This window comes from Salmo salar, chromosome 05 (genome assembly GCF_965601325.2).
Source record: "Salmo salar chromosome 05, fSalSal1, whole genome shotgun sequence".
Lineage (NCBI taxonomy): Eukaryota > Metazoa > Chordata > Actinopteri > Salmoniformes > Salmonidae > Salmo > Salmo salar.
Genome location: NC_138295.1, coordinates 33353857 through 33498035, shown reverse-complemented (window position 1 = coordinate 33498035; position 144179 = coordinate 33353857). Strand labels below are relative to the sequence as shown.

General features: G+C 43.6%; 4 protein-coding genes across 5 annotated transcripts; 2 read left to right on the top strand and 2 right to left on the bottom strand.

The window, feature by feature from the left end:
• Positions 1–36667: 36667 nt before the first annotated feature.
• smim19 (small integral membrane protein 19) lies at positions 36668–41676 on the bottom strand. The gene is made up of 3 exons (XM_014199587.3): positions 41429–41676; positions 40390–40514; positions 36668–37409 (listed from the first exon to the last, which is right to left on the bottom strand). The coding sequence occupies exons 1-3, from the start codon at positions 41557–41559 to the stop codon at positions 37345–37347; spliced, it is 321 nt and encodes a 106-aa protein (XP_014055062.1). The 5' UTR covers positions 41560–41676; the 3' UTR covers positions 36668–37344.
• si:ch211-175m2.5 (uncharacterized) lies at positions 41459–43719 on the top strand. The gene is made up of 5 exons (XM_014199586.3): positions 41459–41913; positions 42047–42232; positions 42356–42455; positions 42697–42827; positions 43057–43719. The coding sequence occupies exons 1-5, from the start codon at positions 41869–41871 to the stop codon at positions 43333–43335; spliced, it is 741 nt and encodes a 246-aa protein (XP_014055061.2). The 5' UTR covers positions 41459–41868; the 3' UTR covers positions 43336–43719.
• A 20074-nt stretch (positions 43720–63793) lies between these two features.
• Positions 63794–134865, bottom strand: LOC106604681 (neuronal acetylcholine receptor subunit alpha-7). 2 transcript variants are annotated; one of them, XM_014199581.3, is made up of 9 exons: positions 134270–134865; positions 105401–105540; positions 92113–92157; positions 86727–86836; positions 76033–76280; positions 74510–74704; positions 73245–73331; positions 66333–66442; positions 63794–65793 (listed from the first exon to the last, which is right to left on the bottom strand). In XM_014199581.3, exons 1-9 carry the CDS (start codon positions 134337–134339, stop codon positions 65182–65184), a joined length of 1617 nt encoding a protein of 538 aa, XP_014055056.1. In that variant the 5' UTR covers positions 134340–134865; the 3' UTR covers positions 63794–65181. The 2 variants fall into 2 exon arrangements, with proteins under 2 accessions (XP_014055056.1, XP_014055059.1); XM_014199584.3 differs by lacking the exons at positions 105401–105540; positions 134270–134865 and adding an exon at positions 100602–100689.
• Positions 100758–102409, top strand: LOC106604682 (kelch repeat and BTB domain-containing protein 13). The gene has a single exon (XM_014199585.3). It carries the CDS (start codon positions 100908–100910, stop codon positions 102336–102338), a length of 1431 nt encoding a protein of 476 aa, XP_014055060.3. The 5' UTR covers positions 100758–100907; the 3' UTR covers positions 102339–102409.
• Positions 134866–144179: the final 9314 nt, after the last annotated feature.

Genomic DNA, 144179 nt, shown 5'->3' with positions numbered 1-144179 from the left:
TAGACCAAAATAACCACACAGCCATTTTCCAAGCACGGACATGTGTCAATAAAACCCAAAACACAGCTAAATGAAGCATTAACCTTTGACGATCTTCATCAGATGACACTCCTATGACATCATGTTACACAATACATATATGTTTTGTTCGATCAAGTTCATATTTATATCCAAAAACAGCATTTTACATTGGCGCGGGATGTTCCGAAAATGTATTCCCACCAAAAACTTCCGGTGAATTTACAAAAATACTCATCATAAACATTGACAAAATACATAACAATTATTTTAAGAATTATAGATACAGTACTCCTTTATGCAACCGCTGTGTCAGATTTTAAAATAGCTTTACGGAGAAAGCACATTTTTCAATATTCTGAGTACACAGCTCACCATCACAGTGAGCTATACAGACACCCGCCAAGTTCGGGGCAACCTAAACTCAGAATTAGTATTATAAATATGCTCTTACCTTTGCTGATCTTCATCAGAATGCACTCCCAGGACTGCTACTTCCACAAGAAATGTTGTTTTTGTTCAAAATATTCCATATTTATGTCCAAAGGCTAATGCGCGAGCGCAATTCGAGACACAAAAAGTCAAAATATTCCATTACTGTACTTAGAAGCATGTCAAACGCTGTTTAAAATCAATCTTTATGGTATTTTTAAAGTAAAATTGCGATAATATTCCAACCGGACAATAGCGTATTCATTCAAGGAGAAAAAGAAGGAACAGCGTGCTCGCAGGAACGCGCATATCCAATCTCTTTGTCCCCAGGCAGTCCACTCAGTAACTGAGCTCCTATACTCTGCCCAGTGACAGGAGAAGGCTCAAACAACTTTCTGAAGGTTTTTGACAGCCAATGGAAGCCTTAGGAAGTGCAACGTGACCCCACAAATACTGTAGTTTCGAAAGGGACTAGAAAGAAGAACAACAATTCTCAGATCCTCCACTTCCTGGTTGAATTTTTCTCAGGTTTTTGCCTGCCATATGAGTTCTGTTATACACACAGACACCATTCAAACAGATTTAGAAACTTCAGAGTGTTTTCTATCCAAATCTACTAATAATATACATATTCTCATTTCTGGGAAAGAGTAGTAACCAGTTTAATTTGGGTAAGTTTTTTCATCCGGCCGTGAAAATACTGCCCCCTATCCTCAACAGGTTTTAAGCACCAGCTGTCAGAGCAGCTCACAGATCACGGCACCTGTACATAGCCCATCTGTCAACAGCCCATCTGTCTACCTACCTCATCCCCATACTGTATTTATTTATTTATCTTGCTCCTTTGCACCCCAGTATCTCTACTTGCACATTCATCTTCTGCACATCTACCATTCCAGTGTTTAATTGATATATTGTAATTACTTCGCCACCATGGCCTATTTATTGCCTTAACTTAACTCATTTGCACTCACTGTATATAGACTTTTTGTTTTCTTTTGTTCTACTGTATTATTGACTGTATGTTTTGCTTATTCCATGTGTAACTCTGTGTTGTTGTATGTGTCGAGTTGCTATGCTTTATCTTGGCCAGGTCGCAGTTGCAAATGAGAACTTGTTCTCAACTAGCCTACCTAGTTAAATAAAGGTGAAATAAATAAATCCTCTCTCTCAGTATGCCTCTCTCCCTCTCTGCTATGACCATAAAAATGGATTCTACTGGATTGACACAATTCTGAGAATGTTGGGGTGATTTTCACAGCCTGTCTAAGACACCAGTGGTGTTAGAACAGCTGTTGTTTTATGCTAGTAGGGCAGATACTATACATATAACAGGCCACTGAAAACAGAGACATTAATAGAGAGAGAGAGAGAGAGAGAGAGAGAGAGAGAGAGAGAGAGAGAGAGAGAGAGAGAGAGAGAGAGAGAGAGAGAGAGAGAGACTTGTACTGAGCTTCCTGACGGATAAGTACCCATGGTGCCTCAGTCCTTACACAAGTCCATTACCCATCATCCTTATCTCCCAGGAATCATCTGCACCCCCCACCCCTGCTCACAGGTTCAACCGGATTTTCTCAGATGAAGAGGTCAGTAAGGCCATATTTTGATGGTGGTGAAGCCAAGGTGGCACTACATTCCCCACTGCACTGAAGGACATGCCTACTGCCACCCACGGCTAGAAGCATTTACCACTACTAAAGGACACGACAGCATTCTGATAAACAAGAGAGAGAGGGAGAGAGAGAGAGGCGTGTTAAGGAGGGCAGTATCCCATTAATTCAGGCTGTAGCCCTGGAAACATAAGGAAGACCGTTGGTCTGTGGAACACAGATTGTTGATGCTCCCACACACTGGTGTGGCCCCTGGTTCACGGTCGCTGAGCATGGTGACCGTGGAGTTGAATGTTCAGCCTGGAGAACACGTTCCCTCTTTAGTGGCCTCGTTTCCCTCCCCAGCCGCCAAGCTGGGATCAGCGTCAATTAGACAAGCAATCAGAGTAGCAAAGTGTGCCGACTGCCATTACCACACAAAACACCTCAGGACACACAATCACAACGCAACCATTGACCAGGCTTCCTAAGATCCGACCTAACAGAAAGAAGAGAAGCAATGAGGCTTTTCCCCTCAAGGCCTTTTTCAGATCTCATTTAACATGCAGTGTCCTAGTCAGTGAGCTCCTTCACCTCAATAACGTAAAGGCAGAAACTACAATTGAATGTGTCATTCATTCATGCACTTTTGGTTTTACTGTGTGAGGCAAATTCGGTTATTAATGCTCTGTTCTGTAGTAGGGGTAATATGAACCACAATGCTACGTATGTTTCATGGGCATCACCCATCCTGTTCTCCGTCACGCATACACAGTGGTTTCCCTGAGGGAACCATATGAAGTCAGATAGCGTAAAGGGCACATCCTGTCAACGATGCATCGGCCGAGAGACGGCACCTTGTATAGCGTGTGCTGTTGTGCTGTCAGTGCCTGTTGAAAGAACAAACAGACTACCGTGATCAGACAATGTTTACATTGGATTCTGTCTACCGCGATGTGAAGACATTTCACTCACAACTGATTCAATAGTCTACTGTCCACATAAGGCTGAAAAGTCTTGATCAGATCGGTTAAACTGGACTTGGCTGGTGTTAGATTCAGGCTACTTCTGTGCTGTGCTGTGCTGTGCAGAGGGTCTTGCCTAGAACTTCATTTGTCGCTGTGTGCTGATTTGGCACAGATTGAGATAGCTTTGAATACGTCACTATTAGACAGGAGAGTGGAGTGGAGGGCTGACACATTTGGCAGGGAAATTTAATTTAGCAGCTCCAATGGTTAATGGATTCAATGGATGACACACACATACGAACGCATGCCAACAAACACACACATACACACCCACACATTTCAGTGGTCCCTCCCTTTCCCTCTTTCCACGTCCCAGCGCTTTATTCTTTCTTCTCTCGCCCTTCCCTCTGTTTCTGTCTTCCTCTCATGTTTTCATCTGATTGTGTCTTCTCTCCTCCCCTTGTTCGTCCAATCCTCCTTGAGAGAAAGATAGTTAGAGAAATAGAGAGCATCGAGACAAGAAGGAAGGAAAATGTTCCTCACTCTTGTCTTCTCGCTCTCTCTGTCTCAGTCCTTTCCTTTCCTTTCTAGCTCAAGTGGGCCGTCGAGGGCCTGGTGTGTCTTTAAACCTGCTCTTCCCCCCGTGGAGTGTGATTAAAACCCCTGGGGTTCCTGCTTCAGCCCCCCCAGCCTCCCAACCACCACCACCTACCTTCCCTAAGCTCTCATCATTAAAGGCTGAACATCCGGGGGAGGGGGGGGGCGGAGGACATGTAAATAACATATATAAGCGCTGACATTTCCTCCCCTCTCTCCTGAGGGATGAACAGCCACAAAAGGGAGGAGTGCTGTCGTTCTTCATCTCCTCCTTTCATCTTTCCTTCTCATCTCTCTACATTTAACAAGAAGGGCTTTGACTAGATTTAAGGTGGGGGGGGGGGGGGGGGGGGTCTCTGTTTTGTGCTTTTGGCACCGTTGTGTTGTCACTGTGTGGATAGAGGCTCATTAAGGTAGTTGGGGATAGAGTTGACTTTGTAGAGTTTGCCCCAGATAAAACATGAAGTATATGTTGTAGTCTAAGCATAAACACTCTCAGTCGGGATGATTGAAAGTAGAAATAAAAGCAGGATATGTGTGATATGCTAATGTACATTATTCAGAACACATACACATGCAGACACACACACACAAACCAGATCACAAGCACACGTCATCAGAATGAAGAAGACCCTAACACCAAGATGTTGAAGGCTAATTAGACTGCAGTGTATCTGTGTCGTAATCGGGAAGTCAGGCATGTTTCTCTCTTCTTCTTCTCTTTCATTTCTGGTTAACGAAGAACACTTCCAATGATGGGAGTATCATCTAAAACTTTTATCTAACGCCCACACAGTTACCATGAAGCCTTCTTTCACCTTTGTGTGTGTGTGTGTGTGTGTGTGTGTGTGTGTGTGTGTGTGTGTGTGTGTGTGTGTGTGTGTGTGTGTGTGTGTGTGTGTGTGTGTGTGTAAGAGCATGCGCTTATGTGTATGTGCTTGTGTGTGTTTTGCACACCATTTTATAAATATTTCTGTGACTTGGTCAACAAGTGTCTCTATGGTGACTCTATCAGTGATGTCATCAGCGGTGTATCACAGCAGCTTGTCACAACGTCTGGCCTCGGAGCTCCCAGCATTCATCATGTCAAACAAAAGCAGTTTTCGTTCAAGCACCGGTCACGGCCCAATATAACAGAGGTCATCACTCTTGGTGGGTGTAGCAGTAACTACTTTATGGTAAAGCACCTGGGGTCAAAACACTATTTGAATAATGTTTTATTGAGAGAGAGAGAGAGAGAGAGAGAGAGAGAGAGAGAGAGAGAGAGAGAGAGAGAGAGAGAGAGAGAGAGAGAGGTGCACCTGGAAGGTTGATGTTTGGAGATCTGTCATAAAAAAAAAACATTTTGTACTTCATGGAAATTAGTGATTTTAACTGGAGTATTTGTGGGATTTATGGCCTGTCAAAACATACTGTACATGCACATCCTGACACCTTAGTAGAGCCTTCAAACCACCAGGGATAGATTCTGCGTTCTGCATTATAACTGCATTAACAAGAAAGATAGCAATTTTGTTCAAATTCAATTATTCTTGTGTCGCACCTCCTCACAAAGATTGCGGCGTAGCTAACAGTTGGTATTATTATTGAGTTTATTGTCAGCAACTCTTCAGCAAAACACTAGACCAAACTTTCAGCGGACACACGAAGTTCCAAAATCTGGATATAAAGACAATCTTTTCACAAGTTTAACCATCGAGCTCAACCCCCCCCCCCCCCCCCCCTCTCCTTTGCCAACTATCAAATTAATCACTTTTAAATAGATCACAGGAGAAAAGATAAGAGTGCAAATGTTATTCCAGGTAAGTTATGACTTTCTGTCATGGTTTTAATTATTAAAAGAAAAAATATTAAAACTCTAGACAGATGGCTACTTTTTAATGTAAAAATATGCAGATCCATTTATTTTATATTACCATATATTAAGGTAACAGAGACGATGTCAGAGAGAGCGTTTCTCGGAGGCTAGCCTAGCTCGGGATCTGCCTCTGACGCTGGCTGGGTTTGTCGGCATGCTTTGTGTCTCTACCTAGAGACAGACGGAAATAATTACCTGTAGCCAAAGAATAATTAGGTGGCTACCTCCACTTCGACAGAGGGAGGGAGGGAAGGAAAGAGAGGGAGGGAGGGAAGGAAGGAAAGAGAGGGAGAGAGTGAAGGACTGAATCCACACCTATGAGTCAGACCATCTCCTACACCTAATTGACAAGACTAATTCACATCTATTGCTGTCAGATCAACTCCAGGCCAGGATTTAAATGACTCTCTCAGCTGGTTAATTCACAGCTTTTTTCTCTCTCTCTCTTTCTTTCTCCTTTTCTTTTAGCGTAGGGAAGGGTCAACATGGTCACTGTAATCAGATCATCTTCACTTACTGAAATGTAATTGTTAGCCTGGAACCCGATGGCAGAATTAAGTCATATCCCCTCTTAAAGCGTCCTGTAATTAGGTACCTATGAATTATGGATGGCACCGAGATGAAAATACAATTTTTTATTCAACTTAATTATTTCAGAGATAGTGGTGTGTGTGTGTGTGTGTGTGTGTGTGTGTGTGTGTGTGTGTGTGTGTGTGTGTGTGTGTGTGTGTGTGCGTGTGTGTGTGTGTGTGTGTGTGTGTGTGTGTGTTCCCTCAGGGCAGTCTATGACAAACATAAGCACTCAAAAACATGCACCTGTGGTATCTCCCTAATTAACAAACACAACGTTGCTCAAAGAGTCAGAGACTTTCCAATTATTGATTAGTCATATCATATGTTAATCGAGTACTATCTACAGTATCTATCTATCTGTATCTATTTATTGCAATAATTCTGTGTTCTTATCTTCTTTCTTAATCTAAGAACAGAAAAGAAGCAGCACGTGGACACACACACAAAGCCCAGGTGGGAGTAAGAGACTAATGAGGGAGAAGCATTCCTTACTCTGGCTTCATTAAGCTGTTCAACTCAAACACACCAAAGACTGACAGAGAAAAAGTAAGCTGCAGCTCAAGGAGCCCAATTAAGAGATGACCCTCACACACACACACACACACACACACACACACACACACACACACACACACACACACACACACACACAGAATGGCAGTCATAAGCTCACAGAATTTTTGCAACCGGTGACATGTTGAAAGTAGGACAGTGCAGGGTTCTTTTTGAAGAGGCAGTGCTCGACGGAGCTGAACACCAAACAGGCTCTTTCAGAGAGACGTGTTACCCTGCTCCTTCACATTCAGCCACACGGCCCACAGATCAGAAGAACAGAGAGGTAGAGACAGAGGGAGAAAAAAAGATGAACATTTATGCACTCACTACTGTAAGTCGGTCTGGATAAGAGCGTCTATAAATGACTAAAATGGAAATGGAAAGAAGGACAGGATCGAAAGGGAGAGAAGTGTGTTGGGAAAGAGGGTGTGTGTGTGAGATAATGTACGTGTGTGTGTGTGTGTGTGTGTGTGTGTGTGTGTGTGTGTGTGTGTGTGTGTGTGTGTGTGTGTGTGTGTGTGTGTGTGTGTGTGTGTGTGTGTGTGTGTGTGTGTGTGTGTGTGTGTGTGTGTGTGTGTGTGTGCGCGTGTGTCTGTCTGATGGAAAATAGATAATGAAACTTGCATTAATTAGGTACTACATCAGGGAGTGGGACAGAAATTAACAGAATAAAAAGAGGAGAGAAATAAAGGGAGCTTTAAACGAGGGCACCTCATGCCTGTGAGAGGAGCGTCTCGACAAGGGCACACTAAAATTACCCCACACAAAAACGGACTCTGACGTCAAGCAGAACGTTTCAAACAGCCTTGTCAAAGCATTCTCTCCAAAACATGGGCAACCTTCAGACCCCATCTGAAACCAATAGACAGCTACGCTTTTTAATTACTATGAAGTAATGAAAAGTTTGCTATATATCACAACTCCATTGATATGTAGACTACCAGTCAAAAGTTTGGACACACCTACTCATTCCAGGGTTTTTCTTTATTTTTACTATTTTCTACATTGTAGAATAATAGTGAAGATAACCAACTTCATGAGGTAGTCACCTGGAATGCATTTCAATTAACAGGTGTGCCTTGTTAAAAGTTAATTTGTGGAATTTCATTCCTTCTTAATGCGTTTGAGCCAATCAGTTGTGTTGTGACAAGGTAGGGGTGGTGTACAGAAGATAGGCCTATTTGGTAAAAGACCAAGTCCATATGATGGCAAGAACAGTTCAAATAAGCAAAGAGCAAAGAGACAGTCCATCATTAATTTAAGACGTGAAGGTCAGTCAATATGGAAAATGTCAAGAACTTTTAAAGTTTCTTCATGTGCAGTTGCAAAAACCATCAAGCGCTATGATGAAACTGGCTCTCACGAGGACCGCCACAGGTTAGAAATACCCAGAGTTACCTCTGCTGCAGAGGATAAGTTCATTAGAGTTAATTGCACCTCAGATTGCAGCCCAAATAAATGCTTCACCGAGTTCAAGTAACAGACACATCTCAACATCAACTGTTCAGAGGAGGAATCAGGTGTGTGTGAATCAGGCCTTCATGGTCGAATTTCTGCAAAGAAACCACTACTGAAGGACACCAAAAAGAATAAGAGACTTGCTTGGGCCAAGAAACACGAGCAATGAACATTAGACCGGTGGAAATCTGTCCTTTGGTCTGATGAGTCCAAATTTGAGATTTTTGGTTCCAACCGCTGTGTCTTTGTGAAACACAGAGTAGGTGAACGGATGACCTCCACATGTGTGGTTCACACCGTGAAGCATGGAGGAGGAGGTGTGATGGTGTGGGGATGCTTTGCTGGTGACACTGTCTGTGATTTATTTAAAATTCAAGGCACACTTAACCAGCATGGCTACCACAGCATTCTGCAGGGATACACCATCCCATCTGGTTTGCGCTTAGTGGGTCTATCATTTGTTTTTCAACAAGACAATGACCCAAAACACACCGCCAGGCTGTGTAAGGGCTATTTGACCAAGAAAGAGAGTGATGAAGAGCTGCATCAGATGACCTGACCTCCAATCACCCGACCTCAACCCAATTGAGATAGTTTGGGATGAGTTGGACCGCAGAGTGAAGAAAAAACAGCCATCAAGTGCTCAGCATATGTCGGAACTCCTTCAAGACTGTTGGAAAAGCAATCCTCATGAAACTGGTTGAGAGAATGGCAAGAGTGTGCAAAGCTGTCATCAAGGCAAAGGGTGGCTACTTTGAAGAATCTCAAATATACAATATATATTTTGGTTACTACATAATTCCATATGTGTTATTTCATAGTGTTGATGTCTTCACTATTATTCTACAATGTACAAAATCGTTAAAAAGAAAAATAAAATAAAAACCTGGAATGAGTAGGTGTGTCCAAACTTTTGACTGATACTGTACTTCCACTTCCAAATACACACACATACTCACATGCAAGCACACACAAACACACACATGAAAGCACACACACACATACCATCCTTTACAGTCAGCTCACACACCACATTAACACAGAATCTGTAGGTTCAAGGTTGCACATTCAGATGTATGGTATCTATCAGAACCCATTCAAATAAGATCCCTTGTTCTACTGGAGAGATAAGAGAGAGAACAGACTACAGCGGCATCTCTCTCTCTCTCTCTTGCTCTCTCTCTCTCTCTCTCTCTCGTTCTTTCTTTCTCTCTCTCTCTCCTCTCTCACTCATTCCCTCTCTTTCATCCCCCTGTTTTTTTCCCCTCACTCAGTCTCTATCTCTCTCTCGTTTTACTATCAGCAATTTCATGCATGAGACCAGATAGTGTCATTAATTGCTATCCGTCCATGAGCTTTGCCAGAGCGTACAGTTTAAAGTTGAAATGTAATCATTTTTCCAACAGAGCCGTGGATGACAGCACGCAGGCCGCTTGCATATTCCTGCCTCTTAATTTCCTGGGGAACAAAAGGACAGACAACGGCAAGGGTCAAAGGTGAGGCTGCGTGACAGGAAGAAAAATTAACCACCTGATTCTCCTACGTGACACGTAGACACTGCAGAAACACAGCAGTATGTAACATTTAATGTTACACAAATCTATTTTTACTGCATTTAGTTTAACAATTAAAGAAGTTGTCACTCTCATTGTGCTTGAAGCACATCAGTTAGTTAGCCTTTGATCTCAAGAAGATGAATTTGTTGATTCTATTGCATAATTTCCGTCTCACAATTCGAGGGCGAAGGGGGGCATGTCGAGAAGGAGGAAGATAATGTTGAGGGTGGAGTGAGTTGAGAGTTAAGATGTAAAATCTTGCGGTTGCAGAGGATCATGTTGAGAAGCTGAGAGAGTTAAGAACTTGGACAACAATGTTGCCTACCCAGAAAGTGGATTTGAACTCAAGAAATGAAGTGTCGAGCACGCATCTCCCTGCTCACGATATACTTGCCTGAGCTCTCTCAAAATGCACCTGTGCTTGCGCGATATGATCTCTGTGTACTAGAAAATTTACAATGACATGTTATTCAAATATAATTGGCAGCCTTATTGACCCATCATAGCACTGTTTTTTTGTTACAGTGCCATTGATTGGCTAGTTAAATGGAAGGCGGGACCCATACAATGTGACGTTGACATCCTCAGGCAGATAGCCAGTACCCACAGGCCTTGTTATTTAGGTTCATTCTGGAGTTTATTCATTAAGGTGCAACATGTTCGATAAAAAATGCAAGTAACTGCCAAAATAATGGAAACACTTGAGTAGATGAGGGATACAAAGCATATTGAATGTGATGTTTTCAAATTCTGGGCAGGCCATTATTTTGGCTAGGAAGACAATGCATCCATCCACAGGGCATGAGTGCCTGAAAGGTTTGATGAGCATGAAAGCGATGTAAACCATATCCCATGGCCGTCTCAGTCACCAGATCTCAACCCAACTGAACACTTATGGGACTTTCTGGAGCGGCACCTGAGACAGCGTTATCCACCATCATCAATAAAACACCAAATGATGGAATTTATTGTGGAAGAATAGTATCACATCCCTCCAATAGAGTTCCAGACACTTGTAGAAGCAATGCCAAGGTGCATTGAAGCTGTTCTGGCTCGTGTTGGCCCAACGCCCTATTAAGACACCTTATGTTGGTGTTTCCTTTATTTTGGCAGTTCTCTGTAGATCCACAAATGTTAGTCTCTATTTCATGTAGAATTGTCACCTCATTGTAATTTAGGGAGCTCGTTCTATAATACAGAAGTGGGTGATTTCTGTCCCAGGTAGAGTTGCAAAAATGTGGTAACGTTACCCATATTCCCTGGTCTTCCAGTGAACCCGGTTGGAAGATTCCTGGAATCAGGAGGGAATAAGCAGGAAATCTGGATCCTCCAGCCAGGATTTCTGGAAAACCTGGGGATTCTGGTAAAGTTACTGGGTTTTTGCAACCCTAGTTCCCGGGGACTGAACTGTGTGCACGTTTTTATTCCTGCCCAGCACAAACATCTCATTCAACTAATCGTGGTTTTCAATTTAGACCACAGTTAGTTGAGTGAAGTGTTAGTACAGTCCTGGAACAAAAACCTGGACACTCCTGTGTAAAAAAAACCAAAAAAACTGTGGCTGTCTTGACTACACTTGTCTAAATACAGATACCATATTATTTCACTAATCCATGCAGGGTTGTCATCTGATTTCCAAGAAGCCTAGTGGAGATAGATGCAACCATACTCCAAGGCAAGACAATTCCCTACATCCAGGAACACGGATCACTCCATGTCAGTAAGTCATGTCAGTAAGTCATGATGAAACAATTGAGACGTGAACAGGGTCAAGCTGCAGTGCAGTGCTCCTGGATGGAGAGCATGGTGTGGTGTTTCACCTCATGACCAAAAACACACATTGCTCTAAATGTCTTGATGTACACCAATTATACACTTTCATCTACAAATATTCATACCGCCCAGACGGTTTACCTAAAACCCTTCAATGGATTCTTCCAGGTGAATTGTGAAATGTATGTATATAACACAGGACAGTGCGATAACCTTCACCCTCCCCACTGCCGTACCGCACATAGTCAAATCCCTAACAGACACAGAGGTACCGTCCTCTGGAATTCTTATCTCCACCAGACTGGGGGTCAGCCTGATGAACCAAACTACTCATTCATCTCTGTAAGGGTGTTTAACTGGCGGCAGAGAAATCAGACGCAGGAGAGAAATAACTGTGTTTCCAACGCCGCAGTTTAATAAAAAAAAACACCGGAAAACATAATAATAAAAATCAATGTGTAAACATAACCCGACGCACACCAGTACAGACATACACAAACACTTACAATAAACAATCACCGACAAGGACATGAGGGGAAACAGAGGGTTAAATACACAACATGTAATTGATGGGTTTGGAACCAGGTGTGATGGAAGACAAGACAAAACCAATGGAAAATGAAAAATGGATCAGCGATGGCTAGAAGGTCGGTGACGATCTCCTCCATATAGCCCATCTCTCTCACACACACATGCACACACATTGAAACAAATGTATTTTTTTGTGATTACTGATCAAAACGTTTATACATTTATAATGGTTTTGTTATCTGTTTTAACAAACCTTTTGTTATTTATGTACTCATGTATTGTATATAGTTATTTTGTGGTGTGGTTTTCATATAAGCCCTTGGGCTTCCAACCTCACCTGCACACCGTTTTTATTCATTATTATTCGTTTTTGTCTGTATTGTTGTCCATCACTTGTTTTCTTTGGTGCAAATAAATGAAACTAATTCAAGTAAATGGCCTTGCTCAAGGGCCCAACAGTAGGGGAATGTCTTTAGGATGTGAACGCAGCAGCCCTCCAGTTGCCAGATCAATTCTCTCATTTTTTCTAGCACCTGGCCCGGGATTCGAAGCAGCCACCTTTCAGTTATAGGTCCAACTCCTTATGTGCTAGGTTCCCTACCAATACTATTTGAAGAACTAATACTCCATTCATATGAAACGGTGAAGCCCTATGCACCATAAACCTGTCTACTGGAGTAACTTCCTGTCAGTGGCTGATTGTATTGAAACCCCTGCAGTTTGATGTTTTATGCTCACAGAGGCTGTGAAATCAATGGCACCCTTGGGCAGACCCACACACTCATACTGGTACACACACACTCACTCCTGTGTAGTTAGGTGTGTGTAGATCATGGGATTAATTACATATCTGAACACCTGGATTTAGCTAGAGGATGATCAGTTAAGTTTCTCTCTCTGTGTGTGTGTGTGTGTGTGTGTGTGTGTGTGTGTGTGTGTGTGTGTGTGTGTGTGTGTGTGTGTGTGTGTGTGTGTGTGTGTGTGTGTGTGTGTGTGTGTGTGGTGTGTGTGTGTGTGTGTGTGTGTGTGTGTGTGTGTAAGTGTTATGTTGGTTTGCATTTATCCAAGAGGGGGCGCGCGGTGTGTGTGTGTGTGTGTTGGCTCCTCTCAATCCAGCCCTACATGAGTCAGGTCTTAGGCGATCCTATCAGTGTCTACCCACGCCCCAGACACACCGCTATCAAATGATCCAGTGTGTGTGTTAGCTAATGGCCTGGGTTAGAGATGGCTGGTGGGGGAGGGAGGGGTTGAGGTTGTGCTGCTGAGATAATCACTTCTAGGGGGTGAAACAGTTTGTACACCTTGCCTTTTGGCACCCTCCCAGTACTCACCCTCCTCAACTCAGCCATCCATTTTATTTTACCTGAGAGTTCTTAGGTGTTCTGTCATAAAACGTTACGATCCGTGTGTGTGCGTGCTGGTGTGTGCATTTGCGTGTGTGAAGGGTCATTTCAGGTCAATCTCCTAGGGCGAGAGTATACGTTTGGCGTTGAACCAGAGGAAAATACTCAACCTATGTGCAATAACTGAGATGTTAGGCCCTGTATTCCTCTCCGTGTTCTTCACAGGAGACAAGGAAAGGTTGTTTTGTTTTTTTTAATTCGTGAAGGGAATGGAAAAGATCACTTTCCACATCTTTATGTGATCAATATCTGACTGTTAGATAGAAACTGTCCTGAAGATGTTTAGGATCCTTGACACATTGTGAGTCATGTGCACACGTAAACACACACAAAAATACACACACACACACACACACACACACACACACACACAGTTCTATAAACAGACATACACATGCGTACTCGCACACACGCACTCACATAGTTTACAGGGGAGCTTGCCCCCCCCCCCCCCCCCCCCCCCCCACCCCCATGTCCCTGAACAGCACCCGCTGTCTGTTTGCACCCCCCACCCCCATGTCCCTAAACAGCACCCGCTGTCTGTTTGCACCCCCCCCACCCCCATGTCCCTGAACAGCACCCGCTGTCTGTCTGCAGTCCCCCGTCTGTGTTCATCTGCTGTCTGTGTTCACTTCCTGTGGGTCCCAGTGTGTCGCCAGGGGCGTTCCGGGAGCCATAGCGACAGCGTCTGAATCATTAGTGCGACTGATTCATCTCTGTGTCGTCTGTTAGGGCTGTTTCTGTTGACATTTTGATTTGTTTATGTGTCTGATTTCGACTTCTTATGTTGAATAAAAGAGCTTGGTTCAGATGGAAGTGACTTCCTGTACTCACCAGTCATGTGCATGCAGAGTTGCTGTGTTGTCCATCGATGTTTCACTAACTGTGTCTCTGACTATGGGGACCAGGATGGGGTCCTGAACACAAAGCTTTAAAACTACTAGACTACACCATCTTGGGAGAACATATTCTCTGCCTGTATTACACTCCATTACGTTCAACACTATCTGACGGAGAATACCATTATTAGCACGCACAGCCAATTCAGAATTCCTGTCGAATCAAATGTATTAATAAAGCCCTTTTTAGATCAGCAGATGTCATGAAGTGCTCATACAGAAACATCCTGGAGCTTTGAAGGGTGGTAATAAGCCTGATTAGGGATGTCACATAATATGGCTGCCTTAGCTTAATAATGACTAGGATGACTTTTAGTTCCTCCCTGTCCACACAGGACCTCAGCCTCAGACTTAACCTCTATCCCCGTCTCTAGCCCCAGCCCGATCCCCCAGCCCCAGCCTCAACCCTGATCCCTCAGCCCCAGCCCCGAACCCTCAGCCCCAGCCTCAGCCCCGATGCCCCAGCCCCAGCCTCAACCCTGATCCCTTAGCCCCAGCCCTGATCCCTCAGCCCCAGCCCCGATCCCTCAGCCCCAGCCCTACACCCCCATCCTCATCTCCACTCACAGCCTCAGCCTCCCAGCTCCATCAGAGATAATTCAACGCTTGACAAAATGTACTCCCATTCACCTCCAGCACTATTACACCAAGCTACACATAGCACAGCAGAATGGGTTCAGCTAATTGGTATTACTAGCTAGCATTCTTTAAAATGCTTCAGCTGGTGTCCGACGAAATTAGCAAGGCCAATTTGGAAGAGATTCTCTCTCCCTCCCTCTCTTCCCTCTCTCCTGTACTTAAAGCAGGAATGCAGACCAACTCCCGTGGGCTTTCACTTCAGGTGGAAGCATTTCGCTCCGCTCGCATTAACATCTGCTAACCATGTGCATGTGACCAATACAATTTGATTTGGTAAAGAAAAACACGATCCAGAAAATATCACATAGTTATTTTTGATCTTAAATAGCCAACCGGATTGTTCTTTAAATAGGATATTGAACATATTTTTGAACATATTTTTTTTTTCATAAGATCATTCTGCTTTGCCAGTGATTTATTTGGTTATGATTTTATAATTGCCTTCTAAAAACAGCTAGTGTATTGTGGAAAGGATCATATTTTCTCTGTCAAACAAATATCTCAAAAAGCTACATGCTCAAACTAAACAATATATGATGGCTCTATACCAAATATTGTATATATCTTACTTTTTAATAAAAGAAAAGTAACCGATTTTATTGGAACAAAAAAACAAAGTGTAGGTATAGCCATAAATAACTGATAGAATGCTTATATATATATATATATCATATTATAAGGCTCTGAGCGTTAAAGGATACATGAGAATGGTGAGTGTTTACCAGAATGAAGCTTCCAGGCTGGCTGGATTAGTGCTTACGTGCTTGTAAGAGTGTTTGTATGTGTAGATGTGTGACGTGTCTCTGGGTGTTTGGATACATCTCTGTCTTGACTTCTTGATCTCTGTCTCTGGGCTTATGGGTATACGTCAAAAGCAGGGCCTGAGGAACCTACCCCCCCGACTGATACTCCTGTCTGTACGTCAGTAAACTCTGTCTCTCTCTTTATCTCTCTGTCTATTGGCATGGGAAACCTATGTTTACATTGCCAAAGCAATTAACAAAGGTGAAATAAACAAATCAGAAGTTAACAGGAAACATTATACTCACAAAAGTTTGAAAAGGATAAAGACATTTCAAATGTTATAATATATCTCTCTCTCTCTCCTCAGGCACGTTGATCTATGGCTAATCTTGGCTTTAATTTATTGTTCATTATTTTCATTCACCCAGTGGTGAATAGCTGGAGACGGAGTCATCAAAGGCAATTGCTTTATATTGTCTTTAATGAGATCGAAGACGCTTTAAGCTAGTGTCAAGCAAACACAGGCAAAAACGGATAGGCTCCGCACTGTCGCCCAGAGCACAGTCGCCCAGAGCACAGGCCTGGACATCAATGGCGACAAAACCAAGCTGATGAAAGTCAACACATCACAAATAACCCCAATCCTCCTGAAGGAGCAAGCCATAGAAGATCAAATGACATACCTAGGCACTTTTATTTCTTTTTTATTTAACCTTTATTTAACTAGGCAAGTCAGTTAAGAACAAATTCTTATTTACAATGACGGCGTACCACGGCCAAACCCGGGCGCCGCCCTATGGGACTCCCAATCAGAACCAGGGTCTATAGTGATGCCTCTAGCACTGAGATGCAGTGCCTTAGACCGCTGCGCCACTCGAGGACATAAAAACAAGAATAGGGAAGGTCTTCACCAGGATGAGAAAGTCAATCGCTGGTTGGGGTAAGTTCCTAAAAAAATTCTGGACACTTTTAACGCATTCAATTTTACATCTAAAATACAGATTTGGTTGTAAAAAAGTTAACTTCTCCTTTAAGAAGATCCTCCTGTTATGGCCTGAGGCAAAGAAAGCAGCCCACGACCGACAACGTTAGAAAATGTTAGTGCATGCCCCAATGTTCCTCCAGGAATTAAAAAGATGAATTAAGTAAGCAAGCAAGCAAACGATCACAACACACACACACACGCATTCACACACACACACACACACAGATCTTGGCATGTTGATCGCTGAAGTAATTACGCCTGGCTCTCCATGCTAGGAGAAGGAAAACTATTTGACAGCAGCATTTCCAAGGTTAGCACTAAGTAAATAAGGGCTTTTTTCTCTGAAGGGCAATGACACATTTCTAATAATTAGAATGAAAGAGTGGAGGAGAGAAGATGAGACACAAACTGTGGAATAGTATCGGCACTCGTGGGAATTGGCATATTACGATAGGGCTACATTGAAATGTTTCTTACAGAAGAATTATGAAATGCATATGCATAACCATGGTAGCAGTTGAAAGGGAACAGTTTGGAGATCATGGGGAAATTATTAGACCAAAAGGTGAGGACACAGCAGCTCACCTGACACAAGACCGAATGCAAACATTACACTGCTGATTTGATGTGCATTTTACATTTCCTGTACTTTTCGCCGCATTTGTTGATAACGAAACATGAAAATACTCTGGATACACTCATTAACATGATAAGAATATTCCTGGAAAATGTGGAGTAGGTGCAACATAAGACAAGAAAATTACAGTTTGAGTGAGAGTACTAACTGGTGTCTTCGAGGGGTCACACACCTCTCCAAAGTGTGCACAGTTCCTAAGTCATTTCAATGCACTTTTATGACTCAAAGAAGTCTTCAACTATAAGGGGCTTTTTTGAGCTCTCCTAGCTGTGCCGTTGAGGAACTAGAGCAAGCACACTTGTGCTTGTTTTTGTTTGGAACACAACCCTGCAATCACACAACTACTGTTGTTGTTTACACAATCCAAAAACGGCCCATCATAAATCGCAATCTGGGTCAGGTGGGCATCATTTGAATGCTTGTTCTAAAGCCAACACGACTAGCTATGTTATAAAATATGATATTACAGTGTTAGGCTTTCACAATGCAGTTAAGAGAAACAGATTGTAATTTTAGTGAGCGTAGAAAGGAGTCATGAGTGCATTCAGGTGCTTGTGCCGCGGCGAATCTTCTTCACAATAGACAAACATGTGCTCAGTCTGTTCAGAACAACCCAGGGTTTGACTCTATGTCATCTTGTAACTGTACATCAAACATAGTGATCATAAACGTTGACACTGTATATGACATGAGTTTTATGATGAAATGTGAAGTGCACGTTTGGACTCACGGGTGTTTGGCTTGCTGGTACGACATCATAGAGGTAATTATTATAATCGTCAACGTCTCGTATCTCAGAAATACATTGAGTCCTCTTAATCGACAGCGTTCCCCTCACCCAGACAACACAAAATGTGCAAAAGTTGCCCAATTAGCGGGAGGGATGGGGGCAACTTCTTATCACGCGCGGTGCTCAAGTTCAGAACGGCTGTCGGTCAAAACCCGTACAGCGCTGTGAAGCGCAGATCTGTGACGTCATGTATAGCATGTTACTGTCCAGCCACTGTGTTCCAGTTTAGGTGTTTATCTGTGCTCAAATCTCCAATTGTAAACCTGTATACAGGTCCGAATGTAAAAAGCTACCAAAATCCTTGCAGATAATGAAGCATGGTCTTAGTTATGTGGGAGAAAGGTAGACGTGCTGAGGAAAGAGGAAAGGAAAAATAGAAATACATTAGCTAGCGAAAGAGGAGACTGGCAGCTGACCCTGAGTGGAGATAACAGGTGGCCATACATCCCCAAGTAGGAACCACGGAACGGCCAGGCAAGCTGTATGTATGGCCATGACTAAATATATGTCAAGCGTAAGCATGCAATGCATGCATTATTTTCATATCCTTATGAGGAGAGTCCAGCCACTACTATGTTAGAGCTAAAAGCAGATGTGGGCGTTATCCATTGGGTTGAAAGAAAATGGAGGCAGAACACATAGGGGGTTTTACTTCATTTACATAAAGGATGGACCTATGTATTGTATATGCATAAAAGCAGAGCCGGGGCCTAAGGAAGGGAGTTGTTGTCCGCGGACCGGCTCGGCTTTACTACTCTGTATTAAAGTCTATATTGAATTTACAAGTTCTTGTAAGAAGTGTTATTCTTAAGACAATTTTCCACGACAGTTACTGTTTGAATAACTGAGACCATCAAGTGCTTGTGTTTACTCTTTACCTGTGCAGTGAAATGACATTGGCAAACCACTAATGTTTTGAGTGGCTCATCCGCTATTCAAACCCGTGTTTACAGTATCATATTCAGAAGGAACATGAGTGTGTTTCTTAGGGCTGAAGGTTATGATGGAATATCACCATGGTGTTATGTGATGGAATATCACCATGGTGTTATGTGATGGAATATCACCATGGTGTTATGTGATGGAATATCACCATGGTGTTATGTGATGGAATATCACCATGGTGTTATGTGATGGAATATCACCATGGTGTTATGTGATGGAATATCACCATGGTGTTATGTGATGGAATATCACCATGGTGTTATGTGATGGAATATCACCATGGTGTTATGTGATGGAATATCACCATGGTGTTATGTGATGGAATATCACCATGGTGTTATGTGATGGAATATCACCATGGTGTTATGTGATGGAATATCACCATGGTGTTATGTGATGGAATATCATTATGAACGTGAAGGTTGTAAGAAAGGAGAGAGCAAATTGCAGCACATCCGCTCTCCACACCTCTCTATCCCTCTTCCCCCCATCACTCCACCTCCCTCTCAAACACCCATCATTATGTCACTTCTGATTGGCTTGATTGCTTTTAAGAGGAGAGGTAAGGATGAACAGAGAAAGGGGGTAGAAGAGAGGAACTGAGAGAAGAGAGGGAATGGAGAGAAAATAAGGATAATCAATCCTTGAAGAGATGAACAGATATTATAATAGGGACTTCAATGATGGTGTTCGGTTTTCATTTTCTCATCATTTTCTTCAATCTCGCAATCCACCAATCCACTTGAGTCCCCTCTCTTTATCTCTCCCTCTCTCTTCATCCACCCCTTCTAACTATCTCCTTCCTTCCTTCCCTCTCTCTCTCTCTCTCTCTCTCTCTCATCCTCTCTCCATCTGCTCCTTTGTCTCTCTCATCAGTATTTTCATAATCTAATGCCTGTTTCTTTGCGTTCAAAGCGCCACTGGTATAGACGTTTCCGGGCCGTTTGAAGATTCGCCCTTGTCATTACTGTAGGATCTGCATCTTTTTAAAGCAGTGGTTCTCTCATTCTCTCCTTCTTTCTCTCTCTCATGCTCTCTCTCTCTCTCTGTATGTAAAGCTGTGTTTGAAGCTTCCCTTCAGACATCTTTCTCTGATGTGATAGGAAGGCTCCTCTCTCGTTTAAAGGTGACTCCTTCGCCACACACCAAAGACTGTAACTGCCTCCCAAATGGCACCCTATTCCCTTTGTGGTGCACTACTTTTGACCAGAGCCCAATAGGCCCTAATCAAAAACAGTGCGCTATAAAAACAGAATAAGTTTCCATTTGGGACACAGCCTGACCCTCATAACCTCTCAACCGCCGTGCACCAATCCCACCTGGATTGTTTTCAACACTGTTTCCTAAGAGAGAGAATGTATTTATGTGTAATGTGTGTTTTGAGAAGGTGCATAGGGAGAGGTGCACATATTATAAAACACTTTTAATTAGACAAACAGAAATGTAAGCTAAAAGAAGTGGGTGAGATTGTCACCTCCCTTGTTGTGTTTTGAAAGCTGTCATTTGTGTTGGACTAAGAACCAGCGCAATAAATGTAAAGCCATCATAAAGAGGCTTCCTCTCTGTCTGCAGGAGACGTTTATAGTGCAAATGATTTCACACTGCTCCTCTCTCTCTCTCTCTCTCTCTCTCTCTCTCTCTCTCTCCTCTCTCTCTCTCTCTCTCTCTCTCTCTCTCTCTCTCTCTCTCTCTCTCTCTCTCTCTCTCTCTCTCTCTCTCTCTCTCTCTCTCTCTCTCTCTCTCTCTCTCTCTCTCTCTCTCTCTCTCTCTCTCTCTCTCAAACATATTATTTCTCTGTCCCTCTTTCTCTCTCTCTTTCCTCCCTCTGTACTCAACTCTTCCTCTCTCTATTTTTCCCTCTTTCCCTCTCTCGCTCTTTCCCCTACTTCTCTGCATTTTATTATTATCATTATTATACCCCCCCCCCCCCCCCCCCCCCCAGCTCCCAAGAGAGCTGGCAGTTTAATAGTAAGTACCAATTATACTCTCTCCAAGGTTACAGGGCCAACATGGTACTCTTATAAACACCACTAACAAACACACACACGCACTCAGTCACTTACTCAGTCACTCACTCACACACACACACGCACATACACTCTCACACATTCCCATACACACCACACAGACACACAAATGGTTGAACTGCCCATTGAAGGCCAAAGCTTTCTCTAGAAACTGGATCTTGTTTTACTGAGCTCTTAAAGCACTTGTTTAGCAAATTCTCCAAACACTGTTATTCCGGATTGGATCTCTTACTCTGTGTTAGAGAGCAGGGTCAGCACCATGCAGAGTCAGGTCATGGGCTCTAGATTACTGGTCTGTTGGAGTGAAGCCGAATCCCAATGCTCACTCTGTATTCTCTTAGACTGCTGTAAACAAAAGTGTTCAAAAGAGGTTCTCTGGAGTGTGAGAGGAGATAATTGGTCTAGTTGTTGTGAATCACAGGGCAGGTGGTCTGTTGGCAACCCCTGGTTAAGAAACACACTTGTTGTGGCCCTCAGCTCACAGTCGGGCCAACTGATACAGCCAGTGAACCATGCCTTGTTTTGGGGAACTAGTTATTCTCAAGCATGAAAATGGGCAATACTGTCCCCTTCACAGTGTTATGTTTACACGCTGTATGGTTGGCCAAATGATCACTGTAGCAGAGTTCATTTCCAGCCTGAACTGTGTTAAAACATCACAACCCACTGCCTGAGGGGGAGGAGATAAAGAAGCAATGTACCATCCATCCTTCTCTTCCTCAGTCCATCCATCTACCCATCCATCCCTCTCTTCCTCAGCCTATCCACCCAGTCATCCATTCATGACTTCCTAAATCCATCTGTCCAGTCATCCATTCTTTACCTCCTACATCCATCTATCCACTCCTTGACCATCCATCCATTAATTCCTAGGAATCCTAGCTCTCTCAACCCTCTCTAGGCCCAATATTATGCTGTTCATGACATTAGCAAGACATCATTAACCCTTTAACCATATTCTCAACCGGCTGGTAGAGCGTTTTGACAATCCATTTAGAAGTGGATATGAAAAAAATCTTTACTTGAACTTGATTGGTCAACTCCCCCAGCCCGCCTGCATAAAATAACATAATTTGTATCCTTTTGGGTTTCTGCAGTTCAGTGTTGTGGCACTCTAACTTTACCCACTCAGAGGGCTGTAAGAAAACTCAAACTCAAAACTCATAGATATGGGATAAAAGGCAAGAATTTAGTTGGTGAGGGATTAATATTGCACCATTCCTGTTAGTAGACACCTCGAAGAGTAGTAATATGTAAATTAAATAGTTCAAATGTAAAAAGGCTTAAAAGCAAGAATTTTGAAAGAATATCTTCAATCAGGTGGTTGATAGAACAGTAAATAGTACGGTACACACATTTCATGACTCATGGGGTCAATTAATCCATATTCAGACTTAAAGTCACCTATAAAATGATGTCTATATTAGTAATAAAAAAACTGCACTTTGTCTCAAAATGTAGTCTGAACATGTGGGAAACATGGTGGAAGAACCTGGATCATTTGAAATTTAAGAAAATCATTTTGAGGGACACCACCTGAAAATGCATACATTTCAATGTAATTGAATATTAATGTTTGGACATACAAAATTATAATCATTTGTAAAAAAATAAAAATAATAATATAATAATAATATATATACACATCAGTCCTCATTTTACAATGCTTACCTACTAGGTATGTAACAATTTACCAATAAGCACCAGTCCCCGATTCCAATTTTTAAAATACAAGTACATCGGTCTGCAGACCCCAAACCCATCCAAATGTAGCATGCGTCTGTCAGAAAATCGCTTCAAACGTTACAAATCACTCACTGAAATGTTTTGCTCATATTACATTATTTCTACCTTTCGAAAATACCTCTCATCTTTTGTCACAACTGATGCGACCTCTCCTTCACTGTCGAACTGCATGTAACTGTGTTGACAGTCATTGATCTACAAGTCATTTTGCATGCAGAACTACCCCAGGCCACATCAGTAGCCTAGTCAAACTGTGCACTTTGCCCAGCTTTGCGTGCTGACCAACGCAAGGGAGGCGGCCTGGTCCTGATCTCGCACATCTGCGAGGCACCTTCAGCATTCAAATTCTACAATTGCTTGTGCGACATTAGGCTTTATTAGTTGAGTGACAACCTATGAAATTTGCTAGGTTATTATTATCTGTGCGCTATTGAAAATTGTGTTTTACCGGAATAAAAGTAAGGTACTGGAAACACAACTCATCTGGCTCTACCTGCTGAACGGGGCTTACAATAGATTTTATTTTGAATGTTCAGGTTCACCATCAGCAATAGTTTGGTAGTTTTGCTTTAAACAATAAGTGTATACGGTCATTTTTAGATATACAGGGTAAAGTTGATCATTTCATAATGAGGACATAAATCACTTTTGTGAGGCGCACTGCATGTCCAAAGCGAGAGAAGATCACTTTGTAAAAAACTTCCAAACAGTCAAAACCATTTGCTTTTGAGATCAGTTCCACAGTTCCGCAATATACTGTACTGTATATGCAGTATACATGCGTTAGCCGTGGCATAGCTCATTTGTAAATATTGATACATTACTAACTCAAACACTTAATCTGAAAAAATGACAACTTCATTAGTGGGTGACGGTGATTTCAGAACCAAAGTGGGGGGACAAAGAAACACAGGCTACATTTTCCCCCTAATCTGATAGTGGTAGTGGGGTGCTAGATGCCTAGTCTCCCTCTCATCCCTACACCCCAGTTCTCCTTTAAAATGTATATCCTTTTTTTGAACTTCTCTAATCTCTTTTTCTTCTCAATTGAGCCCTTTCTTTTTGGGTTATCATTGGATTTCATCACCACTACTGGAGAGGCTGTTTCATTGGATCAGACCCACTGAGGAGCTACACTGCCCTCCTTTGGTCTGACTAAGAACTACACTTGTTTGTGTGTCTGTATGTGCAGGCCCGTGTGTGTTGATGTGTCTGTGTTCGTCTCCAAACCAAAGTTGTTGTAGTTCTGCTCTTTACCCGCCAGCACTGAAGCACTGTGAAAAGGTAATGACTGTACCACATTCTGTACATGCAGTAACTTTATTCCCATGAGCCTTTGGGCTTGACAAGTAATTCTCCCATGGGCCCCATGTGTTTATGTGATGACATTAGCAGACTGATGGCTGTATTCTCTGTCCCTCTGTCTTTCTCTATCTCTCTCTACACCCCTCCACCTCGCTCCATATCCTATATCTCCCTCTCTCTTCCCTAGTGGTTAGAGGGTTGGGCCAGTATCCGCAAGGTTGCTGGATCGAATCCCTGAGCTGACAAGGTAAAAATCTGCCGTTCTGCCCATGAGCAAGGCAGTTAACTCACTGTTCACCAGGGGCCAAAGACATGTATGTCGATTAAGGCAGCCCCCGGCACTTCTCTGATTCAGAGGGGTTGGGTTAAATGTGGAAGACACATTTCAGTTGAAGACATTCAGTTGTACAACTGACTAGGTATCCCCCTTTCCCCATCCTCCCTCCCCTCTTTGTCTCTTCATCTCTTTCTACCTCTACCTTCCTTCATGGACACGGTTGGCTCAGGTGACCTTGAAGATGGGAAATTGCGCTGAAACCGGAGAATGAAAAAAGTATCTTCCTTTTTCCCACCCAGATTTTTGCTGACAGTTCACCTGTGGAGTCTAGAAGGGAAATACAGTGTCACAGTAAAGCAGAGAGAGAGAGAGAGAGAGAGAGAGAGAGAAACAGTGAGAGAGAGAGAGAGAGAGAAACAGTGAGAGAGAAAGAGAGAGAGAGAGAGAGAAACAGTGAGAAAGAGAGAGAGCGTGAGAGAGAAAGAGAGAGAGAGTGAGAGAGAAAGAGAGAGAGAGTGAGAGAGTGAGAGAGAAAGAGAGAGAGAGTGAGAGAGAAAGAGAGAGAGAGTGAGAGAGAGAGAGAGAGAGAGAGAGAGAGAGAGAGAGAGAGAGGAGAGAGAGAAAGAGAGAGAGAGAGAGAAAGAGAGAGAGAGAGAGAGAGAAACAGTGAGAGAGAAAGAGAAAGAGAGAGGTCTTTGATGTTGCTGTGCCTCTGAAGTGGTCTACCTCCAGGTGACTTTAGCAGAGAAATCCAAGACTGGCAATATTATTTTCACAAACAGAGACAGAGAAGCGCACTCACACACACAGAGAGAGGGAGAGAGAGAAAGAAAGAGAGAGACAGAGATAGACAGACAGGGAGAGAGAGAGACACGCACATACACACAAACACACTTACACACTTACACACACACACACACACACACACACACAAACAAAAACAAACACACACACCAGATAGACGAACACACAAACACACACACTACCAGATACAAACACAGACACATGCATACACCCATAAACATGCATGTACAAGCTTTGTGTCACTGTTATTGGTGGCAGACTAAAGATCAAATCCACACTTAGGAAAACAACGTCACTGTTCGCCCCCCAGTGCCTTTCTTATTAGGTGTGCTTGTTGAAAGCATGGCACAACTTTAGAAACCGTTCACACTTCTTATGGGTTCTTTTTTCGCTGCCACCAAAACCGCAAAAGCTACCAACACCAAAAACAACTTTAGAACGTGCAGGCTGACTGTTTTCGGGTTGCTTGAGAAAACCTTTTTGATACTACTAATACTTTTCACACTACAACTACATTTGCATAAATCCCAATGCATTTCAATGGCCATAGACTTTGAACGGGAAAAAGTCTGGTTGTAACTAGTCTTAAACCGTTAAAACTTTAAAATGTGCAGACCGGTCTGGAATAGGTATCTTGTATAAAGCTTTTTGATACTATTTATACTTTTTGAACTATAACTGTATTAAATGTGCATAAAATCTCCATAGACTTGAATGGGAAGAATTTACATTCGCCACTGCTCACGCTACAAACACCACTAACGTTGAAATGTGCAGACTGACTTTGATAATCTTTATACATTTGGAACTATAACCATTCTACATTTGCATAAAAGCTCCATAGATTAGCATTTCAGATGTGCAGACTGCCTCAATTTAGATTTCTTCAATAAAGCTTTATGCTACCATTTACCACAGTCACTACTAATACCCCTACTATTGCAGTAACTACTACAAGTACTACAACTACCATCCTTACTGCCACAGTCACCACTACTACCACTACCATTACTGTAGCACACTATAAACTCCACTATAATAACGCCACACTTACAAACCACATAGGTCACTATAACTACCATCACCACTACTACTACCATCACTACTACTACCATCACTACTACTAACACCACTACTAATACCATCACTACTACTAACACCGCTACTACTACCATCACTACTACTAACATCGCTACTAGTACCATCACTACTACTAACATCGCTAGTAGTACCATCGCTACTACTACCATCGCTACTAGTACCATCGCTACTAGTACCATCACTACTACTACCATCGCTACTAGTACCATCGCTACTACTAACACCACTACTGCTACCACCAGTACTACTACTACTATCACTACTACTACCATCACTGCTGCTACCATCACTACTACTACCATCGCTACTACTACCATCGCTACTACTACCATCGCTACTACTACCATCATTACTACTAACACCACTACTACTACCATCACTACTACTACCATCATTACTACTAACACCACTACTACTACCATCACTACTACTACCATCACTACTAGTTCCATCATTACTACTAACACCACTACTACTACTACCATCACTACTACTACCATCACTACTACTACCATCGCTACTAGTTCCATCATTACTACTAACACCACTACTACTACCATCACTACTACTACTATCACTACTACTACCATCACTACTACTACCATCACTACTACTACCATCACTACTACTACTATCACTACTACTACCATCACTACTACTACCATTTTTTTTACATTTACATTTTAGCCATTTAGCAGACGCTCTTATCCAGAGCGACTTACAAATTGGTGCATTCACCTATAATATCCAGTGGAACAACCACTTTACAATAGTGCATCTAAATCTTTTAAGGGGGGGGGTTCGAAGGATTACCTTATCCTAACCCAGGTATTCCTTGAAGAGGTGGGGTTTCAGGTGTCTCCGGAAGGTGGTGATTGACTCCGCTGTCCTGGCGTCGTGAGGGAGCTTGTTCCACCATTGGGGTGCCAGAGCAGCGAACAGTTTTGACTGGGCTGAGCGGGAACTGTGCTTCCTCAGAGGTAGGGAGGCGAGCAGGCCAGAGGTGGATGAACGGAGTGCCCTTGTTTGGGTGTAGGGCCTGATCAGAGCCTGAAGGTACGGAGGTGCCGTTCCCCTAACACTGCTGCTACCATCACTACTACTACCATCACTACTACTACCATCACTACTACTACCATCACTACTCGTACCATTATTACTGCTGTCACTACCACTACCGCTACTACTACCATTTCACAACCATAAATACTTCACGACTAGCAAGCACACCACATTTTTCTTCAGAAAAGTTCATTTTCAAGCTGTTTTTGTTTTGTTGATGAAACGAAGAAGAAACAGAGTAGAGGAGAGTCCAGCAGCTTGGTATGATGCTTGGTTTGTGCGATGATGTCACAGGGGAAAAAATAGTGTTTGTTGTTTACAGTAACCTCTTTGTTGTTGTAATTATCCCAAACGGACCTCACTGTTCCACCAATGAAGGATCCAAGCTTTAAAGTGTGCGTACACATGCCTCTCTGTGTGCGTGTGCGTGTGTGTGTGTGTGTGTGTGTGTGTGTGTGTGTGTGTGTGTGTGTGTGTGTGTGTGTGTGTGTGTGTGTGTGTGTGTGTGTATGTGTGTGTGTGTTTGTAGAGTATGTCATTAGAGTGCCTTGTATGAATGGTGGAATGGCAGTGCCATATGTTCCTGACACCCACAGTTTTGTTCAGACTGGGCCACCTGCAGTGTGGAACACAGATATATGAAATAGGATTATTATTGGACACATCACATTCTGTTTTCAACTCAAATCTGGGCATTATCCCCCACGCTGACAGGACTGCTCATTACACACAAATCCATACTGTTACAGACTGACAGGGGAACCGACCAGGGGCGCATTCAAAATGGCTGAACATTCTGGAAAGAGATGGAGATGTAAATAAGAGGAACACAACAGCCAGCCGTGATGGATTTGCATACAGTGACTCTCACACATCACCCCTTCATGGGTCAAACACCCACTCACACAAACAACCAGGCTATGGTGTTGTGCTCCAGTGGGGACACACACGGCGGGCAGAGATCGTTTTGTGTGGTGTTGACTGGCGGATCAGGTCTTCACGGGTCAGGCTTCCAGAATGTTCTAGTGTGCAGCTGAGCTCAAAGATCAACCACACCAGCAGTCGTTCCCCCCGACAACCGAGAGCCGCTGAACTGCACCGACCTAATGGACCTCTCTGACTGCCACTACAAACACACACACACACACACACACACACACACACACACACACACACACACACACACACACACACACACACACACACACACACACACCGTTATGCAAACAGAAACACACTAACACAAACACGCCACATACACACACACACACACACACACACACACACACACACACACACACACACACACACACACACACACACACACACACACACACACACCATTATGCAAACAGAAACACACTAACACAAACATGCCACATACACAAACAGAAGTACTCACACTCTGAAACACACAGTCTCTCTCTCTCCTCAGCTTCGTTACTCTTCTGTCATTCTTGGGACCTGTACGGACGTCAAACTTGAATGTCAAACTAGAGTGATCTCCCTGCTCTTCCATTCTGTCATTTTCCATTGATGGGTAACTGCTCCCAGGCACCAGGCACCATGCACCCTCTCTCTCTCTTGTGTGTGTGTTTGCGTGGGTCTGTCTGTCTGTGTGGGTGTATGCGGGCACGTTCATGTGTGTCAGTGCTTGTGTTAAGAGTTAATTGCTCTTGGCTTTCTCTGCCATGCAAATTGAATTCAGCGACATCTCTCTATTGCCCCTGCACTCACCACCCTGTTAACCCCTGACTTCCGGTTAGAACGGTGACCTGAAGCCTTAATAATTTCTGACCTTCGGTTAATGAGGAATCCAACACACACACACACACACACACACACACACACACGCACGCGCACATGCACGCACTCGCACACACATACGTCAGAGAAGTTTGACTCATTGAGCCGCAGGTTAAGCAGCAATCTGTTGGAAATAAATGGAGAAATACAATGCAATACAGTATGAATTGTTTGTTGTATTGTTTACAGCTGAGGCCAATCATCATCTATAAAGAATGCTTAGAGACGGGGACCCATTCCCTGACGACACAATCAAACACTACATATCACTACACACCACAGACTACGCATCACTACAGACTACACATGACATCACTACACAGTACACACATGTGCTTTTGATCAGCTGATAGGTATTCCCTTGCTGTTAATCAGACCGCAATCCATCAAAAAATGATAATGCGTGGCTTTACAGTAAATTCACAACACGTTATCCAATGGATGTGCACACACACACACACACAAATAAAAAATACACAAACACACACACACACCTTCCCTGCATTTACATAAGGAGTGAATGTGAGACCAGCGTCTCAGTGTGTGTTGAGTCAGTTGCAGCCACAGTGTTTTTGAAAGGCCTGCCGCTCTTCTTCTGTGGTTCTGGTGTGTTGTAACGTCCCTAACTGAGCAGCGAGGCACCCTGCGCTCACACACCATACTCTGAAGAGTCACGGGGACCTCTAGAGGCAAAGCAGGCAGAGAGTTCCTCCCCTCCATTCACTAAAAACCAATGGAACCTGGCCGGAATGGCATTAATGACAAAGGACCAGTGACGACAACAACAACAAAACGCTGTGCTCTCAGTTTGGTTCGATGTCCAAATCTGTACACCGTGTGTGTTCCTCCTCTCCAGTCGTCATTAAGATCTGAGAGAAGACAAGAGTGATGGTATCAAACCAGGGAATTGGGTTTGGTGGTTTGGGGGGGGTACTTTTTTAATAGAATGTGTGGCGCAATAGCGGGTTGTGGAGTGTTGTGTGACAGGAGGTTAGCAGTGTTATCTCCACTGATCCAGGGATCTAGGAGGTGATATGGAGCTGTGGGATATTAAACGTCTATATCTTATCGAGAGACACACAGCCCTGTGTTAACCTGATATTATACAACAGCCCCCCTACACCGCCGGTATAGCGAACACTGTCCGGCTTTATTTCAGCAAAATTAGATAACCTCTCCTCATGGAGTGTTTTTAGCATGCTTTTGAATTACACCCCCTATCGGAAAGGAGGGAATTGTTTATTTTCGAAGTTCGTCTCGTGTCATTTCTCTCAGCTCAGAGAGAGAAATGTTCACCAATCCACAGTTTTACTGTGGATTGGTGATTGAACCTGCCGCATATGGACAGACTAGGGCTTGGATTCAGTCAGGTCACCTGTTAACAGGCGATAGCCGACACCCAAATAGCTGATGTTTTGGCGGTGTCGGAGCTGGAACTGCGTTGGAGCTGTCAAATCAGTGAGCAGCTGCTCTTGATCACTGTCATGAAGCCACACCCATCCAACATGTTAGAAGTTCAGAATGAGAAAGTGTAGGCTATATAGAAATAATTACGCTCATTTTGAAAATCATTCAATGAAATAAATGTGGATTTCTATCAGCTTAATGGAGGTGTAGATCACACCTCACATTCCAGTGTCTGAACTTGTAAACAAGGCTGCATGGGATTTCTCTTAATGCGACTCCGTGCAGCCAATGGCAATGTCCGCTTTAGGTATAATGTCGTGAGCCGTTTGTGGATCTGACAGTCCTAGCGCAGTTCTACCTCTGACACCACCAAAACAACAGCTATGCGGATGTCAGCTATAGCAGGTCTGATTTAATTGGGCCCTAGTCCTTCAGCCAGATATCCATTGCTGAACAATGCCTCGCTCTCACCTCAATTAAATTCAGTTCAATTCAATACAACTTTATTAATCTACTCATGGGCAACCAACAGAGCAGGCATACACCGTTTCCCCACAAAACGACTGTTGTTTAATGCAGGTGAGGCAGACTCCCACAGAGTTAATGCCAACACAACGGAGTCCATAAAAGCTTGAAAGTGGTGTCTCCGTTTGGGCTGTGGAAGCCAATTTGCCGCCAGCGCCATCTAGCCAACCTGTTACAGTGGACTCCACTTTGAAACAATTAAGCCTGTGATGTCTTAGTTCCTTTTGGCTCTGATAAGCCTGTGAGAACAGGGGACACTTTGGCTCTGGAAAGCCTACGTGGAGTTGGTCCATGTTGGCTCTGCGGAGCCTAAAAGCAGGGCTCCTCGTTGCCCCTGATCATCATGGTGGCAGCGAACCATCCTTGGGGAGAGGAGAGGTAGTTACAGCCTCATAATGGTCCCCTTTTGTCTCATATTACCTCCTCCACTCTGGGCATTGTCCCCCTTTATCACATGTAATTGAATCACGACGGAGCCAGAGAGCCTCTCCAAAAACCATAGAGGAGAGAGCCACACTAGGAGGAAAGACAGCAGGGGATGTTTCTTTATATATAACAATCATTAACACCAGTGATTAATAAAAAGGGCCAAGCCGAAATGGCACACTATTCCCTTTATAGTGCACAACTTTTGAGCAGGGCCCATAGGGTAGTAGTGTACTATATTGGGCATACTAAGGTTCCATTTCAGATGCAGCCTCAGTGAAGAGGAAGTGGATTGATTCGGAGGTGATGATTCTGTCCTCTCAGGTTGTAATGAGACAGTTCAAATTGTATGCCTCCGCCTCAACAGGACAATTACAGAGATTAACCATGACCCGAGGGATTACACAACTGGGGGCGGACAATGGGGACGGGACGTGTATCACGTCACTGCAGAAAAGGTCACGAGGAAACAGGCTCAACTGGTCTACCGGGAGGACACGATCTATCGCTCTGGGCGGATTTATCTTGTCTGATCTGTCACGTTTAATCTTCTATCAGGTCTAGTGAAGTGACTAAGGGACCGAGGAGAAACTGTTAAACACAAACCAGTGAGCAGCAGTGAATGGATGAATAAAGTAAATCATAATGGCACTCAATTCCCCTACGGTTCCTGAAACATGACGGCAGGCGGTAGTGATACGCGGATCATCTGTTTGTTCACCCGCACCTGCTAATAACCCATCCACAACCACCCGACTATCTGTGATAAAGTGAAAATCTGAGGACCGCACCCGACCCTAACTTGCAAATAGCCTTGATAAACCCAGAATAATGTCATAAATCGATGAATGCTTCAATCTAGTTGGCATCGGTAAAGTTATCTTTCATCTCTGCTTCTCTCCTGCAGCAGATGTTTAGGCACCGGGGAGAAAATGCAATATTTCTTTCATTCTTTTAAAGCAACATTTCCAAATTACATCAGTTTAACCAAATTAAAAGCAGTGACAATATGCATTCACATAAAATATGGCTGCATATTTTATGTGGTTGAAATACTATCAGATTTTATGATGCTGATAAAGATGGCACCTTTACAGACAGTTCCTAACCACGCATTCATTCTCTCAAGATGCTGAAAGAAAGAAATAATATTTCTCCACTCCTGTTCCAGTTTATCTTTTTACTGCAAGAAATACTTAAATTCTGCAGGAGTTAATATTATATTAGACTTTGTGGGAGGTTATAGACCTTCGGTCAGTGTCCAGATTTCAGTTATTATTTAACTCATCTGAGCAGTAGGCTACTGTTCCTTTGATGTGCCATATTTGAAGTCCCTGTCTTGTGACTCTCGAATTTCTATAGCGCCTCACAATAATCACACATAACACTGCTATCGTCCTCTTTTACCACTTCACTAAAATCTTTCCCAAACATTACTGTTCTGAACCTCCTTTCTCTTTATTTTCAACTCCCCATTTTGCAGCTTTTATTAAATTCAACTCCAACATTGTCCTTTTTGCCTCTGTGGATCGACCTTAACTTTTTATGCCCAAGTTCCCAAAAGCATTTGCCGTTTTGCCGTGTATTTGGCATGCGTACAGTAAGATTACACACTAATGGCAGATAAAAAAATAATGAAAGAATAATGAATGCACAAGAATGATACATTACTGGATTTTTTATGTATTGTTTAATCTTCATTCAACCCACCGGCCAACCACCGCCCTTCATCCACACAATATTTCATGACCGTAAACCCGCCCGCCCCGCAGATTAAACCGCGAGGACTGCAGGTTATGAGTCAGCCCACGCATCACAAGCGGGCGCAACCTAACCTTGAACACGCTCTTATAAACACATTTCATAGGATAACACCCTACTCAGCTATGGAAGAAGACGAACACTCTCAGCAGTGTAACTCACTATTCAATAAAGCTACTTGATAGACCACCCATAGAGCATAATAACCATAACATGTACCACCCGTCATATGGTGCACACCGGCCATAAAACACCTAGCGCCTTCCTGTCGCAGCCCGCGGCTGACGAGGCAGTGTGATTGGCTTGTCTGCTTTTATCTGGCTAATGAAGAGAGGAGCGGAGAAGACGAACAATGTCCAGTTAATCTGGGAGACATTTTAAGGGGCTGAAGTTAAGGCACTATTGCATTATAAATCACCTTAATAAAGAAGAGAAAGGAGATGATGGTCCCTCTTGTGTTGAAGAGTGGGGCATCGTTTCACCACGGCTGGTGTGTGTGTGTGTGTGTGTGTGTGCATTAGTTTCTGCATATTACTCATAGTATTGCATAGAAATGGCTGTAAGTTGTAGATCATCAGTAGTAGATTATTCAGTACTGCTATATTACTACTATATTACTACTATATTACAAGTCCTTGGAAACTAGAAACATAATGTTTTTAATGCATGTCCCTGGGAGACAGATTGTCTTGAAAGTCCCTTTTAGTTTGAAAGGGACAAATAAAGAAAGTAATTTTCTCTGAACTGGCTCTTGGACGTAGAGCGGGGTAGAGAGATTGCCCTGGGCTCTGGCCCACTTCCTGCTTTCAGAACAAAGCCAGAACAAACACAGCTCATTGAGAGAGAGAGAGAGAGAGAGAGAGAGAGAGAGAATGTTGCATACTAATACAGCCAAAACACCCAGAGTTATTTGGTCATCTGCATTCGTTCCTGACTTTTTAATATAAAAACTCAATTACGAAGGTCTTTACTTTTGTCTTATTTTTCATGGTGGCTGCTGAGTTGAAATAAGAATGTGAGCTTGTGTATAATATATTGACGTCCTGCAAAACCATGATAGCCTGAAGCAGATGTTTTATCACCATAAAGAGTGTTGGACAATAAACTATTCTTCTATTCTCCTTTTTCTTCCTCTTCTTCTCTCTCCCTCCACCGCCTTCTGTATAAATAAGATGAGATGTTTCTCAGGTGAGATTAAAATAGGACCAACCCTGGTGTCACGCCCTCTTGGTTTATAACATCTCCACATACACTTAGGAACACCTGCTCTTTCCATGACATAGACTGACCAGGTGAATCCAGGTGAAAAAGCTATTATCCCTTATTGATGTCACTTGTTAACTCCACCTCAAATCAGTGTAGAAGAAGGGGAGGAGACGGGTTAAAGAAGGATTTTTAAGCCTTGAGACATTGATTGTGTATGTGTGCTGTTCAGAGGGTGAATGGACAAGACTACATGTTTGGTATACGCAGTGTATATGAAATGTTATTAATAAAGGAAATGGATGAGAGGAGAGGAGGAAGTAGGAGCAAGAGAGAGAACGAGAGAGACGGAAGAGAGAAAGAATGAGAAAAATAGACATGTCCAAGTCTAATTGTTTTCCCACTTGCTGTGTAAGGCAGAGAGAGGGAGAAACATTGAGATGTGCTAGAATCCCTCTCTGTGCTCTTTGGCTAACAGAAAATTACATTTCATTCGCCTCTCCAGGTGATGTATAAGCACAGTGGCTCCTCGCTTTCTCACTGTGAGATGACATTCATTTATCAGCTGGGTTTGCTCTATTCTCTCCTCCTCTGCCTTCTCCCTCTCGATCCCTTCTTCTCACCCCAACCCTCTCTATCCCTTAATTCCTCTCTCCCTCTCTATCCCTCACCCCCTCTCCCTCTGATTCAGACTGGTGTTTATTAATAGATTTCTGCATGGTTGGAGACGGTTCATTACTGGGAGATTGAGCCGCTGTGTTATCCCAAACCCAGTGATAAACTCTTTTTAATTACACCTTATGAAACAATATTAAAAACTACCGAGCTGTGCCTAATTTTTTCCACCCCCTAGCTAGCCACAAACAACGGCCAGCGCATGCGCTCACATACACACAGTCATTTTAGGTGACATGCTACCATCCCAAGTGTACTGACAAAAAGTTACACACTATATCTGTTCTGTAACTCTATCATACTCTGCCGAATTTCAAGGATACAAACCCTATCCATTTCTCTTCCCAGAGAAAACAGGTAGTGAATTTATTAAGAAGGTGAAGAACAGTGCGGATGAAACACTTTGATCCTGGTATTGACCCAAAGCCACCCCTCTGTCATTCTCTGAATGAAGTGAAGATTGGTTCATTTAGACCTCTCCCACTAACGACCTCATTAGTCCATTTGGTGACTAAGCAATTAACTCCAGATATTGATTAATGTTTGACGTGAATAATGTTTCTCAATGGGATAGTACTGGTTAAATATTAAACCTATGGTAATGAGCAACTGATTGATTATATCAGCAGATTAATTAGCAAAGCACATGTACACGGCTCATTATGTGGTTAACAGACTGGTTCACGTGACAGTCTTGTTTTGGACTGGGCTAATAAGATAGGCTCGGAGGCCTTTTGGGTGGTACCTTACGACTCGGCATAACACAGTAGATGACCCATGGGCATGGCTTATCTCTCTGTTGATAATGGTGAGGCGGTGACACGGATTTAATAACGGCAAGACTTTTATTTATTTTTTTACCAAGCTCCTACATTTGCCCAATGACTGCCAACTCACATATTCCCATTTCAATAGGCAGCGATGTTGATATAAATATAAAATTACGGTACAGGCTCAAGAATTTAAATGAAGATCGGGATATTCTTAATCTCTATAACCATTTCCCTTCAGTCTGCAGGTTTTTAATTACAGTGGGCCAATAGTAGAGTATCCTGAAGTAGACTCTGCTCAGAGGTATAAAAAGGGGTATGCACACGACAAAACAGAATAAGCAAAGATTCAATACACCACGCACACATGCACACGCACAGCCCTATTTAGAATGTGTAAGGATCTGGCCCTGCCCTGCATTACGGCCGCTGATGTATTGACGCGTTTAATCAGTGTGCCATTTCTCCTCCGCGAGGAGTAATCATTTTTCCATTACACTACCTCCGAAGGATGTCCACTTGCATTTGTTTGGCCTCTTGGTGTTGTGTTTCTGGGCCACAGCTTTCCTCTGACTAATGTTTTGTTTATTTCTTTGATGGATTAGAGGCCTAGCTTTTCTGTTAGGCCCCTGATGCTAAATGTCACCTTCCTCAATCACTGCCTCCCAAACACCCACCCCATCGTGCTAAATTCCATAAAACACACACACCAGAGCTAACTTCCTGCTCTGAGAATTGTGACATTGGAGGGAAATTAAATGAATTATTATTACAAAAGAAGCGAGACGGGACAGAGGGAGATGAAATCAAGCAAAACATAAATATTTTTCCTTGTTTGTTTTTTATTTTGAATCAGAGTAATAATATAAATGCATTTCCTTTTCAGAAACAGCAACTGGAGTGGGGAAAAGTCAACTTTGACCCTCTCAACATGAAAGAGAGTGACTCTCTGTTTGGATCACAACGCTCCTTGCTGCAAAGGATCAGCAAAACATTCCCAGGTCTGTTGTAATGCCATTATAAGGATTATATAGGAGGATCAAAAACTAGGCAACAGAACAGTTCTTGACAACCAAACATTTACATAGATATGCTTGATTAAAAGGTTTGTTGTACCATCATTCTATGGTACAAATACATGTTATTTAGAGTTTAAGACAATAACTTGAATATGTGCAGTAGAGAATTCACCATATACACTGGATGTGGTCCTCCTAAACCCACTATGTGGTGGCACATCCACACCATATATAAAAAGGCAAAATAAATGCAAAAAACTAACAGAAATGAAAAGGGAACATCCAGTTTCGTTTGACTTGACGACAGTCTTAATCACAGAAACCTTCCTTGACCCTCGACTTCTTCCTCCGTAATACGCATGCCCTCTTCAGGAGTGTAGTAATGATCAGACTTACCAAAGCCAAAGAGGCTTAAGGGTGGAGAGACAGGGTGGAGCAGGCAGGTATGATGCAGGGCCATGCTACCTTACTGGCGTGGTCTCATTCCATAGAGAGCTGAACACTCTCACTCTGGCCTTGGTGCTGCTGCTGGTCAAATTTCCTAGCTGTTAAAAAGGAATAAAGAATGATACCAATTTAAACAGTGGGATAGATTTAGATATTTGCAGAACAGTTGTGCGAGCTAGAGTTTATTAGTGAATGACACAGAGCTATTTGCTAAACCAGAAATATATTTGACTCGAGTGATTAACAGATTTGAGGTCAGTTCTTCGTCATATTTACAATTTCAATATGCATTTGACCACAGACTCTACCATATCCAAAGGTGGGCAGTATTTCTGCTACATGTATTTTAAATATGCATTTCAATTACTTCTGAGTATTTTGTATTTTACTGGGCTGAACTACACTCCAATGTATTTTGTAACAAGATACTTTCAAGAGCTGTAATTTGTATTTTCAAAATATGAAATACTTTTCTATATCATTTTTAGAGCGGTTCGCCATTTTGTGGCCCTCTTTCACCCTGCATTGTTATCAGAAGTATGATGGCACTATGGTGTGATAAGAGTGTCTGCTAAACTAACTAAATATAAATCTGTATGTAATAATGGACAATTGCACTTGCATGCAGAGTATTATTCTAATGAGCTCCGCCTCGAAACAAGGCGTTGTCTAGAAGGGATACAGCTTTGGCTTTTCGTAGCAGGTTTAGGAGAACTTACACAGCAGGTTAGGAAAATTAACATAGCAGGTTAGTAGAATTCGATTAAGCTCTATCCCATCTATACATGACCCCGAAACAGGGCCAATAATAATAGAGCTTAATCGAATTCTACTAACCTGCTATGCTTTGCGGTCCCGTGTGGCTCAGTTGGTAGAGCATGGTGTTTGCAATGCCAGGGTTGTGGGTTCGATTCCCACGGGGGACCAGTATGGAAAACAAAGAAATGTATGCATTCACTACTGTAAATCGCTCTGGATAAGAGCATCTGCTAAATGACTTTGCAGTTCCTTTTGGTATGTTCATTTTCACTAGGGACGGGCAAAAATGACTAAATACAATTACTAAATACCATAACGATCAATGTATCAAAATAAACTACAAACTGTCAATTAAAATACATGTATTTTGTATTTAAAAAAAATCAGAAATACATTTACAAGTAGCCAGCCTGAACAGCAACAACATTCTCAGTAACGATTACAGAAACGTTTTACTTCCTACTGTATGACTGTGATATGTTGTTGTTTATCTACCTTAGTTGAATGCACTGACTGTATACAGTGCATTCAGAAAGTATTCAGACCCCTTGAATTTTTCCACATTGTTACATTACAGCCTTATTATAAAATGAATTACATTTAAAAAATCCTCCATCTACACACAGTACCCCATAATTACGAAGCAAAATCCGTTTTTAAAAAAAAAGTTAGCAAATGTATTAAAACTAAAAAACAGATACCTTGTCTACATAAGTATTCAGACCCTTTGCTATTAGACTCGAAATTGAGCTCAAGTGCATCCTCTTTTCCATTGACCATCCTTGAGATGTTTGTACAACTTGATTGGAGTCCAACTGTGACAAATTCAATTGATTGGACATAATTTGGAAAGGCACACACCTGTCTATATAAGGTCCCACAGTTGACAGTGCATGTCAGAGCAAAAACCAAGCCATGAGGTTGAAGGAATTGTCCGTAGAGCTCAGAGGCAGGATTGTGTTGAGGCACAGATCTGGGGAAGGGTACCAAAACATTTCTGCAGCATTGAAGCTCCCAAAGAACACAATGGCCTCCATTATTGTTAAATGGGAGAAGTTTAGAACCCCCAGGACTCTTCCTAGAGCTTGCCACCCGGCCAAACTGAGCAATCAGGAAAGAAGGGCCTTCGTCAAAGAGGTTACCAAGAACTCGATGGTCACTCTGACAGAACTCCAGAGTTCCTCTGTGGAGATGGGAGAACCATCCAGAAAGACAACCATCACCAATCAGGCATTTATGGTAGAGTGGCCAGACAGAAGCCACTCCTCAGTAAAAGGCACATGACAGCCTGCTTGGAGTTTGCCAAAAGGCACCTAAAGACTCTCAGACCACGAGAAACAAGATTTACACAGCCAAGACAACGCAAGAATGGCTTCGGGACAAGCCTCTGAATGTCCTTGAGTGGCCCAGCCAGAGCCCAGACACGAACCCGATCAAACATCTCTGGAGATACCTGAAAATAGCTGTGCAGCGATGCTCCCCATCCAACCTGACAGAGCTTGAGAGAAATTGCAGAGAAAAAAAATGGGAGAAACTCCCCAAATACAGGTGTGCCAAGCTTGTAGCGTCATACACAAGAAGACTGGAGGCTGTAATCCCTGCCAAAGATGTTTCAACAAAGTATTGAGTAAAGTGTCTGAATACTTATGTAAATGTGATATTTCAGTTTATTTGTTATACATTTGCTAAAATGTATATAAAAAAACAATTTTTGTTGTGTCATTAGGGGGTATTGTGTCTAGATTGATGAGGGAAAAAAACACGATTTAATACATTTTAGAATAAGGCTGTAACGTAAAAAAATATGGAAAAAGTCCAGGGGAATACTTCCCAAATGTATTGTATGTGAAAATGAATATACCAAAATGAACTGGCCTTGTTTAGGGGTCATGTCTAGATGGGATGCATTTGAGTGTCTGCTAAATTACCTAAATGTATGTTTCAAAATCAGAGATGGGCAATATTTCTGTTTCATGTATTTGAAATATGCATTTCAATTACTTCTGAGCATTCAACTAAGGTAGATAAACAACAGCATATCACAGTCAAAGCAAGTAAAATGTTTCTGTTACCGTTACTGAGAATGTGGTTTCTGTTCATGCTGGCTACTTGCAAATGTATTTCTGCATTTTAAAATTCTAAATATTTTTTATGAAATACATTTCAAAGTATATTGTTGTTTATTTTGATACATTGCTCTTTATGGTATTTAGTCATTGGATTTTGTCATTTTTGCCCCTTCCTGATCATATCACAGGTGAGCACAAGGCCTAACATTGATGCGTCATTCTGCAACAGAACTGAGACTGACAAACTCACCAAGGGAGTACATCTCCAGCTGCTGCCGCAGTCTCACTTTCTGCAGACTGTCATAGAAGTTGGGTTCGGTCGTGGCTCCAACGGTAGGCGGCAGAGCGAATATCCTCATGATCTTCCTCTTATTTCTGTTGGGGAGAATAGAGAACCACAGTATGAGTCATAATACCGATAAAACCTAGTGTCAAACAAGTAAATGGTTCCAATCGTTTTTCCACCATTCATTTTACTCCATAGGGGATTATAGAAGCACTTAAAATAAGGTCTGTGTTTTGTGTAGGCTTAGCCTGGCGTGATGTTTTGATAACTGTGTAAATCTCTCTATATATTTGCATGTATTTACCCCCCCAAAATGAAATGCCAATTAGCTGCCAATGTGGCTATCATAAAGAACTACAAATGCCATGATGATGTGAACGAGCCTGCCGAATTGAGGCAAAGGTAAGAATCTCTGGATTAATTATCTAATGTTAGCTAAATGTAGTAATGAATAAATTGGCTACAGTTCTTTAAATTGACAATTCTGTGCACTGTCTTCTGCAAGTTTTAAATTGACACAATACGTGTTAGCAAAGGATTTGTAAGGATTTGTAGTCTGCATGATGTTAATTAGCATTTTCGAATTTGAGAGTAGATAGAGCAGGATATATTGACAAAAGGCACCTTATCAGAGAGATTTACATGGTTTATCAAAATGTCAGGCGGGGTAAGCCTACACAAAACACAGCCCTTATTGTAAGTGTTTAAAAAATTCCCTATGGGAAAAATGAATGGTGGAAAAAAGATTGGAACCATTTGCCTGTTTGACCACTAGGTTTTATGGGTATTATGACACCTCCAATGTTGGGCTCTATAGGAAGGAGAGAATGAGACCAAACCATATGTAATTCATGCATTAGCTGAATGGAAGTTTTTTAAAAGCAAAGCTAGTAAATATATGTTACTAGTAAGGCACACATTTAGTTGTTGATGATAATGATGCAAATATTTATCAACAGTCAGGCATTTGTTGGGAACTACAAAATGCTAAGGAACCTCTTACTTTCTAGCGTACATCAGCAGTCCGAAGCTAACCAGGATGACGAGCAAATAGACATTGGTGGCCTCGTTCCACGCCTCGTGCACGGAGTAATCCAAAGATTCCTCGTTCTCCATCACCCCATGACCGCCCATTGCGATCAAACAATTGTGAGGTAGCTATTTTTGTAGTTTTATAAATCTCTAAAAATAAGATTCCATGCAACAAGCGTGAGCTAACCGCGACTCCTACGATGTAAACAGAAAGGTGACGTCGTTTCCGGGTTCGTTCACAAGCCCGCCTGCGCTGGCAAGGAGTGGGACTGCATTGGGTGGGATGAGTCAAAGAGGCGTGCCTAATGGGAGTGACATAAATACTAGACGATGATTGGATTTTCAACCTCACAAAAGACCTCCCCCGATTAACTTTTTCAAAAGAGGAAGTGCATTTTGCTGTTACTTGACATGGCGCCTGGAAGTGTTTGGAGATTAATTCGTCACTGTAACCTTGTAAGTAGTCGACTTGCTCATTGTTCCTTTTTTATTTTTGCATCTAGCCACGGCATGAACCACATGCTTTGTCTTTCTAGCTAAAATCACCTGTTTCTGTGCAATGGAGTTATTTTATCTTGTGTACGTGCAGGCGTCCCATCGGTATGTGCGGTGCGCGTTATGGCAGCAGAAAGCACCTGTGGCCGTGGGGGCCGCGGTGACCAGTAGACAGTTCTCCAGCGATGCTCCCCCGGAGAACATCAGCCGATACCCGATTCCAAACAAGAAAGACCTGCCATTCGACATGGTGGAACTAATGGAGGAGGTGGAGAACAAGGTAGGATGCAGAGTATTTTCGCGTCTCCGTAACCTCGAATGTTCCTGCCATGAAACAACGCTACTGTGGTGGGAATGGATATCTATATACATGGTAGGATCAGTGTGTTCTGCTCTTTGACAGGGAGGATTCCTTCCCAATGTCTTCAAGGTCCTGGCACATCGTCCAGCAGAGTTCCGTGCTTTCTTTTCCTATTACAACGAACTGATGAACAAGGAGACAGGTGTGTGTGTGTGTGTGTGAGAGAGAGACTTCAGAAAACCGAAATGTAATTAAGGATTCAACCCCTTTGTTATGCCAAGCATAAATAAGTTCATGAGTAAAGATTTGCTTAACAAGTCACATAAGTTGCATGGACTCATTATTTTTCATTCATCCCTGTACCCCCACATGTAAGGTCGAGCAGTGAATTTCAAACACTGTGTCCGTGTTGATCTGAAATGTTTGTTGCTCTGTCATGTCAGGGGGACTAACGAAGGCTGACAGGGAGCTGATTGTGGTCGCCACCAGTATCCACAACCAGTGTCTCTACTGCGTTGTGTCCCACAGTGCACTGCACCGCATCTACTCAAAGAAACCCACACTGGCTGACCAGGTACATTCTTATCTCTTTATTTCTCTCCTGATCTGTTCACTGGTGTGCACTGTAAACTGTTATGCTAGTATCATCTTACACATTGGAGCTGTGAGTTGTTTGTCAAGCAGTTGATATCATCGGACTGACCAACCACATAAGTATAAAAGGTGCAAAACTCACCCACTGTCACCTCCTTTCTAAATGTGTTTCTATTTGAACTCTTTCTCCCCCTGGCCCTCATCCCCAGGTGATTGTTAACTATGAGAATGCAGAGCTGTCCCCTCGGGAGCGGGTCATGCTGGACTTTGCTCTGGCTGTGTGTCGCAGCGACACCATCACTGACCAGCACTTTCTGTCCCTGGAGGAAGTGGGCTTTGACCGTGAGGACGCCTGGGACATCGCTGCCATCGCTGCTTTCTTCGCCATGTCCAACCGGCTGGCCCACCTGACCGACATGAGGCCCAACGCAGAGTTCTACAACATGGGCCGTATGCCCCGGGACAAGACCAAGGGGGAGGGCAAGTAGTGAGGTGACAAGGGATACAGAAAACATCACACAGACTTTAAGTTCCTTCCTATTGATTTTTATGGGTGACCTAACCACAGAGACTCAACAGGGGATCTATCTAAGCGTGTGATATCAAATGTGACTGTTTAGTGCTGGTCTGCCACACTATCTACAGTAGAAACAGTTCATGTTACTTTGGAGTTCTCTGTGCTCAATTGTTAACTGAGGATTTTGGAATGTTTAGAAAGATGTTAACTTGAGTTTGGAGTGCAAGTATATGTATATCTCTGTAATATTCACTCTAGGACAGGCGTTTGGGATGTCAAGCAGTAACATAATGGAACACGCACTGCTATGCAATGACAATCCTTAAATTACTCTAAATAAAGAATATGCATCTTCTGTTTCTCTCTTCCTCCGTCTGTGTCAATTAGGTTAAACTAAAACAAACCCTGCTGTCCTGTCCTCTTGGTTCATAACATCTCCATGGACACTGAGTTTACAAAACATAATGAATACCTCTTTCCATGACAGACTGACCAAGTGAATCCAGATGAACGCTTTGATGCCACTTCAATCAGTGTAGATGAAGGGGAGCAGATGTTTTTTTGTTTTTTTATGCCTTTAGACAATTGAGACATGGACTGTGTATGGGTGCCATTAAGAGGGTGAATGGGCAAGATCAAAAATTGTGTGCCTTTATTTTTAGACTCTAAAGTCATTAGACATAGGAATCTTTTTCCTATTTAATTTTCATAACCATTGCAGAATTTAATCGTTACCTTCTGACTGTGATGGGTTCATATTCCTGAAGGAGCCATACAACAAATTACTATGCGCATCTCTCATTTAATTGGGCCTAGTAAATAGGCTATGTATTTCAAGTTTTGCAATATCATAGGCAGTGTGGTTTATAATACCGGTATACAGTCTAATTAACAGCTGATATTTTACATTGACGTGTCTCAAGTTTTATTGTCACGTGCACAAGTACAGTGAAATGCCTTTCTTGCTCTTTCCCAACAATGCAGTAATGAATATCAGTAGTACTATAAATTTAAGTAGAAAACACAAGCTGTCCAATAATGTTTCAGAATTTACGGGCAGTCCATATTTGGGTCAGGGAAAAGTCGATGCAAAAACATTAAAGTCAGGTCCATGACAATTTGCCATTTTGTTTTCTAATCTCTTTCAACTGTCAGTCCTTTTGCAGATATAGCATAAATTACTGCTAAAGATTAAAACATTCTGCCAACACATTAAATAGACCGGTAGTTTATGTAAAATATTTGACAGTATGGGTAAGTTACAGTAGACCTATTGCTATGCGACAGGAGCGTGCCATCATTGCCTATTTAATCTCAGAGCCTATGCCAAGGCAGAGCATATCATAAACCCAATAAACTAAATGTTTATCAACAGACCCGTCATTCAGGGCAGATCTCCACCTGTTTTGAGCCTCACCTGTTTTTTGCTGTTGCCTGTTTTACTTGTTATTTTGTCATTAATACGTGTCACATATCAGTTTGCAAAAAACATTTATAATTGAGTTCAAGCCGCATACAAACATGGTCTCTTTTTGGTGTTCTTGAGTAAGGCAGCTCCAAAATGCAGGTGTTTCAGCCTAGCTCAGTGCTTTCTGTGGTGGTGGGACAGCCACCGCAAGGTGACACTATGTCACTGCAAAATCTACGGCGAAAGCTCGAAAATAAAAGCCCCATGGGTGCTGCCATGGAGTTACATTATAATTGCCCATCCAAGAAGGCTAAAAGGCCATTGGCCACAGATAAAATGACGTCAAATCACGTTATATCTACCGTAGCTTTGATTGAACTGATCATGTAGCTAAGAAAGTAATATTACAGTAAGTGTATGTTGTGTAGTAAGATGTTAGCAGCACATGTGCCTCACCCTAATAATTTGGTCCCTTTCCCACTCATAACTTAACCTATTGTTCTGACTTGGTAGTGCACATGTACTCTATAGCCTGTTTTAGAGAAATGTAATCAAACATTGTAAGAGCTGTCATTGTCTGCTTATATGCCCCCATTATTTATCCTACGGTTCTGATTTGGTGTACTGTTCTTACTGTAAGAATGGCTCATGTTCTGAATTCTGTCGCTGTTCATTTCAAAAGTGCTGAACAAATATTTATATTGAGTTTGTCCGTCCTAGCTTGCTCAATGTCTTAATCGAAATTACGGATTGCCTCTTCTCCGCTCGTTGTCCCCTTATGCCATAGTTTGTACATCTCAAGTCAGCAATATCAGCTATGTTTTTTTAAAGGCAGTAAATGAGGCTGAATGAACTGTTTCACTGCCAGACAAGGCTCCACTGATAGCCAGGTGTTGGGACTGCTGTTGGGACTAACAGTTTGTGGGCACCGTTTGTCACCGTTATAGTGCAATTAATGTAGTGTTTAGTGTTGTGTTGTGTTGTGTAGAGGCTTTGCTGGCATGCATCTAAAAAAATTGGGGGAATTTGCCCCACCAAGATTTACATGTTAAAATCGCCACCGTGAACAACAATTAGTCTTTTGCATGCTAAGGCATAATGCCAATAGTTCCAAATGATAAATTATACAGCAAAAAAAGGGCGCTATTGTCACCATAAAAGGTAAATGGAGGTGTTTTCCAGGCGGAGTTTTAGTGCTGTTTACGCGCTCACAGTTTTACGACAGGTCTGATTTATAACAGAAACATGCGTATGTATGGCGTGCGCCAAGTTTATAAATCTCAATATTCTTTAACTTTTCAGAAATGGCACACGCATACGTTAACGTGTAAAATTTATGCAACAGTTAGAAATGAGGCCCCAGCTCTCTATCTATTGCCTTTCTGATGGGAAGAGGGTAGCTGCATCCCAATATGGTAACCTGAGTATGGGCGAGTGGGTGTGTCGAAAGAAAAGTAGCAGGCGTGTGGAAAGGAGTGGGTGTGTCGATAGCACTCTGCTATAGGTTAACCAGTTTTGATTGAGCGCTGTAGAGAAAGAGATGGGTGAAGTCAAATTAGCACGGTTCATTAGAAATAGTAGTTTGTTAATATTTTGTGGTAGCCAGGCTCAGCAAGGGAAGATTCTGCAAATGGAAAAGCTTAATGGGAAGAAGATTAAATGTCCCTGGTGTTTATACTAGATTGAGGGGAGTCATCACTGGGGTCCCAATATCTACGTCCATAGATGATATTAAAGAAAATGTGAAGGGAGGAAGAGTGATTGAGGCCAAAAGGTTGATCAGTCGGAAAGAGGGTCAAAGAAGTGGAAGCTTATCAGTGCTGCTTAAGTTTGAGAAGGTTTTGCCTGGAAAAGTGCAGATAGGATTCCTTAGTTTCAATGTCAGAGAATTTGTCCCATCCCCATTGTGGGGTTTGAAATGCCATTGAATGGGACATGTAGCTAACTGTTCAGTGTAAAGGAAAGGAAAGACGTGCCAGTGTGGAGGGGAACATGATTACACTGAATGTGGGCGCGACGTGAAGGTTAAGTGTTGTAATTTTGTGGGGGAACATAGTGCAGCGTTTGATGGATGCCAGGTGCAGAGAGAGGCTAGAGAGGCTCGGAGATATAGGATCAGTCATGATGTATTGTATACAGACGCTGTAAGGCAGATTGGTGGAACTACAGTGCAGACTGATGGAGCTTCCATGGCTGCTCCTGTACTAAGTGGACCTAATGTCGAGGCTGGTGGTTCTGCTGGTCCTGGCATGGTTTCGAGATCTGTTCAGAAATGTTGCGAACATGAATGTGCTGTGTCAAATGACACTTTGATAGTGAATAAAGTTAACCTTACCAATGAAAGCTATACAGTTATCAACATGACTCGGGTTGTGGAAAGCAGACATGCCAGGGTTGAAGGTTAATGTGGATACGGCAAAATAGTTGTTGGGGGTAACAAATGTTACGGATGGGAGACTGCGCCTAAGGGTGGACTGTTTCAGTATGATACAGATAAAGTTGAATGAGTTATGGGGCTTGGGATGTTATTTCTATATTTTTTTTTGGGGGGGGGGGGGGGGGGTGTAGGGATTTATTATTAGTAGGGATTCATTATTTGATTGTAAAAAAAATATATAGTTTGTCAAATTGTATTTTCTTAGTAGTACAGAATTAGGCAGACCATGATTGATTACACACTCCAGCACAGTAGGTGGCGGCGTGCACCTTAAACGTTTGTTTGCAGACCGCCCTGAAATCATCGAAGAATAAGAGTTTGTACTTCTGTTGGTTTTACACAAATAATTGTTAATTTTAAGTTATAAAACTGACGATTGTTTATTTATGATGTGTGTATTGTTGCTTCATGCGTTGTATGCTTGTGCTTACTGTGACTATCACTCTGACATTGGTTACTATGTACTGTTGCTACTTCCCGCGCCGTTGCTCGACAGTAGTGCTTGTCACGCGGAAGTGAAGGGCACTGTGTCCCGGTGTTGCCGTTTATGCCCTCCCCATTAAGTAGTAACTGTATGTAGGCTATGTATCAAGATGACATCTAAATGGTTATCAATATCAGTAATTTCTTGTGAAGGCTGCCATCCTACTTGAAATATATTTTTCCACGTTAGCTACCGCCGGCGACACGACCAAGTCGGCTGGCAGGCCGATACCACACCAGCGCACTGGTTACCGGCTCATCGACTCGTCGTGCAACCCAATCAGCCACGCTAAACGTGCTTGAGTGTCAGCAAATCTGCCCAATTAGCTGATTCGCTTTCATATACCCACTCCTTTCGACACACCCACTCGCCCATACTCCGTTTGTCATACCGGTTTCCGATAAAACCACTAGAGGGAGGTCTACCTCTATATTTGATCAACAGGACACAAAAAAATCACCGCATTGAAAGGAGACTTCTGGTTCTCTTTTAGTTGAGTGGATGTAAGATTGTCTATTAGCCATGAATAATTTCATTTCTAATGACAGGTCAATATTTTATATTGACCTATCTAATTCACCTGTTAGAAGATCTGAGCTATTTCACTAATGAAAGTGTAACAATTGTTGGGGTCCAACTGCTGCATTGTCCCAGGGGAAGGAGAACCAGAGGTGTTGTATGGTGAGGTCTGGCTGCATGGTCCGGTCTGATCAGAAGGTCTATAGAAGAAGCCAGTCGCCTCCCATCAGGCCTGTCAGCCAGTGAGGCATGGCGTGGGAGCAGAGGAAGCGTGACTGCACCATAAAGCTCGCTGTTTGTGTTTAATCTCATCGCACGTCCATTAGGTAATATTCCTCCAGCCCACGGACATCAGAGAGGTACACGTGTGTCTGTACTAGCACATCTCACAGCCATGAGGACACAGCCCAGCCAAGGGTGTTTACACACCTGCTATCACAGAAAGGACCGGGGGGGAGGAGAGGGGCAATAGGAGGTAGGGAGGGAGTGATTTAAAAAAAGAGTATATCTTGAATGGGTCAATGTGATTTTAGCTATACCTTGATAGATTTATTCATTAATTACTCGGACGATTCAAGTCTCTGTGCTTGTCTGTGGTCCAGTACTGTGTGCTCGAGGCCTAGTTTATTTTCAGAGACACTATTTTTAATTTTGTGTCATCTGCACATGCTGCCACATCCAGTTACCTAGGGTGTGGAAAGACCTAAGAAGCTCTAGTGTGTGTATGCGTGTCTGTGTGTAAGTGTGTGCATGTATGCATGTCTATGAGTGTCTTCCAGCTCCAATCACCTAAGAGAGTGTTTGTACTGAAAGTGTTCTCCACAGGTGGTCCATACATAATACTGTTATTAACAACTCAATCCTATGTGTCCTATCACTCGAGATCAAACGACTTGACAGGAGGGAAATGTATTATACCAGTTATATAGTACCAAATGAAAAATCCCTCTGGTTCACAGCTCTAAAACTGACCCTCATCTTTCCTTTAAGAGACAAGGCTACTACACACATCTCACTAATACAGATTTATGATGAACTATATGGATCTCTTCAGTATTTCCCATTTGTCCAACTCTCCTATATTTCCTCTTCAATTTAGTTTATTACAAACAGTATCTGACTCATGACCAGGGACATGTAGTGTGTGGATGCTGATAGATGGGGTCAGTCATACTGTAAACAGACACTATCGTCTCTCAGGGCAGAGGTTTGGCCCAGGCCTGCAGTGAAACCCTTCAATTAATGTCTTTCTCCATCCATTGACAGCCAGTATAAAACAATGCAGCCATCATGGCGACATGTGGTTGATTGATCAATAGCCTTTATCCATGGGGCCGGGGTCAGGGTGAGAGGGGGTTCAGGTTGAGAGGGGCGACAGACAGAGGAACCATGGCGTTAACTGTCCTCATTCGCTTCCTTCTCTCGAGGAAGATAAAACCACTGGGAGATTACACACGTCGACGGGGCCACTGTTTACGAGGCAGAGAGAGGACAGGAAAGAGGAGATCAGGCTATCAGCATGCACCGCAGACACAGATCACTTCCTCTCTTCAGTGAGTCTGTCTGACAGCCACAGTGCGGTACAGTAAGCGATAGCGGCAGATCAGTACTGCCTCCATGGCAGGAGCGACTGAAAATGTTCCCTTGAGAAGGGGTGAGCTTGTGGGTCATGTCATGGTAGATTTGTCTGGATGATTGTGCTGCCTCCTTCTGACCAGGGGTCCATGTAACATCAATTCCAATAGGTCTTACCTTGATAAGACAAATCAATTTAATACAGAAAATGGGAGAAATCTGGAGTTAACTGATCTTCTGAACAGATTTTTGACATTCTGTTTTATTTTGTTCTAGTTCTGGGATGTTCTCTCTTCTTCTCTGTGTGTGAGTGTGTGAACCCCCAGAGACCCAGTAGACCAGAGCTATCCTCAGAACATAAGTTAGGGTTTTGCGTGCTTTTCTTCTGCCTATTCAGGCCGCTCTGGGCCTTTTTCGTTTAAGGACAGAACTTTTAGTATCTTTGAGTATCTTTGAGGGTTGAGGGAGCGTGGAGCTAAAATGTAGAATATAAACCCTCTCCATTCTGTCCCAAGGTTTTAAACTCTGTTATCTTGGAGTTTTTGCTTGTGTTATTTTCTTTTCTGTGTGTAAGGCTGTGTCCCACCCACCCCTGAAGGCAGGCAGCCAGGCAGATAGACCGAGACAAGCCTCTAAGAGATATCAGAGCTGACAACCAGAGGGGTTCCAACAAGCATTCTGTCCTGTAAACACAGACATGCACACATTCTGCAGTCTCAGATTTGTCTGTGAGCAATAACAATTCAGGTCATTTGTACCAGTAGGTCATTTCAGAGAACTTGACAGAAGCCTACCTGTTTTCTGTCTAAGATAGCATCTCCATAGGGTACACAACATAGATGAAGCTACATGTACCAGGTCAGCTGTTTCAGTTGGGGGTTAACACTGTTGGGAGAGGAGGAGAAGAGGACTCCACCCAGGAGTGATTTTTAAAATGTCCCAGAGGGATAATCTTACTGCACATTCACAGTTACCTTAATTCCCAGAGATGATCTGTGTACTGGCTGCTGTTCTTAGAGAGATGGGATCTGTAAAGCCCATGTCATTTTCTGAGAGTGCTGCTCCTGCTGTTGAAGCTGTCTGCCACAGTGAACAACACAGTAAATATGGCCATATAACATTACGGAGACCACAGATTACTACTATGGCCGGGTGTCATTTTCATCTGAATACAAGGGATTTGGGTTTGCCTACCAAACACAACTCCATATACGTAGATATACACTACGGTGACAGTGGTGTGTTATGTGACCCTATGGATGCAAAGTGCACACAAACATAAATGCACCCATATAATGTTGTCATGCCTGTGCACATGGGATTTCCCTATCTCCTGCGAGGACCTCATATGCTGTTTAGTTGATCTCAGCATTGATAATGTGTTGTATGTAATGTAATCTCTATTACAGTCTCCGCCGGTCCACTGGGAGGTGTCATGGATTCTGGCCTGCGTGGGTACCCAGAGATGAGACACTGTGGGTGGGCATGATGGATGGCAGGAGTCCCTACCCACCCATGGTTCTCTATCGTCTCCCATATCAAGTCTTCATTTACCTTCCTCTTCATAAATTTAAATACATCTGCCGTCTCCATGGTATGACGGTAGGTCAGTAATTATGTTCCGGAATGTGAGACTTCTGTGGCAGCCATTGCTGGTGACAATCAGTGCCTCATATGGTCACAATGACATTTGAGTTTAAGTTTAAATGACAGGAAATTCCAATGTTATGTTGTTGTCTAGACACATTCAAATTCACCTGTTGACCTCAGACCACACATAAATCCATGTCTCAGACAAATAAAAAATGATTTATAGGTAAACACTGAAATATACAAATAAACATCCACAACAGTTGACAGCTTCTTCCTTTTCTTGCTCTCTCTGTCTCTCTCTGCCCACAGTATGTGTAGGACTGCTCTGTTGGAGGCTAGACAGCAGCTTTTCACACTGTGATTCACACACACACACAAACCTGGTCTAGAAAAGAGGGATAGAGGGGGAGGGCTGTGAGGGGGGCCTTAGTGTGGAGGTCAGGGGGTGAGAGAGGAGTGTGATGCTCTGTCACGGTGAGAGGACTGGGCCAATGGGAGGCTGGGGGGCTGCAGGGTCCACTCATCTCACACGGGGCTGAGCCTGCAGCAACTTGGGTGGTTTTTAATGTGTGTGTCCTCGCAGGGATGGTGAGAGGGAGGGTGCTTGTTAGTGTCTGTCTATGGAGGAGAATCACCCCCGGAGAGAGAGAGAGAGAGAGGGGGGAGGGAAGGATGGAGGGATATGTTGGGGTGAGAGCAGCAGTGTGAAAGAAGAGCAAGAGCGGGGAAAGAGGGGCGAGAATTTGTTTACTATGCCAATCACAAGTCATCAGTCACTGATGGAGCTAGCCATGACATATTCACCAGAACCCCACCATACAAACATCAGATATCATACTTATTCAAATCATACAAATGATTAAATTAAAACATTAAACAGTGCGAGCTAAGTTGGAGGGGATAATCAAACTCCTAAAAGAGGAAACAGAATCACTTTAAAATCATTGTGCGGCTCAGAGGACTTGAAACTGGCAACCCAACTTCCTTCATGAGCATTATTTTCCATGAACTGTTTGAGCAGGAGAAGTTGTGTCCCATGCAGCTTATGAACATTGCGCACCGCATGGATCAACTCTGCAACTCTTCAGCTTTTTGAAATCAAGCGGCAAATTGGACGCCTTGCAGCGGAGGATCAGCATCTACCCCGACGTAAGTGCTGAACTGCTGAAACAGAGGGAGACCTAGAGCGAGGTGAGATCCCAGCCACCCAAGCTAAACCTGAGATCAGGCTTCATCCACCCGGCGAAACTCATCTTGACCTTCCAGAACACAACACGCACGTTTTCCACTGCCAAGGAAGCTAAGGACTTCTTTGAGAAGCACATCAAACCCAACACACAAGGGGACAAGCCAACAGATGGATCCCTAGACTGGCTCATTATTCAAGTATGCTATCCATGTACAATCATACAGCATATGCCGATGACGCTGCCCTCAGCATTAGACAATGATGAGGACATCCCCTCATGTTTGGGTACAAGGAACACTATTACCATACTCAATTATATTGCCTATGGTCCAGGACATTTACACAGGGGTGACACCACAGCAATTAATGAACAATGGACATTATATGGAGGTGTCATACGTACTGGGACTGCTTTCTTGTGTGACTACAGCACATTGAATCCAGTTGGGCTAAATATGGCAATATACTGTACATTTGTAGCTATTCCCTACTACACTGAACAAAAATATAAACGCAACATGTAACGTGTTGGTCCCATGTTTCCTGAGCTGAAATAAAGTATCCCAGAAATGTTCCATATGCACAAAAAAATGTATTCCTGTCAAATTTTGTGCACAAATTTGTTTACATCCCTGTTAGTGGGCATTTCTCCTTTGCCAAGATAATCCATCTACCTGACAGGTGTGGCATATCAAGAAGCTGATTAAACAGCATGATAATTACACAAGTGCACCTTGTGCTGGGAACAACAAAAGTCTACTCTACAATGTACAGTTATCTGCAATTGGCATGCTGACTGAAGGAATGCCAACTGACATTTACTCCTGAGGTGCTGACCTGTTGCACCCTCGACAACTACTGTGATTATTATTATTTGACCATGCTGGTCATTTATGAACATTTGAACATCTTGGCCATGTTCTGTTATAATCTCCACCCGGCACAGCCAGAAGAGGACTGGCCACCCCTCATAGCCTGGTTCCTCTCTAGGTTTCTTCCTAGGTTTTGACCTTTCTAGGGAGTTTTTCCTAGCCACCGTGCTTCTACACCTGCATTGCTTGCTGTTTGGGGTTTTAGGCTGGGTTTCTGTACAGCACTTTGAGATATCAGCTGATGTAAGAAGGGCTATATAAATACATTTGATTGAATTTGATTGATGTCCACCAGAGCTGTTGCCAGATAATTTAATATTAATTTCTCTATCATAAGCCACTGTCACACCCTGATCTGTTTCACCTGTCTTTGTGCTTGTCTCCACCCCCCTCCAGGTGTCGCCCATCTTCCCCATTATGCCCTGTATATTTATAACTGTGTTCTCTGTTTGTCTGTTGCCAATTTGTTTTGTTTCGTGAAACCTACCAGCGTTTGTTCCCCTGCTCCTGTCTGTTCTTGCTCCTGTTTTCTAGTCCTTCCCGGTTTTGACCGTTCTGCCTGCCCCACCTCACTGGATTATTGACCCCTGCCTGCCCTGACCCTGAGACTGCCTGCCATTCTGGACCTTTTGCACCTTCTCTGGATTACTGACCTCTGCCTGCCTTTGACCTGTCGTCTGCCTGCCCCTGTACTATAAATAAACTTTTGTTTCTTCGACACTGTCTGCATCTGGGTCATACCTGAAACCTGATAGCCGCCTCCAATTTCATTTTATAGAGAGGCTATTCTGAGTGGGGAGCGATCCAATGGGTGGGTTTCCCTGTGGGTCCTGCTTTTTATTTTACATCCATGGGCTTACCAACATTAAAGATGATAAATACATTTTAGAAAAACAATGGCAATGCTAGCTATTCTCTCTTGGAATTTGAAAGGCCTTAATAGTCCTATCAAATGTTCCAGCTGTCTAAAATGTCTTGCAAGAATTCATATTGGTATAGAAATGCTCCAAGAAACACACCTGCTCTATAAGGACACACAAAGAATAGAGAACAATTTGTCAAACTGTCTGCTTGTTCATCAAGCAACCAGTTTGATGAAGTACATTGGTCCTCTTGTAGCGGAATGCTAACAAATTTAGCACAAACTAACAGAGAAATCACATAGATGCTGTTAGCTAAATATTAATGAGCGAAAACTAACGTAAAATAATTGCAAAGACAGGCAAATCCAGCTCTTAAAGTTATAAAAGCATAGTTAGTAGCTAATGTCATTTTCGGTGAGTGTGGAAATTTACAAGCAAAAGTGAACCAAAAGAAATTGTGCAAATTGTGATGCATGCTTTTCTGAAGGAAGAACAGCATGTGTACATGGAGCAGATGGGAGAAGAACAGAGGATAACTCCTCCAGAGCTCTTTGACTTCTGGCAGAAAGCCATTATAAGATATCTGATGGCAAACATTTAGTAGTGAATTGCATACAGTGTAACTTAATCACCTCTAGTGCACCGCACAACAGATATAGAACACTAAGGACTCTTCCATTGTGCTATTTACAAAAAAAACACGTGACTGGCTCAACTGTTCTGGGGAACTACGGTAATTTAAAATAACGTGGCAGGAAAAACGAAGAACGCGATCTGCTTTATCTCCTAAGGTATTGCACAAGTTGACTGCAGATAATACCTTAAAAAGTAGCAAAAAATATTCAAATTGAATGAAAAACTTTATAAATAGTTTTGAGGGTATTGAAAAACCATTCCGTGGCTTTTCCAAATACCTCAGTATACGCTATACTGTGTATGGTATACTGCCCAAGCCTAGTTCTCAACAAAACAAATGTTCAGACCAAATAGCAACTACTGTCTCCAAAGTCAAGACAGAACTATATATATTGATAAGAGAGAGAGCATAATTTGCAATCCAATCGAGTTAGACTCAACCATTACTTCCATGGTAATCGACCCAGTCGTCTACTGGCTAACAAGCTTGAATCTGAATCCTGTACGTGACAATTAAACACTGAATCTGAATCAGGTGAATTACTATCAGAAGCCAGACAAATCAACCAAAGATTTTCCAGTTTTTATAAAGAATTGTACACCAAGATAGATTTGATTATTGCTTTAAAGATATAAGAACTCCCCTAAACTGAGGAAGCCGGTACGCTGGGAGCCCAAATCTCTCTCCATGAACTCAAAAGGGCATCACCTGGTTGGGACGGTATTGGGACGGAGGCCTATTTAACATTTTTGAACCAATTAGGTCAACTATTACTCTAAATGACTAACATAGCCGTTCACATAGCTTCATTTGGAAGGAATGTAAATACTGCATCCTTCCAAGCACGAAGGATGCCACACAGTGCTCCCACTTTCGCCACCTATTTTTGATAAACACAGATATAAAACTATTTTCAAAAATTCTGTCATCCCATCTCGAAACTTACCCAAATTGGTATATTCAGACCAAAGCGGGTTTGTTAAAAAACTATTATCCTCTGATAACCCCCGTCGTCTATTACGTACTGTATCTTACATCAGAAACTAAAAGCTCCTTGGGGAGTTCTATCTCTCGACGCAGAAAAAGCTTTTGATGGACTAGAATGGTCATATCTTTAGTCGGTTTTGGGTCAGATGGGACTTGGCTCCAATTTCATTAATATAAATAAAATACCATATGCTAATCCCTCAGCCATAGTAATAACAGACAATACCTGCTCTGCTCCATTCAGAATAACTAGAAGTAGCAGGCAAGTCTATCCCAGCTTACGTCTGCTATTTTTTATTGTATATTAAGCCCCTGGCACAGGCATTTCGACAATCGAAAGAAATTACAACAAAATCACTCAATTCTACGGACCACCTCATCTAATTATATGCTGACAATATCTTACTTACTTCATCTAGAAAATGTATTTCAATCTATCCCAAACGCTTTGAAGATCATAGACAAATTCAGCTCCATCTCAAGTTATAAAATAAATCTAACCGAATCTGCCCTACTTCCCCTCAAGAACCCAAAAGGGGACCCCATTCCTATTTATGGAATCCCAATCATTTCCCATTTTAAATATTTAGAAATATATATTTCCTTCTTTAGATAAAACAATTTCCAAAAACTTAAACAGAACGCTCAAATCAATTCAATCTCAGTAGATGGACTAGTTACCCAGTTGGTCTAACTGGCAGAATATCAATTGTGAAAATGAATATACTGCCTCGGTTGAATTTTGTGAGCTCCTTCTCTTCCGGCTATTGGGATAAAACCCACAGTGCGTTTTCAAAACTTAAATGTAAAGGTTAGAGATCCCGGATTAAATTAACACATTTACAGAGAGGGAAAGATGCTGGCGGTCTATCTGTTCCAAACTCTAAATTGTATTTCCAAGCATGAAATGCTAGATGAAGATGCGGGAGGAGGGAGGAGGGGGGGCTAGGAGGGTGGGGGGGGGGGGAACATGGTTTCCTGGTGGGGAGGGAGGATGCGGGCAAGTGGATGGGGACTGAGGGGGTTGGGGAGCGGGATCCTTGTTTATTTTCCTTGCATAGAGAATTTTACAAAACTGTTTATGGTGCTCTTTGTCTTATGACTAAACAAATGAACATACAGTATCTGAATTAATATGATTTTGAATGTTATACCTCTACCTGTAAACCCCTTCTGAAAAAATGACAAACTAAAAAAGTTTGTAACAAAAGAAAAACATGAATTACTCTTAAAAATGAAATTTCCATAATTGGAATTTCAATCGAACATGCTCTTTTATCTGATACGAAGGAGACTTTTTCCAACGCAGGAATTAATATTCCATCGTCAGTTTTAGAATTAGCCAAAATCATTTGCATGTCATTCGGTTGCGTTATCAGCATATTGGAGACAACCTTAGTTTTGGTGCCTCCCGAGTGGCGCAGTGGTCTAAGGCACTGCATCGCAGTTGCTAGCTGTGCCACTAGAGATCCTGGTTTGAGTCCAGGCTCTGTCGCAGCCGGCCGCAACCGGGAGACACATGGGGCGGCGCACAATTGGCCCAGAGTCGTCCGGGTTAGGAGAGGGTTTGGCCGGCAAGGATGTCCTTGTCCCATCGCTCTCTAGCGACTCCTGTGGCAGGTCGGGCGCATGCATGCTGACACGGTTGCCAGGTGTACAGTGTTTCCTCCGACACATTGGTGTGGCTGGCTTCCGGGTTAAGCAGGCATTGTGTCAAGAAGCAGTGCGGCTTGGTTGGGTCGTGTTTCGGAGGACACTTGGCTCTTGAGTCTGTACGGGAGTTACAGCGATGAGACAATACTGTAACTACCAATTGGATACCACGAAATTGGGGAGAAAAAAAGGTTAAAAGTAAAAATGTTAAAATAAATAATAATGTTGGTATAGTGGTCATGGCTGTACACTGAGGTGTACAAATTGGAGGGAGTTTGTGGCAGTTGTCTCTGTTGTTCCCTCTCTCTTTCACATACACATCCATCTTCATTTCCACTATTTTTCTCATAAGTTATACCTGCCAACCCAGCGCTTTTGTTCTTACAAAACAAAATACAGCAGCCGTCCAAATCTCCCTCATGTCTCTGTACACAGGAACACGGAGCAGAATTCATCTGTTTGGGGATCTCTCTGCAGGATCCAGGATTTAGCCTGAATGGTAAAAGATTGACAGGGGGTTTAACTGTAAGATAATACATTGATTTTATTTTGGAATCCAAAGTAATCTCATTTTGGGTATATTTACAGGAAAACGTGTTTGGAAATGTAGGTTTGCTAGATTAGGTATGGAGAGAGGTAACACAGTTCCCCTCATGAAAATACAAAAATACCCACAAACACACACACACTCCCCAGCTGCAGGCATATCTGGGTGTCTGCATCAGAACTTCATACAGTAGCTCAACCAGAGTGAACCTCATTTTGACTGAAAGTTACCTCATCTACAGAGCTGTGTGTGTGTGTGTGTGTGTGTGTGTGTGTGTGTGTGTGTGTGTGTGTGTGTGTGTGTGTGTGTGTGTGTGTGTGTGTGTGTGTGTGTGTGTGTGTGTGTGTGTGTGTGTGTGTGTGTCCTTAGTGCATCATACTTCCTTTTAGGTGGTTGTAGAATTTAACGTAACTTTTTTGGATTATGATAATTAGCGGTTATCGGCCTTATTCTGCTCTGCATGCATTATATGGTGTTTTACGTTGTACAAGGAGGATATTTTTGCAGAATTCTGCATGCAGAGTCTCAATTTGGTGTTTGTCCCATTTTGTGAATTATTGCTCTCTCTCTCTCTCTCTCTCTCTCTCTCTCTCTCTGTCTTAGAAATTAGGTGATGAGTGAGTTATTGGTGTGTGTGTGTGGGGGGGTTAATGTTCAGTAGCTCATTACTATTACTGTGGGAAGCAGTCCTCTGCTGATAGCTGAGGTAAGCAAAGATAGGCTGAGGTATACACGCACACACACACACGCACACACGCACACACACACACACACACACACACACACACACACACACACACACACACACACACACACACACACACACACACACACACACACACACACACACACACACACACACACACACAGACGCCAAGTAAAATATGTGGAACTATACGCATGCTGCGCTTTGGTCAGTCTCTCCTCACGAACGTGACACTAAGTCTTATATTCATCAGATGATCTGTGATTTTACGATGATCCGTATCATTAAAACTGCCCTTTATTACTCTGTTCGTCTTTCAAAATTCCCTCCTTCTCAATCGCTCTCTTTCTCTGCCCCTCTCCCCATCTCCCCCCTCCCTCTCTCTTTTGCTATCTCCCCCTCTCTTTTTCTCTATCCCCATTCCTTCCCACCTTTCTTTCTTTCCCCTCTCCCCTCTCCCTCTTTACATCTTTCTCATGCATCATCTGTGGTGTTGGGGAGGGAGGGAGTGAATCTTAAGATACAACACATTCTGTTGGTAAACCCTCCACCACTCATAAACACAGAGCCTTTAAAACCCTTTTAAAACATCATCCATATCTGTCTTACACACACACACACACACACCACAAACACACGGACACGCATGGGCACACAAACCCAGTCATAAACACACACAATCATCTACAATGAAATGATCAGTGATGGTGATTTTGGAACACAAAGATCAACGGTATACACAGAGTAGTTCCTATAACCTTAGAGGCTTGGCGTATAATACACTCCAATGACTGGGCCTAGAATTGCTGGACAGTCACATCAACTTCTCTAAACATACTGTATATGGCCATGGCTGAAATTGGCTTTCAGTTCTCGGCTATCGATAAGCCCTCTCAGCTCGCCAAGCTACTTTATACGGCATTTATACAGTATTACCATTAGAGGGCTGCTAAGCTTTGAACCAGTTAAGTGGTTTGAATAGACAAAAACCTGAAAGGTCCATGAATATCTCCAATAGTGCAGAACCTAACTTTAACAGAACTGGGCCAACTAGAACAGATTGGAGTTACACAGAGGTAAAACAGAACCAAGGTGATGTCAGCGGTCGAGGTCATAGAAATAGAGCGGACAGAAAAAGCACAGTGGCAGTTTTCCATTGTCATTTGAATGTGGCCTGTGCAATATGGCTGTGCAATTGGATCAGGATGTTGTTGCATACATAATACTGATAAATGTTAGGCTGATCCATCATAGGGTTACTGTGTAAGCTTTGATGAACTGCACAGCCATGGCATAGGCAACCATAGGGTTCACACATCTCAAACTGCCGTTTTCATCTCCATAGACTTCACTGTTTGCTTTTCGAGATCTGAGCAGTGAGGCCTTGCATTTCAAGTGGAGCAATTACGCCCTCCCTCCCTCTCTCTCTCATGTCCATGCTCTCGCCCTCCACTCCGATGCTGTAGTTATTAATCAGAGGGACAGTGTAGATGGTAGAAGCCAGCAACTCTAGAGAGGAGTGCACCACGTGCGTAGCTGTCCCAGTGTTCGTTGTGCTATTGTGCCCTCAGAAGCACCCTGAAGGCTGTCATTCACACCAACAACACAAAGACGGGCCGCAGCCCCAGGGGGTAAACTTACCATGCATGTTCAACTTGTCATCACTTCTCACTCGTTCTATCTTCCCCCTCTCTTGTGAAGAAGCTGTGTCACGTTATGGACCCTGAACTCATATACTGCCTTCCACATAGTCCCTCTCTCCCACCATCCTCTCTATCTTTACCCCTTTCACTGTCTCAGCCAAAGAACATTCACTCTTACCATTTTGCTTAAATGTTCTATCTATCTTGAAGATGGATCAGAAGAACTAAGTGCAAGAGAAGTATTGGTATTGGTGAACGTGTTGCAAGACTCACGGATGGTCAGCTAGCAGCCCGAGTACAATGTAGAGACAGAGCCCTTGGACATATCATATTTCAGTGGTCTAAGAAGTAACCTTTGGGTCCCTTCTGCTTACGGGGTTGGGGTGCAGCCAGGTCAGATGTCAAAGTCAGCTAAACCCCTCCCGTTACCAACCTCCACGTCCCCTCTTAATAATGGCAGTCAGCACATTCCAATCCTCTGCAGCGACCTCATAATGAGAAATTCAGAGTGCTAAAAAACGAATTCTAAAAACAGACAGGCACTTTGCCCTGAGCGTTCCTTCTAAAATAAACACAAACACCTTGTGGCTAATATTTCCCCTCACTAAGAGTTATCAAATAGGTTTTGGCCTATGTTCCACTTTTATAAGTATTAACAAATCAGCATTTCTTATCTCTTTATCTCTTTCCTGGCTACAAGCCTTGAATGGGAGTTGCATGATAAAATATCAATGAACAAACCTGTGAGATACCAAGATTACTGACAAAATACTTATTTCACCCCAATTCTCTGGGACCCTAAACAGTAATCTAACTCACCCCCATATACACCCAGTCAGCCCATATCCACCCAGTCAGCCCATATACACCCAGTCAGCCCATGTATACCCAGTCAGCCCAAATAAAAACACCCAGTCAGCCCATATAAAAACACCCAGTCAGCCCATATAAAAACACCCAGTCAGCCCATATAAAAACACCCAGTCAGCCCATATAAAAACACCCAGTCAGCCTATATACACCCAGTCAACCCATATAAAAACACCCAGTCAGCACCCAGTCAGCCCATAAACACCCAGTCAGCCCATATACACTCAGTCAGCCCATATAAAAACACCCAGTCAGCCCATAAACACCCAGTCAGCCCATAAACACTCAGTCAGCCCATATAAAAACACCCAGTCAGCCCGTATACACCCAGTCAGCCCATATACATCCAGTCAGCCCATATTCACCCAGTCTGCCCATATTCACCCAGTCAGCCCATATACCCCCAGTCAGCCCATATACACCCAGTCAGCCCATATACACCCAGTCAGCCCATATCCTGTTATGGTTAGGGGGCAGTATTTTCACGGACGGATAAAAAACGTACCCGATTTAATCTGATTAGTACTCCTGCCCAGAAACTAGAATATGCATATAATTATTAGCTTTGGATAGAACACACTCCAAAGTTTCTAAAACTGTTTGAATGGTGTCTGTGAGTATAACAGAACTCATTTGGCAGGCCAAAACCTGAGAAGATTCTGTACAGGAAGTACCCTGTCTGACAATTTCTTGGCCTTGTTGATTATCTCTATCAATTACAGGGGATCTCTGCTCTTACGTGACACTTTCTACGGCTCACATGGACTCTCAGAAGGCGGCAAAATGCTGAATCGTGGCTTTGCAGGCTCTGGCTGAAACAAAGTAGCGCGTTTGGGTAGTGGCTGGTTACAGTACTGTGAGACTCAGGCTCGTGCCCGCGTCGACCGAAAGCTTTGTTTTCTTTCCTCTGTTTAGCTAAATGGAGATTCCCGGTCGGAATATTATCGCTTTTTTACGAGAAAAATTGCATAAAAATGGATTTTAAACAGCGGTTGACATGCTTCGAAGTACGGTAATGGAATATTTAGAAATCTTTTGTCACGAATTGCGCCATGCTCGCGACCCTGATTTACCATTCGGATAGTGTCTGGAACGCACGATGCTATTCGGATATAACGATGGATTATTTTGGACCAAACCAACATTTGTTATTGAAGTAGCAGTCCTGGGAGTGCATTCTGACAAAGACAACAAAAGGTAATCAAACTTTTGTAATAGTAAATCGGAGTTTGATCAGGGCTAAACTTGGTCGGTGTCTAAATGGCTAGCCGTGATGGCTGGGCTATCTACTGAGAATATTGCAAAATGTGCTTTCACCGAAAAGCTATTTTAAAATCGGACATATCGAGTGCATAGAGGAGTTCTGTATCTATAATTCTTAAAATAATTGTTATGTTTTTTGTGAACGTTTATCAGTGAGTAATTTAGTAAATTCACCGGATGTTTGCGGGGGGTATGCTAGTTCTGAACGTCACATGCTAATGTAAAAAAGCTGGTTTTTGATATAAATATGAACTTGATTGAACAAAACATGCATGCATTGTATAACATAATGTCCTAGGGTTGTCATCTGATGAAGATCATCAAAGGTTAGTGCTGCATTTAGCTGTGGTTTTGTTTTTTGTGACATTATATGCTAGCTTGAAAAATGGGTGTCTGATTATTTCTGGCTGGGTACTCTGCTGACATGATCTAATGTTTTGCTTTCGCTGTAAAGACTTTTTGAAATTGGACAATGTGGTTAGATTATCGAGAGTCTTGTCTTTAAAATACTGTAAAATAGTCATATGTTTGAAAAATTGAAGTTTTCGGATTTTAGAGGAATTTGTATTTCGCGCCACACCCATCATTGGATATTGGAGCAGGTGTTCCGCTAGCGGAACGTCTAGATGTAAGAGGATATACACCCAATCAGCCCATATACACTCAGTCAGCCATATTCACCCAGTCAGCCCATATACACTCAGTCAGCCCATATAAAAACACCCAGTCAGCCCATATACACCCAGTCAGCCCATATACACCAAGTCAGCCCATATACACCAAGTCAGCCCATATACACCAAGTCAGCCCATATACACCAAGTCAGCCCATATACACTCAGTCAGCCCATATACACCCAGTCAGCCCATATACACTCAGTCAGCCCATATACACCCAGTCAGCCCATATTCACCCAGTCAGCCCATATTCACCCAGTCAGCCCATATTCACCCAGTTAGCCCATATACACTCAGTCTGCCCATATACACTCAGTCAGCCCATATCCACCCAGTCTGCCCATATTCACCCAGTTAGCCCATATCCACCCAGTCAGCTCATATCCACCCAGTCAGCTCATATCCACCCAGTCAGCCCATACACACTCAGTCAGCTCATATCCACCCAGTCAGCCCGTCTCCTGTCCCATTCATGTCCATATGAATAGTCCAGGTTGATCTTATCTTAGGCTATTTGGGATATTTATTAGGTAAGAGCAAAAAAAATCACAGGAAGAAGAGGACAGCAGTGTGACAACAACAGCTACAACAGAGGAGGACTCTGACTGTGGGGTGGGAGGAGTATGTTCAGTATACAGTAACAATGATAATTCATAGAAAAACAGATGCACGGACTAACTCTCTGACATGACAGGCAGTTTAGCTCAGTTACTTACAGTATTGACTGTCTGGCCTGAGGGCTTCCATATACCATGGTCTTTATGTCGAATTTAGAAAACCACATGATGTTTCAATCAATATCAACAGGAAGAATATGTTGATCTTTAGTTATAATAACCTCTCTGGGGTTGTTGTGTTCTCCATGTAACCTTTACATTTAGGTTAGATATCATCACAACAGACAGACACAGAGATCCTCCATGTTAATGTAACACCACTATATCCATTGCCCTATATGCAGCACAGATACATTTATGTCATATAAACTGATTACACCTACTAATAATAATAGATGGATAATGGATCAATAACAGATCTACAGTGATTCTCCAATAAATGGTGGGATTACGTGTCCATATTAGCACAGCCCCAGTCTCAGCAGGAGTTGTTTCACTTCTTCAGTATCCACTTGTCCAGTTGCTTGTTTCAATAGCTCTTGTTGTTTCAGGTTGTTGCAGGCTGATTCCTCTTCTAATGTGCAGGCGAGTCTTACATCATGATGTCACTATTCTGTCTATGAATCATTCCAGGTTTTCACAGTGGCACAGTCAACGTCAAGCAGCTACTACCGTGACAACAATGCCAACTGGGACCTAGAGAACACATCACCTCTACACCCGTGACAAAGTTAGATGCTATTTAGCGTCGACAAGCAAAAAGTAAACGGTGTGTACTTACAATATAGTGAAAGTAAAACAGTCAAAAAACAATAAGAAGCTCGTAAAGTCACAGTGAAACATCTCTGTATATAGACAGTTACCTTAACCACACTACATAATGTTGACAACAGTCCAGAACGTCCAAGACAGTTCAAAGTTCTAAAGGTCATGGATTGGAGGTCCAGGAATCCAAAGTTCAAATGGCGAGTTGATATTTTCATGAGATATCTGGATGGCAAGGCAACACACAGGAACAACCTCAGTTAAACTGGATCTATGGAGAGGAAAGGGACTATGGACAACCCTTGCATTGATACATGTACAGCATACATCTATTTACATTAAATCGATTTTTCTCAAATACACTCCAGAGTAATCTGGATAGAACATAAGGTTGGTTTCCCATACACAGAGAAAGCCTAGTCGTGTACTAAAAAGCATGCTAAGTGGTTCTTAGTCCGGGCCTAGGCTTAATCTGTGTCCGGGAAACTGGCATATGGTTGAACATATTGACACTATTTCTTTAAATAGTCCTTGGTGACGGCCTCTAAGAAGTTGGGAGCAGACATGAGAATGGTGAAGGTGCCGACGATGGAGAAGAGAGTGAAGGCCACCAGACACAGTCTGTCCACCACGGCAGCAGCAAACTTCCACTCGCTGCAGATCGCCACTTCCTCATCCTGGTCCCTGAAGCGCTGGGCGATATACGACACCTCCTCCAGGATCTGAAGGACCTCCGGAGGAGGAGTAAAGATCAACCCCCTTCCTCCTCCTCCAGCACCTCCCCCTGGGGGCTCAGCCTCCTCGCAGGGGGTCCCTTGGGGCCGTCCCCCCAACGCCACGCCTGAATCGCTGGAGGGGGGGCAGCGGGGGCTCTCCACGGCATGGTAGCTGAAGTAGAGGCTCATGCTGCCGTTGGGGGTGCCGGTGGGGCATGTGGAGCAGGGGGCCTGGGAGAGGGGTGTGGTGAGGCCCGTCATGGTGCCCATGGGTCCCATCTCGATGGAGCTGGCGCTGGAGTGGTGCTGTGGAGTGTGGCGGTACTTGTAGCCTGTGGGTTTACGCTCCTCGCCTGGCTGTTTCATACGCAGGAACCAAGCACACCAGTTCAACAGCACTACCCTGACCTGGAGAGAGAGAGAGAGAGAGAGAGGGAGAGGGGGTTGAGACTACAACACACATATACACACAATGTGTGATGGTGGAAGACAATAACGTGTTGAGAATGACAATGATGACGACGATGAGGACGACGATGATGACAACAATGATGAGAATAAAGACGACAATGATGACGACGATGATGACAACAATGATGAGGATGAAGATGACAATGATGATGATGATGACAACAACGATGATTACGAAGGTGACAATAATGAGGACGAAGACGACGATGATGACAACAACGATGAGGGTGAAGACGACGATGATGACGACGATGATGAGAACGAATACGACGATGATAACAACAATGATGACGATGATGACAACAACAATGATGACGATGATGACAACAATGATGAGGACGAAGATGACGACAATGATAACAATGATGAGGACGAAAGCGGCGACGACAATGATGACAACGATGAGGACGAAGACGACGATGATAACAACAACGAGAATGATGAGAGATATGATGAAGATTGGGAGCGGGACTCACCCATCTGGGCATCTTGCCGCCCTGAGGGTCGTGGTGATGGAACTGCAGGACCAGAACAGTCACCACCACAGACAGACCTACTATCATCATGGTGCTTGCAAAGTACTGAGCTACAAAACACAAACCACAACCAGATCAAACATTAACACCGTGACATCATACATCACACAGACACTGACCAACAGAAGGGAGAGACGGTGCATCCAAAATGGCTCTGGGCAGGGTCTGTTCAAAAGCAGCAAACTAAAGAAGGAATAGGTTGCCATTTAGGACACAGCCAGAGAGTCTTGTCTTCGTAGTTGTAGTGTGGTTTCAGTTGAATGTGTCTTTGTATATCAGTGGTTAATCAAGCAGCCTGATAATATAACACTTTGGTAAAACACCGACGAGGGTGGGGGCAAACACCGCCGAGGGTGGAGGCAAACACTACCGAGGGTGGAGGCAAACACCGCCGAGCTTAAGAGCTGACTCTTTGAGAGCACATCATGGATGTGTCCTCTCAGGGGAGGGACTGAAGGAAGGAAGGGAAGAAGGGAGGGAGGGAAGGGAAGGGAACTCCACTCCACTCGAGCGTTAACCCCCTCCATCTCTCTGTTAGCAAACAACCGCTAAATGCTTCAGACATGAACAAACGCTAGCAGGAGGCTAGCAGGGCAAAGGGCACATGACCCACTGTGCGATCAGGGGTACAGATTATCCCTAGTCGGTTTATGAGGAGGAGAATGTGAAGGAGTAGGGATTTATATTTTCCAGAAAATCTAGAAAATCTACCAAGTTTCAATACTGGGAATAATTCATATTCATCACGGGAATCCCAGGAAATACCGCAAAAATCAGAAGCCATTCAAAGCTGCACCATATTGCCGGCTTGGCTGTGGCACTATGTAAAGATTTCAGAGCAAATGAAACTGATATTTAGTAATGATAAAGTTACTATCGCCAATGACATTGCTATGAATTGCGAAACAGGTCATTCATAAATGCAGAGCATTATCATGTTCCTCAATTAATTCAGCACATTTCAGCAATAGGCTATCTCAACACAGAGCGCGCTCAGGGCACACGGAGCGCACAATGAGTATAGCATTGTCGAATCATACAAATTTTGTAACGGCAGTCAAACAAAAGTCAAAGGACCAAAGTTGCTAAGCTTTCTAGATAACCTACTTCAACAAATGACAAAATATCTCCTATACTTGGCAAAACCTAGTTGATGATTATACAGATAGCAGATCAGCTCATGAATAACAGAGACATGAAAAGTGGAAAGATACTGAGAACACAAAACATTAGGAACATTAGGAACACTCTTTCCATGACATAGACTGACCAGGTGAATACAGGTGAAAGCTATGACCCCCTATTGATGTCACTTGTTAAATCCACGTCAATCAGTGCAGATGAAGGGAAGGAGACAGATTAAAGAAGGATTTTTAAGCCTTGAGATAATTAAGATATGGATTGTGTGTGTGCCATCTAGAGGGTGAATGGGTACGACAAAAGATTTAAGTGCATTTGAACGGGTAGTAGGTGCCAGGCGCACTGGTTTGTGTCAAGAACTGTAATGCTGCTGGGTTTTCATGCTCACCAGTTTCCAGTGTGTATCAAGAACGGCCCACCACCCAAAGGACACCCAGCGAACTTGACACAACTGTGGGAAGCATTGGAGTCAACATGGGCCAGCATCCCTGTGGAAAGCTTTTGACACCTTGTAGAGACCATGCCCCAACGAACTGAGGCTGTTCTGAGAGCAAAAGGGGAGGGGTGCATCGCAATATTAGGAAGGTGTTCTTAATGTTTTGTATACTCAGTGTAGTTTAAATATCAAGGTATCTTAACTTTTTAGGGTATAGGGGGCAGTATTTTCGATTTCAGATGAAAAGCGTGCCCTGAGTAAACTGCCTAATACTCGGGCCCAGAGTCAAATATTTGCATATTATTAGTAGATTTGGATAGAAAACACTCTGAAGTTTCTAAAACTGTTTGAATGATGTCTGTGAGTATAACAGAACTCATATGGTAGGCAAAAACCTGAGAAAAATCCAACCAGGAAGTGCGGAAATCTGAGAATTGTAGTTCTTCTTTTGAATCCCTATCAAAACTACAGTCTGTGGGGTCACGTTGCACTTCCTACGGCTTCCATTGGCTGTCAACAGCCTTCAGAAAGTTTTCCATCCTTCTCCTGTTACTGGGCAGAGAATAGTAGCTCAGTCAATGAGTGGACTGCCTGAGGACAAAGAGCTTGGTGATGCGCGAGCCCGCCAGTGCGCCCCTCCTTCTTTTTCTTCTTGAATGAATACGCTATTGTCCGGTTGGAATATTATCGACGTTTTATGTTAAAAATACCCTAAGGATTGATTGTAAACAACGTTTGACATGTTTCTACGACCGGTAATGGAACATTTTGACTTTTCGTCTCTGGTACTGCGCTCGCCCGTTATGCCTTTGGATAGTGATCTGAACGCACAAACAAAACGGAGGTATTTGGACATAAATATGGAGTATTTCGAACAAAACAAACATTTCTTGTGGAAGTAGGAGTCCTCGGAGTGCATTCTGACAAACATCTGCAAAGGTAAGACAATATTTATAATACTAATTCAGAGTTTTGTTGATGCCAGAACTTGGTGGGTAGCTGTATAGCTTGCTTCGATGGCTGAGCTATATACTCAGAATATTGAACAATGTGCTTTCTCCGTAAAGTTATTTTAAAATCTGACATAGCGGTTGCGTCAAGGAGTAGTGTATTTATAATTCTTTCAATAACTGTTGTCAATTTTATCAACGTTTATGATGAGTATTTTTGTAAATTGATGTGCACATTCACCGGAGGTTTTGGTGGGAATACATTTTCTGACCATCACGCGCCAATGTAAAATGCTGTTTTTGGATATAAATATGAACTTTATCGAGCAAAACATACATGTATTGTATAACATGAAGTCCTATGAGTGCCATCTGATGAAGATCATCAAAGGTTAGTGAATATTTTAGCTGTACTTTTGGTTTTTGTGATGCATGTCCTTGCTTGGAAAATGGCTGTGTGGATTTTCTTGTGAAGTTTATGTCCTAACATAATCTAATTTTATGCTTTCGCCGTAAAGCCTTTTTGAAATCGGACAATGTGGTTAGATTAACGAGAGTCTTATCTTTAAAATGGTGTAAAATAGTTGATCGTTTGAGAAAATGAAATTATGAGATTTTTGCTGTTTTGTATTGTCACGTCCCACCTTGCCCAGAGAAGTTAAAGGGGGACTAGGGGGTCTATGTAAAGCTGAAGCATTTCAGATTCCGCGATAGAAATGTCAGTGGTGTGAAGTACTTAAGTAAAAATACTTGAAAGCACTACTTAAGTCGTTTTTTGGGGTACCTGTACTTTACTTTACTATTTATATTTTTGAAAACTTTTACTTCACTACATTCCTAAAGAAAATGCTGTACTTTTTCCTCCATACACTTACCCTGACACCCAAAATTACTCGTTACATTTTGAATGCTTAGCAGGACAGGAAAATGGTCTAATTCACACACTTATCAAGAGAACATCCCTGGTCATCCCTACTGCCTCTGATCTAGCAGACTCACTAAACCCATGCTTCGTTTGTAAATTATGTCTGAGTGTTGGAACGTGCCCCTGGCTATCCATAAATAAATTTAAAAAACTAGAAAATGGTGTCGTCTGGTTTGCTTAACATAAGGAATTTGAAATTATTTATACTTTTACTTTTGATACTTAAGTATATTTTAGCAATTACATTTACTTTTGATACTTAAGTATATTTAAAACCAAATACTTTTTGACTTTTACTCAAGCAGGAATTTTACTGGGTGACTTTCACCTTTACTTGAGTCATTTTCTATTAAGGTATCTTTACTTTTACTCAAGTATGACAATTGGGCACTTTTTCCACCACTGAAAAAATGTAAAGGTCATTTGTGATTGAGCCGACATATGCAGCGTCTACCGTGAATGCAGTCTCTGTAAATGCAGTCTCCGTGAATGCAGTCTCCTCATACTGTTTGCTGATCACACATTCTCTACCGAAGCTCTCATAAGGGCACCAAGTACGAGACAGCGCAGAGAAGCCCAGGAAATGTTACAGCGGTATTTTGACATGCATAGGCGAGAGATGTGCTTTGATAATTCAACCTATGGATTACAGAATAGAGTTAGGAATTTTCATGTGAGACAGGAGTCAGGATTTTGGGGATTTCAGTAGGATTGGGACTGGATAGGAAAATAGCCTAGGATTTAGGACAGGAGAAACCTATGTAGTGAACTGTTCATAGACCTATCAAATCTGAAGAGTCACAGTGACAGCTCAAAGAGGCACAGGTTATTTTAGATAAAGGCTTCCATGCGACAACCTGTTTGGATAATGTGCTATTTTATTTTTCGTTAATCTGCTGCTGCGCATGTTGTGTATTTTGTGGAATTGCATTAGTGCCACATTGGAGAACATTAGCGCCACATCCCGGGATCCCGGTTGCCCGTGTTAATCCCTAGGAAGGAGTACTGAAGAAGAGGAGGAAATGGAGAAGACAGAGGAAGAGTATGGTGAAGAGGAGGAGCAGCAGGAAGAGGAGGAAAACACTGAAGTAGAACAAAAATGAAAGATGATAAGTATGAGAAAGAGGAGGTCGAGACAGGAAAAGAGTGGGATTCTAATTAGGAGGAAGAGTTGGATGAAGAAACCAGATAAGAGCCCTGCCAGAGGGTGTAATCCAGCAGAGTGGAGGTGGGAAGTGCAGAGATGCCCCTACATAGTGCTGACTAACACTGCCCTTCACTTATAATTCTACACAGCCCATGCCCATCTGAGCCTGTCAGCATCTTCACACACACACACACACACACACACACACACACACACATACACACACACACACACACACACACACACACACACACACACACACACACACACACACACACACACACACACACACACACACACACACACACACACACAAAGAGATAGAGCGGTATTGATACATAATAAACACAACTAATGGAGCATTTCTCAGTAAAAGACGCGCTCTGTTACACTAACTCAACTGAGACACACACATACACACAGTCTATGGTGCTAGTTCAATAGCGCTAACACAAAAGCACACACACACACATATTTACATAATTAACAAATGTATTACTATTTTTGCAGGATTATACGTAGAAACTGCACATGTGTACAGGTACACACACACACACACACACACACACACACACACACACACACACACACACACACACACACACACACACACACACTCCTCCCAGGCCTCCACTCCATGAAAGTGATGTGATGGGCTGAACTTGTGAGCACTATCATGAGTGTCTCATCACAGCAACGGAATCCTTTGAACTTCTCTCTCTCAGAACGTTACCCACTAAAGGTTACTCATCTCACACCACCCATCCATCTATCAATCCTGCCTTCTATTCTGCTCTTCTTCCTCTCCTCACAGGGAGCCTGGCTTGTCACGACCCACTAATAATGTTGCCAGTATCATCCTCATTGTCAGCCTGTTCCAACACCATCCTGCTCAAACATGACATCAGGGTATTGAGACTGACATTAAAGACATGTACAGTGAATTCAGAAGGTATTCATAGACCTTGACTTTTTCCACAGCCTCATTTTGAAATTGATTAAATTGTTTTTTTCCCCCTGATCAATCTACACACTATACCCAATAATGACAAAGCAAAAATAGTTTTTTGAGAAATATTAGCTAATTTATAAAAATAAAAAAACAAAAAATTGAATTTACATAAGTATTCAGACCCTTTACTCAGTACTTTGTTGAAGCACCTTCGGCAGCGATTACAGCCCCGAGTCTTCTTGGGTATGACGCTACAAGCTTGGCAAACCTGTATTTGGGGAGTTTCTCCCATTATTCTCTGCAGATCCTCTCAAGCTCTTTTAGGTTGGATGGGAAGCGTCTCTGCACAGCTATTTTCAGGTCTAGGAGCAGGTTTTCATCAAGGATCTCTCTGTACTTTGCTCCATTCATCTTTCCCTCGATCCTGACTAGTCTCCCAGTCTATGCTGCTGAAAAACATCCCCCCAGCATGATGCTGTCACCACCATGCTTCACCGAAAGGATGGTGCCAGTTTTCCTCCAGACATGATGCTTGGCATTCAGGCCATCGAGTTCATTCTTGATTTCATCAGGCCAAACAATCTTGTTTCTCATGGTCTGAGAGTCCTTTAGGTACCTTTTGGCAAACTCCAAGTGGCTGTCATGTGCCTTTTACTGTGTAGTGGCTTCCGTCTGGCCACTCCACCATAAAGGCCTGATTGGTGGAGTGCTGCAGAGATGGTTGTCCTTCTGGAAGGTTCTCCCATCTCCACAGAGGAACTCTGGAGCTCCGTCAGAGTGACCATCGGGTTCTTGGTCACCCTGACCTAGGCCCTTCTCCCCCGACTGCTCAGTTTGGCTGGGCGACCAGCTTTAGGAAGAGTCTTGATGTTTCCAAACTTCTTCCATTTAAGAATGATGGAGGCCACTGTGTTCTTGGGGACTAGAGGTCGGCCGATTAATCGGAATGGACGATTAATTAGGGCCGATTTCAAGTTTACATAACAATCGGTAATCGGTATTTTTGGCCACCGATTTGCCGATTTTTAAATTATTTTTATATATATATATATATATATATATATATATATATATATATATATATATATATATATATACACACACACACACACACACACACACACACACACACACACTCTCTCTGGCTTAACATTCACTAACGCACAGCCAATCAAACCAAACCATAAGAGGAAAGAAGATCATGTATAATAAACACGTGCACACACACACACACACACACACACACACACACACACACACACACACACACACACACACACACACACCACACACAGAACCCACCGATGAGAGGCACAGAGTCTGAGGTGGCAGGCATGATCTCAGCAACCAGTAGCATGAAGACTGTTAGAGAGAGCAGGACTGTGATACCTGGAGAGAGAGAGAAAGTCATCTGAAATAATTATTGGAATACGTTACGCTAGTGATCAGTTATAACCTCTTGGCTAAACCAATTTGTTACACTGATGGTTTCTCTGACATGTTTGAGGCAAGTTACCAATTGGAAGCGATTACAGTTAACTGCTCCCCCTTTGATATCTATTACCGTAATTTCCGGACTATAAGCCGCAACTTTTTTCCCAGGCTTTGAACCTCGCGGCTTAAACAATGACGCGGCTAATATATGGATTTTTCCCGCTTTCCATTTTTTTTCTCTCCAAAAAACACATTCTGTGACGTGCTCAGTTTTTTGGCGGCATGAAGCTTTCATTAGACCAATGAAATTGCCGAACGGTTTAAGGTCAAACATCTTTTTTGTTTACTGTTTAGATTAAATCGAGCGCTCTCAAACTTCCCATCATTCTGATTACGGTAGTCATTTTGTCACCCTCATCATGGCAAAGACACGGAGAAATGCATATGATGCAGCTTTCAAGTTGAAGGCGATTGATCTGGCTGTTGGAAAAGGAAATAGAGCTGCTGCACGGGAGCTTGGTCTTAATGAGTCGATGATAAGACGTTGGAAACAGCAGCGTGAGGAATTGACTCATGACAAAAAGACAACTAAAGCTTACTGCTAATTTTTTATTTTTTTTACAAGCCGTGTTTCGTTAAAGCCTATTTATTTTTGTTACAAGCCGTGTTTCGTTAAAGCCTATTTATTTTTGTTACAAGCCGTGTTTCGTTAAAGCCTATTTATTTTTGTTACAAGCCGTGTTTCGTTAAAGCCTATTTATTTTTGTTACAAGCCGTGTTTCGTTAAAGCCTGTGTAAAGTTAATTTGTTTCAATGTACCGGTAGGCACCTGCGGCTTATAGACATCTGCGGCTTATTTATGTTCAAAATAATAATTTAAAAAAAATTCAGTGGGTGCGATTTATATTCAGGTGCGCTCAATAGCCCGGAAATTACGGTAATCAAGCCTAATATCCCTGAGAGAATTTCAGGAAGTAGAGGATTCCAGAATGTGTTCAGACAGCAGGAAGATAACCCATCATCCCAAGACATCCATCAATCAACCCAAATAATACACCTGGCAGCAGTTTGGTATGGATAGAATTCCATAACAGACGGAATTCCAAGACGGCTTCCCAGCGTTCCTTCCTTACCCAGGGAGATCTTCTCTCCAGAGTCGGCGGGCAGCAGGAAGACCAGCAGGGCCAGGCCAGAGATGAGGACACAGGGGATGAGAAGGTTGAGACCGTAGTAGAGGGTTCGTCTTCGCATGGTGACCGTGAAGGTTACGTCAGGGTAGGGCTCCTTACAGCAGTCATAGTACAGCTCATTACGCTTGGCCGGGACTCCTAGGAGACACACACACACACACTATGAAACACTGTTAGGGGTAATTCCAAATCAATGCATTTACATTGATTCAACAATGACCTGTTCACATGTTCTTTGACATACATACACACACACACACACACACACACACACACACACACACACACACACACACACACACACACACACACACACACACACACACACACACACACACACACACACACACACACACACACGAGTAGGAACCACACACGAGTAGGAACCACACACTCCAAAAGACGGTCTTACACACGCCAGAGATCTACACACTCTCAAACACTTGTTCCTCTCACTGTGCAGAGTTGATCAAGTAATATGCCCCCTCTGGCAGTGTGGAGTGAACATGAAATGTAGTCTGACACCCCCCATACCCAGACACCCCCCTCAGGGACCGTCCAATGGCCCAGGTGGGTCACTGGGTCATAACTGGCTGGGGTGACACCCCCACCCCCTCTCCCACAACACCATTCCCACCCACCTCTGTAGAGATAGACACATGCTGATACAGAGACAGAGGGACAAGCAGATAGATTAAAAGAGACAGAGTAGAGAAAGAGACGGAGACACAGAGAGACAGAGAGACACAGAGATAGAGAAACACAAACACAAGCACAAAGCAAAATGCAGTGCTATCTGGCCCTAAATCGACAGTACACCGTGGCTAACTATTTGACCATTGTTACTGATCAAAACCTTAGAAAAACCCTGACAAAGTACAGGCTCAGTGAGTACAGCCTTGCTGTTGAGAAGGGTAGACACAGGAAAACCTGGCTCACTGTAGAGGAAAGGCTGTGCAACCACTGCACAACAGCAGAACCTGAGACAGAGCTGGATTTCCTGACAAAATGTAAAAAATATAAAACAATTAGAGAGTGTCATTTCCCCAAATGTGAAACCCTTATTCAAGGTTTCAAAGACCTCTCTGATGAGAATAGGCTACCCGTCCTGTGGGGAGGACGCAGAGAGCTGTGGGTTGGCAGCACACTACATTGCTGCCTGCCATAAGTTGAGGGACAGTGTCTGACAGACCAATCAACCTGCACATGTTCTCTACTGTATGCTTATTATTATTGTTCAATGTATGGTTATTTTGACCCTTGGTTATTGTTGTTACTGTTGTCCCGTTGACAATTTTGATTCTTATTATTTTAATATTGTAAATATCCAAAGTAAGCTTTGGCAATATGTACATTGTTACGTCATGCCAATAAAGCAAATTGAATTGAGACAGAGAGAGAGAGAGAGAGAGAGAGAGAGAGAGAGAGAGAGAGAGAGAGAAGGAGGGAGATTAACCAAATCGTACCCACGAGGTCCCACTCCCCGTTGGGTATGTAGGTAGACGTGTCCACATCCAGCATCTGGAGGTCCAGCAGCCAGCCGTTGTGGGTCCAAGAGCCAAACTTCAGGTCACACTTCTGGACGTCGAAGGGGAACCAGCGCACGTCGATATAGCAGGTACTCTTCAGGATGCCCGGGGGGATGTACTGGCAGTAACCTGATGCATTCACCAGCACGTTAGTGTGGAAGGTAGCATCAAACCTTTCATCAGCACTAAAGGGAGAGGGAGGTAGAGAAAGGTAGAGGTAGAGAGAGAGAGAGAAAGAAAGAAAGAAAGAAAGAAAGATAAACATCTTTAACAACCTATAAGACTTCTCAATACATCCATGTCAATATGTAGACAGACAAATGTATTTATCTGATCCTATTTAGTTCGATGTCAATAATAGGATGGAATTTGGTTATATGTCAATCTTAGTGGACGTACTGCTAAACTTTACTGACTGTAAAAAGCCAGACGAGCGCAGATACATTGCAGAAGTGATGCATTAATTATACACATCAGAGAATACAAGGATATATATTGTGTTTAAAGGAGAAACAAAACGCAAGAGAGAGAGAGAGAGAGATAAAGAGAGAGAGAGAGAGAGAATCTGAAGTCAAATGTCTACTGTTTGCTGATGATCTGGTGCTTCTGTCGCCAACCAAGGCGGGCCTACAGCAGCACCTATATCTTCTGCACAGACCTGGGCCCTGACAGTAAATCTCAGGAAGACCAAAATAATGGCGTTCCCAAAAAGGTCCAGTCGCCAGGACCACAAATACAAATTCCATCCAGACACCGTTGCCCTAGAGCACACAAAAAACTATACATACCCTGGCCTAAACATCAGCACCACAGGTAACTTCCACAAAGCTGTGAACGATCGGCGAGACAAGGCAAGAAGGGCCTTCTATGCCATCAAAAGGAACATCAAATTCAACATACCAATTAGGATCTGGCTAAAAATACTTGAATCAGTTATAGAACCCATTGCCCTTTACGGTTGGGTGAGGTCTGGGTCCGCTCACCAACCAAACATTCACAAAATGGGACAAACACCAAATTGAGACTCTGCAAAAATATCCCCTGTGTACAACATAAAACACCAAATAATGCATGCAGAGCAGAATTAGGCTGATACCCGGTAATTATCAAAATCCAGAAAAGAGCAGCTAAATTCTACAACCACCTAAAAGGAAGTGATTCCCATACCTTCCATAACAAAGCCATCACCTACAGAGAGATCCCTAAGCAAGCTGGTCCTGGGGCTCTGTTCACAAACACAAACAGACCCCACAGAGCCCCAGGACAGCAACACAATTAGACCCAACCAAATCATGAGAAAACAAAAAGATAATTACTTGACACATAGGAAAGAATTCACAAAACAACAGAGCAAACTAGAATGCTATTAGGCCCTAAACAGAGAGTACACAGGGGCAGAATACCTGACCACTGTGACTGACCCAAACTTAAGAAAAGCTATGACTATGTAGTCTCAGTGAGCATAGCCTTGCTATTAAGAAAGGCCGCCATAGGCAGAACTGGCTCTCAAGAGAAGACAGGCTAAGTGCACACTGCCCACAAAATGAGGTAGAAACTGAGTGGCACTTCTTAACCTCCTGCCAAATGTATGACCATTTTAGAGACACATATTTCCCTCAGATTACACAGACCCACAAAGAATTTGAAAACAAACCCAAGTTTGATAAACTCCCATATCTACTGGGTGAAATACAACAGTGTTCAATCACAGTAGCAATATTTGTGACGTGTTGCCACAAGAAAAGGGAAACCAGTGAAGAACAAACACCATTGTAAATACAACCCATATTTATGTTTATTTATTTTCGCTTTTGTACTATAACCATTTGCACATCGTTACAACACTGTATATAGACCTAATATGACATTTGAAATGTCTTTATTCTTTTGGAACTTCTGTAAGTGTAATGTTTACTGTTAATTTTGATTGTTTATTATCTACTTCACTTGCTTTGGCAATGTTAACATATGTTTCCCATGCCAATAAAGCCCCTTGAACTGAATTGAATTGAGAGCGAGAGAGAGAGAGAGAGAGAGAGAGAGAGAGAGAGAGAGAGAGAGAGAGAGAGAGAGAGAGAGAGAGAGAGAGAGAGAGAGAGAGAGAGAGAGAGAGAGAGAGAGAGAGAGAGAGAGAGAGAGAGAGAGAGAGAGAGAGAGAGAGAGAGAGCAAATGAGTCATTTTACCTGTTTATAGATTGCATGATAAAAGACAAGCCGCTCTAGAGCAACGGGTGGTGTGGGGCCGTGTGAGTGTGTGTTTGTGTGTTTTGTATATCAGATACTGTTTTCTACTGTGTGCGGGTGTGTGCGTGCACCACTCTGCTGCCTCAGCTCAACCTGTCACAGTATTGTTCAGTGAAGCGCTATGCATGGCTAGCTGTGGACCGACCAACCAGCACAGGGCCAGACAGGTGATGCCCAGGTGAGCTGATAATGTCATGAGATGTTAAACATGCAGCGACAGACAGGGAATAAACAAACCACTGTCGTCCTTCATAACTCAGCTGCTTGCCTGCTGTGCCTGCAAACGTCTGTTACACTGGGGTGCAAACACACATTTCTATGGTAAAACAAATACATACACTTTGAGGTCAACTAAAGCCTGAGTTAAAGAGTTAAAAACAGTCAGACAACCTGTCCTGTGTTAACACACACAACCACACACACACAACCACACAAACACACACTCCGTCAGATCATGAGATGAAACCTGACCAGCGTATGCGGGAGGTCCACAGAAACCCTCTCAGTATAATTCTCATTGGTGACGTTCCTCTGCCAATGTTCACACACACACACACACACACACACACACACACACACACACACACACACACACACACACACACACACACACACACACACACACACACACACACACACACACACACAGGAGATGTCTGAAGATGTCATCAGACAGAGAGAGAGTTAACATTGGAGTGACTGCCGATGGGTTTGTGCACTGTGAGTCGTGAACGGTGAGCCCTAACAATCTCCCTACCTCCCTACCTCCCTCTCTTTAGCACCAAGAGAACACACTGGATGATGATAGATATAGAGATTCAACCAGAGAGGAGAGGGATATGTTCCGGTTTGATGAGGCATTGTGACACAATGGAGATAATAAGGACATGATATGATCTACTTGGTCTAGTGGGTCTAGAGGGTCTACTTGGTCTAGAGGGTCTACTGGGTCTAGTGGGTCTAAAGGGTCTAGAGGGTCTAGTGGGTCTAGAGGGTCTACTGGATCTAGTGGGTCTTGTGGGTCTAGAGGGTCTTGTGGGTCTAGTGGGTCTACTTGGTCTACTTGGTCTAGTGGGTCTACTTGGTCTAGTGGGTCTACTGGGTCTAGTGGGTCTACTGGGTCTAGTGGGTCTAGAGGGTCTACTGGGTCTAGTGGGTCTACTTGGTCTAGTGGGTCTACTTGGTCTAGTGGGTCTAGTGGGTCTAGAGGGTCTACTGGGTCTAGTGGGTCTAGAGGGTCTACTGGGTCTAGTGGGTCTACTTGGTCTAGTGGGTCTAGAGGGTCTAGTGGGTCTAGTGGGTCTAGAGGGTCTACTGGGTCTAGTAGGTCTAGTGGGTCTAGAAGGTCTACTGGGTCTAGTGGGTCTAGTGGGTCTACTGGATCTAGAGGGTCTAGTGGGTCTAGTGGGTCTACTGGGTCTAGTGGGTCTAGTGGGTCTACTGGGTCTAGTGGATCTACTGGGTCTAGTAGGTCTAGTGGGTCTAGTGGGTCTAGAATGTCTACTGGGTCTAGTGGGTCTACTGGATCTAGAGGGTCTACTGGGTCTAGTGGGTCTACTGGGTCTAGTGGGTCTAGAGGGTCTACTGGGTCTAGAGGGTCTAGTGGGTCTACTGGATCAACTGGGTCTAGAGCGACTACTGGGTCTAGTGGGACTACTGGGTCAACTGGGACTTGTGGGTCTACTTGGTCTAGTGGGTCTACTGGGTCTAGTGGGTCTAGAGGGTCTAGTGGATCAACTGGGTCTAGAGCGACTACTGGGTCTAGTGAGACTACTGGGTCTACTGGGTCTAGAGGGTCTACTGGGTCTAGAGGGTCTACTGGGACTAGACTCTAGAGGGTCTACTGGGTCTAGACTCTAGAGGGTCTACTGGGTATCGTGGGTCTACTGGGTCTAGAGGTTCTACTGGGACTAGAGGGTCTACTGGGTCTAGAGGGTGTACTGGGTCTAGAGGGTCTACTGGGACTATACTCTAGAGAGTCTACTGGGTCTACTGGGTCTAGAGGGTCTACTGGGTCTAGACGCTAGAGGGTCTACTGGGTCTAGTGGGTCTACTGGGTCTAGAGGGTCTACTGGGTCTAGAGGGTCTACTGGGACTAGAGGGTCTACTGGGACTAGACTCTAGAGGGTCTACTGGGTCTAGAGGGTCTACTGGGTCTAGAGGGTCTACTGGGTCTAGAGCAACTACTGGGTCTACTGGGTCTACTGGGTCTTGTGGGTCTACTTGGTCTAATGGGTCTACTGGGTCTAGAGGGTCTACTGGGTCTAGAGGGTCTACTGGGTCTAGAGCAACTACTGGGTCTACTGGGTCTACTGGGTCTTGTGGGTCTACTTGGTCTAATGGGTCTACTGGGTCTAGAGGGTCTACTGGGTCTACTGGGTCTAGAGGGTCTAGTGGATCATCTGGGTCTAGAGCGACTACTCGGTCTAGTGGGACTACTGGGTCTACTGGCTATAGAGGGTCTACTGGGTCTACTGGGTCTAGTGGGTCTACTGGGTCTAGAGGGTCTACTGGGACTAGAGGGTCTACTGGGTCGACTGGGTCTAGAGGGTCTACTGGGTCTAGACTCTAGAGGGTCTGCTGGGTCTAGAGGGTCTGCTGGGTCTAGAGGGTCTACTGGGTCTAGAAGGTCTACTGGGACTAGACTCTAGAGGGTCTACTGGGTCTAGAGGGTCTACTGGGTCTAGAGGGTCTACTGGGACTAGAGGGTCTACTGGGTCTAGACTCTAGAGGGTCTACTGGGTCTAGAGGGTCTACTGGGACTAGAGGGTCTACTGGGTCTAGACTCTAGAGGGTCTACTGGGTCTACTGGGTCTAGAGGGTCTACTGGGTCTAGAGGGTCTACTGGGTCTAGACTCTAGAGGGTCTACTGGGTCTAGAGGGTCTACTGGGTCTAGAGGGTCTACTGGGTCTAGACTCTAGAGGGTCTACTGGGTCTACTGGGTCTAGACTCTAGAGGGTCTACTGGGTCTAGAGGGTCTGTGGGTTGCAGGCTACCTTTCATGACTCAACTCACATTGCATATGCTTGAACTGAAAAGGACGATGAGGCTAGTGGTGATGCGGGGGGCTAGGGTTATGGGGATGGTTCTAGGGCTTAGTTCCGACTGGGACTGGGGTTGAAGTTATAGTTGGAGCGATTGGGTGAAGAATCTTAACTCTGTGAATGATCCAGGATCAGATATAATATTCACGCATGCAAACACATAACCACAATGTAACTACCACAGGTAGCACCAAGCAGCACAGTTCCAGAAACGAAACACACACACACACACAAACAGACTGCGGGTCCTATCGGGCAGACCATGCCTTCCCCTTTTATCAGTGGTCCATCCCCAACAGTGGAAACCCATTAAGGCACCTGACAGTTCTATTCAGACCCCTATCAACGACCACTTATACCACCGACAACCTCGAGACACCCCAAGCGATAACGTAGCCACGCCTGGGAACACAATCCCCCGGCTTACACACATTCAGCGAGGTGACAAAAGACTGGCCCGAGCCTTAGACAGGATTTGCTGATTTATCTATTTTCTCCATCTCTTCTTCCTGTTCGACTCAGTGGGTCGAATGATCTACCTTTTCAGAGTTTAGTCGTCATTTATTTCTACTTGGTGTGGGTGTGCGATCTGTGCTGGTCGGGCAGGATGAGATGTGAGCACGCGCCTGTGTCTGTGTGTGTGTGCGTGCCTGTACGTGTGTGTGTGTGCAATGTGCACATGTGCGTGCAGGATGAGTGTATCTGTGTTGGCGGGGCAATGGGAGATGTATGCATGGGCAGGGCTTTATTCAGAGCTCTGCGTTATTGTATCAGCTAGTGCGTAGCCAGAGGGTGCATATACATACTCTCATACACACACACACGTACATGCAATCTGAACACAGAGACACATGCAGAGCACACACCGAGCTCAGAACAGGGTGCATCACAAAGCAGAGGAAACGAAAGACAAACGACAGAGAACACACGCACAATTCACATGAGTCCATTTTCACAACAATAAAAGCACAGACACATGACAGGAAAGGTGATAGGTGATATCCCTGGGAGAGGGGACAGAGAGAGGGGGCAGAGTTCAAATCACACGCACATGGTGGAAAGAGTAAAGTCTTAAACATGTGGGGACAGTGAAAGGGGGCAAACACAAAAATGAGATGAAGCAGATCAACTGGGTACCCAAACAGGGAGTGAGAAAGAGAGACGAGAGAGAGAGAGATGAGAGAGAGACGAGAGAGAGAGACGAGAGAGAGAGAGACGAGAGCGATGAGAGAGACGAGAGAAATATACGAGAGAGACGAGAGAGAGACGATAGAGACGAGAGAGAGAGATGAGACGAGAGAGAGAGATGAGACGAGAGAGAGAGAAATGAGAGAGAGACCAGAGAGAGAGACGAGAGATGAGAGAAAGATACAGGAGAGTGAGACGAGAGACAGAGCGATAGAACCCAATAAAAGACACAGAGAGAAAGCAAGAGAGAAGTAAAATATATGAAGGAAACATCCAACCAGGGCAGAAGAGACAGTCCGTCTAGTCTACCCTGAGAGGAAGAGAGAAGAAGAGAATGTTCCCTGTGGGGGGGAGGGTCCAGGGTTCTAGCATATCATTCCCCATGTTCCTTCACTGCCCTCAGATCACTAGGATCAGGCATAGACTGTACAGTGACACCGCCCCAGGGGCCTGATGAGTGGGAGTTGGGACAGAACATATGTCCCTCTCTCTGTCTCTGTATGCCTCTCACACAGAGCATCAGTGTAATGACAACAGACAACGTCTATGTTCCCAGTACAAATAGACATATAAACCATTTTCAGTGCAGAGAATGAGGGAGGAAGAGAGAGAGAGTGAGTGATGATCTTACTCGTTTTTTTGAAACTGAACGTGTCCATTCACAATACTGTCACGGTCACGTCGATCCTAATTGAGAGTACGATATGCCAAGGTTAGAGGAACGCACACACAGGGGCTTGTGCAGTTGATACGCTCTATATTGACAGACAGACGAGAGCGAACACTTCCCAGTCGTCAGGGAAACCCTGTGGATGGCTGCCTGTCTGTTTAATATGAGATCTGGAAAGACATGCACATTTCCGCAGACAGCATGGGAGACGTGCACAGACAGCCACACCAAATTAGAATGGCAATTTGTCAACTCACACACTTGATATATGATTGTATTAGGCAGCGCTGCTCAATGCCCTGTCGTGTAACTGTGTTATAGTATGTCTGGGCTCTACGTACACTATAGTTGATTGCTAGTGTATTATTCTGATCTGTACTGTGCTATCCTATGTTCTGTCACCCGGATGTCCATGGTCTGATCGGTCAGCACAGCAATAAAAACATTGACTTCCTCAAACTAGACACTCTAATGTACTTGTCCTCTTGCTCAGTTGTGCACCGGGGCCTCCCACTCCTCTTTCTATTCTGGTTAGCCCCAGTGTGCGCTGTTCTGTGAAGGGAGTAGTATACAGAGTTGTACGAGATCTTCAGTTTCTTGGCAATTTCTTGCATGGAATAGCCTTCATTTCTCAGAACAAGAATAGACTGACGAGTTTCAGAAGAAAGTTTTTTGTTTCTGGCCATTTTGAGCCTGTAATCGAACCCACAAATGCTGACGCTCCAGATACTCAACTAGTCTAAAGAAAGCCAGTTTTACTGCTTCTTTAATCAGAACAACAGTTATCAGCTGTGCTAACATAATTGCAAAAGGGTTTTCTAATGATCAATTAGTCTTTTAAAATGATAAACTTGGATTAGCTAACACAATGTGCCATTGGAACACAGGAGTGATGGTTGCTGATAATGGGCCTCTGTACGCCCATGTAGATAATCAATAAAAAATCTGCCGTTTCCAGCTACGATAGTCATTTACAACATTAACAATGTCTACACTGTATTTCTGATCAATTTTATGTTAATTTAATGGACAAAAAAATAGCTTTTCTTTCAAAAACAAGGACATTTCTAAGTTACCCCAAACTTTTGAACGGTAGTGTGTATGTGTCATGTTTGAGTTGTTTTTGTATCATACAGTAATGTATAGCATTTCACACCCCCATGCTATTATATTCAGCACATATTCTTTAGGAAACACATGTTGCTATTCAGGATTCCTTCACAGCTAACTCAATGCTGCCGACAGTTTACCAATGCAATCAACAATATTTTGTAGTCTAATCCTGCTATGTGTTGAGTCACAAACAAACAGAAATCAGACGTGTTCAACGTCCCTTTCATCCCCCAGCCCTCGGCGGCTGAATACCAGGCAGACTGAGATGTGACAGGATCTTTCAGAGGGGGAATGAATGAAATGGAATGCAGAAAAACAATGCATAATCTGTCACATGTTGTTGATCCTTCTTTTGTGTGTACTTATAAAGCATTCAATAATAAAATGGTCTTTTTAGATCAAAACACTAATAATGTATTAAACTGAGTCAATCACCTCCCATTAAATTACAATAGAAGTGAATAAATGAATATTTACGTTCTCTCATCTATGAAGCATACTGATGAGCCTGGGTGCCTCAGCTATATACACTGCTGCCAGACCAGCATGTTATTGGTTGCACATTCATGACGAACGGTTTAATGGTGTGTGTGTGTCATTAAAGTCTGTTGCTTTGGTGTGTGTGTGTGCGTGTGTGCGTGTGTGTGTGCATGCCGTGTGAGCGTGCGGTGTGTGTGAGTCTCAAAGTACTGTGTTTAGCCGTGCGTGTGTGAGTGTCAATGGTGCATATCATTGCAGGAGACTGTAAATGTAAGGTTCCCTTTGGGGCAGCTAAACCTCAGCAGCACTGCTATAAAACTGATTATATTTTGCAGCTCCATGATATTAGAAGGTCTACAAGGTTAACCCTGCTCTTATGGTGAAATTCATCAACATCTGTGATGTTTACTTCAAAATGACCCAAACCAATGACCCTAACTTTTATAGTGTCATAAATGTACGCACACCAAAAATACTAGAAGCATTTTCATTTTATATGAAGAATATAATATAATAGAATTGAATATAATAGAACAGGATAGAATAGAACATAATAGAATAGAACATAATATAATAGACCAGAACAGGATAGAATAGAACTGTAACGACTGTCTTCTGAAATGAACCAAGGCGCAGCAGGTATGTGAATACTCATTTTTTAATTACCCAACAAAAGGAGTAAAGCATCCACAGGAAACAATAAACGTGACAGCAGCAACAGTTTGCAGGCTAAAAAAAACCGCAGTGCAAAACAACCACCCACAACCCCAAAGAAAAACACACACACCTATATAGGACTTCCAATCAAAGGCAACTCAACACACCTGCCTTCAATTGGAAGTCCCAATCAACAATACAAACATACCCAACACAAACATGCCACGTCCTGACCAAAACTAAAACACTAGCTCCTTCTGCTGGTCAGGACGTGACAAGAACAGAATAGAACAGAACAGCATAGAATAGAACATAATAGAATAGAACATAATAGAATAGACCAGAACAGGATAGAGTAGAAAATAATAGAATAGAATAGAACAGGATAGAATAGGAAGGAAATCTCCTGCACTAGTTACCCTTTTGGACAAAGCGAGGCAGGGAGAGGGGGGAAGCCGGTTAGGTAAAGAGAGGGGTGAGAGGTTAGGAGAGGAGTAATCCCTATTCTAAATGCAGCAGGGCTTTTAAAATCAGGATGAAATACTTTTTGTTTTTTTCTCCTTAATCCTGTGATCCTGTGATGCTGTGGTGTGTGTGTGGTGATTACATGCATGGAGATTGTAATTATCTGTCTCTACCTCACTCCATGTATTTCTCTTTCTCACATGTCTAACCAGTGCATCTGCTTGTGTTTTGCCCTACATAGCTAAGTGAAGAAGGGTAGATACAATCTCTGTAAATTTGCCACTAACAGGAGGAGGGGGTGATGAAGGGAGAGATGAGACAGGACGACACAAACCCCACCTGAATCCCAAACACTGTGCACGTCTAAAAACATGCTTACCCGACTGCCTCTCAATGCTAACACGTCCGCACACACACACACACAATCTGAGGGAGTTCTGCACTTAACACGTCTGTAAACATATTTTCCTATTCAATATTTCCTGGCCCTCCAGGCAGGGTGATGCCAGCTCACAGACGCTCCGATGCTGTTGGTTTATAGACAATGTCAGCTCGAAAGTCATCCCAAGAAAGGATCAATCATAAATGACTGCATCACAAAGTTGCCATTTAACAGGGGATGGAGGTTCCACCTCTTGTAATGCGAGAGCTCATCTGTAGAAGGGGAGGATCATGGCAGGAGATCAGGATGATGGGAGGAGAGAGGGGTTGTGGGAGGAGAGAGGAGAGAGGAGGATGATGGGAGCAGAGGAGGAATGTGGGAGCTCACCTGTTGTAGAGGAGGATGTCAGGGGTCCAGATCTGGCTGGAGGGGAAACGTAGGTTCTGCACCCCAGGGTATTTCTCTGGGTTCCAGCTCAGGTACACATCAGTCCAGTACTGAGGACAGAACACAGAGACACATCAGTCCAGTACTGAGGACAGAACACAGAGACACATCAGTCCAGTACTGAGGATAGAACACAGAGAGACACATATTCAGGTCCACCTGTACCTGAATACCTGAGACCGGGACCCGAGTGGGTCCAGAATTCGTAATGATCTCACGAGTCTAGGTTGGATCTGATTTGATTGTCACCGGTCTCGTTGTGTATGTGGAATTATAACTGATTTGCCAGTAAGGGCCCGTACAGACCCGACAGGCCTGCTGCAGTAGAAAGAGAGAATTATATAATTATGCTGCTGCTCCGTGAAGACCTCTAGTACTGACGGAAGGACATAGAGAAACACATTAGAGATAGTCACACAGAAGAGAGGCACATTAAACAAATACTGAGGACAGAACCCAGAAAGATGGTCAAAAATGTCTTCCACCAAGCTTCACAGGAGGGGGGGGGGGGGGGGCTTTTCATTGATTCTCTGATGAAAGATCCAGTCTGAGCTTGTGTCTTGGCAGTCTGTCAACTGAAGGGTTGTGGCAGCACTCTGAGCCTGAGGGCGTTCTCTGATGATATGAGCCAAAGCCAGCGTCGCATAATCCACACAACATTGACTAGCTGAGTGATTGGCTAGAACATTGAGGCTGGCGTCCTAATTGGACAATAGGAAAATAATGAATAATTGCAAGAATTCTATATAGGGGTAAATGAATAAATAAATACAATTTTAATAAAGTAATGGGGAAATGTAAATTGGTCAGAAGTCTGTTTGTAATGATTGTGGAGAGTGGAGAGTGGAGGCATTGTTCTTTCGGTTGTGTGTCATGTCAATGACAGAGATCAGACTAAATAAGGTCCATTCCAGAAATCCAACCTCATCAACTCTCTGTAAGCATGTATCCTCCAGATTACCAACGGAACATCAGGATAAGCAATCTAAGCTGTCCAATCCAATATGTTGGATCAAGATCAGAATGGCAAAAAAATAACTGCCAGGTTTAACACAACAGAAGCAATATTTTTAAGAGACAATAAGGACAGGCTATTGATATCTCAATATACAACTAATAGGATGTGATCCAGCAGACAACCCCTCTGGCATATCAATCTGAGATGGTGTTACTGTCTCTTCGGTGGGATGGGGGATATGCTATTTACCATATGGGGGAAATGCTATTTTCCTGCGTGAAAAATGAAGAATTCTGAATTCTGAATATGAACATCTGGAAACCGGCCAACCCTAGGCGCTCAATACAGAAGTGGTCCGATGAACCAGATACTAAGCTAGAGGAATGTTTCACTAGCACAGACTGGAATATGTTCCGGGACTCATCCGATGGCATTGAGGAGTTTACCACATCAGTCCTCGGCTTCATTAATAAGTGCATTGACAACGTCATCCCCACAGTGACAGTACGTATCCCAACCAGAAGCCATGGATTAAAGGTAACATCCGCCGTTTTCAAGGAGCGGGACACTAATCCGGACGCTCATAAGAAATTCCGCCAAATCCCGCGTGCCTATCAAAAGAGCTAAATGCCTTCTATGCTTGCTTCGAGGCAAGCAACACTGAACAATGCATAAGAGCACAAGCTGTTCCCAAACAACTGTGTGATCACATTCTCCTTAGCTGATGTGAGGAAGACCTTTAAACAGGTTAACATTCACAAGGCAACAGGGCCATTACCAGGACGCAAACTCTGAGCATGCGCTGACCAGCTGGCAGGATTTTTTCACAATTGCAAGACTTATATAAAGGGGTAAATGAAAAAATAAATACACTTTTAATAAAGTAATGGGGAAATGTAAATTGGTCAGAAGTCTGTTTGTAATGATTGTGGAGAGTGGAGGCGTTGCTCTTTCGGTTGTGTGTCATGTCAATGACAGAGAAAAGACTAAATAAGGTGGACTGCATGCCCCTTCCAGAAATCCAACCTCATCAACTCTCTATAAGCATGTATCCTCCAGATTACCAACGGAACATCAGGATAAGCAATCCAAGATGTCCAATCCAATATGTTGGATCAAGATCAGAATGGCAAAAAAAATAACTGGCAGGTTTAACTCAACAGAAGCAATATTTTTAAGAGACAATATAGACAGGCTATTGATATCTCAATATACAACTAATAGGATGTGATCCTACCAGACAACCCCTCTGGCATATCAATCTGAGATGGTGTTACTGTCTCTTCGGTGGGATGGGGGATATGCTATTTACCAAGAGAGTTTTCATAAATTTTTTTCATAGCTGTCTATTTACCACCACAAACCAGTGCTGGCACTAAGACCGCACTCAACGAGCTGTAAAGGGCCATTAGCAAACAAAACTGCTCATCCAGAGGCGGCGTTCCTTGCCAGTGATTTCAATGCAGGATAAACTGAGACCCGTTTTACCTCATTTCTACCAGCATGTCACCTGTGCAACTACAGGTGAAAAAAACTCTATACCCCCTTTACTCCCCACATAGAGACGCATACAAAGCTCTTCCTCGCCCTTCATTTGGCAAATCTGACCATAACTATATCCTCCCGATTCCTGGTTACAATACAAAACTCAAACAAGAAGTACCAAACACTAGGCTCGGGCGGTATACAATATATCGTAGTTTTTGGAAATAGCCACAGGATAGTTTTTCAAAACCGTCAATACTGTTGAAACTATTTAATTTACATTTTTCAATCAATGTTACTATTTGAAGCTTCTTTTTAAATAAATACCTGCAGTCAATGCGTTAGGAGATAAAGCACGTTCTTCATTTCACCCTTCACATTATTTCACATTATGAAGGTTTATAGTCCCCCAGAACAGTTGAGCCAGTCACATGTGTGTTTGTAAATAGCACAACGGGAGAAAGAGGGAGCAAGTGAGTCCAGCTGTGTATTGACAGGGGTGGCGTTTTATATTGAAAGTCAGTGTTTTTTTTAACTTCAATAAAATGATCAGGGACGTGCAACTATAGTTTTCCTTCACAGAAAATAGTTTAATTTTCATGAACAGAAGTGTAATGCTATTTGGTTGGTAGCCACACAAGTAAATTCGTTTTTTTTGCAAAAACAATGCATTGCCATCAATTTCTAATGTTTATCATAGAAAGAATGTAGCCAGCTACATTTTCTAATGTTTTGCTTAAAGATAATCTTGGAATTTACCGGAGAAAAGTAGGCTGGCTACACTGAAAAAAGTACCAGAGAAAAAAGCTGCCCATCAGTCAGAGTGCTGTCTGCTGACAGAATGCCTGTTAGTGAATTCTCATCTGAGTGGAGAAGTACAACTGAAGCACAAAATGAGTCTGATGCCCAGCAAAAATTACAATAAACGTTTTAAATCTGCGTTTACAAAACGCAGCCTGAGTTTTCTTACACGAATTATCTTATTTTCCTGTGTGAAAAATGAAGAATTCTGCGTTAACGTGACACCTAGGTTTAATTTGCTCGTTATCCAAGTAAGTTACTGAAATAATAAGGTGACAGGGCATCATATTGTTAAGCTTTCTGCCATGTTTGAGAAGTCAAAGCCCTTTGGATGTGTTGTCTGTACAGCTGCCACTGCTATCTTTTGATTTCCTTTGATTTTTTCTTCTCTCTGTTCTTGGCCTGTCTGCTCCTCCCTGTCTGCTCCTCCACCATCTTCTCCGAGCAAAGCAGGCAGGGCCGTTGCACTACCGACTCAAGACAGACATGGTGTGTATACATGCTGCTTCAGAGAAGACAAGCATGCGTCAAAACTTTGTTCATTTCTACAGTCTCTTGTTCATATTCACTTGCAAATGTCCAAACTCACCAAAAATGACATTTGGTAGCTTCTACCTATTCATGTATAACTTCATGAGCTGGATTGCCCATCTTTGCAATTAGTTTATTTTCATTTGCGCTCATTAGCATATTTAGCTAGCAGCCTCCATGGAAATTCACTATTACCTTTGCTAATTTTGTTAGCATTCTGGTAACAGATGCCCAATCATCTTTTTAGAATTCGTTGGCGCCCCCTTGTGTACTAAGCCGGTAAATACCGTAAATCCCGGAATGAGAGAAGGACGGTATGACAATATGAAAATCTGGAAACCGCCCAACCCTAGGCGCTCAATACAGAAGTGGTCCGATGAAGCAGATACTAAGCTACAGGACTGTTTTGCTAGCACTGGAATATGTTCCGGGACTCATCCGATGGCATTGAGGAGTTTACCACATCAGTCTCCGGCTTCATTTATAAGTGCATCGACAACGTCATCCCCACAGTCACCGTACATATCCCAACCAGAAGCCATGGATTAAAGGCAACATCCGCACCGAGCTAAAGAGCTGCCACTTTCAAGGACTGGGACACCAATCCGGACACTTATAACAAATCCTGCTAAATCCCGCGAGCCTACCAAAAGAGCTAAATGCCTTTTGAGAGCTAATGCCGCTATCATCCAGAAGGCGAGGTCGGTACAGGTGCATCAAAACTATGACCGAGAGACTAGAATCACTGGCCACTTTAATAATGGAACACTAGTCATTTTAATAATGTTTACATATTTTGCATTACTCATCCCAAATACTATATATTCTTAATTCCATTCCATTCCTTTATTTTAGATTTGTGTGTATTGCTTGTACTGTTGTGAAATTGTTCGATATTACTTATTAGATATTACTGCACTGTCGGAGCTAGAAACACAAGCATTACGCTACACCCGCAATAGCATATGCTAAACACGTGTATGTGACAAATAAAATGAGATTTAATTTTATTTGATTACCTATGTAAGAATGCTGTTCAGTGACTACAGCTCAGCATTCAACAACATAGTGCCTTCCAAGCTCATCATGAAGCTAAGTACCCTGGGACTGAACACCTCCCTCTGCAACTGGATCCTGAACTTCCTGACGGGTCACCCCCAGGTGGTGAAGGTAGGCAACTATCTGCATTGACCCTTTTTGCACTAACTTTTTTGACTCTTCACATACACTGCTGCTAGTGTTTACTATCTGTCACTTTATTCCTAGTTATATGTATCTACCTCAATTACCTCATACACCTGCACATCGACTGGTACCGGCGTATACAGCCATGTTTACGTTACTTATTGTGTATCTATTATTACTTATATTTTACGTGTTTTACTTTTCTATTATTTCTCTATTTTCTTTCTCTCTACATTGTTGGGAAGCATTTCACTGTTAGTCCACACCTGTTGTTTACAAAGCATGTGACGAATACAATTGTACAATTTTATGCATGAGAAAATAATAGGTAATTGTGTGTCATTCAGTCCTCAACCATTTACTCACCAGCTGTAGCCACGCATTGGTCATCAGGACCTGGTTCTTCTCATCCTGACGAAAGACAGAAGGTAAGAACAATTCAATTCAATGGCTACAACAGGATGTCATTACAGTAAACAGAAAAGGGTAAGGTTTTGATGATTGTCTGCTTTTGGTTTGGCATGGGTACAAAACAACTGGACTGTGAAACCTCGCATTTATGTAACCACAGTGTTTTTATACGCATTGGGTTCAGTGGAGGCACGTAGCATATAGTTGGCGCATCGTTTCAATCTAAAACAACAAGCCCCATGAACCTAAACAACTCAACACACAGCAGAGAGACAGACCTCAGACTGCTTGATCTGAGTAAATAAGTGATTATCCAGATATAAGTTTCCTCCTCTGTTGTTCTCTCTCTCTCTACAGGACATCTCTTAGTCTATCTCACTTTTTGTCGGTTTCTGCCTCTCTTCCCCTCTATCAATCACTAACACTCACTTCTAAAAAGTAGGCCTGAGAGTGGAGGCTATGTGACAATATATTCCATCAAATGACCCCGATGATGAAGACAGTTCCATTCTTTCTAAAGGGAATGTGTACTTGTGTGTGTAGCGGCAGCTTGCAGATCCCCCTCTCCTCAATGTGTGTGTTCTGATCCTGCAGTAATTGTGTCTGACTAGCAGATGGGAGCGGGCTTGGTGGGTGTTGAAGGCTGTTAGGGTCAAATTTATGAAGAGAAAATATCAACCCTCCACCAACTCAAGGTCACCGACTATACAGCCCTGCATCGCTCAGCTGTGAGGGTCTCTGGACATCCCAGGTGGCTGGAACTCACTCCATTTCTAATATGAGCCGTCCTCCCCTCAGCAGCCTCCTGTGCTGGATATGGCATCCCTTACCATGGGAACACACACACACACACACAAACACACCCCCAACCACACAAACACTCACACACACACGCAAACACACGCAAATTCACTGTCTCCCTCATTAGTCCAATAGAAAGTTTCACAAAAAATGGAAGTCACGTCTTTGAAATTTCATAAGACCTTGGCATAGGCACTTTAAACAATATTTCACATCTGAATGTTTTAAGATTGTTATCATTCTTATCCCTTCAAGATGAACTCCAGGATCTTAAGCACAACAAATTCTTAAAGGTAAATTCCACCACATTTCAACCTCATATTCATCATCTCCAGCACCAAACCAGTGTCTACATATGTGAAAACAATGTGTTTCTATGATCTATGGTTAAAAAGATAAGAAATATCCTAAAAACATGCTTCTCTGTGACATCACACGGTAGGATTAAAAGTAAAAAAAGCACGATGATGATGTCATCGGGTAGAAAATTTTAACTTTTTATTTTTTTACAAAATGTAGAAATTAGCTGTTTTCACATATGTTGACAATGGTATAATGCTGAAGATAATGAAAATGTGGTGGAGTTGCCCTTTAATATATTGCACAAATTGGATTTGTAACATATCACACGAATTGCAAAATTCGTATCTTATCACACGAAATGGATGACGTAGTACACAATTGGATGACGTAATACACAAAAAATGGGAATCAGTTTTAGCTCGTGAGCACCACTTTCAAACTACTGGCTGAAAATATACAAAAGTTCCAGAGTGTATCTTTAAGTCTAACAATGTGTCTGGGCTGGTGTCTGATGCTTGTCTAATTGCTGTCTATGGGGAGCCAGAAGCCAATCAAAACTAACTGGCTCCCCGACACAAGCAGCAAATAGACACCCACAGATTGGAATTTAATTTGCATTATAATTAGCTAGCACAATGTAGAAAACTATTAACAAGACTTTGTGGAATGTGAAAAGTAATTCTCTCTCTCTCCTGCTCTCTCGCTCTCTCTCATTTCTCTCTCTCCCACAAACAAACACAAACACCACAGCCCATCAAATGCAGCATTATCTTAAGTGCCAAAGTATAAATAGCATAAAAGAGTGTTGCCCCCCCCCCCCTTACTGCCCTTTACACTCCCTGTAATCATACTCACAAGAAATGACTTGCAGCAACATCTTAATGTGTGATGTATTCAGTGTGTGTGAGTGTGTGTGAGTGAGTGTGTCAGGGGGGAATGGGGACCTGACCTAAAATGTTGTTTTCGCAAAGGTAGTAAATAAACGATTAACTCCACAGTTAGCAAATCACCAACTTACAGTATCCTGGCTAATATCCACTGTGCTATGCTAACAGAAGCAGGCTCTGAGAGCATTTGGACTATGTTAAGCTAATACTGTATCTGCTATGTTAATACAATTTGTGTGGCTAACAATTGAAGCCTAGCTTGTTGGTTTGCAGTGGCATGGCCTAACCAATGACCATCGTGTCAGAAAGGCTAAATTGACTATGCTAATCAGCTACTGTAATACCAGTTTATGACTGTTGATCTAGAGACATTACTGCCAGTGATTAAACCATTACACCTAATCAAGCAGTCCTGTTATTGTCTCAAAGCTGTATACAGTGAACCATGTGTAGAGCTGTGCTGTAGCTATGGCGACAGGTAGGCTACTTTGAAAGGTAAAATATGACGTTTTGACACCAGGGAGATTTCATGCTTAAAGTAGCTATTCCTCTGAAATATCCCCAAAATCATGTGGCGCATTCTCATCTACTCATTGTTTTTATGCATCAAATCAAATCATCATCCAGAAGGTCAAAGTTGGGCCACATTCAGTGTTCAACATGACTGAAAAACTAACTAAAGTTGGCTCTGCATGATGCACGACCCACCCACACACACACATCAATACACACATTAACAACACACACACAAACACACACACCCATGCCCAGTGGAGCGTTGGCAGCTGTGCTCGTCCCATTAGCCAATCGCGTTAAATCATGCATTGAGTCTTTCCCAGACAGGACCCATGGGCACCCCTCACCATCTGAGTCTCACTGCCCTGCCCTGAGTCACAACACTGGACCTGACCTCAACTAGACTAGACCCCAGGACTGGACCTGACCTCAATGAGACCTGACCAACAGACTGGACCAGACCTCAACTAGACTAGACCCCAGGACTGGACCTGACCTCAACGTGACCTGACCAACAGACTGGACCAGACCTCAACTAGACTAGACCCCAGGACTGGACCTGACCTCAATGAGACGTGACCAACTGACTGGACCAGACCTCAACTAGACCTAACCAACAGACTGGACCAGACCTCAACGAGACCTGACCAACTGACTGGACCAGACCTCAACGAGACCTAACCAACAGACTGGACCAGACCTCAACGAGACCTGACCAACAGACTGGACCAGACCTCAACTAGACCTGACCAACAGACTGGACCAGACCTCAGCTAGACTAGACCCCAGGACTGGACCAGACCTCAACTAGACTAGACCCCAGGACTGGACCAGAACTCAATGAGACCTGACCAACTGACTGGACCAGACCTCAACTAGACCTGACCAACAGACTGGACCAGACCTCAGCTAGACTAGACCCCAGGACTGGACCAGACCTCAACTAGACTAGACCCCAGGACTGGACCAGACCTCAACGAGACCTGACCAACAGACTGGACCAGACCTCAACTAGACTAGACCCCAGGACTGGACCAGACCTCAATGAGACCTGACCAACAGACTGGACCAGACCTCAACTAGACTAGACCCCAGGACTGGACCAGACCTCAACTATACCTGACCAACAGACTGGACCAGACCTCAACTAGACCTGACCCCAGGACTGGACCAGACCTAAACTAGACCTGACCCCAGGCCTGGACCAGACCTAAACTAGACTAGACCCCAGGACTGGACCAGACCTCAACTAGACTTAGCCAACTAGATTAGACCCCAGGACTGGACCAGACCTCAACTAGACTAGACCCCAGGACTGGTGCAGACCTCACCTAGACCTGATAAACAGACTGGACCTCACCTAGACCTGACAAACAGACTGGACCAGACCTCAACTAGACCAGACCCCAGGACTGGACCAGACCTCACCTAGACCTGACAAACAGACTGGACCAGACCTCAACTAGGCCTGACCAACAGACTGGACCAAGACAAAGGACCACACCAGCATACACACCACAGTTCCGGCCTGAGCCTGAACTAGATCACACCAAAGGAACCATAGCACATAGCTGTTTGGCCTCCTGAGTGGCGCAGCGGTCTAAGGCACTGCATCTCAGTGCAAGAGGCCCTGGTTCAAATCCAGGCTGTATCACATCTGGCCGTGATTGGGGGTCCCATAGGGCGGCGCACAATTGGCCCAGTGTCGTTCGGGTATGGCCGGGCTAGGCTGTCATTGTAAATAAGAATTTGTTCTTAACTGGCTTGCCTAGTTAAATAAAAGTTACATTATTTTTAAAGCTGCAACCAGACCACAAAGCCAAAGCCAATACACACAACAACAAACATTTCAGAGCAAATATAAAATCTCCCGTAGCCCTGAGGGGAACTGTGCATGCCCTCCTGGGCTACGCACGGCTCTATGCCCTCTCTGTTTCCTCTCCCTCTTTCCTCAGAGTCTGGTTGACGAATGGGATCAGAGATCTGGCTTTTGTAAAAGCTATATTTAAAACACAAACAGTTTTGTTCTCTCTGTGTGTTTTACAGACTCTGGTTTCTACAGCTCTGAACGACTGACTGGCAGCCAAGGGGAAAAACACCACTGCCCCAGGGCCCGGGACAGAGAACAGAATATGGAGAAGGGAGAACACAAGCACACTCCTAATCTGCTAACACATCCTACACACTTTGAAGACTATATTTTGTACAGTAACATGCTGAACACTTTTAATACTCCTTACACACTCCTAACACTCTTAACCATTGTCTTGAAGCTGTTAACACGTGCACACAGATTCATTTAGATTTCAAAGATTATTGAATGAGCTGATGTGGCTGGAGAAGGTTGCCTGAGAGTGGTGATGGGATGGAGCAGGTTGACTGAGCGAGCTGATGGGATGGAGCAGGTTTACTAAGAGAGCTGATGGGATGGAGCAGGTTGACTGAGATGTGGTGATGGGATGGAGCAGATTGACTGAGAGAGCTGATGGGATGGAGCAGGTTGACTGAGAGTGGGGATGGGGATGCAGCAGGTTGACTGAGAGAGGTGATGGGATGGAGCAGGTTGACTGAGAGTGGTGATGGGGATGGAGCAGGTTGACTGAGAGAGCTGATGGGATGGAGCAGGTTGACTGAGAGAGGTGATGGGATGGAGCAGGTTGACTGAGAGAGGTGATGGGATGGAGCAGGTTGACTGAGAGAGCTGATGGGATGGATCAGGTTTACTGAGAGAGCTGATGGGATGGAGCAGGTTGACTGAGAGAGCTGATGGGATGGAGCAGGTTGACTGAGAGAGCTGATGGGATGGAGCAGGTTGACTGAGAGAGCTGATGGGATGGAGCAGGTTGACTGAGAGAGCTGATGTGATGGAGCAGGTTGACTGAGACAGAAGGAGATAAAGAGAGAGCAAGAGGAGTGGCTGTGCCCTGTTTAAATTAAGAAACCCTCTCTGCATCATTAAACAGCATGGTAGAACAGAGGATTTGGCTACTGACCTTCTCCTAGAGATGTACTGTATCAAATATGCCTGGTGATTAAATGGACATTATAAAAATATGATTATATACCCTTCACAGGTCAATGTAGTCTCTCTCTGTGTGTGTGTGTGTGTGTGTGTGTGTGTGTGTGTGTGTGTGTGTGTGTGTGTGTGTGTGTGTGTGTGTGTGTGTGGTGTGTGTGTGTGTGTGTGTGTGTGTGTGTGTGTGTGTGTGTGTGTGTGTGTGTGTGTAAACGTCTGTCTGTCTATTCTCCTGTCCGTGTATGAATGATAGGGATATTGAGGACCTAATGACCAGAACATAGGGATTAGACAGCCTACTATAGGGTGGTGATGTGTCCATGTGTCAGAGTCTCAGCATGGGTCTGTTCTGACTGTGAGAGGATGGAATGGTGGTGCAATATTCCATCAGTGTTTCTCTGCACAGTGCACACACGCACGCACGCACGTACACCACACACACACACACACACACACACACACACACACACACACACACACACACACACACACACACACACACACAGACACACACACACACACACACACACACACACACACAGCAAAGGGGAAAGTGTGACAGAGTTTCTAGATTTTTGATAAAGCTAAAAATATGCTGCATTAGCATCCCTCTGTTGAGACTCTCTTTCTTGTACACACCAGGGTTTTTGTTAGCCGCTAATAGCCGGCTTTTGGCCAATACCAAACATTCAAAGCCGATAAATAAAGTTGTCACTGGCCAATTGTCAAAAAATACATTTAAAAAAGCCTATTCAATGATGGAAATACCAGTTGATGGAAATACATTTGACCGGTCATAATCCTAATCATTGCCCTACAATTCTAAATGCAATTGTGAGTTAAAAAAAGTTTTTGGTCCACGATTAAAAATAGCTACAATTTTTATTTCTCAACTGGTAATTGAAGCGCACTTCCCATTTGCCATTTAAATGCATAGGCAACGGAAGGCAGGCTTCATCAACGCATCACAAACGAATTTGAAATAAGCTGGAGGCAGTATGCATTTTGAAAATATATACTTAAGTGTTTGAAACCCTGAACACTTTACTACATATTATGAGGCATGTTTTACCTTGCTTCAAAGTAGCCTAGGCAAAATCCCACCATATCCGTGGAGGTAATAACTTTAGAAAGACTTCCATATGTCATTGAAACCAGTATCCTATGTTTGTCATGTTCTATTGGTTTTCAACTTTCTTTCATTGTCCAGTAGTCAAATGCACTTTCGTCTGTCTCCTACTGCCTTGCGCGCATTTTTGTGCTAATAATGTTAATAAATCTACATTTTAAGCTAAACGTTGTGATTTGTTGCATCAAACTCATTACTTTTTAACATTTTTCTTTATGTAGCCTAGGACAGATGACAGACGCACTACCGAGGAAGAGCTACACACTTCAGCACTCGGTGGTCCCGTTCTGTGAGCTTGTGTGGCTTACCACTTCACGGCTGAGCCGTTGTTGCGCCGAGATGCTTCCACTTCACAATAATAGCAGTTACAGTTGACTGGGGCAGCACTAGCAAGACAGACATTTGACAAACTGACTTGTTGGAAAGGTGGTATCCTATGACAGTGCCACGTTGAAAGTTACTGAGCTCTTCAGTAAGGCCATTTTACTGCCAATGCTTGTCCATGGAGATTGCATGGCTGTGTGCAAAATTTGATACACCTATCAGCAACGGGTGTGGCTGAAATAGCTGACGCCACTAATTTGAAGGGGTGTCCACATACTTTTGTATATACAGTACAGTGTACTTCCATTAATTTTTTCAACTGGTACTGGGGGACCTTCAGATGAGTCTTGTGAGGCCTGTTGGCAAAACAACCAACATGTACGTGTTCGTGAGAGTCTCACCTTTCCACAGAGGGGTCATATTACTATGAGTCCCAAGACGCTTGTGGGAGTCGTAGATGCCATACGGACTCTACAGACAATTTTGTAAGAAGATACATTTTTGGGATGTCTCATGGTCTGACAAACACCGCTCTAGCTCTGTCACCTTTCACTGAAGATGCGGAAGTGCAACATCCCCGGATGTGGTGGATTGAGACGCATCCAAGGCAAAAAAACCTGATATCTGATATTCTAGCTTAAATGTACAAATTTTTATAGGATTTTTGTATTATGCTAATTAAATTTCCTTAATTCTCAACTTAATTGAGCGAACAACAGTAGGCCTATATTTTATTGGCACCAGCGGAGCGCATCGGCCATATTCCCGATGAGTGTGCACTGAGCATATTCACTCTTTATCATTGTTAGCTCAGTGCCACTTAAAAGTTTGTTCTGGGACAATAATTTCCTCCTCCAGTGGATGTCGTTTTCTATTTGTGTCTCCCCTTCTCGTAGGCCTATTATATGGACAGCGTCGTTTTTATATGTCTGTTTGTCAGTATCAGCAGAGTAGGCTACCCTGTAATTTCTCATATTAAAAAAAGATTCTGCTAATATCTCCAGTCATATAAAGTGTAGTAGAACTGCATGAAATGTGTTTATAAAAGGCCACATTTTTCCCCTTGCAAAGAAGGAAGAAACGTATCTGATATAGCCTATAGCCTAGGCCTCTACGGCTATACTCGTTTAGCCATGAGAACAATGATTGAGTTTCAGTATATTACTAGCCTAAATTATGACTATCCAATCGACTCATCACATTACAAATAGTAGGCTATCTTACAGTAGTCTGCAAATGGCTGGAAATGCGATGATGCATGGAATGCTTTATTATAAAGTTCTGTTTTTATGGTGAAAATTAGCTTCCCCAAACTTCAATTAGAGTTGTTAGCATAATAACAGTCATTTTTATATAATGCAACACTTTATTTGACCATATTGTTATTGTCATTTATAGTAATAGCAGTTTGTAATGTTGGTGGTAGATAAGCAGTAGCAGTAAAAATGTCATTTCAGTTTGTACCTACTTCATTATTCATAACGCAGTCAATGGCGGGCTTCCTATGAGTTTCAACTGCAGCCTGTTGTAATGTCGCTTAGATGTCAACAGTTTCCATTTCCTATCAGACGCTAGTGAGCGGTGCTGTTGCTATCTTTAGCACCATTCTATTTTCAGAGCAGGCAGAGAGGCAGCAATACAACTCTGCACACTCCTAGCACACCTTGAAATATCATCAAGCCTGGGGAAAACCTTGTCAGTCCTAGCCTGTGTCACTTTGCCATAGTGTATTGTCACCAGGAACAAGTTTGAGGTAGAGGAACCTCAGAATGAGATGGAGGCCTCCAGAAGCCAGGGACTTGAAAGGGCTGCCGAAGCCCAAAGTGAGAGCCCCAAGCTGGGGGAGGGAGTGCAACAGGCAGGCTCTCTGAGGGTAAGGGTGGAGGGAAGCGTTTTAACTGTGGACCGGGCTTTGCTGGAGCAGTGCAGCGAGTACTTCCGCGCCCTCTTCCGGTCTGGCATGAGGGAGAGCCAGGAGGATGAGCTGCATCTGAAAGGAGGAGTGCATGCACGGGGTTTCCTGATTGCTTTGGCAGTGTGCAGGGGCGAGAAACTTTCTCTACAGGACCCGGATGAACTAATAGAGGCCGTGGAATGTGCTGCCTTTCTCCAGGTGGTGTCACTGTCCCAGCATCTCTGTGATATCATTGACTCTGACAACTGCCTCCTACTCTACCACGCGGCGGCCATCTTTGGTCTACCCAACCTGTTCCACTGTGCTGCCCTGTTCCTCTGCGACGCCTATAGTGACCTGAAGGGGGAGGCAACAAGCACTCTACCTGAGGAGTTGATACGGTATGCAGAGTCTTTGTCGCCAGCATCTTTTGTCGCTTTGGGAACCCACTCACCGTCTATGGAGCTGCTGAAGGACTCCTTTAGGACCGTGTGTTATCTGGACGAGGTGGAGGGAGAGTGGAGGCACCTAACAGACCTCCCCACCCACGCCAGCACCTCCATGGCGGGAATTGCCGTCCTGGACAACCGGCTGTATGTGGTGGGGGGTATTTATGGCTATGGCAAAGGCACGGTGGATGGTGGCTTCTGCTACGACCCAGGGACGAGTACGTGGAGCATGCTTCCTGGACCCCAACAGCCCCGTGCCGACTTCACCCTTCTGGGACACGAGGGGAAGTTGTACGCCATCGGCGGTGAGCACCAGAAAATAACCATGTCCTCCGCCGAGGCTTATGATGTAGCCACAGGAGAATGGGCGTTTGTGCAGTCCGCACCACGGCCTGTGGCAGCTGTGGCATGCGCCATCGCCCGAAGGCGGATGTTTGTTTGTTTCTGGAGGCCGCCAGACACCACGGATATCTACGAGTACATCCCGGCGAAGGACGAGTGGATGTTAGCCACCACGATGATAAGGCCGCAGAGCTACGGACACTGTATGGTGGCCCACAGGGACAATTTGTATGTGATGCGCAATGGGCCCTCAGACGACTTCCTACGCTGCCTCATGGACCGTTACAACATCACCACGGGACAGTGGACCGCCATACCAGGAAGTTACATCAACACTAAGGGAGCGCTGTTTACCGCCATGGTCAGGGGTGACTCTGTGTTCACAGTCAAACACATGCTAACTCTGGAGTATACCATTGCTGGGGACACATGGAAACCCCGTAGGGAGACGAAGAAAGGCTTTCCCAAGAGTGGCTCACTATGGACATGCTTACTGAGGCTTCCCAAGGCTGGCCTGTAATGGTGCACACTGATAGAGCTGTACTACGGTGCTTGGGGGGGGTTGCTGTATTAAAGTACGGGTTAACTTCAGACACCTCTCCCCTGTCTCTGTTCTGTCACAACACACAACATTGTTACATGGTGTCAGAAGTGAACAGTAGCACGGCCCAGTTAAACCCCAGGAGGCAGATGGAGGAAAAACGACAGAGAAAAGACAATTAAGCAATTTGTGGAAAACCTTAGAACCCTGAAATACCCTTAATGTTTTATGAGAGAAAACAAGCATAGAATATTGTACTAGAAAACAAGTATAGAATATTGTGCTCAAAAGTATGCATAATAAAGAGAAAATGAATAGATTTCATTCAGTCTAGTCAAATTACAAATCAGAACCACAGGTGCTGCATCTGTATGGATATACAGTATGGTCTAGGTCCAGGACAACTCTTTTCACATGGCTAGCAACTACAGCAATAAGGTGAAGACATGCACATACACACTCACACACATAGACTAATACTCATACTAATACATTACGCTTATGCGCACACACATGCACATGTGCTTACACACACACACACACACACACACACACACACACACACACACACACACACACACACACACACACACACACACACACACACACACACACACACACACACACACACACACACACACACACACACACACACACACACACACACAGGACTCTCAACAGACAATGTTCAAAGCTTCAAAATCTCTCTTATAAAGCCCACCAGTAGTGAAAGTGTCAGTCGTGGTTTCATCAACATACACCTCCACACCTGTGGAGGCTCCTCAGAGGAGGAAGGGGAGGACCATCCTCCTCAGAGGCTTTCAGAAAAATAAAAATAGAAAAACACATCCTTTAAACTATCTACTATACTAAATATATTCACATCACCAAATAATTGATTAAAACACACTGTTTTGCAATGCAGGTCTACAGTAGCCTCAGCAGCACTCTGTAGGGTAGCACCATGGTGTAGCAGGAGGACAGCTAGCTTTTGTCCTCCTCTAGGTACAATAACTTCAACACAAAACCTAGGAGGCTCATGATTCTCAACCCCTTCCATAGACTTACACAGTAATTATGACAACTTCCGGAGGACAACCTCGAACCTATCAGAGATCTTGTAGCATGAACTGACATATTGTGCACCCAATCAACGGATCAGAGAATGAATCTAGTACTGAAAGCATAAGCTACAGCTAGCTAGCACTGCAGTGCATAAAATGTGGTGAGTAGTTGACTCAGAGAGAGAAAGACCATAGTTGAACAGTTTTGAACAAATTCATTTCTTCCAAAATTAAGGAGAAGCAAAAGAGAGAGAGCTAACTATATTTCATAGTATATATTCTTTCTCACTTTTACTTACCTAACTAGCGTAAAATGCAGCTAGCTATTACTGAACAAAAATATAAACACAACATGTAAAGTGCTGGTCAAATGTTTCATGAGCTGAAATAAAAGATTTTGTGCACAAATATGTTTACATCCCTGTTAGTGAGCATTTTATCCTTTGTCAAGTTAATCCGTCCACCTGACAGGTGTGACATATCAAGAAGCTGATTAAACAGCATGATCATTATTACACAGGTGCAGAATGTGCTGGGGACCGTAAAATGCCACTCTAAAATTTGCAGTTTTGTCACACAATGCCACCGATGTCTCAAGTTTTAAGGGAGCGTGCAATTGGAATGCTGACTGCAGGAATATCCACCAGAGCTGTTGCCAGATAATTGAATGTTCATTTCTCTACCATAAGCCAACCTAATTTTTACGAATTTGGCAGTATGTCCAACTGGCATCACAACCGCAGACCACATATAGCCACACTAGCCCAGGATCTCCACATCCGGCTTCTTCACCTGCGGGATCGCTGGCTCCCAAGTGAGTGGGCCTGTGGGTGGGCCTACGCCCTCCCAGGCCCACTCATGGCTGCACCCCTGCCCAGTCATGGGAAACCCATAGATTTGGGCCTAATGAATTTATTTAAATTGACTGATTTCCTTATATTAACTGTAACTCAAATCTTTGAAATTGTTGCATGTTGCATGTTATTTTTTTGTTCAGTATAGTTTAACCTACTCAAACACGCAGGTCAAACAGAGAGGGATGCTATGTTAGATAACTGGCTATGACTAACCAACACTGGAACTCTTCCAAGTAAATGTAAGCTTTTGGTTTTATTAATTTATTGCCACCGGGGCCCACTGGTGTAACTGCTAAACTGATTGCTGCTGACTACAGTGTACCGCATGATTGTACAGGGTTTAATAACACGTTAGTTCTAATAGCTATGTTGACTACGACATGACAAGTCTGTAGGCTGTGTGTAACGGTTAGCAGTCATGATATGAACGTTTGGCTTGGAAAGGTTTTTTCGCCTGACGTGTTGTGCACCGAAGTCCACAAGCGAAGGGAAAAGGTGAGAGGAGAGAACGTAGATAGATGTGAGAAGGAAATATATATACAATGAGGTGTTTGTACAGTATGTGTCTGGTATGAAAGTGAACTGTGTTTGCGTGTGATCAGGGATGTATTTATTGCACTGATTCTGTTGAAAAACATTTCTTAAAAGGAAGAAAACGGAACGAAACGGTGATAAACATACCTGAATTTGGCCAATAGAAACTCTCTGTTGGACTAATGATTACAGCCTTGATCGGCTAGATGCAGGAAAGAATGTGCAAGGCGGTATTGAATGTGACACTGTCTGTCACCTTGATTACTCAAAATTCTCCCGACCTGTGCACCTACGTTATACAATTTCATTCATAGGCTAGGTTGTAGCAACCTCATGATGGGTATAGGGCTAATTCTAGTATCATGTAGTAGCCTAAACCTATCAATGTTACATTGAGCTGGGTGAATGGAATATATATGGAGATCATCCAATATGCTGTAATAGAAATAAGGCCATGTTCATTAAAAAAAATTATCATCCTACCTCATCTTAAACGGCAACGACCGCCATTGCTCTGCACACATAAACAAGTAGCTAACACAGTGATGCCCCCCTCACGCACAGACACACTCCCTCCCTCCCTCACCACATCTATGATCTGCAGCAGAGTCATTCCCAGCTCCACCAGAAGAGGAGAGGAGTCGTTGATCACTGGTCTCTCCAGACGATTGTAGTTGGCCATCAGTTCCTTGTACAGTCTGCGCTGGTGCTCCCCCTGTAGGGACCCTGGTGTACAGCAAGGAAACAAGTAAGCGTTCATGTTAGTAAAGGGAGAGAAAACGTCTCTTCTGTAGCTATTATTCTCTCAGTCAGTTAGCTGGGTGGGAGGGGGTCAGTGGTGATTAAGATAATGTGTTTGCTGGCCCAGCTCTCATCCCCTTATCTCTTCTCCTCTCTTCTCTCATCCTTTCCTCCCTCTCTCCCACTGATCCTATTAAGATCCAGCACTAAAGCTGAGGCCAGAGGAGAGAAGATACACCACTGGTCAGTTAAGGATGAGGGACATTAAACACACAGACATCACAGTTGTGTTAGTCTAGGGCCAACTGGCACCAGAACAGACTGTTCCTTAATTGATCCTAAAAGTGGGTTTGTTCAGAGCTACGGCTAAACAGATGCATGACCTAAATGTGTTCTCTTCATATGTGAGGAAGAAAGGAATACATAAATGTTCACACAGTGGTTATAAAAAAAATACTCAGTCCAGTCCTAAAAAAGGGTTCCAAAGGGGTTATTCGACTGTCCCCATAGGAGAACCCTCTTTGGCTCCAGGTAGAACCATTATTGGTTCCAGGTAGAACCCTTTTGGGTTAAATGTGGAACCATTTTGGGTTAAATGTAGAACCCTTTTGGGTGAAATGTAGAACCCACTTTAGAAAGGGTTTTTACATGAACCCCAAAAGGGTTCTACCTGCAACCAAAAAGGGTTCTTCAAAAGGTTCTCTTTTGGGGACAACCGAAGAACCCTTTTAGGTTCTAGATAGCACTTTTTTTCTAAGCCACTGTTATGGGTTGGTTCATAGAGGACTGTATAGAATACAGATAGAGACAAGCAGACGTAGTCTACAGTACATGTTGGTTTGAGATTCAAACATCTTGCCCCATTGCACAGCCAACCCCAGACGGGGCAAACTGTGGAAGACAAGCACTGCTGTTCACATCATTCACAGGCGCGCACACACACACACACACACACACACACACACACACACACACACACACACACACACACACACACACACACACACACACACACACACACACACACACACACACACACACACACACACACACACACACACACACACCACTGACAGTCTCATATGCATATAAAAGAGAAACAGAGAAAGCAGGGAGGGTTAGCAAGGGAAGCGGGGAGACAGGTACAGTGCATGGAAAAGTGCAAGAACAGAGAGAGAAAGAAGATAGAGACATATCTCTGTAACAGTGTGTTGCTGATGAGGTCCATTAGGGCCATAAAGAGGTGAGTTATAGCAGGACAGGAATCTACTGGAGGTCAGAGAGAGAAAGAGAGAAAGAGAAACAGAGAAAGGGATAGAGAAATGGAGAGATGTATCTCTGTCCCAGCGTGTTGCTGACGAGGTCCATTAGGGCCATAATGAGGTGAGTTATAGCTGGTCATGACTCTACTGGGGGTCAGAGAGAGAGGTAAAGGAGAGAGAGAGAAGGAGAGAGAGAGAGAGAGGAAAAGGAGAGAAAGAGAAGGAGAGAGAGAGAGATGAGAAGGAGAGAGAGGAGAAGGAGAGAGAGCGAGAGGATAAACCTGAATGCTGCAGCACTTAGCCACTTATTAATCTATAGACATTAATCTATACAACACACGCATACTGTATTAAAACATATATAGTACTGTCACGGATCCCTCCGGAACTGTCATTACGCACACCTGTCCCCTATTCCCACTGATTGTATTTGTATAAATGTAACCTTTGGTTTCCATTGGGTGGCCGATTATTGTTACAATGTCCGTTGGTGCGTGTGAGTACCTGTGCTGTGTGCTTTGGGCTTTAGAGCCCTTGTGGATTGTGTTGATGATTACGGGTCTCGTCCCGTGTGTTAATCATTGTGTGCGTGTGTTATTTATTTGAGGTACTCCTCGCTCTTTTGTTTGGGTCTCAACCCTGTGTTTTTATATAGTGTTTGTTTGGTCTTTGTCCCCGTGCCCTTACACGGCACACCGTCATTTGGGTGAAATAAAAACCCTTATTACGAATTCCTGCGTCTGAATCTCTTCATACCAATGTGACAAATACATACATATAGTGCATTCGGAAACTATTCAGACCCCTTTCCCTTTTCCACATTTTGTTATGTTGCAGCCTTATTCTAAAATAGATTTTTTTTTAAATCCTCAACCTTCAAAGCTAAAACATGTTAAGAAATGTTTGCAAATTTATGAAAAATAATAACAAACAGAACTACCTTATTTACATAAGTATTTAGACTGTTTGCTATGAGACTGGACATTGAGCTCAGGTGCATCCTGTTTCCATTGATCATCCTTGAGATGTTACTACAACTTGATTGGGGTCCACCTCTGGTAAATTCAATTGACTGGACATGATTTGGAAAGGCACACACCTGTCTACATAAGGTCCCACAGTTGATGTCAGAGCAAAAACCAAGCCATGAGGTTGAAGGAATTGTCCGTAGAGCTCAGAGACAGGATTGTGTCGAGGCACAGATCTGGGGAAGGGTAGCAAAATATTTCTGCAGCATTGAAGGTCCCCATCAACACAGTGACCTCAATCATTCTTAAATGGAAGAAGTTTGGAACCACCAAGACTCTTCCTAGAGCTGGCTGCCCAGCCAAATTGAGCAATCGGGGGAGAAGGGCCTTGGTCAGGGAGGTAACCAAGAACCCGATGTTCACTCTGCCAGAGCTCTAGAGTTCCTCTGTGGAGATGAGAGAACCTTCCAGAAGGACAACCATCTCTGCAGCACTCCACCAATCAGGCCTTTATGGTAGAATGGCCAGACGGAAGCCACTCGTCAGTAAAAGGCACATGACAGCCTGCTTGGAGTTTGCCAAAAGGCACCTAAAGGACTCTCATACCATAAGAAACAAGATTCTCTGGTCTGATGAAACCAAGATTGAACACTTTGGCCTGAATGCCAAGCGTCACGTTTGGGGGAAAACTGGCACCATCCCTACGGTGAAGCATGGTGGTGGCACCATCATGCTGTGGGGATGTTTTTCAGCAGCAGGGACTGGGAGACTAGTCAGGATCGAGGGAAAGAAGAATGGAGCAACGTACAGAGAAATCCTTGATGAAAACCTGCTCCAGAGCACTCAGGACTTCAGACTGGGGCGAAGCTTCACCTTCCAACAGGACAACGACCCTAAGCACACAGCCAAGACAACACAGGAGTGGCTTCTGGACAAGTCTCTGAATGTCCTTGAATAGCCCAGCCAGAGTCCGGACTTGAACCCGATTTAACATCTCTGGAGAGACCTGGAAATAGCTCTGCTATAGCTGGGCTATCCATATTCACATCGATGCATACAACGTGTATACTTATATACAGTAACTATCAGCAATACAGCACCTAATGTATAACACATAGGCCTATGGGTTCTGAAAAGGTGTTGAGATGTCATCTACATACTGTACATCCACAATGCACATCAATGTATCTGCATGTCTCCTGCACACTCTGCAGCCTTGCAGAAACTAGAGCCTTCACTTTCCCTCTTTCATGTTTTATTCCTCTCTGATATGCAAAGTGGGGAATATATACACTAGAGGTGTATCGGCATGGCTGATTAATTAGGGCCGATTTCAAGTTTTCATAACAATTGGTAATCGTCATTTTTGGACGCCGATTATGGCTGATTATATTGCATTCCACGAGGAGACTGCGTGGCAGGCTGACCACCTGTTACGTGAGTGCAGCAAGGAACCAAGGTAAGTTGCTAGCTAGCATTAAACTTATCTTATATAAAACAATCAATCTTAACATAATCACTAGTTAACTACACATGGTTGATGATATTACTAGTTTAACTAGCTTGTCCTGCGTTGCAAATAATCAATGCGGTGCCTGTTAATTTATCAGCGAATCACAGCCTACTTCGCCAAACGGGTGATGTTTTAACAAAAGCGCATTCGCGAAAAAAGCACAATCGTTGCACAAATGTACCTAACCATAAACATCAATGCCTTTCTTAAAATCAATACACGGAAGTATATTTTTGGAAACGTGCATATTTAGTGAAAATAAATTCATGTTAGCAGGCAATATTAACTAGGTAAATTGTGTCACTTCTCTTGCGTTCATTGCATGCAGAGTCAGGGTATATGCAACAGTTTGGGCCGCCTGACTCGTTGCGAACCAATTTGCCTGAATTTTACATAATTATGACATAAAATTGAAGGTTGTGCAATGTAACAGCAATATTTAGACTTAGGGTTGCCACCGTTCGATAAAATACTGAACGGTTCCGTATTTCACTGAAAGAAGAAACTTTTTGTTTTTGAAATGATAGTTTCCGGATTTGACCATATTAATGACCAAACGCTCGTATTTCTGTGTTATTATATTATAATTACGTCTATGATTTGATTTTTGATTGCGCGGTGGTAGGCAGCAGCAGGCTCGTAAGCATTCATTCAAACTATACTGCGTTTGCCAGCAGCTCTTAGCAATGCTTGATTCACAGCGCTGTTTATGACTTCAAGCCTATCAACACCTGAGATTAGGCTGGCAATACTAAAGTGCCTATTAGAACATCCAATAGTCAAAGGAATATGAAATACAAATGGTATAGAGAGAAATAGTCGACGCGTCATAATTCCTATAATAACTACAACCTAAAACTTCTTAACGGGAATTGTCACGCCCTGACCATAGAGAGTCATTCTTTCTCTATGGTGAAGTAGGTCAGGGCGTGACTGGGGGGTATTCTAGTTTATTATTTCTATGTGGGGTTCTAGGTTATTATTTCTATGTTGGTGATTTGTATGATTCCCAATTAGAGGCAGCTGGTAATCGTTGTCTCTAATTGGGGATCATATTTAAGTAGCTGTTTTTCCCACCTGTGTTTGTGGGATATTATTTGTTTTTTGTGTAGGTGCCTATTTGCACTTCACTGTCTTCACGTTCTATTGATAATTCATTGTTGTTGTATTTTGCTGAAGTTTCACATTATAATAAAGATGTGGAACGCTACTCACGCTGCACCTTGGTCCAATCATTACGACGACCGTGACAGGAATATTTAAGAACTGGGAATATTGAACCACCAGCTTTCATATGTTCTGAGCAAGGAACTTAAAACATTAGCTTTTTTTACATGGCACATATTGCACTTTTACTCTTTTCTCCAACACTGTGTTTTTACATTATTTAAACCAAATTGAGCGTGTTTCATTATTTATTTGAGACTAAATACATTTTCTTTATGTATTAAGTTAAAATAAAAGTGTTCATTGTTCATTCAGTATTGTTGTAATTGTCATTATTACAAAGATATATATGCATAAAAATCGGCCGATTAATCGGCACCGGCATTTTTTGGCCCTTCAATAATCGGTATCAGTATCGGTGTTGAAAAATCATAATCGGTCGACCTCTAATATACACACACCTAAACTAATATGGTGAATGATGACATTAAAAACTCACTCTGCGTGCATCCAAAATGGCACCCTAGCTATTCCTTATATAGTGCACTACTTTTGATCAGAGCTCTTTGTGTGTTTATGGCGTCACCATGGGCCCTGGTAAAAAGCAGTGCACTATATAGGGAATAGGGCGCTATTTGAGACGCAGCCTCTCACACCCCAAGCTCTCACAGCCTTGTGAAGCCTTGTGAAGATGTGGTTAAATGACTTACAGGCTGGGATGTGGTAATCTAATAAAACATATTACACAAACTTCAATTCCCCAACAACATATCAGTATGTTGTAACACAGCTTACACCAGGACTCTGTAAGGCTACTCTATGAGCTTGTTTTCTTTAAAGAGCCATGAGAAGCAGAGAGGCTGAGTCTTCATCTAGCAGACACCGCATGGTACCCAATCAAACACAGAGAGATGAAAGGAAGGAACACAGAAAGTCATGTTTCAGATAACATCTGTGAGGATCTCTCTCTGCATCTTCTCCATCTCTCCATTTTTACCTCACCCCCCGCCACCCCACCACTCTCAACATCTCCCTCTTTCTCTTCATCTCTCCCTCTCCATCCCCCATTAAAACAGTGTGATAACATAAGCTAGTCATTAAAGCTCTTCTGTTACATGACTGCCGGGAGGATTGTAGCGGCTCCTTGACTGACAAAGAGAAAGTCATCTCTGATTGGTTCTGGTTGGTTTTTAAGTGAGTTTGTGTGTTTATGGAGTCACAAACGACATACAACACACACTCGCAGAACACACACACTCTCCTGATATGCATCATCTCTTCATTCCATTAGAAAAACGGCCTCTCTGTGGTCTCAGTGTCTATCACACACGCTCACACACACACTCACACACACGGGAGGAGATTTAAATGGCAAGACCTTTCCTGTTATTAACCAGGGTGTCACGACTTCCATCGAAGTCGTTTCCTCTCCTTGTTCGGGCGGTGTTCGGCGGTCGGCGTCATCGGTCTTCTAGCCATCGTTGATCCACTTTTCATTTTCCATTTGTTTTGTCTTGTTTTCCTACACACCTGGTTTCCATTTCCCTCATTAAGTGTTGTGTATTTAACCCTCTGTTCCCCCCATGTCCTTGTGTGGAATTGTTTGTTTGTAAGTGCTTGTGCACTATGTTACTGGTGCTCGTTGGGTTTTGTACCCATGTAGGTTATTTTTTTATTGCCGTTGGTTTTGAAATTAAACTGCTCCAGCTATTACCTATTTCTGCTCTCCTGCGTCTGACTTCACTGCCACCAGTTCCACAACCCTTACACAGGGATTCGATAGACATCCCTTAAACCTCTCTTGCGCCTACCAAAGGAGAGGTGGGGAGTGTTTTAATGGATCGAGTATCTCTCTGTCTCTGTTTGTGAGACCACCTGCGACTAACCGTGAGACAAACTTCTGTATTTAACAATTAAAACACTCAATTTAAGCTACAGAGCGTAAAAATACCTACTTTGTTTTCCCTCTTAATTGTAGAGTATTTATTCTTGTTGTGACTGGTAAACAGGGAGTGCAGTGTTTAAACTGCAAACCTATTTGATTGTCCCAGAGAGGATAATTGGTAACATTGAAATGTGTCACTTAAGGCATGGTTTAGCACCTTGATTGAGATGTTTTACTACGGTAATGTTTGTTTATGGCCTGAAAATGTGTGTCGTGTCATTCATGCCTTTATGAGATTAATTAATAAATAGGTATAATGTAATGTTCCATTGGTGAAATGCATTATGGGTAAAACCAGGCACGTGCACAGATAGAGCACTAGAAGAAGCAGAGAAAGATGGTGGACGCCGATGTTCTGCTTGAAACTGATAGCATGTCGGGTAAAGATGAGAACACAGAGAGTGAGATTAAAAGTGGGATACAGCGGGGAAAAAGAAAGGAAACGAGAAGTAAAGTTGTGGTGGAAACTAGGAAACCCAAGGCTAGCCTAGACTCGTTTTTAGTCGGAGTGAGGGACCAATGTTATCTGGGACATCCATTTGACGTCTTGAGTAAAATCTGGGATGGGTTGGAGGATAATGTCGGTCAGAGTCACAAATGGTCTTATTTACATTTTTTGTGTGTCCGTGGCGCAGAAGATGCGCCTCAAAAAGATAGAGTGGAATGTTCTGTGTACAGCTCTTCGAAGCAGAGCGCCTATCAAGGGGGTTATCTCTGGGGTAGTGCGTGCGTGGTTGGTGCATGTCGACTGACCCGTATGGTGGATGGAGTGATTTCTTCACTCCATACTTTTGTCCTTTGATGAAGAGTCTATTCCTTCTGATGTCTGCATCATTGTGAGTGCAGATGTACCTTTTTTGGGACTCAGTGATTTTACAGATGAGGCCTTGCAAGGAATTCTGTCGAAGAATGTTCCACCCTCCCAGGCCCCTGGGGCTTCATTTATAGACTGTGCTTACGTACAAAATACATCCAAAAACATGCGTGCGCCAGCTTTCACACTAAAGTATAAAAACTGACTATGGTGGTGAGAATGTGCTCACCTTCCCGTACGCAGTTTCTAGTGGTTGAAGTATTGCATTGTAAGGAGGCAAGTAGCCTAGTATTTTGTCTAAATGGGGGATAAGATGGACATGTTTGTTCATAACAAAAAAACTGGTTAATAACAAGATGCAATTGTTTGCTGTTAGTGAGAAGAGAGAACACATTCCTACCTGCAATAGGACCAACGGTGGGGGGGCACCAAAGGTCTGTGTATGGCCCTGGGTAAAACTCTTAATTTCCTGTTGTGGCCAGACAGGGGATGGTTGAGCTATGATTGCTGCTGCTCATGCACTTGCTATCAGGCATTATTGAGGCTTGGGTTGAGTCATTGCTTTTGACTTTTATTTTACTCTTTGTCCTGCTTGTGGTTTTGTAAATATGGTAAGTAAGTTTTGAGCTTAGCCTAATTTATCAACGGCCTACCTCACAATGGGTAAGTAGGCCTATTCGCTTTCCTCAGAGTAACAACTGTTCCTTCTTCCATATTTGTTTATCTGGCCTTCAGATACATCCTTTAGTTACAAAATGACTATTCAAACAGTGAATTACCACCACTGCACTCTATGTCTAAAGTGAACTTTTCAATCTATCGTAAATCATGAAACATTCCTCTTGGGACATTAAGGTCCATTGCTCTCAAATCAAATCAAACTTTATTTGTCACATGCAACAAGTGTAGACTTTACAGTGGAATGCTTACTTACAAGCCCTTAACCAACAGTGCAGTTCAAGAAGAGTTTTAAATATTTACCAAGTAGACTAAAATAAAAAGTAAGAATAAAAAGTAACATAATAAGAATAACAATAATGAGGCTATATACAGGGGCACCGGTACCGAGTTAATGTGCGGGGGTACAGGTTAGTTGAGGTAATTTGTACATGTAGGTGGGGTGAAGTGACTATGCATAGATAATAAACAGCGATTAGCAGCCGTGTACAAAAGAGAGAGGGGGGGTCAATGTACATTGTCCGGTGGCAATTTTATTAATTGTTCAGCAGTCTTATGGCTTGGGGGTAGAAGCTATTGAGGAGCCTTTTGGTCCTAGACTTGGCGCTCCGGTACCACTTGCCATGCGGCAGCAGAGAAAACAGTCTTTAACTTGGGTGACTGGAGTCTCTGACAATTTTATGCATCTTCCTCTGACCCCGCCTATTGCATAGGTCCTGGATGGCAGGAAGCTTGGCCCCAGTGATGTACTGGGCCGTTCGCACTACCCTCTGTAGCGCCTTACGGTCAGATGCCGAGCAGTTGCCATACCAGGCGGTGATGCAACCGGTCAGGATGCTCTCGATGGTGCAGCTGTAGAACCTTTTGAGGATCTGGGGACCCATGTCAAATCTTTTCAGTCTCCTGAGAGGGAAAATGTTTTGTCGTGCCCTCTTCACGACTTTCTTGTATGTTTGGACCATGATAGTTCGTGGTGAGGTGGACACCAAGGAACTTGAAACTCTCGGCCCGCTCCACTACAGCCCTGTCAATGTTAATTAGGGCCTGTTCGGCCCGCCTTTTCCTGTAGTCCACGATCAGTTCCTTTTGTCTTGCTCACATTGAGGGACAGGTCGTTGTCCTGGCACCACACTACCAGTTCTCTGACCTCCTCCCTTTAGGCCGTCTCATCGTTTTTGGTGATCAGGCCTACCACTGTTGTGTCGTTAGCAAACTTAATGATGGTGTTGGAGTCGTGTTTGGCCACAATACAGGAGGAATACAGGAGGGGACTAAGTACACACCCCTAAGGGGCCCCAGTGTTGAGGATCAGCGTGGCAGACGTGTTGTTGCCTACTCTTACTCTTACAGCCCATCATCAACAGCCATCATTGATATGGCCAGGTCCTAATGTCCAGGTATTGGTGCCATTAGAGAGGTGAAAGGTCAGTCATGGCCAGTCAGGTCCTGATCGATCAGTATTGATCACTTCTGATGTGACCTCATTCAGTAGGCATTGTTAGGGTGATGATGACCCATTGAATTACATTATACTAGAGATAGCGTCCCAAAACATTTTAGAAATGTCTATTAAAATATAATGAGCAAAAGTCACACCTACAGTATTTTCTAGAATATCAAAGTATCACAAATGTCAATATCAAATATTACAGGAAAAGTGTTATACAAACACTTATCAGACCTGATGCATACTGTATCAATTAATTGCAAGTGGACTGACGTGGATAGATTTTTGTATTACAAATATATGGGTATCTAGTATAGAAATGAGATATATTCCATCCTTGGCTCTGATTGGAGAGACAGATTGTGAAAAGGGCCCTGTGAAAGGGCCCTGTGAAAGACAGATTTACATTTACATTTACATTTACATTTCTCATTTAGCAGACGCTCTTATCCAGAGCGACTTACAGTAGTGAATGCATACATTTCATTTCATGCATTTTTTGTATTTTTATAAAAAGCTTTCAAATGAAACAAGCAATTTTACACACGGTAAAAAGTAGTTATCTTGACAATACTGCGTTCCAAAAGAGTAGCAGATTTTAACATTAAACATGTTTGGCTTTACCTTAGGCATTTAGAGATGAGGGAGTGTGAAAGAAAGAGAAACACTTCCCTGAAGTGGTGATGCTCAATATTTACATTTGAACCTATCAAGGGGATGAACAGAGGAAGGCAGAGAAATTGAGAGAAGAAGCTATAGGGAGAGGAAGTGAGTGGCAAGTAAAGCAGTGTCTCCTAATCCCGCTCTAACTCACCCTTACACTTTTTATGACCCTCTCTCTCTCTCAATTCAATTCAATTCAAGGGCGTTTATTGGCATGGGAAACATATGTTTACATTGCCAAAGCAAGTGAAATAGATAAAAAAAAAAGTGAATTAAACAATAAAAAACAATGAACAGTAAATATTACTCACAAATGTTCCAAAATAATAGAGACATTTCAAATGTCATATTATGTCTATATACAGTGCTGTAACAATGTGCAAAATAGTTAAAGTACAGGGAAAATTAAAGTAAAGGGAAAATTAATAACCATATGGATTGTATTTAGAATGGTGTTTGTTCTTCACTGGTTGCCCTTTTCTTGTGGCAACAGGTCACAAATCTTGCTACTGTGATGGCACACTGTGGTATTTCACCCAGCAGATATGGGAGTTTATCAAAATTGGATTTGCTTTCGAATTCTTTGTGGGTCTGTGTAATCTGAGGGAAATATGTGTCTCTAAAATGGTCATACATTTGGCAGGAGGTTAGGAAGTGCAGCTCAGTTTCCACCTCATTTTGTGGGCAGTGTGCACATAGCCTGTCTTCTCTTGAGAGCCAGTTCTGCCTACGGTGACATTTCTCAATAATAAGGCTATGCTCACCGAGACTGTACAGTCAAATATTTATTTAATTTTGGGTCAGTCACAGTGGTCAGGTGTGTTTCTCTCTCTCTCTCGCTCTCCCTCTCTCTCTCTCTCGCTCTCTCTCTCACCTGCTGTTTTCTCTCTGCTTGAGCTATGAGCTATGTGCCTGAATCACCAGTAGCCCAATCACAGCACGCCTCAGGCCTCCACACACACACACACACACCACACACACACACACACACACACACACACACACACACACACACACACACACCCACACACACACACAGACACACACACACACACATACACGTTATCACGCTAATACACATTTCCTCTAATATGTGTCTTTTTATCCCAGATTATTGTCCAGACAGGGCACAAAAACCCCAAAGCAACTTCCAGTCACATACACGCATACATGTTCCAGCTAAAACACACCTTTTATATTAATATGGATATTAACCTTATAACTTACTTTAGCTCAGTAAAATACATAAAATCCTAATGGTGTGAATAATCTATTTCTTAGTAGGAATCATGAATCATGAATCATGAATCTCAGCCATGTCTACAATGTCCTAAAGAGGAATTCCTTGTTACTTTGTTAGAAATACAGTCATTCCTAGTCTGGACAGGTGAGAGGAGTGTCTCACTATTCTCTGACAGCAGGCTTCTCTCTGAGGTATTGGAGTTCTCATAGTCACAGGACAGAGTGAAAGAACTGAAGAGAACAGAGGAAGGGAACGAGAGCGAGAATGGCAGGCAAGTGTGTGGGTGTTAGAGTGGCGAGAGTGGGAGGGGATATGAGGGGAGGGGAGGGTTAGGTAAAGTGGTATATTTAAGAGTCAGTCATAACTCCACAGTTAGACTTGGAGCTGCACAGCCCACACACTAACATGTAATTCATTTACACCCTCAGCAAGAATGACAGACAGTAAACAACCATCTCTCTCCATCTGTCATTCTCCATATCCCCTTCCCCTCTCCCCCCTCTCTCTCTGTCTACCTGTCACTTCCTTTATCTCTCTTTCCTCTCCCTCTCTCAATCTAGGCATGAATATTAGAGCTCTTTTTGGTTCAGCTGTCCTGTCACCCAAACCTTGCTGATTCACTGAGTCTCTGTTTAACCATCCTAATAGTGAGTAACATTTGTTCACCATAGCATGCAGAAAATACTACATGCAGTGCTGTGTTGCTATTATTAAACAGCTCCAAATTGGACATGCTTACTGGCATGGAGCGTGTGCTGTGCAAGTGAAGTGTTCAGGATTCTTTTCTTAATTTTTATTATTCTGTATTTTACCCCCTTTTTCTCCCAATTTCGATTATGACCTTGTCTCATTGTTGTCTTCCCAACGGGCTCGGGAGAGGTGAAGGTCGAGTCATGTGTCCTCCGAAACATGACCCGCGCTCCTTAACACCCACCCGCTTAACCCGGAAGCCAGCCGCACCAATGTATCAGAGGAAACACTGTTCAACTGACGACCGGAAGTCAGCCTGCAGGTGCACGGCCCACCACAAGGAGTCGCTAGAGTGCGATGAGCCAAGTAAAGCCCCCCCCGGCCAAACCCTCCGCTAACAAGGACGACGCTGGGACAATTGTGTGCCGCCCTATGGGATTCCCAGTCACGGCCAGTTGTCACACAGCCTGGGATCGAAAGGATTGGCTTTATAAAAGATCTGAGCTGGTATAGTCTTGAAAATCCGACCCTAGGCAACATTGACTAGGGTCTGGTTTCAATGACGGACTCTTTAGGCATAGAGGAACTACCTCACTGCCTATGTTACTACCTTATCCGCTTCAATAAAATACAGAATAGTAGCTAGCAAGATGGATATCACAGGAGTTATTTTAAATTAGTGCATTTCGGAAGTGGCTAGTTTGCATTAACTACCTTCACTAAAACCACTGCAAAGGTTTTGCCTGCAAACTTTGGTTTCGAATCGCAACGTTCTGGTATGTGTCTGCCTCGTGATTTGTTGGGGAGTTGTCTGTCTGAAGAGAAGCCTTCCCAGATTTTTTTTTTCTTTATCGAAGTTGCCAAAAGAGTCCTTCATTGAAAACCGACCCTAGTCACTGCTGCCTAGGGTCAGGTTTTCGAGACTATAACTGGTAGGCTGAGAAAGCCTGAAGAAGAAGTGTCCTAATAGATTATCTAGTGATGATGGTTCCCCGCCTTGTAGACGCATAAAGAGCGTTGTCTGTGTGCTAATGTGTTCTCCTTGTGGGCTGATTTACCCTGAACACATGAATCAGGAAATAAGCCTCTGTTCTGGGTAGCATCTGCAAACAGAAGCTGAGACAAGACAACCTCCCTCCCCCATCACACACTCACACACACACACACACACACACACACACACACACACACACACACACACACACACACACACACACACACACACACACACACACACACACACACACACACACACACACACACACACACACACACACACACACACACACTGATAAGACTGGCAGACACTCTCATACCCCTTCCTTCCATCCATCCCTCCATTCCTCCCTTCTTCCATTCCTCCATCCCTCCCTACTCAGTGATCATGCCCCATCTGAGACTCTTTACTGGGTCAGTACGCTCAGATGTGATTCCCACATTCAGCTCCAGACACAAGGCACAGGCTGAAGCCTAGAATTAAGAGTTCCTCCTACTGCACCAAGACAAACAGACAGAGAGTGTAATGCTTGGGCAGACTGGTCCATATAGGCAGAACTGAACTACTATTGATGACTAGGCTAATTATACCAATTCATAATCACTTAACTACTGTGTCACTGTAGCTAAAACAAGGGTACATTACAAGGGTCCGTCCCTAAGGAGACTTGGCCATGCCAGGCACACAGAACAAGTGTCCCTACGGAGGGTCCCTAGAGTCAGATTAGTCCCAATGGACATGGAGTCGGGAGACCAGTATATGTAGGTTAGTAGTTAGAGCTCGACCAATATTTGGATTTTTTGTGTCCAATACCGATTCCAATTTTCGGGGGGCCAAAATGTACTGCCGATATACTGTTTAACAGCAGGGAAATTAAAAAGTGTAATTGTCCACACTGAATTCTCAGAAATTGCCATTGAAAAGTGCAATTTGACTTTCTTTTTTATTTAACCTTTATTTACAGATGAGCCCTAAATTACAGAAGTTACAGAAAATACACAAATCAGGATATAAATACAAAGTGCAAGCAGACAGAAAAACACGGTGATAAAAAAACAAACACATTCATCAGTAATAAGGTCCTCAATCAGCTTTCTGAATGGCCCTAGAGGCACCAGAACATCACATTTAACAACATTTTGAAGGCTGTTCCACAAATAAGGTGCAAGAACTAAAAGCTAATTTACCTAACTCAAAATTTCCAGAGTTAGCCTTCCCTGAGACCGGTGTGGTAACTCGTATGCCCAAAGTTTGGTAAAGATGTTAGGTACAGTGATTTATTTATTAATTGTCCAATAACTATGCTTCAAATTTGGATTTCATACATTGTGACAATACTGGCACGGCATGAGAATGGCCACAAGTGTTCAGATAAGCATTAGATTCCCTTTTTTCATCCTATACATTGAATATCGATTACAGATGGAGCGGTAAAAGGCCAATATCGGCCAATAATGTCAGTGAACTAATGTATCGGTCGGGCTGTATTAGTAGTTCTCTATAGGGCCGTGGTCATCAGGCCAGAAACCAACAAACACATATATAACTTCTTAGTATGGAACATTGGATCGTATGGAACACAAGATCTAAGAATACAAGAACAGAGTATCGGAATTGAGAACACATGAGCTCAGAGCATCATGTATGGAACAAAACATATTGCCTGCAAAGCTAATGTACATTCTACTCATTCTTAGTCTATACATCAGAGGGACAGTTAGGAACACAAGGTCTCAAAAAGACCAGCAGAATGTAGAACAGTAGGGGCCATAAGCCTATGTTGTAAACTTTCATTCATCGGTTGTAGCAACCTCATGATGGGTATAGGGAAAATTTGTAGTAGCCTAAACCTATAGCTGTTACATTGAACTGGGTGTATGGAATATGCATGACAGTCATCCAATTTGATGTAATAGAAATAAGGCCATGCTCGTGAACAAAATAATCAGCCTCCCTCATCTTAAACGGCACCGACCCCCATTGAAACAGACATAAATAAAATCATTCAAAATACTAAATATAGAACAGGTTGTTGCATTGTGGCCATAGACATATAATTCATAGAAGGGTTTTGGAAACTCTAACCATGGCAAACTCCTGGGTACACTATGGCTGCCAGTACTGACTTGAATGGGAACTGCTATCTATGGATTATATTTCTATGGTTGGTTGCGGCTCTCAGTTTGCCTTTTGCAAATTTCCAAAATAGAAATCGCAAGAAAAACGTACAGTTTGGAAAGCAAATGCCTACTCCTGAAAAGAGTACACTAATCTGTCATTTGAATGTATTAAAAAAGATTCTGTTAATGTCAGCTAGCATGTAAAGAACATGGAATTGCATGAAATGTGTTTCTAAAAGCCCCCCCCCAAACATCCACAGACCCTGCAAAAAAAACAAATCCCCATGTGTGGTGAACCTAACAACGCATATGCTCAACTGTATGCCACTACGAAAATGTGATTATAGATGCTTTATTCAAAAAATGGGATTGCTCCCCAACTCAAAACATCTACCCGCGGCTATGCAAACATTCACACACACACAAACACACACACAGTAACCCCTGTGGGAGGTGAAGAGAAGCAGACAGACAGATATAACTAATTGTTAGAGCTGGGACGATAATCCCAAAATGATTGACACCGACCATACCGATCATCTATCACAGGGTTTTTAGCTGATATCATTCATTACGATAAGTAGCTGTATACTAGAGAAATGTGAAGTTGATGGCTACAAGCATCAAACTAATAGTAGTACTTTAAATCATTTAAAAAATAACTTTGGTGCACATTAATGATATAAAGTTAGTGTTCTATTTATCATTATCGCATCAATTCAGGCAATATGTATTTTGGTCCATACAGTGCCTTCGGAAAGTATTCAGACCCCTTGACTTTTTCCACATTTTGTTATGTTACAGCCATATTCAAAAATGTATGAAATAAAACAAATTGGCAGCAATCTACACACAATATACCATAATGACAAAGCAAAAACAGGTTTCTACAAATGTTTTCACATTTATTAAAAATAATGAACCGAAATAACTTATTTTACATAAGTATTCTGACCCTTTACTATGAGACTCGAAATTGAGCTCAGGTGCATCCTGTTTCCATTGATCAGCCTTGAGATGTTTCTACAACTTGATTGGAGTCCACCTCTGGTAAATTCAATTGATTAGACATGATTTGGAAAGGCACACACCTGTCTATATAAGGTCCCACAGTTGACAGTGCATGTCAGAGCAAAAACCAAGTCATGAGGTCTAAGGAATTGTCCGTAGTGCTCAGAGACAGGATTGTGTCGAGGCACAGATCTGGGGAAGGGTACCAAAACATTTCTGCAGCATTGAAGGTCCCCAAGAACACAGTGGCCTCCGTCATTCTTAAATGGAAGATGTTTGGAACCACCAAGATTCTTCCTAGAGCTGGCTGCCCGGCCAAACTGAGCAATCGGGAGAGAATGGCCTTGGTCAGGGAGGGGACCAAGAACCCGATGGTCACTCTGACAAAGCTCTAGAGTTCCTCAGTGGAGATGTGAGAACCTTCCAGAAGGACAACCATCTCTGCAGCACTCCACCAATCAGGCCTTTATGGTAGAGTGGCCAGAAGGAAGCCACTCCTTGACTGCACTCCTTGACTGCACATGACTGCACGCTTGGAGTTTGCCAAAAGGCACCTAAAGACTCTCAGACCATGAGAAACAGGATTCTCTGGTCTGATGAAACCAAGATTGAACTCTTTGGCCTGAATGCCAAGCGTCATGTCTGGAGGATACCTAGTACCATCCCTACAGTGAAGCATGGTGTTGGCAGCATCCTGCTGTGGGGATGTTCTTCAGCGGCAGGGACTGGGAGACTAGTCAGGATCGAGGCAAAGATTAATGGAGCAAAGTACAGAGAGATCCTTGATGAAAACCTGCTCAGGACCTCAGACTGGGGTGAAGGTTCACCTTCCAACTATACAATGACCCTAAGCACACAGCCAAGACAACGCAGGAGTGGCTTTGGGACAAGTCTCTGAATGCACTTGAGTGGCCCAGCCAGAGCCCGGACTTGAACCCGCTCAAACATCTCTGGAGAGACCTGAAAATAGCTGTGCAGCAATGCTCCCCTTCCAACCTGACAAAGCTTGAGAGGATCTGCAGAGAAGAATGGGAGAAACTCCCCAAATACAGATGTGCCAAGCTTGTAGCGTCATACCCAAGAAGACTCGAGGCTGTAATCGATGACAAAGGTGCTTCAACAAAGTACTGAGTAAAAGGTCTGAATACTTATGCTGATATGATATTTCAGTTTAAAAAAATTATACATTTGCAAAAATGTCAAAAATTCTGTTTTTGCTTTGACATTATGGGGTATTGTGTGTAGATTGATTAGGGGGGAAATTATTTAATCAACTTTAGGAAAGGCTGTAACCTAATAAAATGTGGAAAAAATAAAGGGCTCTGAATACTTTCCAAAGGCACTGTATCTACTAATTGTGCCCATCTCTTTTAAAGTTTAGGACTGACTTTCATGGGTGTCCTTTTAACTGCCTGTCAGAAAGCCATTCCAAAGTGAAGAAATAAAGTATAGATTAGTTTTAAACAGCTTTAAGTTATACATGTGTGTGTTACGGGTGTCGTAGGGTTTAGACCAAGACGCAGCGGGAAAATGTATACTCATCTTCTTTTATTAAAGGACAAAGAAGGAAAACCGAAATAAACACGTATACAAAAACACGACGACAAAGACCAGGCCGGTAAGGCACAAAGCTATACACAGCAACAATCTCCCACAAAATCCCATGACAAAAACACTCCTAAATATAGGACCTTCAATCAGAGGCAACGATAGACAGCTGCCTCCAATTGAAGGCCCCAATCCCCATTACCAAAACATAGAAATACAAACACCTAGACAGAACATAGAAAAACTAACATAGAACAATAAGAAAACCCTGGACTAATAAATCAAAATACCCCTCTACATACATAACCACCCCGAACCATATAAACCAAATACCCCCTCTACATGAACACAAACACACCCTGAACCACATAAAACAAATACCCCCTGCCACGTCCTGACCAAACTATAATAACAAATAACCCCTAATACTGGTCAGGACGTAACAGTACACCCCCCCCCCCCCCCCCCCCCAAAAAAAAGGTGCAGACCCCGGATGCACCTTACACAAATAACCAAAAATAACCCCCAAAACAAAATAAATCCCAAAACTACATGGGAGGGAAGGGAGGGTGGCCACCATCACCGACGGTGCTCCTGCAACACCCCCCCCTTTCCCCAAATACTCCCCCCTCAGGAGGTGGCTCTGGAGCTGGACGCAGACCCCGCTCCACCCCTGGCTAAATCCGCTCACATAATGTCTCTACAGCGATGTCCCTCTCCGTCGACCCCGGACCGTAGGGCGACTCTGGTTGCTCCCGACCGTAGGGCGACTCTGGGAGCTCCCGACCGTAGGGCGACTCTGGGAGCTCCCGACCGTGGGCCGTCTCTCCTGGTTCCGGACAGTGGGCCGTCTCTCCTGGTTCCGGACAGTGGGCCGTCTCTCCTGGTTCCGGACAGTGGGCCGTCTCTCCTGGTTCCGGACAGTGGGCCGTCTCTCCTGGTTCCGGACAGTGGGCCGTCTCTCTTGGTTCCGGACAGTCTGGACGAGGCACTGTTGCCGGACACTCTGGACGAGACACTGTTACCGGACACTCTGGACGAGGCACTGTTGCCGGAAGTTCTGGACGAGGCACTGTTGCCGGAAGTTCTGGACGAGGTACTGTCGTCGGAAGCTCGGGACTGGGCTGACGCACTGAAAGCCTGATGCGTGGGGCTGGTAGTGGAGGTACCAGACTGGGGACACGCACCTCAAGGCTAGTGCAGGGCGCAGGAACAGGACGAGTTGGACTGGGCTGACGCACTGGAAGCCTGGTGCGTGGTGCTGGTTTAGGAGACGCCAGACTTCGCACCTCAGGGTCAGCACGAGAAGCAGGAACTGGATACACCGGTACATGGGTAAGTACTGGAGGTCTGGAGCGCACCTCTTGCACAACCCGTCCTGGCTGGATGGAAATAGCAGCCCTGCACAAGCGGAGTACTGGTACAGGGCGAACTGGGCTGTGCAGAGGCCGGATGGTTGCCGTGCGTAGAGCAGGCGTAGGGTAGCCTGGGCCTAGGAGGCGCACTGGTGGCCAGATGCGCTGTGCAGGCATCCTCCTTCCAGGCTGGATGCCTACTCTAGCACGGCACTTGCGAGGGGCTGGGATCGCTCGCACCAGACTGTGCGTGCGCATGGGTGAGATCGTGCGCACTACAGCATACTCCGGCGCTCTCCACTCCAAATGCTTCCCATAATAAGCACGAGGAGCTGGCTTAGGGCTCACCCTTGGCCCAGCCAAACTACCCGTGTGCCCCCCCCCCCCCCCCCCCAAACATTTTTTATTGGGGGTGCCTCTCGTGCTTCTCCATCGGCGCGTACATAGCTTCATACCAGCGCCGCTCCGCCTTGGCTGCCTCTATCTCCTCCGGTGGGCGACAATATTCCCCAGCCTGGTGCCATGGTCCAGCCCCGTCCAGAATTTCCTCCCATGTCCATGATTCCACTCGGCTCTGTTGCTGCTCCCTCCTCCGCTGCTTGGTCCGTGTTTGGTGGGAGATTCTGTCACGGGTGTCGTAGGGTTTAGACCAAGACGCAGCGGGAAAATGTATACTCATCTTCTTTTATTAAAGGACAAAGAAGGAAAACCGAAATAAACACGTATACAAAAACACGACGACAAAGACCAGGCCGGTAAGGCACAAAGCTATACACAGCAACAATCTCCCACAAAATCCCATGACAAAAACACTCCTAAATATAGGACCTTCAATCAGAGGCAACGATAGACAGCTGCCTCCAATTGAAGGCCCCAATCCCCATTACCAAAACATAGAAATACAAACACCTAGACAGAACATAGAAAAACAAACATAGAACAATAAGAAAACCCTGGACTAATAAATCAAAATACCCCTCTACATACATAACCACCCCGAACCATATAAACCAAATACCCCCTCTACATGAACACAAACACACCCTGAACCACATAAAACAAATACCCCCTGCCACGTCCTGACCAAACTATAATAACAAATAACCCCTAATACTGGTCAGGACGTGACAGTGTGCTGATCTGTAACTAAAGAAGTGATGTGTTCTTTAGAAATGTTTTAGAATCCAGAGGGAATACCCCAAAATTGTGAAGACAGAGAATGCATCCCAAGAGGCACCCTATCCTCTATATAGTGCACTACTTTTGAGCAGAGCCCTATGGGCACTATAAATGCAGTAAGGTGCCATTTGTGACGCAGATAGAACTGATTTTACCACAAGAAGGTGGTTTCACCATTTCAAGCACATTTTTCTATATTGTGTTCAAAGCCAGTTTAATCTAGAGTTATCCTATAGTGTTTTTACTATAAAAAATAATATCCAGTTGAGTAGTGGTCCAGACAGCTGTTTTGTCTTCACACATCAAAGTAAAGGTGTGCATATTCACTGACCTATTTCAGCCCTCAGCCCAAGAGAGGAGGGAGGGAGGGAGGGAGGGAGGGAGCGAGGGAAAGCAGAGCTAGTGAGTGTGAGAGAGGGGGTAGTGGAGAAAGACAGTAGAGAGAGTTCAGACATAAAAACAATGCCGCAAGAAATTATACATTTTACATGAGGGAGTTCAAATGCGACAGTGATTTTCTAAGGCTGACTAGATTAGAGTCAAGTCAGTGTGTGTGAACACAGTGTGAATGTTCCCCATCTATTACGACTGTACTCCTTGCACATGCATTTGCCTGCACGCTGAAGTTAAACCAGCTGACAATGCCAGGCTTTTGCCTTTTAACACACCAGCTCTCCACCATCATGTGACTGGGGTTGTAACCCTTTCTCCCACCCTGCATCACTGAGCTCAGAGAGTGGGTGGGGGTGGGGTAGGGTGGGATAGGGTAACGTAGCATGGTAATGGCAGTATAGGGTCTGGGGTGAGATGATGTGAGTGGTTGATAATCTACAGTCGTGGCCAAAAGTTTTGAGAATTACACAAATATTAATTTTCACAAAGTCTGCTGCCTCAGTTTGCATGATGGCAATTTGCATATACTGCAGAATGTTATGAAGAAGGATCAGATGAATTGCAATTAATTGCAAAGTCCCTCTTTGCCATGCAAATTAACTGAATCCCCAAAAAACATTTCCACTGAATTTCAGCCCTGCCACAAAAGGACCAGCTGACATCATGTCAATGATTCTCTCGTTAACACAGGTGTGAGTGTTGACGAGGACAAGGCTGGAGATTACTCTGTCATGCTGATTGAGTTCAAATAACAGACTGGAAGCTTCAAAAGGAGGGTGGTGCATGGAATCATTGTTCTTCCTCTGTCAACCAGGTTACCTGCAAGGAAACACGTGCCGTCATCATTGCTTTGCACAAAAAGGGCTTCACAGGCAAGGATATTGCTGCCAGTAAGGTTGCACCTAAATCAACCATTTATCGGATCATCAAGAACTTCTAGGAGAGCGGGTTCAATTGTTGTGAAGAAGGCTTCAAGGTGCCCAAGAAAGTCCAGCAAGCGCCAGTACCGTCTCCTAAAGTTGATTTATGAGTACCTCGTCATGCCGTATTTGTTGATGAATGCTCCATCAGTCTTCCAAGCCTTTGTAGATGAGATTTTCAGGGACCTGCACGGGCAGGGTGTAGTGGTGTACATTGATGACATTCTACATGGTGAATATTGATGACACCACTACACGCGCCGAGCATGTGTCCCTGGTGCGCAGGGTGCTTGGTCGACTGTTGGAGCATGACCTGTACGTCAAGTTTGAGAAATGCCTGTTTTTCCAGCAGTCCGTCTCCTTCCTAGGGTACCGCATTTCCACCTCGGGGGTGGAGATGGAGAGTGACCGCATTTCAGCCGTGCGTAATTGGCCGACTCCCACCACGGTAAAGGAAGTGCAGCGGTTCCTAGGGTTTGCCAATTAATACCGGAGGTTTATCCGGGGTTTTGGTCAGGTAGCGGCTCCCATTACCTCACTGCTGAAGGGGGGCCCAGTATGTTTGCAGTGGTCGGCTGAGGCGGACAGGGCTTTTGGTCACCTGAGGGCTCTGTTTACCTCGGCTCCCGTGCTGGCCCATCCGGATCACTCTTTGGCGTTCATAGTGGAGGTGGACGCGTCCGAGGCTGGGATAGGAGCCATGCTCTCTCAGCAGTCGGGTATGCCACCGAAGCTCCGCCCCTGTGCCTTCTTCTCGAGGAAGCTCAGCCCGGCGGAGCGAAACTATGACGTGGGGGACCGGGAGCTGTTGGCTGTCGTCAAGGCTCTGAAGGCGTGGAGACATTGGCTTGAGGGGGCTAAACACCCTTTTCTCATCTGGACTGACCACCGCAATCTGGAGTACATCCAGGCAGCGAGGAGACTGAACCCTCGCCAGGCAAGGTGGGCCATGTTTTTCACCAGTTTTGTTTTTTCCCTTTCCTACAGACCAGGTTCCCAGAATAAGAAGGCAGACGCACTGTCCCGACTGTATGACACAGAGGAGCGGCCCATGGATCCCACTCCCGTACTCCCGGCCTCCTGCCTGGTGGCGCCGGTAGTGTGGGAGCTGGACGCGGACATTGAGCAGGCGTTCCGTGCAGAGCCCGCTCCCCTCCAGTGTCCCGCTGGGCATCTGTACGTTCCGTCTGCTGTCCGTGACCAGTTGATCTATTGGGCCCACACGTCACCCTCCTCTGGTCATCCTGGGATCGGTCGGACGGTGCACTGTTTGGTTGGGAAGTACTGGTGGCCTACCTTGGCCAAGGACGTGAGGGTGTATGTTTCCTCCTGCTCAGTGTGCACCAGCGTAAGGCTCCTAGGCACCTGCCCAGAGGGAAGCTACACCCCTTACCCGTTCCACAGCGGCCTTGGTCGATCCTGGTCGTTGTGGATCGGTTCTCTAAGTCCTGCCGTCTCCTCCCTCTGCCCGGTCTCCCTACGGCCCTACAGACTGCGGAGGCCTTGTTTACGCACGTCTTCCGGCATTACGGGGTGCCTGAGAATATAGTGTCTGATCGAGGTCCCCAGTTCACTTCGAGGGTCTGGAAGGCGTTCATGGAACGTCTGGGGGTCTCGATCAGCCTTACCTCGGGGTTTCATCCCGAGAGTAATGGGCAGGTGGAGAGAGTGAACGAGGATGTGGGCAGGTTTTTGCAGTCGTATTGCCAGGATCGGCCAGGGGGAGTGGGCAGCATTCGTGCCATGGCGCGAGATGGCTCAGAACTCACTCCGCCACTCCTCCACTAACCTCTCCCCCTTCCCGCGCGTATTGGGGTACCAGCCAGTTCTGGCACCTTGGCATCAGAGTCAGACCGAGGCTCCTGCGGTGGACGACTGGTTCAGGCGCACGGAGGAGACATGAAACGCCGCCCATGTTCACCTCCAGCGGGCCGTGCTGCGCCAGAAAGCCAGCGCAGACCGTCACCGCAGTGAGGCCCCGGTGCGAACCGGGTCTGGCTCTCAACCCGGAACCTGCCCCTCTGCCTGCCCTGCCGGAAGCTGGGTCCGCTGTTTATGGGGCCATTTAAAGTCCTGAGGAGAGTGAACGAGGTTTGTTATAGGTTACAGCTTTTCCCCCTGATTACATATTAACCCCTCGTTCCATGTGTCTCTCCTCAGGCCGGTGGTGGTTGGCCCGCTCCAGGAGTCTGAGGTGCGGGAGGTTCCTCCGCCCCCTCTGGACATCGAGTGTGCCCCGCCGTACTCCGTTCGCTCTATACTGGATTTGAGGCGTCGGGCGAGGGGCCTTCAGTACCTCGTGGAGTGGGAGGGGTACAGTCCGGAGGAGAGGTGCTAGGTTCCGGTGGAGGATGTGTTGGACCCTTCAATGTTGCGGGAGTTCCACCGTCTCCATCCGGATCACCCTGCGCCTCGCCCTTCGGGTTGTCCCCGAGGCCGACGTCAGCGCGCTGCTGGAGCCACGCGTCAAGGGGGGGTACTGTCATGACTTCCGCTGAAGTCGGGTCCTCTCATTGTTTGGGCGGCACTTGACGGTCGTCGTCGCCAGTCTTCTAGCCATCATCGATCCATTTTTCATTTTCCATGTGTTTTGTCTTGTTTTTCCTCACACCTGGTTTCAATTCCCTCAATTACTTGTTTTGTATTTAACCCTCTGTTCCTCCCATTTCTTTGTGTGGGATTGTTTATTGTAGTGCTTGTGCACGTTCCCCGTTAGCGCACGACAGGTTATTTTTGTGCCTATTTATCTTGTTGTTCTGGATGCCGTTGGTTTTGCTTAATAAATCTCTGGTTATTACCCAGTTCTGCTCTCCTGCGCCTGACTTCTCTGCCGCCAATTACGCACCCCCGCTACAGAAGCAAAGACTTTTGGAGGATGGCCTGGTGTCAAGAAGGGCAGCAAAGAAGCCACTTCTCTCCAGGAAAAACATCAGGGACAGACTGATATTCTGCAAAAGGTACAGGGATTGGACTGCTGAGGACTGGGGTAAAGTCATTTTCTGTGATTGTTTGGGGCATCCGGAAAAAAGCTTGTCCGGAGAAGACAAGGTGAGCGCTACCATCAGTCCTGTGTCATGCCAACAGTAAAGCATCCTGAGACCATTCATGTGTGGGGTTGCTTCTCAGCCAAGGGAGTAGGCTCACTCACAATTTTGCCTAAGAACACAGCCATGAATAAAGAATGGTACCAACACATCCTCCGAGAGCAACTTCTCCAAACCATCCAGGAAAGGTTTGGTGACGAACAACGCCTTTTCCATCATGATGGAGCACCTTGCCATAAGGCAAAAGTCATAACAAAACATCGATGTTTTGGGTCCATGGCCAGGAAACTCCCCAGACCTTAATCCCATTGAGAGCTTGTGGTCAATCCTCAAGAGACGGGTGGACAAACAAAACCTCACAAATTCTGACAAACTCCAAGCATTGATTATGCAAGAATGGGCTGCCATCAGTCAGGATGTGGCCCAGAAGTTAATTGACAGCATGCCAGGGCGGATTGCAGAGTTCTTGAAAAAGAAAGGTCAACACTGTAAATATTGACTCTTTGCATCAACTTCATGTAATTGTCAATAAAAGCCTTTGACACTTATGAAATGCTTGTAATCATACTTCAGTATTCCATAGTAACATCTGACAAAAATATCTAAACACACTGAAGCAGCAAACTTTGTGAAAATTAATATTTGTGTCATTCTCAAAACTTTTGGCCACGACTGTATACTTCTGTGGTCAGAACACCAGGAAACTAACTTTCTTCCAAATGGTCTTCAGTACATCTCCCACAGCCACACTCCCTTGAGAAAAATTATTTTCCTTTACGTCCTGACAAATGTTGTCGCTCCTGAACACCAACAGCTGAGTACAACATTAACGATAATGATATAGGGTCTAATCTCAGGGCTCTAGTCATAATCCTAATCTAATCCAATGGCTAAAACTCTATGTCACGCCACAATGGAATACTCTATACAAAAGTAATTTTACTGCTGCTACACATGAATGTGTATTCATATATATATTATGATTGACCTCTTACACAGATGTTAGTAAGATTGATTATGTAAATCCATATCTTCATCAGTGTCTTTTGGCTCAAAGGAAACAGAAATATACACTGAGTGAAATAAACCTGCTCTTTCCATGACAGACTGACCAGGTGAATCCAGGTGAAAGCTATGATCCCTTATTTATGTCACTTCAATCAGTGTAAATGAAGGGGAGGAGACAGGTTAAAAAAGGATTTTTAAGCCTTGAGACAATTGAGACATGGCTTGTGTATGTGTGCCATTCAGAGGGTGAATGGGTAAGAGAAAATATTTAAGTGCCTTTGAACAGGGTATGGTAGTTGGTGCCAGGCGCACCGGTTTGTGTCAAGAACAGCAACACTGCTGGGTTTTTCACACTCAACAGTTTCCCGTGTGTATTAAGAATGGTCCACCACCAGTGGAGGCTGCTGAGGGGAGGATGGCTCATAATAATGGCTAGAATGGAGTCAATGGAATGTTAGCAAACACATAAAACACATGGTTTCCATGTGGTTGATACCATACCATTGACTCCATTCCAGCCATTATTATGAGCTGTCGTTCCCCTAGGCCCCTCCACTGTCCACCACCCAAAGGACATCCAGCCAATTTGGCACAAAGGTGGGAAGCATTGGAGTCAACATGTGCCAGCATCCCTGTGGAAAGCTTTCTACACCTTCTACAGTCCATGCCCCGACGAATTGAAGCTGTTCTGAGGGGAAAAGTGAGGATATAACTCAATATTAGGAAGGTGTTCTTAGTGTTTTGTACACACAGTGTATGTTCTCCTTCATAGAGTTATAGAGTAGTGCATATACAGTACCTTATGTACATGGATGTATACCATGCCATGGAAAGATAACTGCTACCATGCTGCTACTGGACGGAACTGTATGCCTTCCTCCTACGGATGCCCGTCACATGTATAAGCATCATTTAGTTGAAGCCACAAAAATACCCAAATCAATAATGCACAGGATGAAGCAGGAGTTTGAATTGACATAAACTAGAGATTAAAGAAAGTGGGAGGCTAGAAAGTCTCTCAGGAGTTACTGCTGACCATGGGGGAAAGAGAGGGGGAAGAGAGAGGGAAGAGTGAGGTGTTGCATAGGAATCAGAGAGATCTAATTTATGGACAGATGCCATGCAACTCTTCATACCGTATCGAGAAGGTTCTGGAACAAAGGTTAGAGGGAAACAATAAAAACAGAATTTCATTGGAAAAAGTTAAGATGTCTTTATTGCGCCACAGTTACTCTTACTCTTCAGATGCATCTCACAGAATAATTTTTTTTAGTATCGTAAACTAAGATTGATTGAAAGCAGATCCGTGGTGCTGAAAGACATTATTGAAAGTTGATGTGTAAATGATTTGATCACCAACATTTCCTGTATTCGTTGCATGGCCTCATGCACAAGAGTGCTAGTCTTCCTGACTTCAGAGTCTGGAAAGGCTCCATGATGTTGTAGGCAAGATGCGCAGATAATGAAGGAGGCTGTGCTTTATTACCAATTGGTTCACCTGTGTCTTTCTCACTCAAACACTCACATGGACAGCCACACACACAGCCCCCGAGTGCCACCCCCTTCCAATACAAGTGTAGGATTTTCAAACGAGAGGTCTAAAAAAAAAAACATTTGAGAGAACCAAGCTCAAGCCAACTTCTGTGTAAATACTGCACTTACAACAGGGTCCTGTCCAGACCGGTTTGTCACAGCTCTCCACCTGAGTCGCATCAGTCAAGCTACAACAGTGCCCCATCAGACTGGCAATAAGGAGTTTAATGTCTAGAAAAAGATAGTCTGCTTCAACTATCAATCAAATGGTTATAAAGACCAGTCTGTCTATCAGACATTGGCAATCGTAGGACAAGTGTGCCTGAGACCAAAGCCCTGTCTGACCAAAGCCCTGTCTCTCCCTCCAGCCATCCCTGGCCAGTGATGTGAGTGAAGTAGGTAGTTGAGGACAGGGAGACTGTCTGTGTGCTGGACACACACAAAGAGACGGAGAAACAATGCACAGAGACAGTAACACCCAACACACTGGAGAAATGCCTCTATGCCAATAAACCTCTGTAAACCCTGTGCTGTGCTGCGTCACAGTATATAAAGTAGACCCAGATGTCAGGGATGATTGGGGGGGGGGGGGGGGGGGGGGTGGAATGAGAAGGGGGGGGGCTTTAAGAACAAATGCATTATCCCTATGAATAAGCACAACACACTGTCCACATACACTTTTAACTATTTTAAATGAACCCCAACAGCATGTGACCTGCATATGCATTAGGTAATATGGTATATTATGCCTACTGTATAGAATAGATTACATAATCCTACTATAGATTGCCACAGCACATGAATGAAATCGACTGCACTGTGACAGGAAAGGAATTGACACTTAAACCTAGGCTATTTAGAATAATCCATCAAAATACAAATCGGCCTACTCTCTTCCCAAAACCCATCACTATGTTGGATCACAACTGTATTTGTGTTTCAATCAAATATTACAGGTAACGTTAACTGTTATTTAGAGAGAGAAAAAAATCACTTTCCTCTCATATCAATGTCCCCTCTCTCTGTGCTTTTATTTCAAACGTCAAAATCGTGCCCAAAATTACCTGGAAACCGGAAACCTACTTTGTTGTGTATACCCAAAACTCAAATCAGAGTTTTCAGCCTATCACTGAGGGGTAGCATTCACACCACATTCTCTCTAAACATACATGAAACACCGTTCAACAGAGAGAAGTGGACTCGGAGCCAGCCATACCTTTGAAAAGGACCGCCATCCATAGATAGATCCCAACCGAACCTTGTCCAAAAAACTTGTGGCACCGCATCCTTTCGTTCACAGGAATCCGACGACCCTCGAGCCTTCACTGGCAGCTAGAGAGTAGGCGCTTGTTCAGCCAGGGTATGAGCATTGGGCTGGGGAGAGGTGGAGATTGATGGGCTGAGGAGAGGTGGAGAGTGATGGGCTGGGGAGAGGTGGAGAGCGATGGGCTGAGGAGAGGTGGAAAGTGATGGTCTGGGGAGAGGTGGAGAGTGAATGAGTGAGATAGAGATAGATAGTGAACAACATTTGCGCTTGCACGATGGTTAAAAAAACATTCTCATACACCCGGGCGCATTCTCGGAGCATAGGCTACTCTAAGAAAATAACTTTTACGCATAACAAAATAGTCCTCGCGGTCTGAATATTCGGATTTTGTGAATCTTACACTGATAAACTTGTGGCTGTGGTTGCGCTGTCTCTCTTCGCGTGCTCACCCGTTTCCCGCCTCGTCTGAGCCTTCGGTCTGCTCGAGCGCATTCCTCGTGCCACTTTTTGAAAATCGACGAGAGGCGGGGATGGCGTCAGGCGCCCCGCTAAGAGCTTCCAGAGAGGTCTGAGCCTCTATGTCTAGGTCAGAGTCTGGGAAAACATCAACATTTCTAAAAAATAAAAAATAACACGCAGACACAAAAGTTCGTTATGAACTGTATTTATAGTTTAAACTTTACATTGATCATAAATGTTGTTCTGAAATGTGTATAACAATGTGATGATATTTTACGCAAATGCCTAATAGGCATAACTATGTTACAAAATAAAATAAAAAAACATGAGACTGATTCATGAATCCATTATGTGCAATTGGGCGAGTCGACTATATTCACAATTCTCAGATATTTAATCTAAAATGAAATCTAAACTTTTATTCAATTTGATTGTTTTCCTGCAGGTGTATACAACCTACTCCATATAGAACATGCTCCCAATTTAGAAAATAAAAAAACAAAGATGTCTTCATTGCACACTGTATATCTTCACACCCCAGAGTTAATATGATATGATATACTTTATTGTCCCGTGGGGAAATTTGACTTGGACAATAGAGAGTGCTGCTGCTTCCACATACAGTAAATACATAAATACATAGAATCATCATACACTCCCCTCCCCACCAACACAAAAGTTGAATCAATTAATGTCAGGTGGCAGGTAACCTATAAGAGCATTGGGGCCAGTAACTGAAAGGTCGCTGGTTCGAATCCTAGAGTTGACTAGGTGAGAAATCTGCTGATGTGCCCTTGAGCAAGGCACTTAACCCTAATTGATCTGGATAAGAGCACCTAATAAATAACTAAAATGTCAATGTAAAAAAATGTCTAGGTGGCAGTTTCACATGATGAAGGCCAGGCTCCAGTCTATCATTGCTTCTGCCTCCCCTGCTGTTAAGCAGTTTTATTGACAGGGGGATAAACAAATGTTTATATCTGTTCAGCCAGCTTATAACACCTCCTTGATGGAAGTTCAGTGCATGTGTGGGGTTCGACATGACCTTTCTGGCCTGTCTGATGATGGTCTCCTGGAAAATGTCCTGGAGAGAGGAAGGAAGTGTCAAGCCTATAATCTTCCCTGCTGTCTTGGTCAGTCTCAAGATTTGGGCTTTGAGCTGCATGGTCAGGTTACCAAACCATGTAACAATGCCTTAGCACACGTGTCAAACTCATTCCACAGAGGGCTGAGTGTCTGCGGGTTTTCGTTTCTCCCTTGTACTTGACTATGGTCACAAATTAGTAAATAACTCCCCTCACCTGGATATCTAGGTCTTAATTGAAAGGAAAATCTGTGACAAGCATTGAACATTGTTCACCAATAATTTCCAACCAAATTTATTGAGCATAAGTAATTTTGACATGGATAAGTTGCCCTAAGAGTTGTGCAAGGTTAGTAGAATCTTATTCAAAATGATTCACAGCTATAATGGCTGCCAAAGGTGCTTCCAACAAGTATTAACTGGGATGTGAAGACATAATGCAATCAATACATTTTCATTTATAATTTTTTCATAAATTTGTCAAATGTAAAAAATATATTTCTTTCACTTTGAAAAAGAGGAGTACATTCCATTTTTAGATGTAGTTTTAATTAAGGCAGCAAAATGTGAAGACTGTGCAAGGGGTGTGCAATCCCGTCTCCATTATGGTCATTATCATATAATTGTTTATTTAAAAAATGCAATAATCAATATAAACAATTATAATTATTGATATCAATGATTTACATTTTTAATAGGCTATATAAAAACATCACATTTTTGATATCGATAATTAAAATGTTGATTTAAAAAATTGAATTATTCATAGGAAACATTTAATTGTTGATATAAAACAATATATATTGATGTAAAAAAAATATATGAATGTATGTTAAAACAGCTTTCTATACACTGTAGGCTTCACATCTGCTTGCATTTTGTATTTATATTTTGTATGTTTATTTTCTGTAAAATATGTAATTCAGTGCACATCAATAAAAAAGACCTTGGTCTTAGTATGACTCCCTGATAAAGGTTAAATAAAATAAATACAAATATAATTGAAGGCTGACATGTTATTTTGGAATGCAGGGAGTAGCCTACCTCTTTTCCACAGATTAAAAACAGTTTACACACACTTGACTTCATCATACAAATAGCATGCCTTCAACAAAGCCTATTTCTAACTAGTGATGAAGTATCCACTAATAATATTATAATATTATATAGACTAGTTATTTCATAGAGGGGTGTTTGAAAACATGCAGTTCAATGTTGATGTATACTATAGCCTATGGTTTTTGAATGATGGTCTCAGGCTGGGTGAGGGAGCGCATGTGTACATTTTTCGTGATTTCTCACAAAAATATAATCTAACAATGGTCTTAATTTAGAGCCTCTAACCCTGGCAATTTGACTGGTAAACCCATGGGTAGACCTACACTCGCTATGGCTGACCTGGTATTGTGCAATCATTTTTATGTTCATTTAGAATGTTCTATCAACTGATGCTGGATTGCCATGCACTGTAAACCCCAAGGCATTTTAACTCAAATACTTCTACTTAGTTGAATTCAAAGTCAATGTAAAATCATTATTACCTCAAATGTTTATGTGGTACTGACTCAAAACTATATGAGAAGTCACATCAACTCTATTTGTTTAAGTTATGATAACAAATGAACTTTTTCCCAGCATGCTCTACAGCAGGTAGATTTTGTGGATATTTTATATATATACTGCTCAAAAAAATAAAGGGAACACTTAAACAACACAATGTAACTCCAAGTCAATCACACTTCTGTGAAATCAAACTGTCCACTTAGGAAGCAACACTGATTGACAATACATTTCACATACTGTTGTGCAAATGGAATAGACAACAGGTGGAAATTATAGGCAATAAGCAAGACAGCCCCAATAAAGGAGTGGTTCTGCAGGTGGAGACCACAGACCACTTCTCAGTTCCTATGCTTCCTGGCTGATGTTTTGGTCACTTTTGAATGCTGGCGGTGATTTCACTCTAGTGGTAGCATGAGACGGAGTCTACAACCCACACAAGTGGCTCAGCTAGTGCAGCTCATCCAGGACGGCACATCAATGCGAGCTGTGGCAAGAAGGTTTGCTGTGTCTGTCAGCGTAGTGTCCAGAGCATGGAGGCGCTACCAGGAGACAGGCCAGTACATCAGGAGACGTGGAGGAGGCCGTAGGAGGGCAACAACCCAGCAGCAGGAACGCTACCTCCGCCTTTGTGCAAGGAGGAGCAGGAGGAGCACTGCCAGAGCCCTGCAAAATGACCTCCAGCAGGCCACAAATGTGCATGTGTCTGCTCAAACGGTCAGAAACAGACTCCATGAGGGTGGTATGAGGGCCCGACGTCCACAGGTGGGGGTTATGCTTACAGCCCAACACCGTGCAGGACGTTTGGCATTTGCCAGAGAACACCAAGATTGGTAAATTCGCCACTGGCGCCCTGTGCTCTTCACAGATGAAAGCAGGTTCACACTGAGCACATGTGACAGACGTGACAGTCTGGAGACGCCGTGGAGAACGTTCTGCTGCCTGCAACATCCTCCAGCATGACCGGTTTGGCGGTGGGTCAGTCATGGTGTGGGGTGGCATTTCTTTGGGGGGCCGCACAGCCCTCCATGTGCTCACCAGAGGTAGCCTGACTGCCATTAGGTACAGAGATGAGATCCTCAGACCCCTTGTGGACCATATGCTGGTGCTGTTGGCCCTGGGTTCCTCATAATGCAAGACAATGCTAGACCTCATGTGGCTGGAGTGTGTCAGCAGTTCCTGCAAGAGGAAGGCATTGATGCTATGGACTGGCCCGCCCGTTCCCCAGACCTGAATCCAATTGAGCACATCTGGGACATCATGTCTCGCTCCATCCACCAATGCCACGTTGCACCACAGACTGTCCAGGAGTTGGCGGATGCTTTAGTCCAGGTCTGGGAGGAGATCCCTCAGGAGACCACCCGCCACCTCATCAGGAGCATGCCCAGGCGTTGTAGGGAGGTCATACAGCCACGTGGAGGCCACACACACTACTGAGTCTCATTTTGACTTGTTTTAAGGACATTACATCAAAGTTGGATCAGCCTGTAGTGTGGGTTTCCACTTTAATTTTGAGTGTGACTCCAAATCCAGACCTCCATGGGTTGATAAATTGGATTTCCATTGATTATTTTTGTGTGATTTTGTTGTCAGCACATTCAACTATGTAAAGAAAGAAGTATTTAATAAGATTATTTCTTTCATTCAGATCTAGGATGTGTTGTTTAAGTGTTCCCTTTATTTTTTTGAGCAGTGTATATATATATATATATATATATATATATATATATATATATATATATATATATATATATAAATATATGTGTGTGTGTGTGTGTGTGTGTGTGTGTGTGTGTGTGTGTGTGTGTGTGTGTGTGTGTGTGTGTGTGTTTGCATGTACATTAGGCACGTTCACACTGCACCATAGCCCGGGGCTAAGCGAGTGTTCACACTTGCACGTTCTACATTATAGTTGATCAATTTTAGTTTTTTGCAAACTAAATTGCTTCTTGATTGCTTTGTGAAATACCCCCTTGCAATTAATAATCAACCCATCTGCAACTTGGTTGCATCCAGTTGAAGCTTTTCAACTTTGTGCAACTAGTTGGAAACAACAGCCAATCAAAACAAACCCTTTTGTCACATGATCCATTTGAAGGTTCAGAATTCAAACCCAGTTGTCATGTCAACACAGCTGTCAGTGCTGCTCAGCACAACCCACAATCAGCATTGACAGAACAGAGACTAGCACAACAGGAGATATATGCAAATTATTGTACAACAGGAGATGTATGCAAATGATTGTACATGGTTTAGCAGTCAATAAATGTCATTTTGAAGTGAACCCAATCCTCTCCCTGACCAGTTTCAACTAAAATTGTGCACCATGAACTGTGCTAGCTAGCTTAGTTTGTTGCTAGCTTGGTTAGCTTGTTGCTAGCTAGCTGTGTTGTTGGTGTTTGCAATGTCATTTGGCTAGCTAAATTGTACAGGCTACATTTCTTCTATACACTTGTTACAATACTGTTGAAAGATTCCTGGAATTGGGAATTTTGGGAAAGTTACCAGAATTTTGCAACCATACTTGCAGGCCTGATGTGGCCTGTAAATCACGAGTTTCAGGCCACTGTATTAGGGTAATGCTAGGCCTCAAAATAATGCCTTATGAGATATGTAATGTATTGTCAAAAATAGTTTAATTATAACGATAACATTCACCTAGGAACTCACTTGGTGAAGACCACAGGAATGAAAATGAACTTATTCAACAACCATGTCTCTTTCACTAACAAATAGTCATGGTGGTAACTCTACAATTATTTTGAAAAGGCAAGGCACACTGGGGAATTATATTGGAGGTGTGGCTTAGTTGGGGCGTTACTAAAAATGTTCAAGCTGATACAACTCAAATCTGGACCCCCTAGGGTCACAGTGACTCTATCAGTTTGAATAATAACTCCAATATCACTCTAAGTAACTGTACTCATATATATTAATTCCAAAAGGTTTCCTCAAAAGTTTTGAGTAATGACAGCACATTGGACTTTACAGTGGGTGCGTTCGTAAATTCACTCTGGCTATCTACTCTGATGTCAGAGCATTCTCGTCTGAGTGTGCCAGAGCGTAGAATAACTGATGAATTTACGAACATGTAACATCCGCTAATTATGACCGGTGTCAGTAAACGTCAGCAAAAACACGTAATTAAATTGTTGCCAGCAGCACAGTTAGTCACTAAGGCTCTAGATAACACGAAAACAGCCTAAACAGCTCTGCTAGGGTGAGTAAAATGGTCAGAGTGAGGTGTTCTACCTTAAAGTCTTTATTGAAGACTCATCTCTTCAGTAGGTCCTATGATTGAGTGTAGTCTGGCTCAGGAGTGTGAAGGTAAACGAAAAGGCACTGGAGCAACGAACCGCCCTTGCTGTCTCTGCCTGGCCGGTTCTCCTCTCTCCACTGGGATTCTCTGCCTCTAACCCTATTACAGGGGCTGAGTCATTGGCTTACTGGTGCACTTCCATGCCGTCCCTAGGAGGGGTGCATCACTTGAGTGGGTTGAGTCACTGACGTGGTCTTCCTGTCTGAGTTGGCGCCCCCCTTTGGGTTGTGCCATGGCGGAGATCTTTGTGGGCTATACTCGGCCTTGTCTCAGGATGGTAAGTTGGTGGTTGAAGAGATCCCTCTAGTGGTCTGGGGGCTGTGCTTTGGAAAAATGGGTGGGGTTATATCCTGCCTGTTTGGCCCTGTCTGGGAGTATCATCGGATGGGGCCACAGTGTCTCCTGACCCCTCCTGTCTCAGCCTCCAGTATTTATGCTGCAGTAGTTTATGTGTCGGGGGGCTAGGGTCAGTCTGTTATATCTGGAGTATTTCTCCTGTCTTATCCGGTGTCCTGTGTGAATTTAAGTATGCTCTCTCTAACTCTCTCTCTCTTTCTTTCTTTCTCTCTTTCTTTCTTTCTCTCTCTCGGAGGACCTGAGCCCTAGGACCATGCCCCAGGACTACCTGGCATGATGACTCCTTGTTGTCCCCAGTCCACCTGGCCATGCTGCTGCTCCAGTTGTTCTGGCCGTGCTGGCCGTGCTGCTCCACTGTTCTGCCTGCGGCTATGGACCCCTGACCTGTTCACTGTGATTACTATTATTTGACCATGCTGGTCATTTATGAACATTTGAACATCTTGGCCATGTTCTGTTATAATTTCCACCCGGCACAGCCAGAAGAGGACTGGCCACCCCTCATAGCCTGGTTCCTCTCTAGATTTCTTCCTAGGTTTTGGCCTTTCTAAGGAGTTTTTCCTAGCCACTGTGCTTCTACACCTGTATTACTTGCTGTTTGGGGTTTAAGGCTGGGTTTCTGTACAGCACTTTGATATATCAGCTGATGTAAGAAGGGCTATATAAATACATTTGATTTGATTTGATTTCTATCATTTGTGTCTGGAAGTAGCTAGCAAGCTAGGCAACTTTAGCCAGTTAGCTTTTGTGCTTGACTCCCGTTGTGAGGTGTGAACGCTCAGATCAACCCCACTCCTCAGCCAGAGCATCCAGTGTGCGCTCTGAACACTGAGAGCGAAATGCTCTGAATTTACGAACGGACAATCTGACAACGTTCTGAATTCATGAACGACCCAGTGCGCACTCTGACACACTGGAGGCAATTTACGAACGCACCCAGTGTGGTAATGTAGAATATTCATCCAAATTATGCTAACTGGTGTGGCTCATGGAAAGGAATGTATTTTTTGTAATGTCAGTTGAGTTGACACAACAAATCACAGCACAGATTGAAGAGTACACTTCCTGCTTTTACTTCCTGGCATAGGTAAACCCAACATGGCTGCCAGTCCACCCATTATGCCATCATTGACTTGAATGGGGATGGACTTTATATTCATTCTATTTCTGTGGTTGTGGTACTTGGCTTCAACTCTTTACAGAGCATGGGACTGAAGGCCTTAAGGGTCAACTGTAGATCTCTGAAGACCTCCTCAATGACATATATGTAGAATTGGACAAATGTGGACAGGTGCTGCCCAAGCCCGTCCAGAGACTTCAGACCACCACCTTCCACCACACCTACCAAGCCCATCCAGACTGAACAACCACCCAACAGCATGCCTACCACTATCACGGGAGTCTCCTTGCAAACCACTAGAGACACTGTGGATCCATGAACTTTACATAAACCTTTCAAGAAAGCCCGGAGTAGTGCCTAAAAGTGTATGGAAGTAGATAATTGAGGCATGCAGAGCTGATTTGATGCCAAATAAAGGTCATTCCCCCTATTCACTTCTTCTCTCGGGCCGACTCTTTTCTCTGTATATATCAATGATGGTGTTCTTGCTGCGGGTGATTCTTTGATCCACCTCTACGCAGACGACACCATTCTGTATACATCTGGCCCTTCTTCGCACACTGTGTTAACAAACCTCCAAACGAGCTTCAACGCCATACAACACTCCTTCCGTGGCCTCCAACTGCTCTTAAATGCTAGTAAAAACGAAATGCATGCTCTTCAACCGATCGCTGCCCGCACCTGCGTGCCTGACTAGCATCACTACCTTGGACGGTTCTGACTTAGAATATGTGGACATCTATAAATACCTAGGTGTCTAGACTGTAAACTCTCCTTCCAGACTCACATTAATTATATCCAATCCAAAGTTAAATCTAGAATTGGCTTCCTATTTCACAACAAAGCCTCCCTCACTCATGCTGCCAAACATACCATCGTAAAACTGACTATGCTATTGATCCTTGACTTCGGTGATGTCATTTACAAATAGCCTCCAACACTCTACTCAGCAAATTGGATGCAGTCTATCACAGTGCCATCCGTTTTGTCACCAAAGCCCCATATACTACCCACCACTGCGACCTGTATGCTCTCGTTGGCTGGTCCTCGCTACATATTCGTCGCCAAACCCACTGGCTCCCGGTCATCTATAAGTCTTTGCTAGGTAAAGCCCCGCCTTATCTCAGCTCACTGGTCACCATAGCAACACCCACCCGTAGCACGCGCTCCAGCAGGTATATTTCACTGGTCATCCCCAAAGCCAACACCTTCTTTGGCTGCCTTTCCTTCCAGTTCTCTGCTGCCAATGACTGGAACGAATTGCAAAAATCACTGAAGTTGGAGACTTATATCTCCCTCACTAATTTTGCGCTGTCAGAGCAGCTTACCGATCGCTGCACCTGTACACAGCCCATCTGTAAATAGCCCATCCAACCAACTACCTACCGCATCCCCATATTTGTTTTTTGTTTCTGCTCTTTTGCACACCAGTATTTCTACTTGCGCATCCTCATCTGCACATATCACTCCAGTGTAAATTGCTAAATTGTAATTACTTCGCCACTATTGGTCTATTTATTGCCTTACCTCCTTACTTCAATTGCACACACTGTATACAGATTTTTCTATTGTTATTGACTGTACGTTTGCTTATCCCATGTGTAACTCTGTGTTGTTGTTTTTGTCGCACTGTTCTCAACTGGCCTACCTGGTTAAATAAAGGTGAAATATTATTTTTTAAAGCCGCCTTTGCCATAGAGAACAGAGAAAAAGCTGCAGATGCACAATTTAGCTGTCTGTTTTTAACTTTGACGCCAGCCATCAAAGAACAAATGTATGTCCAGCTGTCCTTCGGGTCCATTATACACGGCTGTTCAGCAGGACTGATTTAGGACACTTTTGCCAAAGGAGACATCTCTGAGACCTTCATTCCTCCTGATTGATTCTACCGCATTGGTCTGAATAGTCTGGGACAAGTTTTTATCAATGAGGAACACATCAGGATCCTTTTGTACAAAAA

Excerpts from the sequence above, each read along its gene's own strand:
- smim19 (XM_014199587.3), bottom strand. The coding sequence starts at position 41,559 with ATGGGCGGTCATGGGGTGATGGAGAACGAGGAATCTTTGGATTACTCC. Across the intron at positions 40,515-41,428 it reads CTGCTGATGTACGCTAGAAA|AAATAAGAGGAAGATCATGA; the intron begins GTAAGAGGTTCC and ends TCTCCCCAACAG. Across the intron at positions 37,410-40,389 it reads GCTGGAGATGTACTCCCTTG|CTAGGAAATTTGACCAGCAG; the intron begins GTGAGTTTGTCA and ends CCTTTTTAACAG.
- LOC106604682 (XM_014199585.3), top strand. The coding sequence starts at position 100,908 with ATGGAGGCCTCCAGAAGCCAGGGACTTGAAAGGGCTGCCGAAGCCCAA.
- si:ch211-175m2.5 (XM_014199586.3), top strand. The coding sequence starts at position 41,869 with ATGGCGCCTGGAAGTGTTTGGAGATTAATTCGTCACTGTAACCTT. Across the intron at positions 42,233-42,355 it reads TGGAGGAGGTGGAGAACAAG|GGAGGATTCCTTCCCAATGT; the intron begins GTAGGATGCAGA and ends GCTCTTTGACAG. Across the intron at positions 42,456-42,696 it reads ACTGATGAACAAGGAGACAG|GGGGACTAACGAAGGCTGAC; the intron begins GTGTGTGTGTGT and ends CTGTCATGTCAG.
- LOC106604681 (XM_014199581.3), bottom strand. The coding sequence starts at position 134,339 with ATGCGGTGCCACAAGTTTTTTGGACAAGGTTCGGTTGGGATCTATCTA. Across the intron at positions 73,332-74,509 it reads TGGAGAGAAGATCTCCCTGG|GTATCACAGTCCTGCTCTCT; the intron begins GTAAGGAAGGAA and ends CTCTCTCTCCAG. Across the intron at positions 65,794-66,332 it reads GCGGCAAGATGCCCAGATGG|GTCAGGGTAGTGCTGTTGAA; the intron begins GTGAGTCCCGCT and ends CTCTCTCTCCAG.